At 40.1% G+C, this 141,152-nt stretch overlaps 1 protein-coding gene and 1 pseudogene across 2 annotated transcripts; one reads left to right on the top strand and one right to left on the bottom strand.

Annotated features, from left to right (window-relative positions):
- The first annotated feature begins 3,698 nt into the window (after nucleotides 1–3,698).
- On the top strand, nucleotides 3,699–108,351 carry fbln1 (fibulin 1). Of its 2 annotated transcripts, XM_003221428.4 has the most exons (17): nucleotides 3,699–4,239; nucleotides 25,356–25,455; nucleotides 29,226–29,358; nucleotides 31,621–31,789; nucleotides 33,884–33,943; nucleotides 37,147–37,248; nucleotides 40,270–40,407; nucleotides 43,168–43,305; nucleotides 43,532–43,675; nucleotides 51,532–51,660; nucleotides 52,774–52,899; nucleotides 55,111–55,230; nucleotides 55,661–55,792; nucleotides 58,115–58,238; nucleotides 82,034–82,176; nucleotides 84,167–84,298; nucleotides 106,296–108,351. In XM_003221428.4, the coding sequence occupies exons 1-17, from the start codon at nucleotides 4,161–4,163 to the stop codon at nucleotides 106,433–106,435; spliced, it is 2,109 nt and encodes a 702-aa protein (XP_003221476.1). In that variant the 5' UTR covers nucleotides 3,699–4,160; the 3' UTR covers nucleotides 106,436–108,351. The 2 variants fall into 2 exon arrangements, with proteins under 2 accessions (XP_003221476.1, XP_008109589.1); XM_008111382.3 differs by lacking the exons at nucleotides 82,034–82,176; nucleotides 84,167–84,298; nucleotides 106,296–108,351 and adding an exon at nucleotides 69,663–70,115 and having other exon boundaries at nucleotides 3,736–4,239.
- Nucleotides 108,352–115,757: 7,406 nt separating this feature from the next.
- On the bottom strand, nucleotides 115,758–115,964 carry LOC134299800 (U2 spliceosomal RNA; annotated as a pseudogene).
- Nucleotides 115,965–141,152: the final 25,188 nt, after the last annotated feature.

The following is a 141,152-nucleotide window of genomic DNA, read 5'->3' on the forward strand; positions in this document are numbered from 1 at the left end:
GGCCAATAAATGATTCCCATAAGCCACAGCAATGCGTGGCCGGGCACAGCTAGTATCTATATATATAAAAGAGTGATGGCATCACGGCAATTCACAAAACAACAAAAGTACAGGCCCCCCAACCTCAAAATTTGACAACACAACCCATCATCCACGCCTCAAGGTTGATACAACAAAAAGAAAAGAAAAATAAAGTCCTAATTAGAGGGAGAGCAATAATTTTTTTATCCAATTGCTGCCAGTTTAGAGGGCTAATTTCTGCCCACTTGGTTGCCTAGCAACCAAGGGACAGCCAGGTTTCAGTTAGGGGACAGGCAGATTTAGGCCTCACTTAGGTCTCTTCCACAGATTATCAGATTTGCACTGGATTATATGGCAGTGTAGACTCAAGGCCCTTCCACACAGCTATATAACCCATTTATAATCTTATATTATCTGCTTTGCACTGGATTATCTTGACTCCGCACTACCATATGATCCACTTCAGTGTGCATTTTATACAGCTGTGAAGAAGGGGCCTCAGATAATCCAGTTCTGAGCAGATAATATAAGATTAGAAATATACAGTAGAGTCTCACGTATCCAACGTAAACAGGCCGGCAGGATAAGTGAATATGTTGGATAATAAGAAGGGATTCAGGAAAAGCCAATTAAACATCAAATTAGGTAATCGTTATACAAATTAAGCACCAAAACATATTATACAACAAATTTGACAGAAAAAGTAGTTCCATGCGCAGTAATGCTATGTAGTATTTACAGTAGAGTCTCACTTATCCAACACTCGCTTATCCAATGTTCTGGATTATCCACCACATTTTTGTAGTCAATGCTTTCAATATATCGTGATATTTTGGTGCTAAATTCATAAATACAGTAATTACTATATAGCATTACTGTGTATTGAACTACTTTTTCTGACAAATTTGTTGTCTAACATGATGTTTTGGTGCTTAATTTGTAAAATCATAACTTAATTTGATGTTTGATAGGGTTATCCTTAATTCCTCATTATCCAACATATTCGCTTATCCAACGTTCTGCCGGCCCGTTTATGTTGGATAAGTGAGACTCTACTGTACTGTATTTACAAATTTACCACTAAAATATCACAAGGAATTTAAAACACTGACTACAAAAACATTGATTATGAAAAGGCAGACTGCGTTGGATAATCCAGAACATTGTATAAGCGAATGTTGGATAAGTTAGATTCTTCTTTAATATGAAATAATTACTGGGATAGAATAATGCAGAACAATATAATCTCTAAAACCAGGACAGTAAATAAACAGGGGAATTCCACACAGGAAACAATCAGGGCCAGCTAACACCTCCCAACAAAGTATTCCCATCATCAAAGTCTGGCAAATCCTGTTTTCTCAGGGCCACAGACAGTAGAAGCACATAAAATATCGCAAACAACATCACTCTGAAAACAAGGGTATTCCAGACAGGAAACAATCAGGGCCAGCTAACATCTCCCAACAAAGTATTCCCATCATCAAAATCTGGAAAATCCTCTGTTTTCTCAGGGCCACAGACAGTAGAAGCACATAAAATATCGCAAACAACACCACTCTGAAAACAAGGGAATTCCAGACAGGAAACAATCAGGGCCAGCTAACACCTCCCAACAAAAAATTCGCTCAGGGAGGAAACAGCCAGGCTTTAAAGCTGCAAGGCCATTACATCCTAATCATTTTTCCTAATTGCAGCATTCATACTTGCCTCCAACAAACAAAAAACACCAATCAGAAATATTGTATATTCACAACCTTTAGGAAATAATATCCCCTGATGGCACAGCATGTTAAAGCGCTGAGCTGCTGAACTTCTGGACTGAAAGGCCACAGGTTTGAATTCGGGGAGCGGAGAGAGCCCTCACTGTTAGCTCCAGCTTCTGACAACCCAGAAGTTCGAAAACATGCAAATGTGAGTGCATCAATAGGTACTGCTCCGGCGGGAAGGTAACGCCGCTCCATGTAGTCATCCCACATGACCTTGGAGGAGTCTACGGACAACGCCGGCTCTTCGGCTTAGAAATGGAGATGAGCACCAACCTCCAGAGTCAGACACGACTGGACTTAATGTCTGGGGAAAACCTTTACCCTTGACCTTAACTACCACCAATTCCTCAATACTTTATTTCCCATACCACCAGACTTCGCCACAGCAACGCGTGGCTGGGCACAGCTAGTGTATATATATATATATATATATATATATATATATATATATGGACTTTGGAATATCTGAATCTATATACTGGTATGTATTTTCATAGACTCGAGATGTGGCCTAAGTCTAAACTAAACATTCATTTAGGTTTCATATGCACATTACTTACATTTTTTTAAATGTCAGGAGTGACTTGATAAACTGCAAGTCGCTTCTGGTGTAAGAGAATTGGCCATCTGCAAGGATGTTACCCGGGGAATGTCCGGATGTTTGATGTTTTACCATCTGGTGGGAGGCTTTTCTCATGTCCCCACATGAGCTGGAGCTGACAGAGGGAACTCACCCGCTCTCCCTAGATTTGAACCGCCAACCTTTCGGTCAACAGTCCTGCCGGCACCCATTGCACCACCAGGGGCTCCTTATTACTCACATAGTCTGGTGGTAATTTTATACAATACTAGCTGTGCCCGGCCACGCGTTGCTGTGGCGAAGTATGGTGGTATGGGAAATAAAGTATTGAGGAATTGGTGGTAGTTAAGGTAAAGAGTAAAGGTTTTCCCCTGACATTAAGTCCAGTCATGTCTGACTCTGGGGGTTGGTGCTCATCTCCATTTCTAAGCCAAAGAGCCAGGGTTGTCCGTAGACACCTCCAAGGTCATGTGGCTGGCATGACTGCATGGAGCGCCGTTACCTTCCCACCGGAGCGATACCTATTAATCTACTCACATTTGCATGTTTTCGAACTGCTAGGTTGGCAGGAGCTGGAGCTAACAGTGGGCGCTCAAGCCGCTCCCGGGATTTGAACCTGGGACCTTTTGGTCTGCAAGTTCAGCAGCTCAGCGCTTTAACACACTTCACCACCGGGGATCCCTTTATAAATAATAAATAAATAAGGAGCCCCGGTGGCAAAGTGCGTTAAAGCACTGGCAGGGGGTTGGACAGGATGGCCCTTGAGGTCTCTTCCAACTCTACTATTCTATGATTCTATGACTGTGCTGGAGACCGAAAAGTCCCAGTTCAAACCCCGGGAGCAGCGTGAGCGGCCGCTGTTAGCCCCAGCTCCTGCCAACCTAGCAGTTCGAAAACATGCCAATGTGAGTAGATCAATAGGTACCACTCCGGCGGGAAGGTAACAGTGCTCCATGCAGTCATGCCGGCCACATGACCTTGGAGGTGTCTACGGACAACGCCGGCTCTTTGGCTTAGAAATGGAGATGAGCACCAACCCTCAGAGTCAGACATGACTGGACTTAACGTCAGGGGAAACCTTTACCTTTACCTAATCCAATTCGAAGCAGACAATGTCAGATTATATTCAGCTGTGTGGAATGGGCCTGAAGCCCTTCAAAGGTTTGGTTGGGCTAACTAAAATACTATCTGCTGAGTTTGCCAACCGTGGGTGGCTTCGGCCCTCTACTTCTGACAATCCCAAAACAAACAACCCAACAGGAGGCAGATTGACAGGCCCCAGACCAGCGTCTCCTTTTGATCAAAGACCTTGTTTGGGTAAGATAACAACAGGGCCAGGCCTATGGGAGCCTTGTTTGCTTTTCAGGTCAAAAAAGTTTCCCGGTGGGTTGAGCTTGGTATCCCATTCATCTCCTGGTCGATCCGTTTCTTATAGATTTGGGTTTTGTTGACTTTGGCTTGGAAAGGAAGTGAGCTGACCCCTCTCTCTCCCAAAGGGAGGATATTTGGGAAGTATATTTGATTTGTTGCCCCTCCGCTTGTGATCAAAGTATGTCGAGAATGCCATTCGTGTTTAGGAGAGGAAATCTGACCCCGGCAGCTTTGGCCACTTGAGAGAAGAGCGAGTGGAGAGAGAGGGGTTTCGTGAAAGAGACGGCGACCTGGGGCCTCCTCCTCCCTCCCTCCCTCCCTCCCTCCCGCCCGGCTTTGCTTACAGCGCTTGCTTGGGAGCGAATAGACACACACGGCTTCGGCGTTTCCTCCACGGGACTCTCTCCTACGGCGAGCTGATGGACAGACCCCGCCGGATCCGCTTCCTGCCGCTTCTTCTGCCTTTGCTGGCTCTGCTGCATCTCCACGCCGGGCAAGGTAAGGCTCTTGGCCGCCGCGAATGGGAAAGGTGGTCTCTTTCTCCTTCTACGGGCTGGAAACACATGACATTCAGGGAACCGGGCCTGAGCTGTACTTTGAGACTATCGCCCAGGGGTCCCTTTACACCGCCCCCCCTCACAATGGAACAAGGGAGTTGCTGGGTTGTTGTATGTTTTCCGGGCTGTATGGTCATGTTCCAGAAGTATTCTCTCCTGACGTTTCGCCCACATCTATAGCAGGCATCCTCAGAGGTTGTGAGGTATGGAGAAACTAAGCAGGGAATGAAAATGAACAAAATCTGGCTACCAGTATTAAAAAACTCAAGAATCAGAACAGTAAATAAAAAGCAATACTCTGAAAACAGAGGATTTCCAGACATGAATCAACCTAGGGCAGTTAACGACTCTAAACAAAGGATGCCCCAGAGGCAGGAAGAAGACAGCAGATAAGCTTTTCAATGCTAATTAAAGTGATTAACTACACAACATTCACACTGACCTCTCTCACCCTAGACTTTCCACAGATATATATTTACCTCTTTGCTTAGTTTTCTCCATACCTCACAACCTCTGAGGATGCCTGCCATAGATGTGGGCGAAACGTCAGGAGAGAATGCTTCTGGAACATGGCCACACAGCCCGAAAGACACACAACAACCCTAAGCAGGGAATGTTTATATATATCTGTGGAAAGTCCAGGATGTGAGAAGAACTCTTTGTCAGTTGGAAGCCAGTGTGAATGTTGTAGTTAATCACCTTAATTAGCATTGAATAGCTTCATCTCCTGGCTAAGGAGCCCCCAGTGGAGTAGTGGATTAAACCCTCGTGACTTAAAGGTTGGGTTGCTGACCTGAAGGCTGCCAGGTTCGAATCCCACCCGGGGAGAGCGCGGATGAGCTCCCTCTATCAGCTCCAGCTCCATGCGGGGACATGAGAGAAGCCTCCCACAAGGATGGTAAAAACATCAAAACATCCGGGGGTCCCTTGGGTAACGTCCTTGCAGACGGCCAATTCTCTCACTCCAGAAGCAACTCCTGACACGAAAAAAAAAATCTCCTGGCTTCTTCCTGCCTGGGGGCAACCTTTGTTCAGAGTCGTTAGCTGCCCCTGGTTGATTTGGAGTTTTTTTTTAATACAGTAGAGTCTCACTTATCCAACATAAACGGGCCGGCAGAATGTTGGATAAGCGAATATGTTGGATAATAAGGAGGGAAAAGCCTATTAAACATCAAATTAGGTTATGATTTTACAAATTAAGCCCCAAAACATCATGTTATACAACATAGAATCATAGAATTGTAGAGTTGGAAGAGACTTCATGGGCCATCCAGTCCAACCCCCTGCCAAGAAGCAGGAAATCGCATTCAAAGCACCCCCGACAGATGGCCATCCAGCCTCTGCTTAAAAGCCTCCAAAGAAGGAGCCTCCACCACAGCCTGGGGAAGAGAGTTCCACTGCCGAACAGCTCTCACAGGAAGTTCTTCCTGATGTTCACCTTAATTAGTATTGAATAGCTTCATCTCCTGGCTTCTTCCTGCCTGGGGGCATCCTTTGTTCAGAGTTGTTAGCTGGCCCTGGTTGATTCATGTCTGGAACTCCTCTGTTATCAGAGTGTTGCTTCTTATTTACTGTTCTGATTTTGGAGTTTTTTAAATACAGTAGAGTCTCACTTATCCAACATAAACAGGCCGGCAGAACGTTGGATAAGCGAATATGTTGGATAATAAGGAGGGATTAAGGAAAAACCTATTACACATCAAATTAGGTTATGATTTTACAAATTAAGCACCAAAACATCATGTTATACAACAAATTTGACAGAAAAAGTAGTTCAATATGCAGTAATGCTATGTAATTACTGTATTTACGAATTTAGCACCAAAATATCATGATGTATTGAAAACATTGACTACAAAAATGCATTGAATAATCCAGAACCTTGGATAAGCGAGTCTTGGATAAGTGAGACTCTACTGTATCTGTAGAAAGTCCAGGGTGAGAGAAAGAAACTCTTTATCAGTTGGAGGCCAGTGTGAATGTTGTAGTTAATCACCTTAATTAGCATTGAATAGCTTCATTTCCTGGCTTCTTCCTGCCTGGGAGCATCCTTTGTTCAGAGTCGTTAGCTTCCCCTGGTTGATCCTTGTCTGGAACTCCTCTGTTTTCAGAGTGTTGCTTCTTATTTACTGTTCTGATTTTTGAGTTTTTAAAATACTGGTAGCCAGATTTGAGGAGCCCCGTTGGCAAAGTGTGTTAAAGCACTGAGTTGCTGAACTTGCAGACCGAAAGGTCCCAGGTTTCACATCCCGGGAGCAGAGTGAACGCCCGCTATTAGCTCCAGCTACTGCCAACCTAGCAGTTCGAAAACATGCCAATGTGAGTAGATCAATAGGTACCGCTCCGGCGGGAAGGTAACGGCGCTCCATGCAGTCATGCCAGCCACATGACCTTGGAGGTGTCTACGGACAACGCCGGCTCTTTAGCTTAGAAATGGAGATGAGCACCAACCCCCAGAGTCAGACATGACTGGACTTAACGTCAGGGGAAACCTTTACCTTTACTAGCCAGATTTTGTTCATTTTCATGGTTTCCTCCTTTCTGTTGAAGTTGTCCACATGCTTGTGGATTTCAATGGCTTCTCTGTGTAGTCTGACATGATAGTTGTTGGAGTGGTCAACCCTACGTAGGGACCACCAAACGCAGCGCCCAAACACGAGTCAAAGAACATGAAAGGCACTGCAGACTAACTCAACCAGGGAAATCAGCCATAGCAAAGCACTTGATGAACCAACCTGGACACAGTATATTATTTGAGAACACAGAACTGCTCGACCACTCCAACAACTATCATGTCAGACTGCACAGAGAAACCATTGAAATCCACAAGCATGTGGACAACTTCAACAGAAAGGTTTCCCTTGACGTTAAGTTTACTCGTGTCCGATTCTGGGGGTTGGTGTTCATCTCAATTCCTAAGCTGAAGAGCCGGTGTTGTCCATGGACACCTGCTAGTTCATGTGGCCAGCATGACTGCATGGAGCACTGTTACCTTCTCACAGAAGTTGTACCTATTAATCTACTCACATGTGCATGTTTTCGAACTGCTAGGTTGGCTGAAGCTGGGGCTAATAGTGGGAGCTCACTCCGCTCCCCAGATTTGAACTGCCAACATTTCAGTCAGCAAGTTCAGCAGCTTAGCAGTTTAACCCACTGCGCCATCAGGGGCTCACACCAAAGCATGGATCGACTTAAAATCTGGTTTCTGCCTCCTGCAGAATTCTGGGGTTTGAAGTTTAGTGAGGCCTAGGTCCTGTCTGACTGAGCAGTTTAAAGGCCCTTCCCCAAACTACAAGCCCCAGAATTTTACAGGAGACAGAAATTGGATGATGATGATGATGATGATGATGATAATGATGATGATGATGATGATGATGATGATAATAATAATAGCAGCTTTATTTATATCCTACCACCACCTCCCAAAAGGGACTTGGGGCAGCTAACAAGGCATGTAGTAGTGCAGCAGAATATGCAAATTACATACAGTAAAATACATAAAGATTTATAAATAGTATCAATGTCAATTAACAAACCCAAATATACATAAACGCAGCATATAAAAACTCCTACTAATTTAAATAAAATACTCAGTAAATATCTGTGGATTAAAATGGTCTTATCTATTTTAGTGAAATTAAAATGCCTGAGTCAATCCTCTTAAAGTGGATCCATGTTCTAGTGCAGTGATTCTCAACCTGTGGATCCACAGGTGTTCTGACCTACAACTCCCAGAAATCCCAGTCCATTTACTAGCTGTTGGGATTTCTGGGAGTTGAAGGCCAAAACATCTGGGGACCCACAGGTTGAGAATCACTGTTCTAGTGAGATGAGGCAACACATGGGATCTCCTTTCCCAAGATCTCTTTCTCATGGACTGTTGTCGAGCCAGGTGTCACCCATCCTGTATCTGTGCATTTCATTTTTACTGCCTAAGTGTAGTAGTGGTAGGTTTAATAGTAGTAGTAATAATAATAACTATACACTTTATTTATATTTTGCCCTTCTCCCCTAGGGAACTCAGAGCGGATTACAGCATTTACATACATAGGCAAACATTCAGTACCTTTACAATCATTTGAGACACACAAACAAACAAAGGCAAGGCTTCTCCTTTCATTTCTGGTTTCTGGAGGTGCTTTTCTCCATTTTCAAGCCGAGGAGCCTGAATTGTCACCTCCTGGTCACATAACCGGCAAGATTGCTTGGAGTGTCTCTTTACCTTTTCCCATTGAAGCAGTACCTATTATCTACTCACATTTGCATAATTTTGAACTGCTAGGTTGGTAGGAGCTCACCCCGTCTCACTATTTGAACTGCCAACCTTCAAGTCAGCAGTTCAGCAGCACAAGGGTTAAATGCATTGCGGCACTGTGACTCCAACACTGTACGTGTAGTATCCCACACTTCCCCTTGTTGACCTTCATATTATTTATTGATTTGTTTACAAAATGTAAGGCATCTGAATATTGTCCATAGATTCTATAACAACTCTCGAAACAATACAAGTTGAGCAAGGAAGCTGTTTTGTATAATGTTATTTAAGTGTTGGAGCCCCGGTGGCAAAGTGTGTTAAAGCACTGAAGCTGCTGAACTTGCAGACCGAAAGGTCCCAGGTTCAAATCCCCGGAGCGGAGTGAGCACCCAGGTTCTGCCAACCTAGCAGTTCGAAAACATGCCAATGTGAGTAGATCAATAGGTACCGCTCCGGCGGGAAGGTAACGGTGCTCCATGCAGTCATGCCGGTCACATGACCTTGAAGGTGTCTGTGGACAACGCCGGCTCTTCGGCTTAGAAATGGAGATGAGCACCAAACCCCAGAGTCAGACATGACTGGACTTAATGTCAGGGGAAAACCTTTACCTTACCTATTTAAGTGTTACTTGTTTTCAAGTGAATATATACAGGTGTTATTTTGGAAGGGATCACTGACACGGCTGGTACTTTCCAAAGACATGGGCAGCCTTGGCACTTCTAGATGTTTTTAAATTACAACTTCCAATTTCCACATTCTTGGCCAGATTGGCTGGGCGGAGGGGAACTAGGAGTCAAGCATCATTATGGAGAGCCATAGCTGTAATCCACACTTGGGCATGTTTAGTTTTTAACAACAACAACAACAAATTTGTTATCCATCTCTCGTTGCCCCTGAAGCAGGGTACAACATGGTTAAACAGAAAGATAAAATACAACATGATTAAAATGTATGCACCAAAGCACAAGATTGATATCGACACCAATAAAATGCAGGTTCAAATTCACAGTTTAAAATTGACTGGGTAGGTCTGCCGGAAGAGAAAGATTTTCAGTTGTGCCTTAAATTCTGACAGCTAACTTAGCTATCAGAGATCTTCTGGCAAATCCTTCCATAGTCTTGGGTGCCAATGAAAAGGCCATCTGGGTGACAGTCGCCAGTCAAGTTATGACTAGTTGGAGTAAGAGTCCCGCAGAGGACCTCAGTGTCCAAAGGGGCAGATTATACAGGATAAGACGATCCTGTTGGTAATTTGGACCCAAACCATGTAGGGCTTTAAAGGTCAAAACCCAACACTTCGTACTTTGCCCAGAAACTAATTGGCAATCATTGTTTGCCTTTGAGATGTATTTAACTCCCTGCTGATAGAGACATAGCCTTTTTTCTTGCAGTGGGCTTACTCCATTGTGGGATCCATGTTTCATTTGCTGGATCCAATGATCAGGTGAGATGAGGGAATCTTGTTGGACACCATGAGCTCCATCCTACTGATATGCATCTGACCTAGTCATGCAGCAGAATAAGGTGGTACCATCATAAGATGGTAAAAATCATATCTGAATATTTCTTGCATAAGAAAATTCACTTTTGAGTCAATAGACAACTGGCAGGCAAGTAAACACATAGTGATAACTATTGTTTTCTTCCCATTTTATGAATTCACTGTGACAAATGCCAGTGTACTTACAACATCGTATGATACAGCACTTAATATCGATAGCTGAATGTCCACCCTTGTGATAATCACAGATTATTACCAGACATTATTTTTAGACTAATCAATCTATTATAATTAGCTTCTAATCTCAGGCTTCTGTTAATTACACTATTGAGATCCACATTAACTAATTTTTAAAAACGATTTTATCAGATTTGATGCCTGCTGGACAATTAGTAAAACTCTGTCTCTTCTCCGTTTCCTGTCAGTGGGAAGAAAACGTGATAGATTCTTTTTACTGTCTTTCAGTGTTTGGAAATAAATGCATACAGTTTAAAATATGTATCTTTGAGAAATGCAGAGACTCTTAAATCTTGATATAAAACTAGGAAAGAAGAATCCAGAAAAATGCAGAAAAACAGATTTTTAAATCCCTGTTTGATGCTAACAGATACTGAGTTAATCATTGGTCTGAGAACGATCAGGGATAAAACTGCAAACTGAATTGGTTTTTTCTCAGTTTCCAAGCCATAACTTGCCAGAGCAACCTGGCAGAAATACCATATTTCACTAAATCTAAGGCTCACTTTCCCCCCATTTTAGAGGTTCCAAAATTGGGGTACACCTTAGGTTTGATGGGAACCAAAACCCCATGAGCCCATGAAAATGAACGGATGGTTTCAAATAAATTTTTTCTTTTATTTCTCAATGTCAGGAATATTTTATAAAGTGGGACGACACCATTCTCCCACAACTCCCCAAAATATACATGCCACAGATGACTTGTCACGTCGGTGGATAGGTTAGTCAAAACTGAATCATGTGGGTTAGGTCACAGTGCAGCCTCTTGACGTCTAGTTATCTATCTATCTATTCTTAGCAGTCTCAATGCAGCTGATGTGAGTTCATATGCAACTTTTTACCATGATGGTAGTAGTAGAGGTAGATTTCAGAGGCAAAACAGTACAGTGCATAATTGGGTTGGCAGTGTTTTTTATGGAAATTAGACGCCAAGTTGCTATTGTCTTTGTACAAAGTTCCACCAGTTGATGCTTGCATTATTCTATTAGTGGTTCTCAACCTGGGGTCCCCAGATGTTTTTGGCCTTCAATTCCCAGAAATTTTAACAGCTGGTAAATAGGCTGCGATTTCTGGGAGTTGTAGGCCAAAACACCTGGGAGCCCAGGTTGAGAACTAATGCTCTTTAAAATAGAAAAAAAGTCATTTGTAGGCATTTTTTAGCTCCTCCAACAGAGTGGTATGACATTCTTGGCCAAAAGTCCTTCATTTCAATAGAGTTCACTATTACCTATGCCAAGTCTGAGATCATAATTCCTGTAGATACAGGGGTCTTACTGTACTTGCATTATCCAGAATTGTCTGGAGGCAAAACTGAGTCATGTACTACTACAACAAATTAGAAAACGTGTCTTCTGATAATTCCCACAATGAGTGCTGTAAACATGAGTGTGCCAAAGGTTTTCAAAAGTTGATGGCAAAGGAAGCTGTCCCTTACATATTCGCTAGTGTCTCTGCTCTGTCCTTGGTGGATTTCTGGCTTTCACTTTGCAGTGGCACTGATTCATTCATTTTACAGTTTACAGTTCTTCCTTATGTTGCTATTTTCAACCTGCAGCCCTTCCATGTTTTTTTTTTAAACTTTATTATATTTTTTCTTAACCCAAAAAAGTCTGCCAGGAGAAAGATGGCATAGCAGCACTATTCCTTTGTGTGGAGTAAGGAGGCCTCTGTCTGGAAGTCTTCTTGCTGCTTTCTAAGCAGCCTTTTCCAGAGAAATAGTTCTTCCTTGTTTCTGCACGAGCCCGACTGGTTCTTCATTTAAAGAGAAGCATGTATGAAATAGTGACATATTCCGAACATAGAGTGGAATATCTGAAAATGGATATTTCTTACTCTTATAGTAGGACGGGCACCATTTGGCTCACCAAGATATTTTGGTTGTAGCTCCAAAAATAGTTCATCATTGAGTACATTGGCTACAAGTGATACAAATTCTAATGCAATTACATCTGGAGACTCCAAGTTACCAGTCTTTTCACAACCTCCAAATGGAAACCTTTTGGAGTGTGAGACTGAAGCATACTTCTGGATTTAATTCATAAAAAAAATGTCCCCCAGGTATCAGAATCTTGGAATGGTTTATACATAATTCATTTTCTGGCTTGCTCTTTAGCACATCTGGGTGCATAGAGCAGCCAACTTAGTAGTATAACTAACTAACCATCTGGAAATGTATACATTGAGATTAATGGGTGAGCTTATGATTTGTAATAGGGAGATGATGCCAACGGTTTTGTGCAATTGTGTCTGTGTTTTGTGCACAGTATTTGTGGTGGGTGAGTTGTTTTTTTGAGGCTGATTTGTTCATGCCGCTATTACGGTAGTAAATTTTATACGAGTTACTCGCATTTGGCTGGAACTTGTAAAAATCTGACCATTTAAGGAGCCCGTGGTGTGTTGTTTTTCTAAGCTGAGCAAAGTGTGGCTCCAAAAATAAAAAAGTAGACCAAACAAACTGGAAAACATTCAGAAATCTTAGAACTGTTCACTGTAATGTTTTGAAAAATTATTGCAAAGTATTAGGAATGAGGATGTTCTCTTCAAGATCTCTGTTTGCTTTGCACAAAGTGTAGTTATATTTTTAATGTTCTAATTTCTCTTATTAATAAAATGTCATTGATATGCATGGGTCTCCACAGAGAAATTTGCTTAAGGAAGTCAATGCCTGTAGGAACTTGCCATTGATGCTGCTCAACAGCAGAAACAAGGGAGAACAATGTGTTTACTAGTAGAGAGAGTATGAATTTCCAGAAAGGATACCCAAAGATGCTTAGGCTTAGCAATGAATTGGAACTAAGCAAGATATTTTTCTCAAAACATGGGTTTTGAGTATGAAAGAAGATAGACCTAGAGCCTTAAAAGTATTTAGCTTTCAAGCAAGGGATTCCAAGCATAAAGATCAACAAATGAGACAGCATGGAACTGGAATCTGCTGGGCTGTAGAAGAAGGTAAAGTGCAGCTAATAAAGACCATGGGCAAAGATGCATTGGAATATGAGCAAACTTTAAATATAGATTGAACATCCCTTCCCCAAAAGTCTGAAATTCAAAACACTCCCAAATTGTCCAAATGGGTTGCTGAGATACTGACATATTTTCGTTCTGATAGTTCAATGTACACAAACTTTGTTTTCTGTGCAAAAAGACTTTTGGGATGTGGGTATGACTTAGATGCTTAGACTTAGGCTCTATCTCCAAGATATCTCTGATCTGTGTATGCAAATAGTTGTTTTCCAAAATCCAACAAATTCCAACTCCCAAATTATTCTCATCCCAAGCATTTTAGATAAGGAATACTCAATCTGTATAAGAGCCTGAGGAAGCCAGTGTGGAGATTACAAGAAGAAGAAATGCGAAAAGAGAAAGACAAATGATATTGGCAACATTTTGACAACCACATATTTTATTGCTCAAAGAAAATGGATGGTGACTGTAAATCCAAATTAACACCTTTATATTTATATTTTAACTAACTAAATATGGTTGCGTACTGGAAAGGCTGTAATATGGCTGCCATTTTGGGATATTGAAGAATAATATCTTCTAAATTAAATTATAAATTGTCATTCATTATTGAACTCAACCTTCAGTTGGCTGGTTTCCTAATTAGAGCTTTCTGCATTCCTCAAGGGAAGCTTGATCAAACTGGATTCTGTAGTTATTGAAAAGGCTGTTTTCTTTGAAATTTTAAGTATAATACTGATAATGAGTCTAGCAATACTGGCTTTCTGTTCTTTTTTCTGTTGCCCTTAAGCCACATCTGTTTTCCATATAGATGTACAATGACATCATCTGTGTACATGCACTAATATTCTCTTAAATAAAACAAGAGAGGCTATAACTTTATTTAAAAACTCCCCTTTCCACTTAGTTTTAAAACCAGGTCTTGAATCTGATTGATAAGCTCTGGCCATGAGGCATGTTGGTTAGCCATAACTTTGATCAGTGTTAAGTGCCCAATGCATCCTGTGATTCTGGTCATGATGGGAAAGGAAAAGGGTATCTGTACAGAAGAAGAAGTTCATGAAGTATGAAGTTAATGACAGTTAATGACAGTTTAGCAACCATTAACTGTGGTTTTTCATCTTTTATGTGTGAATGTCAAATGAAATGGAGGAACAACATCAATAAGCACATAAAGATAATGCCCATATTTTAATTTTTAAAAAATGAATATTGATTTTGGCTTGCGGAAGAGGCCAAATGTAAGGAAAAAACTTCACTGTTGCACCCCAAGGTAGCGTGAGCACTGGAAACCATACAGAGACCAATATTCATATAATATCTTTATTAAAACAATTATAAATTCAGGAATGAATAAGTGGAAGGGACGAGAGAGGAATAGTCCTTTATAAAAAGGTATGAATTAGCCCAAAGAGTTGAAGAGAAATGTCCAGTATTATTGTCCGAAGTCCAGAAACCGAAACACGCTCAAAACTGTTTGAAAGTTCTTGAGCGGGGAAAAACAACAAGGAAGCAAGAGTGAATAACAAGGTCCAAAGAGCAAGGTCCAAAGAACAAGGTCCAAAGTCACTAGGTAGTCTTTGTCATCAAGGCAGGAACGAGACGAAGTTGAAACCAATCTTGATTCAGGAACAAGGCAAGGAAGTGAATTTACTCCGGTTCAGTCGGGAGTCGCGGCTTGGCTTGGCTGCCAGGAACAGGAGGCTTGGCTTGGTGAAATCAGGGAACTGGAGTCAGTGAAGTGTTCTCAAGGAAACGCTACGTTGATACCGCAAAATGTTTGCATTGTAAGACACTTTTATGGAACGAAGATCAGATCCCAACAAAGGGAGACCAAACTCCCCAAAGGTTCCCAAGGGAATCTTCTTATCCACAATCCCCTCGAGATGCCAAGCAGTTACTCCTTCGAAGCTCCTGTTTCTCTGATGTCTAGCGATACAAAAACTCCTTTCGGTTGAAGGGCACGTTCTCTGGGGAACTCTGGACATCTGGTTCAGCCACGGGAGTAACATCTCCCGTATCTCTCCCAATTAAGGAAGCATCTGAACTATCAACAGCCGGCAGCTGTAACTGAAAGGAGCTGGAAGGACTGGGCAAAAGGTCAGAATAAACTTCATCCTGATCAAAGTTCATGTCTGGAGCAGGTTCAGAAGCCAAAGGTGACTGGGGTATGACATTCCCTCAAGAAATAACCTACAATTTCTTTCCTGTGTTGCCTTTTCAAATTTTGGTAGCTCAAATCTCTTCATTGGCATCTTCTACTTGCCCTTTCATGTTTTAATAGCCTCATTGTGACTCCTGCTTCCTCAACATCTAGACGCCAGAGCTGGTCTTGTCCTTCAAACTTCTTTCTGTGTCTGCCCTCCAGTTATCATCCCAAAATAAACATTTTCAGGCTTATTCACTAGTTCGCATCCACATGTAAGTAGAATGCATTGAAAGGGGACCACACTTTTCCCCCAACAGTAGTTTGCTCTGGACTTCCTCCACATTTGGTGCAAGATCTGATACCTAATTACAAGGGTTGTGCATTTTGGTTAAACCCCGATCTGTTTTTGGTGTCCAGATTTTCAGTGCGGCCCCCAATTTGTTTTTCGGGAGCTTCTGGCAGGGTGAGAATCTGTTTTCCCTTACGGCAACCAAAACATCCGTTTTCGATCCGGCCCATTGGCGGTAATGAGGAACTTACAAGGCTCCCTTTTCATCATTTTTAGGGCCTGCTTCCTGCAATCCATTCCTTCCTTTCTTTCAATGAGACTTGGGTTTAAGGCAAGGACTTAAAAAATCCCCCTTTCTGGATGGGGTCTAGCCTGTGTGGTAGCTTGCCTGGGAACGCTGAAGTGATTCATTAAATGGAAGATTCTGGGCATGGAAAATGCTGCTTCCAAGAACCATGATGAGATGGGAAGCAACATATCCCGATGAAAATTGGGTGGGTGGGTAGGTGAGAGATCTTGACAACCCCACATTTTCATTGTCTGACCAGCATTTGTGAATAGATTATTAAGGACTGAAATCATTGTCTTGGAGCAGTTATAAAATACAAACACCTACTCTTTCCTATGTCTAGACTTTTATCTTAAACTGGATTACAAATTCAGGTCATCCAATCAATTTGATATCTGATACATGGCAAGAATTGCCAAGGAAAATGGAGCTGGATTTTTAAATACATTTTATCATGAATAAAATAAAATAAAGGGAGGCAGCTCTAATAAAGGTTACTAACATCTTCCATATCACACACATTCTAGCTACTTGAACTTCTGTCCAATAGTAATTGAAATTCTTCCAACTGGAACTTTGGCCAGCAAAGGCAACACTTCTAGCCAGTTGTAAGGCTGCCATCCTATTTTTAAAGCCTTAAATCACTTGTGTGTTTTTATCTTGCATCTCACTCACTGGTCTGCTGCAAAGTGTTTGTTCAGGTGTGCTAGTGGTGCAGTATATTTCTGGGAAAAAGAGAAACCTAGATGTGGCAAGTAATTTTTGGTTTATTTCAGGGATACCACCAGGTTTGAAGGACCCATGAGCAAGTTGCTTTTTTTCTAAGAATGCTTCTCTGTACTCTGATACTTACCATTCTACTTTTCCCCACTGAAAAACCAAACAAATAAAGAGAGTGCAGCATCAACACCGTCCTTATTTTCTTCCTGCTCTCTGAACTACTACTGTTGCTGGCACTGAAGTACTACTATAGTCATAGCTTGAAGAAATATTTTAATTGTAATGACAACCTCACTTTGATGGCTGTCACCAAAGCATTTGCCCTTTGCAAATTGCATACTATGGTTTGCTTTGGTTGTCTGACCTGCTGTTAATTCTAGTGGTGAGACTGATTCATGAGTATATGTATGTGTGTTTATGGATACAAAGTTAAGGGGTTTGTCTGATTTTTACAATAAAATAGGTATCTGGAGCAAAGTACCATATATACTTGAGTATAAGACCAGTTTTTCAACTCTTTTTAGAGCTGAAAAACCCTTCGGCTTATACTTAAGTGAGGGTCCAGGCCAGCTTATATTCGGGTCAGCTTATACTCGAGTATATAAGTAATCAGAGTTGGACAGTCGTATCTTATTAAAGTCTTATGATTAAATTACAGTTTTATGTAAATATTCAAAAACATTTCACGTACATTTCAATTCATGTAATTTCATTGGTATCTATTTTTATTTTTGAAACTTACCAGTAGCTGCTGCATTTCCCACCCTTGGTTTATACTCGAGTCAATAAGTTTTCCCAGTTTTTTTTGTGGTAAAATTAGATGCCTCAGCTTATATTCAGGTCAGCTCATACTCGAGTACATATGGTATTCCATATTACTCATGATGGAGACCAAGCTCTCATCTGCACTATCTAAATAATTCATTTCACCTTGCATTATTCTGAATCAGTTTGACTCCCCGTTTAGCCATTATAATTTGCACCAAGTATTTCCAACCCAGAACCCACTTCAAGCCAAAATGTAATCACTGTCCATACCTATCAACGAATATTTTTTCTTGCTTTGCTGTTTATCTTACTGTGAGGGACTTATGGGGAAGGGGAGCATATGTGTTCTACCTCATCCTTTTTGAAATTCAAGATATTGAATGTGCTGGTACAGCTGTACCAGAAGCTCCGACTTTATTTTCTTGCTGCTAATGTTTGCAGTCATAGGACAGGCCGCCTGTCAATCATCATTAAGTTTGGTTCTGCCCCTTGTTCAGGGCTCTGGGAGGGAAGGAGCCATTTTTAAGTCAGTCTCACTTAAGGAAGCTAAGCTATAGGACGTAGACCAGCTTGTCCCGTAGAAAAGCTTCATATCTCATTAACATCTGGGGCCAACATCCGAGAAACCAGAAACAGGAATTCCAGGGGAACAGGTCCTAAAAGCTCTGGCTGAGAGCTCACAGCCTCAGCCTCACAGCTCCTGAGAGAAACAGCCCTAAGTTTCCAAAGAAACCTCAGAGAGAGAACACCATCACAGATCCACGGAACTGCAGCTAAAACATCTGCAAGCCTTGGTTGGTAGGTCCACTCGATACCCAGATGCATTTGGAATCGGTAGTGGGTCCCACATCAGCTAGGCCCATATAATAGACAGCCTGGGAGAGGTTATAAGAGGGTTTTCACAGTTATCCAAAGCCAATTGCCTGCCCCCTGGGGACAAGACTGAAAGGGCCAACAGTTTATTAAGGAAACCTTGAAGTGTTATTTGACTCCTTGGAGATTTATTATTTGTTCATCAATAAAGACTTTGTTACTTCAAGAAAGACTCAAAGGGCCATCCTTTTCAGGGAAATCCTCAAGAACCTCTCTTTCGAGGCGCCCTGGCTTCCCGCTAGGCATAAAGTATACATCCTATACAAAGACAATAGTCACAGGCCCAGCGCGTGACAGAACATTGAATATTTCTAGACTGCAAAATCTTCTTTTTTTCTCCCATTCAAATTCTAAACACTCCCCCATTCCTGTCAGATGTGCCTCACAAAATAGAACATGCGAACCAAGAGGTGTGTGTGAGTGGCAAAAAGTGTAGGTTCAGTTGTCTGAGTGTAAAAATAGATGCACATTTATGTGTGATTATATTAGACGCATGACCAGCAGATGTGGCATCTCAATGTCTTCTAATTTGGCTTGACTGATGAAGGCAGCCACTGTTGCTGCACTTTGCAGTTGCCCAGGTATATGTACCTGCAAACAAAGCTCCCTCCTTCCATGTGTGCGTGTGTGTGTATGTTTTTGCTTGCATGAACAAAAATATGTTGAATTGCTGGATCCAAATGACAATTATAGTAACTCATTTATTAGTTCTTACATTCCCACTGCGTGGTGAACTTTTGTACGCAAAATATTAAGTGTGTCCGTAATCCTGTGAGCTCATTAATCATGTTTATTTTGTTAGATTTGGCCATTGGCCATAAATAATATGAAGTCCAGATAACTTCACTTCCAATGTACTACAAATCCTACTGATTTAAGCAGTTTAACTATGTGTAGAATTGCAGTCTATTTAGTTTGATAATTTGAGGTATTACTTTTCCTTGATTTAGTTTTCCAAATATTTTATTTTCCATTCTTTGTCATTTCCATTGATTTAGTTTCCATGTGTTTTCTTTTATTTCACTTTAGCACTTGGGCGTTATTTGGAAAGGTTCGCAAAGTTTCTCAATACTTGTGGTTTCATAAAAATTACAATTCTGTAAGATTGCTATTTATGCGTCTTTCAGACCACTTGGATTATGTAAATTGTTTTGAATGTGAAGATATTTCCTGATCGATGCAGCTACTGGTATATCTTTAGTGCTTATATAGACTCTTCCTTTCCCATTCAAGGCAGGTTTGAAAGAGGGATGTGTCCCATCAGGTTCCACAGTGAAGGGAAAGGGCTAGTGCTCCCAGGCCACTGGCCTCATTTTCCCACCCAGGCATTCATAAGGGCCAGAAGTGGTGTGATGGAGAAGTATAGGGGGTCAGTGCTTCTTTGGGGTTCTCCTGAAACAGACTAAGCTCTTGCCTTTTGCCACTCTACTCAGAGTCAGAGATGGCTATTTTTAAAATAAAAGTTAAGGTATAATATTTACATTGACCCATGAGTTAGCTGACTCAGATTTTTAGGGTCAATTTTTGACCAACATTTCTAGACCTATACATGAGTATATACAGTCATTAATTTATTCAAGGTAGGCTTCCTCATCTGTTGACTCTCATTGCCCCACAGCCAATGTGGCCACCTTTCAGGCAAATAGTATTGCATAACCTATTGGAAATAAACAGCTATCATAACCTTGTTGAAAAGGAAAAACGATGTCACATCTGTTTGGCAAATGTGAATCTCCATGAACATGTGGAGACCTCACAATGTTGCACCCCAAGGCTGCGAGAGCACTCTGAAAACCACACTAGATCCAGAATCATAAGCAAAGCAGTTTATACACACACACACAAATAGCATAAAAAGTCAGTAGAGTGAATAGTCCATAATATAAAGTCCTCAACTGTTCAATAGTTAGTCCAACAAAGTCTTTCAAAGTTGGAATCCACAAAACAGAACTCAATAGTTCCACCAAGAAGTCAAAGTCAGTAAACAGCCAGAAGTTGCAGGGGTCAGGAATAAGGCGCGGTAAATCCACCAACTGTAATCCACATGGAAAGCATCCACTAAGGAGTAGTGGAAACGAGGTTAATAAGGCAAGGTATACTCAAGAGTCACAAGGCACGAACTCCACCTGGAGTTCTTGGAACCAGCATGGAAATGAGGCAAGGAGCAAGAGACTGGAACAGAGATTCTTCTCCCAAGGATGGCAATGTTGACACTGCAGCGAGAACAGGAAACAAGGCACCTTTAAGGAGTTCTCAGGGCTACAAGGCAGTGAGAGTTAGGACACTTCCAACTTCACATGGGAAAGTTACTCATTAGTGTGCTTGAGAGCGAAGCGCCGTTTCCGTCTCACAGCCTCCCTTCAACTCCTATCCTCTGCAAAAGACTGTCTCCGATCAAAAGTCACATCCTCCTCTGCAACAACACCATCTGGCGAACCCAACCTTGACTGAACATCAAAATGTTCCCCAATTAGTGGTTCTTCTGGAAGCACAATTTCGGGCACCTGCAAAGCCATTGGGCTTTGATCCAAGTCCTGGAGAGGCCCAAAATCCGAATCAGAATCTGAGTCAAACTCCATCTCCTGTGAACGGCCAGATCCTGACAGCAGAGCTACAACACACAACCTCTGAGGATGCCTGCCATAGATGTGGGCGAAACGTCAGGAGAGAATACTTCTGGAACATGGCCATACAGTCCGGAAAACACACAACAACCATGTGGAGACCACCTTTTGAAAACCACTAGTCAAGAAAAGCATGTCCTTGTTAGAAGTCAACCTTTTGAACAAGTGATATTCATAAGCATTCATGTAACAGCACACAGGTAACTCAGCTATTAAACTGAAGAACCATATCTTTGAACTGCCAAGGACAAAGACATGCCACTACAAAAATATATTTGGTTAGCAGAGGATGGTAGTTTCCTTGACGTTGAAATTACAGTTGTAACTGTAATTGCCCCCAAAAAATATACACTCCCTTGAAACCTCTTAATTTATAATATGCACTCAGAGATAAAAACCAAATTCTTCTTTGAAAAATAACATATCTTGTTTACTCATAAACATCTTGTATAATTCACAGGCACGTTTCTTATTTAAGTTTAGTTATAGATAGGATGTAGTTCTCCGTGTGTTGAGTTCACAGGATATCATTCTTAGTCCATAGTCTTTATATATATAGTAGAGTCTCACTTATCCAAGCTAAATGGGCCAGCAGAAGCTTGGATAAGCGAATATCTTGGATAATAAGGAGGGATTAAGGAAAAGCCTATTAAACATCAAATTAGGTTATGATTTTACAAATTAAGCACCAAAACATCATGTTATACAACACATTTTACAGAAAAAGTAGTTCAATATGCAGTAATGTTATGTTGTAATTACTGTATTTATGAATTTAGCACCAAAACATCACAATGTATTGATATATTGAAAACACTGACTACAAAAATGGCTTGGATAATCCAGAAACTTGCATAAGCGAGGCTTGGATAAGTGAGACTCTACTGTAGTCCATAAGTCATACTTCTGTACTGAAGTCCAAACAGCAACATGCATCCACCTCCACTGAGGTGTGAAGCAAACAAGCATCCACCTCCACAGACGTGTAATGTAGAATAGGCATCCACCTCCACTGAAGTGAAGTGAACTGAATACAAAATTGAGTCCTGAGTCTGATTATGCTCAGTACAATCTAGTCTATAACTTCTCCCACACCAAAGAGGTACAGTCAAACTAGAAAATTAACATACAGTTTAGCAAATAGATACATTAACAAATAAATAGTGAAAGGCTGGAGAGGTTGCTATTTCCAACAAACAGGTTGCCATGGGCAAAAAGAAAAGGCAGTCTCTGTTCTCAGATTTAGAATTTGAAAGATAAGTTCAGAAAAGGGGACTAGAAATGAACAAGAGAAAAATCAAATGATGGACTTTATTACATAAACCCACTATTCCACTACTGTCATAGTGGATACATATAATGTTGATCATCTTCAATTTCACACCTCTCTTCATTAGTACAATTGCATCAACTCACCAATGTGTGGTCCTTTGATTGTACACACTCCCTTGTAACCTCACTTTTTTTTTGTTTTAATACCATTGCACAATTCTAGCATTTAAATAAAAGTGTAAAAATAAATAGAAAATAGAAAACCAGCCAGCCCAATAGCAAAGGGGAGAAGAGGTACTTTTCTGCCCAACTTGGATCCTGTTCCTTAATGCCACTTTAATGCTGGCCCATCACATCAAGGCAAGTGATAGGAATATTGAGGGATTGGGAGCTATTGAAGGGTCTTACCTATTAATAGCTAGGAACTGGAGGATCATGGGAAGGAAGCGGATCGGCAGCAGAATGTTATGGCATTGTGCAATAGGGGCCCTTAACAAATGACTGTTTACCTGTCTCATGCAATAAAGTCTTTGGGCATCGAAGTTTTTATAATAAAAAGCCGATTTCTAGTGTACAATATTTGTGGCATATATGTGCAAATGCCCAGGTGTCAGTTTCTTTTCTGTCGTAAGACCACAAAAGCTTTCTTTTTATTTGAAGATACCAGCCGTGGTGGATTCAAGTTATGCCTAGCTGACTTTTTAAAAAGAGAAAACAATCTTCTTTTATATATAATGATCTTGGGAGAGTTTGCATTGTGACAGCTTAGTTGATAAAATGGTCACAATTACACATTTTCTTGTAATAGTTTATCAAGTGAAGGGAAAGCTGAATCAGATACATTTTGATTAAGCTGATCAGCTTTTATTCTACATGTTAATGATTAAAATACAGATATTAGAGTTCCAGATATAGAGAATGGAAGTGTAACCTGAAGGAGGAGGACTAATTCAGATATTCTTTGAGGGATGGGGGGGGGGGGGGGGTTGGAGCCCCTGGTGGCGCAGCGGGTTAAACCACTGAGCTGTTGAACTTGCTGACTGAAAGGTCAGTGGTTCAAATCCGGGGAGTAGGGTGACCTCCTACTGTTAGCCCCAACTTCTGCCAACCTAGCAATTCGAAAACATGCAAATGTGAGTAGATCAACAGGTACCGCTCCAGCGGGAATGTAACGGCGTTCCATGCAGTTAAGTTGGCCACATGACCTTGGAGGTGTCTATGGACAACACCGGCTCTTCGGCTTATTGAGATGAGCACCAACTTCCAGAGTCGGACACGACTAGACTTAATGTTATGGGAAAACCTTTACGTTTACCTTGGGGGGGGGGGGGTTAAACTATGGACTTCTATTATTATGATCATATAATGTATATGTAATAAAAGGCGTGTGCAAAATCCATTACCATGTCATTCAGCTTTGTAGAACAAATAACACAGGAACTTTTACTGAATCCAATTCATCAACAGACCAATGGTATTTATAATAGTCCTTCTGTTTGCTTACAGAAATCAGAAGTTATAGGTAGTCTTTTCTTAGTCCATGAATCTGCTTCAGTGAAGACCAGCAGCAAACAAGGCCTCAGAAATAGTCAGGCCTCTCTGAGTACAGAGCCATCTTCTTTCCAGCCAGTACTCAGAAGACTCTCTCTCACGCACGCATACACACACACACACACACACACACACACACACAGAAACCTATTCAAACCGGTTCTCCAGCAGCAGGATAGCAACAGTTACAAAACCAATTCCCAGGTCCTTGCAAACTCAGCCAATCGGCTGCATGCATTTCATTTTCCAGTTAACACACATATAGTATCTTTGCATACCATGACAGACTCTTGCCATATTTGGAACAAATGTTTTTGTTGTAATTAACACGTTATGCTCAATTCTGAGTTAATAACTAAAGTCATTTTTTTTTCTTTAGCGCGGATACATTTTAAATGTTACACAACGAATAGTGTGTGAACATTGTTTCTTTGAAAGTCCCCTAAGGCCCCTTCCACACTGCCTCTATAAACAGAACTTAAACATTTCTTTTGCTCCAGAGCATGTCTGCTTTCACATCTTGCAAGTGGGAGAGACGCAGAAAGGATGTACAGAGAAATAGGGCCAGGCTCAACAGATTACCTTAGTACTTGAGATTCGTCAACATCAACGTGAAGTTGTCCTTGTTATGAGAAATTTCACACAGCATGGGAATCATGCAAATGGTGTTGGACCGGCATTTCCAGCAGCCTTAGCTAGCATAAAAACTCTGAGAAATGCTGTGTATATTATAGTCCGACAACATGTGATGGATACACATGATTCTTCTTCCTGGATAACAAATGTACAGTGTAATTCTAAGCATGCTTGCTCAAAAGGAAGATAATGCCTTGGTTGCAAAGAGGCTTATGTTTATGCAGGTACAGTAGAGTCTCACTTATCCAACACTCGCTTATCCAACATTCTGGATTATCCAACGCATTTTTGTAGTCAATGTTTTCAATACATCGTAATATTTTGGTGCTAAATTCGTAAATATAGTAATTACTATGTAGCATTACTGCATATTGAACTACTTTTTCTGTCAAATTTGTTGTATAACATGATGTATTGGTGCTTAATTTGTAAAATCATAACCTAATTTGATGTTTAATAGGCTTTTCCTTAATCCCTCCTTATTATCCAACATATTCGCTTATCCAACATTCTGCTGGCCCATTTATGTTGGATAAGTGAGACTCTACTGTATTTGTAGGATTACAACTTTATTGTAACACAAACATTTACAGAGTAGAATAAATTTAATCCAGTGTGTAAAACGAGTGACACATGGAAATGCATGTCATCATAAGGAAAAAAGTGATCAAGATGTTTTATTTGGCTTCATACAGTATCATATCAAATTCTTCATTCTAGTATTTTTCTTAATGTTGCAAATTATGCTTTATTCTAATTTTACTTTTGCTTTAAACTGCTTTTACTTGTGGATTAATTAATGTTTTGCTTGGTTAGAAGATTGTAATGAGAGAGGACGGAAGAGGAGGAAGTGACTTTAGTTGAAATTTAATTATCACAGAGCTATTTGCTAAATGTTTATAAAACTTACTTGCCTTTACTTTTTGCAGAAACGTCTATAGAGAGCTGCTGCACACATGGATATGAATGGGCAAGTCAAAAAAGAGACTGTAGCTCTCTGCCACTAAACCCTGATTCCAAAGAATGCAGGTATTCCTTGGTGAAATTTGCTTGCTTGTTGTCAAATGCATAAAATGTCCCTGCGGTGATGCCATTGGCCTTGAAAGCTGAATGACTTGAATTCTGTCTTTAGTTCTACTACAGGTTTTTCCTTATTTCCTTGGAAAATCAAATTTCAAACACAGGCTTCGTATTTCTTGACATGTCCATACTCTTAAGCTAAAAAGAATTGCATCCTTTAACCATATTCAAGCACAGAACTCCAAAGAGAACCTTTTTTGGGGAAAAATATGTTGTCTTGCTTTTCCTCTTTCTATTTTTGAATGTGAATTGTTGATATCCTGGCTTTTATTTCTTTTTAAGTATGGAAAGAATGTGTTTCGCAACCATGTCTGTCACTACTTTCTGAATTTTTGCATTTATGTTGGCATTGAAATCTGTCTCCTACACAAAGTGGTTGGCAGATGAAATGTACTTGCTTTAGAAGTTGCTGGAAGAATAATAAAAAATGATGAAACATGTACTGAGGCAGGGGAAAAGGGCAATCACATTTTTTCATCAGTTTGGAAGTCTTATTTATTTTTCTAAAGAAAGAGTAAGTTTGTTAATGTTACACTGTAGTGTAACTCTTATCTGAAGTGACCCAGTAAGAGCAAACAATTCATAGTTTTATACACCAAGAGTACATAAGTAGTGCTACGTGTATGTGTGACACAATTGTTATGTACATTTAATTAACACATAAGAAACCAATAAATGTGTGCTGAGGAAGAGTTTTTGAGCACCGATGCTACAGCTGGCCTAGTGGGGATGGGATCACAGCCTACAAGCAAACTACGTGATCATAGAGAATGGTTGTCAGGCCTTGGAAGCTATAGGACACAATGCAAGCTCACACAGGTAGTTCCATGGAAACACTTTATTGAAATCCTTCTTGCCAAGATGAGCACAAAGCTACTACTAACCAATTCCTGCCCAGACCCCAGCATATCAAACTACTACTTCCCCCCAGCCCCCCTTCCTCATTCACACCTATCTGTTGATAGTCCTTTCCCAGGCTTGAAAACCAGAGCAGGCCATAAATCAATCCTAGCCAGATGGCCCTTATCATTTAAGCTATCTGCACCCCAGTTGCTTTGGCAGGATGGGAACAGTTCAGCTAGTATGAATGCTGGGCGATCACATCCTGACAATGGTGGAGTTTGGGAACTGGATCGTGTGAATTTACGACCTCATCAGATATGTAGCTGGAATCGCCACAGATCATGGCGAATCTGGCAGTGCCTGGCGTGGGGCATGGGGAACCTATCACCCATGCCCCACATCGCCTGGCTTCCCCTCTTTGTCATCCCATGTGGGGAAGTGTCCACTGCCCAGCTTCCCCCATTGATCCAATGCAACACGGGAAGTCTCCCGTGTTGCCGCGGTGTCAGCATATGCCGGTTCCTCAGCAGTTTTGCAACTGAGCTCTGCCAGAAGTAGCTCTATGTTGTGGGGCTCCTTGCAAAACTGCTGAGGAACTAGTGATACAGCCGCGTCTGATGATGTTGTAAGATTATGAACTAGTGGCAGACAGAGGGTAAAAGATATACATGTTCTAAAGTGCAAGGCAAAGTAATGTGCACTATTGTCAGAAAAATTGTTCAGGTCAAGGGATAAAACACAAAATAAGTTAAATAAGTAGCATCAGTCTGGGCCTTTAAAAAAAACTTCCAAGTAACATTCAGGTTTCATTTAGTTAACTTGGAACCACTACATTGCAAGTATGTGAAGTTTACCCCCATTCCATTTTTTCTAACCTGCTGCGAAGGAGTTTATAAATTGTCTCTTTCTTTTTTCAGCTCCTGCAGAGCTTTGGTTTCATTTAATAAAAACATCTAGAGAAGGTTTAATCCTCTTCTGATTACATGAGCTGGTCCTAATCTAGTTCGTACTCCACTCCAACAGGGTTACTTACAAGCGACAAGGAAATGGAGTTCAGCTTCATGCTACATTACTTTTTGCTGTTTATGTTATATTTATGGCCAGTTAGGCTCCTTTTGCTCCCTCAAACCACATAGTCTTGATTGGACAGAACAGCTGCAATTCTAGTTCTCCATACGATATCAGTGGTCCTGAAGCATAACAGTGTTTGAGCTGATCTTGTGGCAGCCAAAGGGATGTCCCATTGTTGCTCTTGGTCTTGATTTGATGTACATGTACATACAGTAGAGTCTCACTTATCCAACATAAACGGGCCGGCAGAACGTTGGATAAGCGAATATGATGGATAATAAGGAGGAATTAAGGAAAAGCCTATTAAACATCAAATTAGATTATGATTTTACAAATTAAGCACCAAAACATCATGTTTTACAACAAATTTGATAGAAAAGATAGTTCGATATGCAGTAATGCTATGTAGTAATTACTGTATCTATGAATTTAGCACCAAAACATCACAATGTATTGAAAACATTGACTACAAAAATATTGACTACTAAAAGGCAGACTGCATTGGATAATCCAGAACCTTGGATAAGTGAGACTCTATTGTATTTGTTTCTATGATTGTTTGAAAAATGTGTTTGCCCTGAACAAATTGTTGGTCTCCAGCAATTCACTTAGTTGGTTTCCTGCTTCACATCTTGCTCCTAGACCAAATGTTCCTAACATCATTGATTCTACTCCATTTCCTATTTTGCATTTGAGTCAGCTATGATGAACAAGAAGTCCTGTTTTGATGTGTGATCAATTCCCTCTTGAATGCCTTCTTTCCCCTCTGTGGTTGGAGCATAACTTGGATTGTGGTCACATTAGTAGCTTTTCCCTGGAGTCTTATTGACATGATTCAATCAAACTGAGACCTTCATCTACACTACCATATAATGCAGTTTCAGAATGCAGATTAACTTCAATGCGCAGGATTATATGGCAGTCTAGACTCATATAATCCAGTTCAATGCAGTTAATCTACATTCCGAAACTACATTATATGGTAGTGTAGATCTAGCCTGAGGTATATCCTTTGACCCCTTTTGCTATATCACTCTTCACTATAGAAGCCACCCATTTCTTCTTCTCTTCACTTTTTTGAGCAAAATACAGTGTATGTAATTATCTGATTTAAAATGTCCCTTTCCTGTCCATTTTAGCTTGCTTCCCCTCAATATTATAGTATTTATGCATTCTGGTTTTGCTACGTCTGGCTTCCCCTGATTCATGTTTCTCACATTTCTTACTCCTATAATGAAGTTCCAGACTTTCACCTCTGAGATGATCATCAATTAAACTTCCTTTCAGTTTAAGTCCAATTGTACCATTAGCCACAGCGCTATCCATATTTGTCCTCTGCTCTATCATAATAGCTTATTAGGTGTCTCCTGCCATTATCTGTCGTTTCACTTTGGATTGCCTCCATTTAGGGGTTCCATGGTAAAAAAAAAAGTTCAAAAGGGGGTTAACCATGCCTTCCTATGCTCAGTGCTGACAAGGGTTAGCCGTTGTTTCGTTGGCATTGTCTCTGAGAGAGCCTCTAACTGAGTCACCTTCACTATTGCTGCTTCCCAGAAGCTGTTTGACTTTATTTGTCTGTTAAGCAAAGGGAGGTAGAGGTAATTCTGATTTTCTCAGTTCCTCATTTTTCTGTCTTCTGCTGCCAGATTGGCTGCTAAAGATCCCAAAAATATTGATTTTAATAAATGAGCTATTAAATTTAATTGTGGTTAAAAAGAATTGGGTGATTCCACGCTGTGATGGTTTTAAGAAAGCAATGTCTCCTTTGTATGATTCTTTTCTCTGTTCGGTTTACTTATTTGTAGCATAGCCCAGGAGCAGTGCTGTCTCAATCAACTGGAAGAGTTACACTGTACAGCTGGAATAGATATTGCCAGTAAGCAAGAAGACTGTGATTCACATAACAGTAACATTACCTGTGAAGACAAAATAACTAAGGTAATCTTCACACTGGTTTGGTGATTTTCAGATGGTATGCACAGAACCACAGGATTCCTAGGGTTGTGAGTTAGTGAATAAAGGAAATGGCCTACAGATCATCAATGATTTTTTTTACTATAGTGCATGGAACAGTGTTGGGGAGAGCTCTCCCACAGGCCATACTTTTCAAAGATTTTGGAAAGTTAAAGGTAAAGGCAGGGGCCCCTGGTGGCACGGTGCGTTAAAGTGCTGAACTGCTGAACTTGAGGACCAAAAGGTGCCAGGTTCAAATCCCGGGAGTGGAATAAGCACCCGCTGTTAGCCCTAGCTCCTGCCAACCTAGCAGTTCGAAAACATGCAAATGTGAGTAGATCAATAGGTACCGCTCCATCGGGAAGGTAAGGGCGCTCCATGCAGTCATGCCAGCCACATGACCTTGGAGGTGTCTACGGACAATGCCGGCTCTTCGGCTTAGAAATGGAGATGAGCACAAACCCCCAGAGTCGGTCATGACTGAACTTAACGTCAGGGGAAACCTTTACCTTTACCCTAAAAGTAAAGGCAAAGGTTACCCTTGACATTAAGTCTAGTCGAATACAACTCTGTGTGTTGGTGCTCATCTCCATTTCTAAGACGAAGAGCCAGCATTGTCCGTAGACACCTCCAAGGTCATGTGGCTGGCATGACTGCATAGAGTGCCATTACATTCCTGCTGAAGCGATACCTATTGATCTACTCACATTTGCATGTGTACAAACTGCTAGGTTGGCAGAAGCTGGGGCTAATAATGGGAGCTCACTTCTTCCTGTGGATTTGAACCTCTGACCTTTCGGTCAGCTAGTTCTGTAGCTTAGCTCCATGCAGTGATGTTGACCATGTGACCTAGGAGGTGTCTATGGACAATGCCGGCTTTTTGGCTTAGAAATGGAGATGAGCACCACCCCCCAGAATCGCACTCGACTAGACTTAATGTCAAAGGGAAACTTTACCTTTACTATAATTGTGTCACTACAATGATTTGGCACCAGAACCATTCCAAAGTGATATACAGTAGAGTCTCACTTATCCAACATAAACGGGCCGGCAGAACATTGGATAAGCGAAAATGTTGGATAATAAGGAGGGATTCAGGAAGAGCCTATTAAATGTCAAATTACTTTATGATTTTACGAATTAAGTGCCAAATCATCATGTTTTACACGAAATCAACAGAAAAAGCAGTTCAATACACAGTAACGTTACGTAGTAATTACTGTATTTACGAATTTAGCACCAAAATATCGCAATGCATTGAAAAGATTGACTACAAAAACACTGACTACTAAAAGGCAAACTGCATTGGATAATACAGAATGTTGGATAAGAAAGGGTTGGATAAGCAAGACTCTACTGTATGAAATATATTTATATACTGCCTTTCAAAGCGAAATCTCCCAATGTGATTCACACTGAGAATAAAACACAGAATTACTGTATATACTCGAGTATAAGCCTAGTTTTTCCAGCCCTTTTTTTAAGCCTGAAAAAGCCCCCCTTGGCTTATACTCGGGTGAGGGTCCTGGTTGGCTTATATTTGGGTCAGCTTATACTCGAGAATATATGGTACATTTATTGTTTTTCATTATTATTAGTATTATTACATTTATTATTTTACTCTATTATTGTTGCTACTATTACATTTATTTTACTCTATTATTATTATTATTATTATTATTAATACATTTATTATTTCACTTTGATCTTATTATTGCATTTATTATTTTACTCTATTATTACTTGTATTATTTTACTGTATTATTATTATTATTATTATTATTATTATTACATGTATTATTTTACTCTATTATTATTAAAAGGATACATAAGCACATTGACATTGAAGAAGATGAGAATAATGATTTGATCAGAGTTGGACAGGCTTATCTTAAATTTGAGCTTTATGTAAATATTCAAAAACATTTAACCTACTGATGCCTCAATTAATGTAATTTTATTGGTATCTCGGCTTATACTGGAGTCAACGTTTTCCCAGTTTTTTTGTGGCAAAATTAGGTGCCTCGGCTTATATTCAGGTCGGCTTATACTTGAGTATATACGGTATTCTAATTTCAGTCTATAACTCTATGACCTATCAATCAATCTATCTATCTTCAAATGGATTTTAAATAAAAATTTTCATGACTGCACAGTGCTACAATCTTGCCAGAGGATAATAGAACGTGACCACTACTGTGTGATATCATAAAGCTCATTGGTTATGTGTCACTTGCATTTTGACAGAAATGCTGTTACTGCTGCTTTATGGGGAAAGTGGCCCAGAAGCAAAGGAACAGCTGTGAGCAGAGTCTACTGATGGGATACCAGTGTGGCTTGGTCTTCAGGGCTTGCTGTGTTGAGGGGCAAGAAAGTGCTGACACCTTAATTGTTGATGGCACTAACAAAGAATTAGGTAAGTATAAATGAGGTGTTTCTCTTGACGTGTTTGTCTTGAACTACTAGGATTAAGAAATGTGTCTATCATTTCCATCTCCTGTAACATTGATAGGGTTTCCAAAATGATCTTCAAAAAAGTAATTCCAGTCACTTATTCTGACATCATCCCTCATCAGACCATACCCTTAAGGGAGTGTGGTTCCCTTTGGTAAATTGCCCTAGGATTTTCCAAACCACAAATGCCGTAGTTTTGTTTGTTTGTGAAGCCATTCAAATAAAAATGTGTGCCTTTAGACATTATCAGCTTGTGGATAAATTCAAAGCCTCCCTTGCTAATTCTTGAAATCTGACTACATATTGCAATTTCTGAGCATAATTTGGTGGCTTCATCTATGGCACTGACTTGAAACAGGTTCAAGGTTTACAAAACATGCCGAAGTGATGTCCAAGTGACTCCAACCTTTCCAGGCTGTCTTCATGTTGATATGCCTGAGTCTTTTGCAACACTCCCCTTTAAATACTCAATTGAGGCTTCGTTCCTGTTTGTGGCAAGTTGTTTACTGGACTCTGTGTTCCTCAAACCTTGACATCTGAGGTTTATAGTTCTCTTATCCAGAGAACATTGAACATAGCCAACGCCGGATCTGAACCACACTTGGCATACAGACCCAACATGGCCAACTGTGCATACAGGCAGGGTTTGGAGGTGATTGTCCTTGGATCTGAGAGTTTTAGTTCACCCTTATCCAGAGAGTTCTGAACCCAGCTGACAACATATCTGGACCACACTTGGCATACAGACCCAACATGGCCAACTGTGCATACAGGCAGGGTTTGGAGGTGATTGTCCTTGGGTCTGAGAGTTTTAGTTCACCCTTATCCAGAGAGCTCTGAACCCAGCTGACAACATATCTGGACCAAACTTGGCACACAGACCCAACATGGCCAACTGTGCAGACAGGCAGAGTTTGGGGGTGATTGTCCTTGGATCTGGGAGTTGTAGTTCTCCCTTATCCAGAGAGCACTGGACGCAGTCGACGTCGGATCTGTACCAAACATAGCCAGCTGAATATATTGCACAAGATTTCCCTAGCCTAAAATGATACATTTTAATATATTGGTCTTATGGTTCCCGTCCCCTTGATCTGATCATGTAAGTGTGATTTATTGTTATAATTGTATTGTTTTACTTTGTTTAATAATGTGTATTATGTTGTTATGTAATGTTTGTGTTTGCTTTTATGACTGTAAACCGCCCTGAGTCCCATCCGGGAGATAGGGCGGTATATAAATAAAGTATTATTATTATTATTATTATTATTATTATTATTATTATTATTATTATTATTATTAGCTGTGAGTACAGGCCTGGTTTGGGGAGGCTTGACCCACAATTCTGGGAATTGTAGTTCACCCACATTGTTATATATTTTCTAATGGGAGCATTTTTTTAAAAAGTGAAATCTTTTTTCTAATAAATAGTGTTACTAATTAACTAAATGATATTATCTAACACCCCAAAACAAACATTGCCTTTTTCAGGCACCGTTAGGTACGCAAGCTAGTTTTTAATAAAAACAGACAAGTACACGCAGAGAAGGAGTTTGTATACATTTATGTGCTCTTCTATACTGACACTGTAATGCAGTTTGGGAGGAACCACTTTTGTTGCGTGGGTGATTAAATTGACAGGTCTGAAACTGGTTTGAGACCAGGTGGGTGATTACATGAGTGAGTGTTTACAATGCGCTTTGCATTCTGCAGAGTCTGGGATACGTTGGAATCTGCTGCAGCACATTAAAGGTGAACTAAGAATTTCCCGTGACATTCTTTAATACATTGTGTGCACTTAAATCTATGCTGCAGCGTGCATTTGTGGAATATGTTTTGTGGTCATTATGGTTTTGAGTTGTTTGAAACTGCATTATTGTCACAACAATTATAGTGTCAGTGTAGATGACACCCTCCAGGAGGGTGGGGAGGATGAAAGAGATAAAGCCAGATTCTAAATTATGGTTTAATGCTGTAATGTTTTATTATATAAAAATAAAATAATAGTTAGATAATGTGTTTCCCCTTGCTCAGTCTCAAAATCTGCTTTCTTCTTTAGATTTGGCATCACCAGTGGAGGTTGACCATGAGGATCATTATCTTAATGATCGTTGTAGAGGTGAGCTAATTTGGATTAGTGAAAGTGGGGACGAAGAACAACAATTTGTTTGTAATAGCTTTATACCTATTTGTTTTAACTGAATTCTTTTAATAACGGTAACTTTTACTTTAAGATTGATATTTTATAGGTTTTTAAATTGTAAGGTTTTAAAACGTTTTGAGCCACTTTGGATCTCAACAACAACAACAATTTATTGATTAGTCAGTTGGCCTTATCAAGAACAGACCATACAAACACAACATATAACGTACAACATAAATCTGGTTCACTTAAAATAAAATACAGATATACAGGTATTTGCCTGCTTGGTGCCATTGTAGTTTAACTATTGATCTATGCATCAACTATCCTCGTCTCCCATACACTGCACTCCAATATGATCTATGTACTCTGATCTCCTTTTAGCAGCTTTAAACAGATACAGGGCCACTTTTGTTGTCAGAGTGGGGTTATAACCGGCCAACAAAAATGAGGTTTTGGCCTCAATAACCCAGCTTGTTTTATTACAAATAAAAGGCCATAAGTATTGTTTCCTTTCTTTCTAATATAGGTTACAATTATGCAAAATGTGGTTCAAATTTTCGACTTCAGGGGCACCACAAATACATAATCTTTCTTCATATGGGATGTGGTTAAATCTACCGTATCTCTCCATGGACTCCATTTGTCCGAACCTTGCCCTAGTGAAAGTGATTCTTAGGGTTTTTTGGCATATCTGCTTTTAGGTACAGCGCCTGCTGGAAATTACGTTTAAAGACTTTGGATCTCTTCCTGAGAGAAAAGCAATGTTCAAGATGATGATGGTGATGGTGATAATTCTTTTTTTTTTTTCATGTCAGGAGCAACCTGAGTTGCTTCTGGAGTGAGAGAATTGGCCGTCTGCAAGGACGTTGCCCAGGGGACGCCCAGACGTTTTGATGTTTTACCATCCTTGTGGGAGGCTTCTCTCATGTCCCCGCATGGAGCTGGAGCTGATAGAGGGAGCTCATCCGTGCTCTCCCCGGGTGGGATTCGAACCTGGCAACCTTCAGGTCAGCAACCCAACCTTCAAGTCACAAGGCTTTTATCCCCTAGGCCACTGGAGGCTCCATGGTGATAATGATACAAACTTATGAGTTTGTGGTTGAGTTGAGATATGTAGACTCAACAACACACTGTATAATACACTAGTTCTATAAACAGACTAATTTGTATGCAATTTGCTAAATATATAGTGTCGTTTTCTTTAGTCCCTGTTGTTACTGCCACGCATACCCATATGTACATATGTGGCGACCGAGGCAAGTGTGCGTGTGGCGGTGTGTGTGCGTGTCACAGTGGTGAGTATGGGGAATGGGCAGTGTGTGCATGTGTGGGCATGCGCATACTACTATAGTCTAGCCCCATAGTCTGAGGGACCATGAATCATCCCTCCACTTCAAAAGTTTGCAGATGTCTGGTCTACACCAAGGGAAGTCATAGTCCCACTTTATTCTGCTTTGGTTAGACCTCATCTGGAATACTGTGTCCCATTCAGGATACCACAATTCAAGAGAAATATTGATAAGCTAGAACATGTCCAGAGAAGAGCGACCAAAATGAGGAATGGTCTGGAAGCCAAGTCCTATGAAGAGCAGCTTAGGGAACTGGGTATGTTCAGTTTGGTAAAAAGAAGACTGAGACGGCACATGAAAACCATGTTTAAATATTTGAAAGGATGTCAGTTTGAAGCAATGGCTTCAAATTGCCAGAAAAGAAATTCCACCTAAACATTAGGAAGAACTTCTTAACAATAAGAGCTGTGCTGCAGTTCAGTGTGCTGCCTTAGACTATAGTGGAGTCTCCTTCTCTGGAGGTTTTTAAGCAGAAGTTAGATTGCCAAATGTCAGGATTGCTTTTATTATGTACTAGCTGTGTCCGGCCACGCGTTGCTGTGGCAAAGTGGTGGTGGTATTGGTTAAAAGTTGTTGTAGAATTTTTATTTGACGTTATTTGTATTTTTTTTTAATTAATTTCATTGTAACTTATCTTTTTTATTTATTATATTTTATTATTTTGTTGTATTATTTTTAGTTATTTTGTTATTATAGTATTTTATTGTATTAATTTTTTAGTGTTTTTTATTGTATTATTTGTATTTATTTTATTTTTTATTCTTTTATTAACACTGGGCTGAGTGGGTTGCTAGGAGACCAAGTGGGCCTTAGAGCCTTCTAAGTGGCAGCAATTGGATAAAAACAATTATTTCTCTCCCTCTAATTAGGACTTTATTTTTCTTTGCTTTTTGTTGTATCAACCTAGAGGCGTGGATGATGGGTTGTGTTGTCAAATTTCGAGGTTGGGGGGCCTGTAGTTTTGTTGTTTTGTGTGTCGCCATGATGCCATCACTCTTTTATATATATAGATTCCTACATGGCAAGGAGTTGGACTTTGTAATCTCTTTTAACTCTATGATCTATTAGTGTTGGATATACTTATCAGGACATATTCAGAGAGTGTTGGTATAATGTGAACTCATAGTACAGGTAATTTGTGCACTGGTGTTGAATTTTTGAATTATTAATGAAACAATTTTATGGTTATTGATTTGCTCCACCAGAAGATATTATAGAGCTATAATAATAATAATAATAATAATAATAATAATAATAATAATAATAATAATAATTTATTTGTTTAACCAGTCATATGACCATTTCAAAGTGCAACATAAGTAAAAACAAGGCAAAAAGGATGAGAGGACAGCAGCTGACTTTATGTTTGCCGTCAAAATCTTATTTTCCTGATTCTTCTTTCAGGAAATGTGCTCTTTTCTTGATAGCTTTCAGGATAAAAAGGCTTACTCTGATTATGGTGGATCTTTCTTGTCCTTGCAAGAGGACTGTCAGAAGATCATTTCTGTTGGGGGACCTAAAAATATCTGTGTCGAAGTTCAGCATATGCTGGGCAGTCAATCAAAAAATGTTCGATATCTTCCACTATTTGTTCTCCCCAGACACAAAATCTCTCATTTCTTGGGATGTTACAGTAGCGACCAGTTTGCATCATAATACCGAGTTGTTCAAACCTTATAGAGCTAAACTTTACGTGTTTGATGTTTATATTTGGTCTTTTTCATTTACAAAACATTTAGAAAACATTGTAAACATTTGCAAAACATTTAGAAAGAACTGTACATCTATCTTACACTGCTGTTCCTCACAATTATCTTGGCTCTTTAGGAGGTGGCCCTTGCACTCAGCAATGTAGGGATACTGGCACCAGTGTTCTTTGTTCTTGCTTTATGGGGTACCAACTTCAGCCAGATGGTTTCACTTGTGAAGGTAAGGAAATTGTTATTTGCTTTTATCTTTGTGGTTTTAAACAACGAATCCCTATCTTTGCTCTAGCTGCTAGTTAAATACTCCCAGTTAATATGTAATCTTGCAAAACCACATGAGAAACACAAAAGTAAATGAAGCAAAATAAATAATGATGTATGTGCATGTGACAATTATTCAATCAGAGTCCAAATTAATGTGGGAAGACTGATTGAAACCATCACAAACTATTTCTTAACTTTTTTGTGCCTAAGAAATAAGTAACTTGTGTTCAACACATGTTTACAGTGCTATATTCTCCTTTATGGGGCCCCTGGTAGCACAGTGCGTTAAAGTGCTGAGCTGGTGAACTTGCGGACCAAAAGGTGCCAGGTTCAAATCCCGGGAGCCCGCTGTCAGCCCCAGCTCCTGCCAACCTAGCAGTTTGAAAACATGCAAATGTGAGTAGATCAATAGGTACCGCTTAGGCGGGAAGGTAAAGGTGCTTCATGCAGTCATGCCGGCCACATGACCTTGGAGGTGTCTACGGACAATGCCGGCTCTTCGGCTTAGAAATGGAGATGAGCACCAACCCCCAGAGTCGGTCACGACTGGCCTTATCATCAGGGGAAAACCTTTACCTTTACCTTTTTATTCTCCTTTATATAAATCACTGATACCCCAGTCCTTGTTGGCATAGTCCAGTGTAATGCCACAGTGGTGCCTAGACGGCAGGGTGAGTCCTCTGTATTGCAGGCTCTGAGATCCTTTGCTTTTCACATTAGACTGTTGATGCAACATTATTTCTTAAAAAAAAACAACATTGTGAGGCAGTTTTGGTTCCAATCTGGATCACTACTTTCTTATTGCATGAAGGAAAGTCCATTGGTACAGAAAGTTTTCAAAATTCTCAACAGACAAAATTCTCTAATGTTTTGATTGCATTCAAATGACAAGTATAGGATGTGTAACACAGCTGGAGGACTCCGAGGCATTTATATTAATGGATTCTGCACAGCAGATAAAAAAATAATACATGCATTTTTGATGTCAGAATTGCAACAGCTGTGAACTGTGGCTGACCAGGAGAATTTCTGTAGACATAAAAGGAAAAGAAGTATATATGAAATTTGCATATGTATTCCTTGTATTTTCTGAGAAATATACAGTTCACCAGTGTAATACAGGTTTTTCTGCTGAGTGGGACCTAAGAGGCAACTTCCAGATTCTCCCCTGCTAAAAAGGGACGAGGAATAATAACAAGAATAAGAATAAGAATAAGAATAGTAATATACTTTATATTCTGCACTATCTCCCCAAGGGGACTCAGAGTGAATTACAGGGTACATACTGTATATGACAAACATGCAATGCCATTATACAATTGGCAACATAGACATACTGTATATAAACAGAGCCAAGGCTTCCCTCTTTTTTCATCTCCGGCATTTAAAGGCTGTGCCTGACTTGGCCATGGGGAGGTGTTGTTGTTTCATTTTTTCCACGCCGAGGAGCCTATTGTCCATGGACGCCTTCCTAATTGAATTGCTGGCATGTTTTCAGGGGTGCCTTTTACCTCCCACCAAAGCAGTACCTATTTATCTACTCACATTGCTGTTTTCGAACTGCTAGGTAAGTAGAAGCTAGGGCTGATGGCAGGAGCTCACCCAGACCCGTGGCTTGAACTGCTAACCTTCCATTTGGCAAGATCTTCTGTAGCTGACGGTTTAACCCGCTGTGATCGTCGCGGCCCCTTAAGAAAAGGAGAACCATTAAGTTGACCATAGAGTCATACTGGAGGACCTAGAGATTTCCAGAGAAATGTTCTCTCAAATAAAAAGAATAGCATTTTAAAAACTTTTAAAATTATTTTTCTGGGTGTCTTGTGTCCCTGACCTCAGCTAATGTGAAGGGCTGGACACACTAGACATAATTGGTATTCATGTAGTAGAAAAAGTAGAAAAACAAATGTATATATAGTTCTACTTTTTGTTTGAAAAAAAATAATTCTCAAAAACTACAGGTATCATCATCTCTCTCCCACATGAATTACAGGATGTAATTCCCACTCTTCCACAAAGTTATAAATTGATTTATCCCTCAATACAATAGTCTGTTTGTCTATCTCTGCTAAATCAAATGTTTTCAATATACATTCTTCAACGGAGGAAATCTCCATACTCTTCCACCTCTGGCTTTGTAACATCCTTGTCTCAGTAATCATTAGAGTTGGGCCCGAATCCTGTTTCATGTTTCTTTTGCGATTTTGGATTGTTCCATCCATTCAGATGGCACGGAATGGTACAACCCCCTCCGGAACAAAAGAAGCAGTGAAACAGGAAAAAAGGGGGAATGGTCGCCGTTTGGTCAGCTGATTTTTGGCACTTGGCTGTAGGCTCTGGCTGCCAGGGCCTGCAGCTGAGCGCTGGACACTCGACGCTCGTAGACCCGGCTCACAGGGCCTACAGTAGAGTGTCGGGCGCTCAGCTGTAGGCCCTGCCTGCTGAGCTTATAAGCATAGAGTGCTCGGTGCTCAACTGTAGGCCTTGTGAGCTGAGCCATCGAGCGCTTGATGCTCATAGGCCCAACAGGCAGGGCCCACAGCCGAGCGCCGGGCCCACTTGGATGTAGGCCCTGGCTGGCAGGCCCTGGCACTTCGCTGCCCAAGGCCCGAAAAATCTTTGTTTTTTTCAGACCTTGGATGGAAAAACTCATTTGTAGAGGCGACGGGGCCATACAAATGGTACAAATAGAAGCGGGTAGTGATTCCATACAAATGCACAAGACTAGTAATCATCCAATATAATTTTTTTTTCATGCTGTCATTTTATTTGATCATCTATCAGACCCATTAATAGAAGTTCATTTTTAAAATTCACTTTAGTCTTCAGACTCTTTAGTATCACATCATGAAGTGATCTGAATTTGCGTAATATGATACACATTTTTTTGGGTTTCAGGGTTTTGAAAATTGAGGTGCACATTAGATACAGTGGCACATTAGACTCTAGTAGATATGATAATTTTACTTGATTTTCTCCCTAGACATAAATGAGTGTATCACTACAAGCAACACTTGTGCCATTGGACAAATTTGTATCAATACTCCAGGATCATTCCGCTGTCAGCGTGAAACCAGTTGTGGAACTGGTTATGAATTAACTGAAAACAATCTCTGCAAAGGTATGTTTCAACATTTGCCCAGGAAAGATAGATACTTCCTAAAGAGTACCGCAGTTCCAGATACTAAATAGTCTGGTTCACTTCAGTTTCACCGTGCTAGGCCTAGTTAATCCATTACATAGATAACATTCTTGCTGATAATACACCAGTGTTTCTTGTAGACATGTTTTGAAGTGAGACGTGGAGGCAAATATGCAAGTGAGCACCCCTATCGGGCTGTTGCTGCCTCATTTATGTGGTATGTGTAGCAATCTCTTCACTGTTACAAACACCGCCCTTGATATATTTGAAGGCAGATCTCTGAGCACCAAAGAACTTCTGCCAAGCCATGGGATAACAACACTGCACAGTTAGTCATGGAGAAACAACTGCTGGGAAGTTTCTCCTTCAGTCCTTGCTTTAGCCTTTTTTCCACAGTTGAAGTAAGGAGGAGTCTTCTCTGTGTGCTTTCCAGTGTTGAGATATGTTGTTTGATAGCCCATATATTTTACATGTAAAACCAGCCTTCTGATCAGTGCCATCACAACCTGGTACTTCATCCTTACTTACAAAGCCAATAGACTGATTGTCTTCTTTCAAGGCTTTGGGAATTGATATGTCTTGGCTGCTGTTAAAAACTTTTAAATACATAACTTGGAAGGAAATGTAGAGAAGTTTGCTTGAACTCTACAGTATTACCCAATGTAGCTTAGGTCAGCCTTCCTCACCTTGGCATCCATCATCTTTCAGCCAGTGGATTGCTTAGGAATGATGGGAATATATAATGCAACACACGTGGAGGGCACCAGGCTAGGAAAGTTGACTTAGATGCTGCAGCAGTATAACATTTTCACTACCTAGTTACTTCCCCATAAATATTTATTCTTATGGATTGCTGTGAGTTTTCCAGGTTGTATGACCATGTTCCAGAAGCATTCTCTCCTGATGTTTCATCCGCATATGTGGCAAGCATCCTCAGAAGTTGTGAGGTCTGTTGGAAACTAGGCAAGTGGGGTTTATATATCTGTGGAATGTCCAGGCTTGGAGAAAGAATTCTTGTCTGTTTGAGGCAAGTGTGAATGTGGCAGTTGGCTAGCTTGATTAGCGTTGAATGGCCCTGCAGCTTCAAAGCCTGGCTCTTTCCTGCCTGGGGGAATCCTTTGTTGGGAGGTAGTCTGCCATGGTGATTGTCGTGTCACCAGGTCAGACTACACAGAGAAATCATTGAAATCCACAAGCATGTGGACAATTTCAACAGCAAGGAGGAAACCATGAAAATGAACAGAATCTGGCTACCAGTATTAAAAACTCTAAAATCAGGACAGTAAATAAAGAACAAACCTCAGAAAACAGGGGAATTCCAGACAGGAAACAATCAGGGCCAGCTGACTCCTCCCAGCAAATAGCTGCTAGGCTATTCAATGCTAATCAAGGTGATGAGTTGCACCATTCACACTTGCCTCAAACAGACGAGAGTTCTTTCTCTCACCCTAGACTTTCCACAGATATATAAACCCCACTTGCCTTGTTTCCAACAGACCTCATAACCTGTGAGGATGCCTGCCATAGATGTGGGTGAAACATCAAGAGATAATGCTTCTGAAACATGGCCATACAGCCCAGAAAACTCACAGCAACCCAGTGATTCTGGCAATGAAAGTCTTTGACAATACATATATTCTTATGTGGGGAAAATGCAATGTGGGATAATGTCTCGGGTGAAACAATTTGTGGAAGGGTGAATTCTCCAACTCATTGCTTTCTCCTTACAATTGTGTCCCTATATTTCATACCATTGACTAACATTTTTCCCAAAGAAAACTAGTGAGTATATTTGAGAAGCATGCTCTCCGTCACACAAGTTGCCATTTCAGAATCTTAGGGAGCAAGGACAGTGTGATTTCACCCATTTATAGCCCTATACTAATACTAATAATAAAGATTGGAGGGGAAATCAGTCAGCGGGAGAGAGCATTTCACCTGTCTCTGCCTGCCAATTCACTGCTTTAAATGTGAATTGTTTTAAAATTATGTTTACTTTCTGGACATACTGTTCTGAAACCAGAAATGAGTCCAGTATGAGGAAAAATGGCTTGGGAGGACATATTCAGGAGAGAATTGGCAGAAACAGTTTTCTCTCAGGGTATTGTGTATTGTGAAATGTTAAAATCAATCTGGATTCAGGAATTATGGAGTTAATGAGAGTCTGCTATGATTGATGTATCACAGGACCAATGGGGTCAAGTGTGTTTTGACCGGGACGTACTATCTTGGTTCCTGTGGAATGCGAGGGAGTAAAGTTTTCCTGTGTAGAGCGGAGAACAGCGATGAGCAATGTGCTGTGTGTGTGTGCATAGTGCTATCGGCAAGCACTCATGGAGGAAAGGACTGAATTTGCTCTATTTGTAAATAGTTCATGTAAATAAAGTTTAATCAACAGTTGAACTTCGTCTGCTGGAGTGAGTTTATCCAGTGCTGTTTTTCCACACGGGGAAACAGTCTGGAGAGAAGGAGGCAGACTGGGATGGTGAATTTTTGGATTTCACTCTGCTACCCATCATCCCCGCTGACATTTTCCCTATTTGCTGTTACACTGGCAAATAAACCTCTGTGTTTCTCACAAGTCACGTGTACTTTCAACTCAAGCCTACAGAGTAGTTCTATAGTGAGAATACAAACAAATTAGAACTGACGTATTTAAATGTTGCATTTGTCTGAAGCTTAACAAGATAGCTTTGTGAGACTTTCTGCTAACAAACTCTTTCTTTTGTGATGTACCAGATATTGACGAGTGTGAGACTGGTACTCATAACTGCCTCCCCGATTTTATCTGTCAGAATACTCCAGGATCCTTCCGTTGCCGACCCAAGCAACAATGCAAGAGTGGTTTTATACAAGATGCACTAGGCAACTGTATTGGTAAGGCATGTGGCACTTGGAAGCCAGTTTTCATTGAATTTGGTGTATTTGGGCCCTCCAGTCACTGAGTGACTATCTGTTCCATATTCTGCTACTTGTTCTCTGCTTATTTTTGTTGCTGCTCTATGTGCTATCAGGGGAAAATTTTTCAGATAAGATGTTAAAAGAAAGCTCTTCTCTCAACCTCCTGAGTTTCCATTTTAATTTAGTATGTGTCCTATTGCAGATATTAACGAATGCCTGACTGCTAATGCTCCTTGTCCTGTTGGGCAGACATGCATCAATACGGATGGCTCCTATGCTTGCCACAGGAATGTGCCAAACTGTGGACGAGGCTACCATCTTAATGAAGAAGGGACAAGATGTGTAGGTACGTCTCAAAAATGCACTTCAATTACTGTATATACTCGAAGATAAGCCGAGTTATTCAGCCCTTATTTATTAGCTGAAAAATCCTCCCCGGCTTATATTCAGGTCAAGGTCAAGCCAGCAGCCGGAGCCTGGAGGCCATAGTATGTTTTCTTTTCCAAAACCTCCCTCCTCTGCTTCTCCTCCCAGGCTGGTTATCTTATATTTTTTTGAGAGAGAGACAGAGAAGAAGCGAATGTTTTCAAAAGCGAAAGGAGAGTGTGAGAGAAACCCTTGCAAGCCAGATTGCATGGGCAGAAGGGGAAGGGAAAAAAAAGATGTTCTTGCAAATTTGCACGATTCATTGCTATTATTACTACTACTACTACTACTACTACTACTACTACTACTACTATTGCAAGAACATTTGAGTCCAAAGGGAGGGAAGGAGGGAAAAGAGAGCAACAGAAGGTGTGTATTTCTTTTTATTCCTAAGGAAACAAAAATGAGGTGGGTTTTTTTGGGAGGGGGAGAGAAGTTTTAAAAAGTCTTTTCTGGCTACTTTTAGAGTTTGAAAAAGGGAGAAAGAAAAGAGGTGGGAAAGGGCAGGAGAAAAGAGGACAAAGTTGTTTTTAGGGGGGGGGGGTTGCTTGCATTTCTTCCTTGGGTAAGTGCATGCCCCAAAGCTTCTAAATATTTATATAGATGTTCCCCCTACAAATACATTAATATATGAATTTTCCCCTCATATGTATACAGATCTTTGCAAATTCTATGTAAATATAGATAACTAGAGATTTCCATGTACCTGTATATCTGTTCCTATATGTATACATTAATTTTATATATGAATTTTATATGAGTTTTACCCTCACATGTTTGCAAGTGCAGAGGGAAAATGTGTGTGTGTGCGCGCACACATACACACACAACACAGATGTCTAGATAGATATAAACATTGATAAATCAGGCTTGGAAATATTGCAGGAGGAAAATGCACATAGAGAGAGGATTTGCAAAGGTTTTAAGGGAAAATACACATGTGAAATTAGTATATATAATGATAGATCTATATCTAGCTCTGCATTGTTTATGTAGGCATTATATGTTTGCCTGTTACTATGTTGGAAGCTGGCCTGAGTCCCCAGATAGATAGGGCAGGGTACAAATGAAGCTGTTGTTGTTGATGATGATTATTATTATAAAGTTATTGTTGCTTTTCCACTTATAGAGTTAGTTTACTGTTTTTCTTTGAAATACAGTAAATATTCAAAACATTTAACCCACTGATGCCTCAATTAATGTAATTTTATTGGTATCTAATTTTATTTTTGAAATTTACCAGTAGCTGCTGCATTTCCCACCCTCGACTTATACTCGAGTCAATAGGTTTTCCCAGTTTTTTGTGGTAAAATTAGGTGCCTCGGCTTATATTCGGGTCGGTTTATACTCGAGTATATACGGTAATATTCTATCTTAGCTGGATTACCTTATTCTATTTATATCTCATTTTTCCTCTAATAAATTCAAGGCTGCATGTATGGTTTTACACCCCTCAGAGATTACATAATATGGGATAGAGTATAACTATTTTAATTAATAATACATGGTCCTCCCCTTACCCAATCTTATTTTATGCCTATGGTGCTCTTTGACTTCCTCTGAACATGGGCATTTCTTTTAGTTGTCATGTCTTGTTACTTGTAAACTCCAATATTTTCTCAATAATTATATTTGAAATAATTGCAACTTGTGGAAGTTCAGGATATATTCATTGTTTTTTTCTTCAAAAGGAGCATCTAATTGAACATGAGATAAAGGGCCCTTCCACACAGCCATATAACCCAGTAGAAGTGTTGGTTCTCCTGGAACTTTCAGCTGCTTTTGATACAATTGGCCATGGTATCCTTCTGGGTAATCTTGCTGGGATGGGATTAGGAGGAAACTCAATCCCAAATGTATATATGACACCCAAATCTATTACATTTTTCCACCTGATCCTAAGGCCCCTTCCACACAGCTGAAAAAAATCCCGCATTATCTGCTTTGAACTGGGATATATGGCAGTGTGGACCCAGTTTAAAGCAAATATTGTGGGTTATTCTGCCTTAATATTCTGGGTTATATGGCTGTGTAGAAGGGCCCTAAGGTAGCAAGCAGTTCCTGTGCTAAACCAGTGCCCGACAACTGTAATGGACTGGATGAAGGCAAAATAATTGAAGCTTAATCCAGACAAGACAGAGGTGCTCCTGGTTGAAATACAGACCAGAGAATAGGGATTCAGCCTGTGTTAAATGGGGCTACACTGTCCCTGAAAACACAGGCTTGCAGTTTAGAAGTACTCTTGAATTCAGCTCTGAACCTGACGGCCCAGATATCAGCAGTGACCAGGAGTGCTTTTATTTATTTATTTATTTACATCACTTTTACCCTGCCCTTCTCACCCAGAGGGACTCAGGGCAGCTTACAACAGTCGGCAGTTATGTTGCCCAAAATACATTCAATAAAACAGTAACAGAATCCATAAACAATAAAACAGTACCCCATTAATTAAAACTCTAATTAAACTCTATTAAACCATGAATTATAAAATTTAAAATTCATATATACAGTAGAGTCTCACTTATCCAACACTCGCTTATCCAACGTTCTGGATTATCAAACACATTTTTGTAGTCAATGTTTTCAATATATCATGATATTTTGGTGCTAAATTTGTAAATACAGTCATTACTACATAGCATTACTGTGTATTGAACTACCTTTTCTGTAAAATTTGTTGTATAACATGATTTGTAAAATCATAACCTAATTTGATGTTTAATAGGCTTTTCCTTAATCTCTCCTTATTATCCAACATATTCGCTTATCCAACGTTCTGCCGGCCCGTTTATGTTGGATAAGCGAGACTCTACTGTAGTTAAATTCGTCCACTAACATCTTCGCTTACGCCTTGATTCACGTCATATCAACCTCAGATGTTACTCTTGAGTGTTTTTTTTTTTGGAGAAAAGGGTTGTGGATACTTCTTTAATAGAAAAATTGCCATACAGGGACAGCTAACAAAGACATACATAGATGATGCTTGGATCTCATTTAGCAACAAAGTCAATTGCAGAATCATTGCAGAGAGCAAACGTCAACTTGGGAAGGGATGTTATTGACGGATGACGTTTTCCTTTGTGTTGATGCAACTGACATGATGAATGTGTGTACTGTTGAAGTTATAATTGAGTCCTGATTGAGTGGTTCCATTAGTTCATTGTCTTGGTTGTAGGTAACAATAATACAGAAACAGCGTGATGCAATGTAGAAATTAGCAGGTTGCTTTGTTCCCTTTTGCACACTTAAAGCCAATGCGTCAACTGCGCCTGTTCCTGTAGAAGTCAGACCTGGCCATGGTGGTACACGCCTTAGTTACATTCTGGTTGGACTACTGTAATGTACTCTAGATAGGGCTGCCTTTGAAAGGTGCTCAAAAACTTCAATTGGTCCAAAGAGCAGCAGCCAGACTGCTAACTGGGGCTGGTTGCAGGGAGTGGGCAACTCCTCCATTGCAGGAGCTCCACTGGCTGACAACACATTTCTAGGCACAATTCAGAGTACTGGTTTTGACCTATAAAACCCTATTCGGCTTCCGTTCAGGTTATCTGAAGGACCGTATCTCTTTCTATGAACCTAGTAGACAATCATTTATGATTGTCTGGGGAGAGCCTTCTCTCTGTCCCACCATCCACTCAAGTGCTTTTGGTGGGAACACAGGAGAGGGTCTTTTCAGTAGCTGCTCTCAGACTGTTCAACTCCTTCCCAAGAAAGATCAGGATGTCTCCTTTTCTGCTGGCCTTCCGCAAGGAGGTCAAGACTTTTCTGCAGGGAAGATACAGGGCACAGTGCTGGGGAGATTGTGTTTGGGATTTTTGTTATAGTTTGTATTTAAACTATAATTTTACCCTAACAATGCTGTTTAATTGTTTTTTAACTTTCGTATTTGCTTTGTTTTAAATTGATCAAAGCGTATGATCATTAGTTTCTTTGAGTCCCATCGGAGACTCAAAGAAGAAGACAGGGTATAAATCAATGATGGGCAACCTTTTGCGCTTGGTGTGTCAAAATTCACCAAAAAAAAACTTAGCATGACTTGGGTGGTGTGTCACTTCGAGAAAAAAAACCGTAATTTCGCAATGTGTATAGTTTAAATAACAAAAATGTATAATTGTAATATATAACTGTATTTAATAAATCAAAAACTATTTACTGCCATTATTTCCATGTACAACAATCTATGGTACTTCTTGCAGTTTCCACGCTGATTTCTCTCTATTCTAGTTTCAATGTAGTCATAAATAATGAATAATATAATAATAATATAATAGTAATAATATGATAATATACTACAATAATAATAGAATAATAATAGAATGATATAATGATAATGTAATGTGCATAATTCCCATGGAGTAAACAACAAAACCACTGGACTAAATCACACCGAATTTGGCCACAAAAGACATAGTCATCCAATCATTCTGCATGCGGCAGCGTGTCAACAAAAATGGCTAGGCGTGTCAGTGCTGACACGCGTGTCATAGGTTGGCCATCACTGGTATAAATCTAGCACATAAAATAAATAAATAAATATCCTTTCCTAACTCTGGCCTGGGAAGGCTGGCACAATGCAAAAACAATAGGAAATGGTTCTGATAAACCTTTAGCTCCACCTAGTGGGAAACCTCAAGCTGGGGGATTGCATGGAATCTTTACTTGAAATATGAAGGAGAATCCAGAAGCTGTGTTGTGGAGAGTAGTTCCTCTTGATGGTTCTAGCAAAGTTCTCCCTGTTAGGTAGCATATAGGACCCAGTTAGGCAGAGAAAAAGCTCTTTCTTTTAATTTATTTAATACTACAAATTAAGACAAGTGGAAGCCAACTGTGCTTCCCTGACACGAGAACCCTCCAGACAGATAACAATACAGCCAGCACTGGGTTTTCCTAGTCATTAAAAATTGAGAGAGAACTCATCAGACAACTACTATATTTACTCAAGTCTAATGCTCACCTTTTTTGGCCAAATTGCATTGCCAAAATCGAGCTGCAGATTAGATTTGATGGCACATTAGAATCACTCACATAAACCAACTTTTCTTGAGACGGGCAGGAGGAACCCAAAACCCCAGAGGCTGGACAGGGTGGTGTAGAACATGAAGGGTCCTTCCCAATGGTGGAGGCAGCCTCAGAGCCCTGTAGTGCCCAGAGGAAGAGGAGGGGTGCCCAGCTGGTGATCCAGTCGTTCCTGCCATTTAGCCGTGGATCCTGTTTCCCAGTAGCCCTCTGGGTCTCTTCCCCCCCCCCCCCCCAGCTCAGTCTCATGCTGTTCCCAACTGGCCTCTTCTCTGTTTTGAAGGCCTCATGAATGAGGTCAGTTGGACTTGTATGCATTATACTCTAGTAAATACGGTATTTCTGGAACAATAATTCTACTACCAATAAAAAAGCTTGACTTCACAGAACCATTCATAACTATTAAATGTTCTTGACTGGTGTTCCTGTGTATAGTTGTTAGGTCACCTGAGACATTTGGTGAAAATCTCTAAAGTCCCTACAAAACAACCCAGTGTGCTTATTATCTGGGCTACAGCATGTTATGTATTGTTGAATTCAATATCTGTTTTGATAAAAGGGAAGTCTATAGACAATTTTTGAATGATGGGAACCTTTCATGACTTTTATAAAAAGGAAAGAAAATGTGAAGACACTTGTAGGAATCGCATATTCAATATGGAAATATTTGGGCTATATGGAAGCAACAGCCAGAGAAAATGGAACTAACATATTTCACCTCATAATAGCCACCCCTTTTCCCCTTTAAAAAGGGTGTGTGTAATGAAATGGCATACCTTGCAGGGTTGGTGTGTAAAGAAAGTTCTGGGCCTTGGTAGGAAAGGCAGAGCAAGGCAAGGGGAGGAGAGATCAGGCAGGTTCATATATGGTAGTGGAGTCTGATTGGTTGATGGAGTTGGAGGGAGATGCCTAGCAACAGGAGGTAGGCGGTGCCAGAGATAAAGAAAGAATTATTCAGACAGAGAGTTAGGGCAGTCAGGGAGTGAAGTTTGAAGAGAAAGGAAGGAAGAGTTTGGGAGTTGTTAGTGAGGAACCTCTTTGAGGGAAATAGTTGTAATAGCCTTCAGGGAGAAGTGCTAGATATTGAAGAGAGCCTCTAGGGAATAGAGTGCTTAAGTTTAGTGCCTCTGGAAAGGAGGACTGTGAGGTTTTAAAAAGCTGTTTTGTTCTCTTGTGAGGGAACATAATTCTGAGGAATTCGCGCCTAAGAACCGTTTTATTTTAAGTAACCAGTCTGTTGTTATTGTTTAACCAATACACAAACTTTTGTTCAAGTTCTAATAAACTTCACAATTCAGTTTTTACTTCACCTTAAGTTTTCAGTGTGTCATTCTGTATATCATTAAAGGAGGTGGCCTGTTTGCTTATTGACTATCACTCCATAAGTCAGTTTCTCTCCATTTTTGGGTCTCTCTGTGTGCTGGCTTTGGTGAGATACATATATATATACAAGGGTTATCCAGAAAGTAGATTACATTTTGGAATTAAAAATGAACAAAGTATAGGAAAAAACATTTACCATATGCAGTTGAAAGCCACGCCCAAATACCATTTCTCAACATAGTCGCCATTCAAATCTAGGCACTTATAGCGATGAATGAGCTTGGTAACTCCTTCCCCACAAAACTCTGCTGCTTGCATCCTCAACCAGCTGGTCACCCCTTCCTGCAGCTGTGCATCTTCACCAAAACGCTGCGTTGAGGATGCAAGCGGCAAAGTTTTGTGGGGAAGGAGTTGCCAAGCTCATTCATCGCTATGATAAATGCCTAGATTTGAATGGCGACTATGTTGAGAAGTGGTATTTGGGTGTGGCTTTCAACTGCATATGGTAAATGTTTTCTCCTATACTTTGTTCATTTTTAATTCCAAAACGTAATCTACTTTCTGGATAACCCTCGTATGTTATAACTGGTGGCAGCTAAGGTACACAGGGTGTTTGAAAAAGAACTCCCTAGTTTTAAGTATAAATACATTAAAACTAGGGAGTTCTTTTTCAAACACCCTGTGTAATTGGCGACACTTTTTCTAGAATTGGTGGCACTAAACGGCCGCGTCTGCTAAAGGGTGCAACTCTTATACGGTGAAATATTTGGAGGCCTATGGGGAGGCTCTGAAGGCAATAAAGACCTACGTGGCCTCCTCTGACTGCCGGTAGCTGAGGGAAAGCATTGCCTGCTGGTATGCATGAACTAGTGAAGCCTATGAGACCTCCTTCTGCTACCCCACTTGCATGCTTGCCAGCCAGAACTAGGGTCCTCTCTGGACTGCTGCCATCCAAGAAAAGCCGCCTAGCTCTCGTGACTTGACTTGCCCGTGCACCTGCTTCTCAGAGCTATGGAGCCTGCTCCAAGGGGCAGGCATGTGGGCAGGGGTGTGACTATCATGTGATGAACTGACAAATACCCAAACTGGTGTCCTAAAAAGGGGTGCTACTATTATGCAATGAAATCTGGGTTTCTTATAGATTTAAAGGACTTTGGGATGGTAGGTAGGAAATCAATTTTTTTTAAAAAAATGTGTATTAGTTTCATTGGGGCAGGAAGGTATATTAAAACAGGGAGAAGATATTTAAGGGTAAAGTTATGGAATATGAGTTAGTATTAATATATTAATATAATATGTATTATGAGACTTATATTACGACAATAAACAATAAAGATTTTTGAAATTTGCCGTTATAGTTTTTTTATTCCCTCCCCCTTATGACCTTGTGTTATACTTCCACCTTAAATTATATTTTTAACTTTTCTTTTCCACAAGATGTAGACGAATGTTTGGCACCCAATCTGCCTTGTGGAGAAGGTCACATTTGTACCAATACTCCAGGAAGTTATCGTTGTGAGTGCCGCACTGGCTACTATTTTGATGGAATCACCAGAACTTGTGCTGGTAGGTATTGGTTGATTAGAAAACCTTGGACTGTTTCTTTAATCCAGCTTTCTAAATCTTCTGCAGAGAAAACATAACTTAGTAGCATTTTGTTTTTGTATTTGACTGTAAATACATGCCTCACAGGAACTGTTTATTTAACAAACCAATTACTTGGTTTGTTAGCTATCCTATATTAGCTTACAGTCCAAATATATTGTTTGATGCTTAAACATTATTAACAATACCTAGCTGATGCTCTGCCAAGACTATTGGTTTAGATGTTGCAATTTCATCGTTTGTAAAGGAGCAATGGAAAAATACTTTGCAAAAGATTCAAATTTTTGCTGATTTTAATAGAGGATAAGGTGCCAAATACAATGAAAATATGTTTTGTTTCCTGCAGTGATGCCTTCTAATGTGAGGTGCTCATAGTGGCTGACAATATTAAAATTCTAGTTTTGGTCAAAATCTAAGATCTATTTGTTGATAGATTTATAAAATTGCCAAAGCGCTCCTTAGAATGAATTTGAAGCCCTTGGTAAAATAATAACTGATGCTGAAGCAAGAATTCTCCAGAGAGATTTTTCAGTGTGCATAGGGACAAGGAAAAGTCCAAAAAAGTTCCTTGTTGAACATGTTTTTTAGGATTTGTGGGAGAAATAGCTGGAGCAGGAGTGTCTTTTTTCTTTGTCATTTATCCTTTTATGAATGCTGTAAATGTAGTGTCATTATAGGGTATTTCATGAGAATAAAGAGGAGCCATTTAGAGGGATTCTAGATGTTGTAGTCCAAAAATGCCTTTGCTAAGCTCCGCATATGATGCTCTTTTCAAATGGGTCTGTGCTTCTGATGGTAGCATAGGGCGTTGAAACCAGCGCAGGACAGAATGCCTGGCTTCATGGCATAGGACGATTCAGGTGTCTTGCAATAATGAAAAACTTTAGCATATTTTTTCAGCCACTTTTGTATGATCTTGGAAAATTAAGAATGGGATAATATGATCATTTTGAAGTTAGAATACTTCCTAAAATATTTGTGTGTCTCTGGCAATTTAAAAAACAGCATCTTGTTTCTATGTCCTTCCCATAAATTTAAGCAGAAATCTTCACAGTAATGTATTCCTCTCTGTAGATGTTAATGAATGCCGACGATACCCTGGCCGTCTATGTGCGCACAAGTGTGAAAACACAGCTGGTTCTTATTACTGCAGCTGTACAATGGGTTTCAAACTTTCATCTGATGGAAGGACATGTGAAGGTAAGCTGCTCTATGTTCACCAATAGTGCAATGTTTGGACTTGAGTCCTATTCTTGTTGACACTGAAGTAAGCTTATGCCCAGTTTAAATACGCATACAATTATGAACCAATGATCTGTACCAGTTTGAATGCCAAATGAGGTCTATGATATAGGCTAAGCTGTCTCATGATCTCATCTTGAGATGTTGCATAGGGTGTTACAAGATTAAAATGGTGTCATTAGGTGGGGGAAGATATTAAATGCCACTTTCTGTTCCTCTTTCTGATTTTGGCTTGCATAAATAGGAGTATAGTGTCTAGATCTGGGGAAGTCATTCTATCCCGCTATTCTGCCTTGGTCAGACCACACCCGGAATTGTGTCCAATTCTGGGCACCGCAATTGAAGGGAGATGTTGACAAGCTGGAATGTATCCAGAGGAGGGCAACTAAAATGATCAAGGGTCTGGAGAACAAACCCTATGAGGAGCGGTGTGATGTCTTCACTCAGCCTTTTCTCTCTTCTGTTCATTTCCTGCTTTAGCTTCCCTTTGGTGGACTGTTCCCTCCCTTTTTGCATTCTATGTTATATTAATAATAACAACAACAACAACAAATTTATTTTTATACCCCACCTCTATCTCCCCAAGGGGGACTCAGGGCGGCTTACATGGGGCCAAGCCTGAATATAAACAATAGCAATATAGAACACAACAATAGACAAGAGACATGCACAATTATAAAAATGTAAACATTACCCAATAAAAACAAATGACAAAAACTGATAAAACTGATATAGCCTCAAAGAAGAAGGCCAGAACATTGTCTGGGTTCTTTTGGCCTGGCAATCCAAAACAGGCAATCTATAGCACATACATACCACATAGTTAACAAAGCTTAGAGTACATAGCCTTGAGTATATACCAGTATAGCTAAGAATATTTACCATCACAACTTAGAGTGCATATCTTATAGTTACCATACCTATTATAAATCAAAGTATTTACCAGCATAGTTATACCTCATAGCCAAGAGTATTTTACTTTATAGCCTTGTGTACCTACCTTATAGCCATTTTAGTTGAGTATTTACGTTAAATATATCATAGCCAATACGGTTCAGAGTACATACCACAAAACTTAGAGTATTTTACTATTATTAGTTCAATTTTTCATTGTTATTAGTTTATACCTTTCCTTAATAATCTAGTGCATATTATATAGCCATCTCAGCTTACTTACCAACAGCAAAGCCTTGTACCTTTCACTACAGCCTCCATTTAAAATCAGAATAGTTCTATTTCATTATAATTTGGAGTCTTTTGCGTCACAACATTAAAACAAAGCGTACTTCATGATGGTTTTGTACTTTGCCATCTTTATTCTGTTTTGTACTAATAACCAAGTGACTTCCCACAGTTATAGTCAAATATTTTACCTCATATTATTTCAAAGACAACAAAGAGTTTATTTCCCGTGTGACTAAGCTCAGTCAATGAACTTCGTTTCTGTTATATGTAATTTTGATTTATTATTCAAGAATCCTGACTGAAGGTAACATTACCTTTGTTCAATAAACATATTTTGGTAAACTTTATCCAGTCTCAAGAGTATTTATTCTAAAGGTTTTGAAGTACATCATAGGGTATACTGATTGCCGCTGGGTAGTCAGACATTTAGTTTCTTTCTTCCCCGGTGTGCCATCACAAGCGGCTTAAAGGGCTGGGCATGTTTAGCCTGAGGAAGAGGGGGCTGAGAGTAGACATGGCCATGTATAAATATGTATGGGGAAATCATAGGGAGGAGAGAGCAAGCTTGTTTTCTGCTGCCCTGAAGACTAGGACGTAGAACAATGGCTTCAAACTACAGGAAGGAGATTCCACCTGAACATTAAGAAGAACTTCCTAACTGTAAGGAGAGCTGTTCAGCACTGAAACTCTCTGCTCCTGACTGTGGTGGAGGCTCCTTCTTTGGAGGCTTTTAAGTAGAGGCTGGGTGGCCATCTCTCAGGGGTGCTTTGAATGCGATTTCCTGCTTCTTGGCAGGGGGTTGGACTATATGGCCCATGAGGTCTTTTCCCACTCTATGATTCTATGAGTCTATCAATGGCATGTGAAATGAAATGAGATACAGTTAGGATTCTACGTATACTATAAATGGTTACACTTCATAAAGTTACTAATGAACAAAGTCAAAAGTTCTGTTTGGCCTTCATACATTTTTGTTTATTTCAGACATTAATGAATGCGAAAGCAATCCCTGTAGCCAGGAGTGTGCTAATGTGTATGGGTCCTACCAGTGCTATTGTCGTCGGGGCTACCAGCTTAGTGACATTGATGGGATCACATGTGAAGGTAAGCAGCAATAATTAAATATGTGATTCACACCAAGCTATGTTATAATCTTTTAGAACCCAGTTCTACTGTGAGTGGCAGTGGCTCTTCCAAGGTTGAAGCATGGGAGCCTTTTCCATTTTCTACTTCCCTAAATCTTTTATCCAAAGATGGTAGGAATGTCTACCTGTAAAACATGTGTTCTTTTCCTGTAAAACATGTGCTCTGTCCCATCATAGCATAATTTCAGCATTGGCCCTTTAGTCTAATTTACACACAGTCCTGCCTATCACATAATTGGTTAGTAACATAACTGTTGCTAGAAAAGATCACTTCAAACTGATATACTGTATTATGATTTATACAGTTATTTATTTATCATGTCAGAAGCAAATTGAGAATACAGTTATGAACTCCATTATGTTTTCTGATCACTGGATATACTTTTCAGATATTGATGAATGTGCTTTACCTACTGGAGGACATATCTGTGCCTATCGATGCATTAATGTTCCAGGGAGCTTTCAATGTACTTGCCCTTCTTCTGGTTATAAGTTGGCACCCAATGCACGAAACTGTCAAGGTATGTAGAAAATGTAACAACAAATTTGGCACTCATAAGAATGAGCATCGTGTGTTTATTGTCTAGATTAGAGTTTCTTAAACTGTGGGTTCTGACCTCAAATGGGGTCTCCTTGACTCAATGTTGGTGTTGCAAAAGGCAGAGTAGGACCCTTAGAAGCTGCTGCTTCTATCAAAGGAGGGGAAAAGCTGCTAAGGGAAGGGAAATCATCTTACTACACCCTTGTATATCACGGGATTTGAGCATCCATGGGTTTTGGTATCCACTGTAGGTCCTGGAACCAAACCCCAACAGATACTGAGAACCACTGTCTTTTAATTAAAGGGTTTGATTGTAATGTACTTGGAAGTTAGACATGCCCTAATTGTTATTACTGTGATACTCCAAATCTTCAGATTTAACCATCCAATATTTTTTAAATGATTTGTATACCTATTTTATATACTTCTATACCCCTGCGTCATATAAAGGATTTTTGGGGTCACAAGTTGAAAAAGGTTAAGAAACCCTGGTCTAGAGATGACTGTATTTTTGTCTTTTCGTGGTGTGAACAGTGTATGGAAAAATCTCGCAATAATTTTTGTCGAACGGCTTCATTGTGAGTCAGATATTCCTGGTCCTGTCTTGATTAGTGAACTCCATCTTTCTTCCCATCTCACCATTCTTAGGGTCATCATCAGGGCCGGCCGGAGATATTTTTAAATGTTAAGCGGGGGTGCTAAAAAGCGCCCCCGCCACCGGCCCCGCCTCCCACGCCCTGGCCCCGCCCAGCGTGCCCTGGCCCCGCCTCCCACGCTGTGTGGGAGGCGGGGCCAGGGCGAATAGTGCGGGGGGCGGGGCCAGAGTTGGCCCCGCCCCCCGCCCAGCGTGCCCTGGCCGCGACCAGGAAGTAAGGCCCGAATGGCCTAGCTGTGCTGTGCGCGTGCGCACAGCACAGCTAGGCCATTTTGCCCTTAGTCAACAAACTAAGGGCAAAAATGGCCTATCTGGCAGTGCGCATGCCAGATAGGCCGGCCGCGACCAGGAAGTAAGGCCCGAATGGGCTATCTGCGCTGTGCCCGTGCGCACAGCGCAGATAGCCCATTCGGGCCTTACTTCCTGGTCGCGGCCGGCGATCGCCCAGGCGATCGCCGGCCGTGACCAGGAAGTAAGGCCCGAATGGCCTAGCTGTGCTGTGCGCGTGCGCACAGCACACCTAGGCCATTTTGCCCTTAGTCAACAAACTAAGGGCAAAAATGGCTTATCTGGCTGTGCGCATGCGCACAGCACAGATAGGCCATTTTTGCCCTTAGTTTGTTGACTAAGGGCAAAATGGCCTAGCTGCTTGTCGCGGTTTGGCGTGGGCGCAGGGATTGAAGCCCCGCGGGCCCGCGCCAACACCGGAGGCGTCGGTGGCGCTACGGGTCGCTGTCGACGCCTCGACAGCGCCCCTAGCGGCCAGCGCCCGAGGCGGCCGCGTCAGCGGCCGCCTAGTAACAACCGGCCCTGGTCATCATTATTGTGAGATGAATTGACTGTCATTTTCCATTAAAGACTAGTTGTTGTTTTTTTTGCCAAAGGGGCTTTGTGGATTTTTCTACTTGCTAGGAGTGTGTTAATACATATGGTTCCCACTAAATGCTCTTAAGGCAACATTTAATCAACAGTCAAAACAATTTAAAATTCTGATACAAATTATTTAGGGGATGGGGATAGCTGTGGTCTATAAAGACCATCTTAACCTGACCAGACTATTTACTAGGGAGCTAAATCACATGTATGTGTGTACCTGAGATCGAAAACCAGGGATAGACTGGGGATTTGGTTAGCAAACCATCCACCCCACTGCCTAAAATACTCCTTGATTGAGCTCATTGAACTGGTCTCGGAGGTGTTATTATAGTGGTTCAGACTTTTGCTTTTGGGTGACTTTAGCATACTTCTGGAGGCATTTGTCAGGTACATATCGGGAGTTCATGGTATCCATGACAAACATGAGCACCAATTTGTTTCCGGACATATGCACTTAGCAGTAAACCCGAATCTGGGTCTTATCACTTCAGACTGCATGTGGAGGAACATCTGCTTTATATAGAAAACAAGCATTTACAGGAAAACCATTCTAGCTTATTGTTATTTCTGACATGCTGACTGTCTATGTGAATGATTTTTTAAAATATATGATTCCTTGATACGAACTCCACATGGCAGCCTAACATAGGTTTGCTGCCTCATTGTGAACAAGACCATTTCCAATTCTGTCTATCCACAGTGTGTGTGTATGTGTGTGTGTGTGTGTGTGTGTATATATATAATTTTTATTTTTTTATTTTTTAAAAACAGATATCGATGAGTGTGTGGCAGAAACACATACCTGTTCATACAATGAGACGTGCTTCAATATTCAAGGTGGTTTTCGCTGTCTGTCTTTGGAATGCCCAGAAAATTATAGGAAATCTGGAGAAACGTAAGTACCTTCCCTCATCTTATGAGGTAGCTTGGTAACAGTATAAGAACCAACCCTGGCAAACCAAGCCAATCAATGAGCCCCTTTCTAAGACAGTGGGCTTCTGGTATCTACTGGATTTAGTTCCAGGACCTCCCATTACATAACATGTAATAATAAAATTGTGCTCCTTAGATAAAATGTCCCTTAGATAAAATCAAGCTACGCTTTTCAGATTTTTGTAGAATATTTCCAAGTCACAGATGGTTGAATCTGTGAATATAGAATCCATGGGTATGGTGGGCTGACTGTAGGTAGCTGTAGATGTGTAGAATACCTTCTGAGAAAATTAATGTTATACATTGTTGGTTTTTTTGCATTTTTTAATTGTGCGATATATATATATATATATACGTACACACAAAGACATACAATCATGATATTCCAAAATAAAAATATCAATATTTTCCCCCAATCCCTCCACCACCCCATTATCACCCATGAACTTATCCTTACGTAGTACGAGGGTACAGAAATACTATTGAATATTTATACCTAAATATAATTAAGCATGTATACGTCCCCCTCTTTCTTCCACCCTCCCACCCTCCCTCTTCCCCCTGGGTATAGTTTATTACTCTTACTATGCTTATTATAGTTGTTCAATCATGAGGATAATCTTATTTAATTCCTTATATTTATCTTTCCACTTTATCCTAGAAATGAGGCCCTTCCATTTTGCTTCCCAGGTCTTTTTGGTTTGGCCCAACTTATAGTAACCTTTCCTTTCACTGATATAGTCTTGAAGTAGGTAGTCTGCTAAATATTTATACCAAGTTTTTTATCCCTTTTTTTGTCCTTTCATTCTAGGGCAACTGAGGCTTTAATTGCATTTAACATCTGTTTTATTATTTCCTCCCATTCTTTAAGTTCCCCATTGCCTTCCATTTTTTGAACAAAAAATTGTGTTTTGTTCCAGTCTATTTTTGTCCCCAGTAGCTCTTCCATTTCCTTGTTAATTATATTATAGAATCTTTGGATTTTTTTCGCATTCCCACCACATGTGGGTACAGGTTCTAGTTTTCCCACAATTATGCCAGCATTGTTTTGGGTAGGTTTCCGTTATATAAGCCAATTGCACGGGAGTTCTGTACTGTTTTGTAAGTATTTTCCGTTGCATTTCCTCAACCTTTAAATGTTTAATTTATTAATAGATTTTATCCAATTGTCTATTTCTCTTTCGTTGCAATTTAATTCCTCCTTCCAGACTTCTATCAGGGTGTGTTTTGTGTTATATTGTTTTTCCGTAATAATTTTGTATATGAATCCCATGATTCCTTTCTCCTTCTCTACTTTTCATTTTATTATTTTATCAAGATCTGTTTCTGGAGTCTCCTTACTCTTCCATTCTGTTAGCTTTTTAGACAACCCTCCCCATAGTAGCCAATTACCATGCCTGCATTTATCTTTTAACTCCTCCCATTGTATGACTGTTCCGTCAGATTTCAGTAAGTCCTCGATCTTTGTTTTACCATGTTGTTCTAATTTCTTTAACATATTCCAGTGTAGCTGGGGTTTTCTATTCTCTATGGATTCTATTGGGAGTTTGTCTATTTTATTTATTGGAAGTTTGTTTCGCCACTTTCCCCAACATTCCATTGCTGAGGTCAATGGGCTTTCTTTAATAATTTTTAGGTCTTTTCCCCAATTTCCCCTATCAAACATGATCCGTGTTCTCATCCATTTATTAATTTCTCTAGTCTAACCCATCTTTTGGGCTCACCAATATCCAATTCAAGTAACCTGGCCAATTGGCAGGCTTCAAAGTAATTTTGTAGGCAAGGAGCTCCCCAGCCTCCATTTCCTTGTTGAGTAAAAAATACTGTGTTAGCAATTCTATTCTTACTGGCACCTGCTATCTATGTTTTAATTGAATTGTCCCATTTTTTAATTATTTTAGGTGGAATGCTACATGGGAGGGTCTGAAATAAGTATAAAAATTTGGGTAATATCATCATTTTGTATGCCTTCAGCCTTGTTGTAATGTCCCAATTCCATTTTTTCCAATCATTGATTTGTTTACTTACTTTTTTCCATAATGGATTATAACTTATCTAAATTATATTGTTTAATTTTTTAGGTATGTAAATGCCTAGGTATTTTAACTTCTTTCCCCCCAGTTTACCCCTAGAATAGATTGGGCTTCTTTTCACTCCTTCCAGTTCAGGTTTTTATGTAAAATTTCTGATTTTTCAATATTAATAGTTAGGCCTGAGATCTTTTAATTTTTTTATTACTTTTGTTACTACCTTTACCGAGTCCTCCATTGTGCCTATTAGGACTATCGTGTTGTCTGCGTATAAATTAATTTTTATTTCTTCTCTATCTATCATATACCCTTTTATACTTTTGTCTGATCTAATTAGGTGAGCTAGAGGTTCTATTGCTAGGGCGAAAAGTAGTGGGGAGAGAGGGCAACCTTGTTTGGTTCTGCTTTTTATTTCAATAGTTCTTGAATTTGATCAATTTACTATTACTTCAGCTTGTTGATATGCTAGTTAAATCAGATCAAACATGGTAATTATGGGTCATAGACTGGGGGCCCTTTCAGACATACTAAGGTCCAAATCTTTACAAGTGTTTTTAAAACCGGGATTAAACTGAGTAAATTCGGTTTACTCCAGTTTGAAATGGATTAGCCTGAAATGTCATCTGGACACCTCAGGCTAATCCGTTTTTTAGCCCAAGTTTAGGCTGTGTAGAAGGGCCCTGGAATGAGTGACAATGAATATGGTATGTTATTTTTTATATCAGGCTGAAGACAGTATAAGATCATTGCCTAGTTACAGCTGTCATTTTGTAGCCATACTTTAGGATAAGGGGCAGGCTTTGCGGAAGTGTGGATGGGATTGTGGGGAGTCTGTGAGTTTTAAAGGCTATTTTAAGTGTATCTATTGTATTTTAATCTGTTTTTATCCCAATGTTACTATTTAATTGTTTTTAACTTTTGTATTGTGCTTTTTAACCTTGACTAAGTGTGGAATTATTAGCCTCCTTGAATCTCTACAGGGAGAAAGGAGGGGTATAAATGAAGATGATGATGATGATGATGATGATAATAATAATAATAATAATAATAATAATAATAATGCTTTAGTGGCTTTACAGAGGAAAAGTTTAACACTGTTGAAATAATTTAAAGAAAGGAAATAATATCGGTTGTCTGCAATTCATATCTTCTCTTGCTGGCACAGTCTTATTCTTTCACTTATATAAAATGCACAAAAATATGGAGGTCAATTTTGTCTTTTTTCTGAGCTAGTTTTTGCAGTGGGGACACAAAATGTCCTCTATTCATAGAAGCAGCTGCTCTGTTTTGAGCCAATTCCACAGGGGGGAAGTTTTACTAACATCATAATTTTGACCTGAGCCATTTTTTTTCTAACATCATATATATTTGAATCCAGTATTTCTGGGCCCTTTACAGGCTCATACACATTTCCAACTTATTAGAAGATCTCAGAAAGCCTCTCTGGCAGCATCTTCCATCTACAGATCATCTTGTAATGTTTTTCTTACTTTGAGTAATGAATTTCAAACTCTTTGTTCAGTTTTTCCACATTGTTACAGCTGAATGTGTGTATCTATATTTGTGTCCTATTTAACCATACAATTTATCACTTGTTCCTCCTCCAGGACATGTTTATCTTATCTGAGAATCAAACTGATAAGAGTTTATTCTTCTGTAAATCTTCGTATTTTATATTGTAGCGTGATTGATATTTTTGATGTGAGAAGAAGATTGTGGGAATCATAAAACGAATCCTGCAATTTCCCCCAAATATTACTTGTTTCCTTTCCAGATTAGGTGTATAACAAACTGTAGATCAGTGGTTCCTAACATTTTTTGATCAGTGACCACTTTGATTTTTTTGTTGTTAGCAGGGACAACACGGATCAAGAATAAACTGTATTAATCTAAAATAAATGTCAATCAAAACTTTTAACATATTTTTAAAGAGCATAAGATAGCGCAAGGTGATTCCTCAAATTTTAGTATAAAAATTGCTTTTTTACACCAAAACTCCTCAAGAGAATTCAAACGTGTCCTTGCAGTTTCTATCATTTTGAAATGTAATGAGCTCTTCCTGGATTTCTTTTGCAACCTTTCCAACATTTCAGTCATCATTAAATACGTCAAAAATTATGAATATTGAGGACTCACGGTCAGTAGAACTACTGGAGACTTCAAATCGCTAAACAGTAAAACAAAATAACTGACACAGCCGAGCAAGACAAAAGAATGTGTGTGACTGGCTGACACTGGATGGCATGAGTAGGTGACATGTAACTTCTTGGCCTCCCAGACTTGCCTAACCTACTTGCCAGGGCTGCCTGCGTAGCAATAGATTAATTAAAATGGATAAGGTTTAAAATTTTAAATGGTGTGTGGACCATATTTTAGTTCTTAAGGACCACTGGTGGTTCGCAGACTACTGGTTGGGAACCACTGTTGTAGAGGGTCTTGTTCTTGTCCTGAATTAGCTTTTTAATTATATAGTGTTTTAATTACGTAGATCAATTATACCAGTCAGTTGAACAAAGCAAAAAGTTTCCAATGCAGCAGCCATTTGGGAATGCAACAACGTTAGATTTAAAATGCAACATACTGTGTGATAAAGGAAATTTTCTCTTATGTCTATTTGTAGAGTAATTAAATGTAGTACAGCTGAACAAATAATTTTTTCCCCTTGTGTGTGGTGCATCTCTTCAAGTTGTCTGCCAACCTATGAATCGGGATTTTCTTAGAAACCCTGTTTTACTGGTCCCTTCCTCTGAAATATGGCCTATAGCATCTGGAATTCGTTGGTGGTCTCTCATCCAAGTATTAACTTGGCCCTGCTTAGCTTCCAAGATTGAATGAGATTTTTTTGTTTTGTTTTTAATGTGTTCAGGCTCTCTTGCTTTCTCTTACCATGCCCTAAATGCTGCTAGATGGGAAGATAATATATTGGTGAAATGTGTTTCCTGTTTTGTCTTAGCACTAGACTTTTGTATAAAGTCTAGAATACATATATAGTATACTAGCTGTGCCCGGCCACGCGTTGCTGTGGCAAAGTGGTGGTGGTATTGGTTAAAAATTGTTGTGTAATTTTTATTTGATGTTATTTGCATTTTTAAATTAATTTTATTGTAAGATATCTTTTTATTTATTATATTTTATTATTTTCTTGTATTATTTTTAGTTATTTTCTGTTATTATAGTATTTTATTGTATTAATTTTTTAGTGTTTTTAATTATTTTTTAGTGTTTTTTATTATTTTTTATTGGGTTGCTTGGAGACCAAGTGGGCAGAGCTTAGCCTTCTAACTGGCAGCAATTGGATAAAAGCAATTATTCCTCTCTCTCTAATTAGGACTTTATTTTTCTTTTCTTTTTGTTGTATCAACCTAGAGCCGTGGATGTTGGGTTGTGTTGTCAAATTTCGAGGTTGGGGGGCCTGTAGTTTTGTTGTTTTGTGGGTCGCCATGATGCCATCACTCTTATATATATAGATTTTGAGTGTGCTTTTGTGTCTGTGTATGAGAGAAAAAGAGCGCAAGAGCTGGAAAGATTGACAAATATAAAACCGAAAGTTAACCACATTAAATTGGTTACAGTATAATAATGAAAACATTAAAAATAATAAAACAGCAACAACTAGAAAGAGTTCCATATTTCTCAACTTCTTTAAAAAGTTTCAAACACTTGGGGGCTCCATTCCACACTTTTCAATTTATCTTGTTCTTGGGGTAAGAAACTTTAGGACTAAAAGCAGGTTTTTCCATACAAAATGATGCTCCTCTAAGGCCATGACCTGGAATTAATACATTTTGCACTAGTGAACCTAAAACAACTGACACTGTTCCACAGAAACTTAGGAATTACCATTGTTGAGAAGTTTTATAGCAAGTCATTGAAACTTTCCATTTCTTCTATAACATTGTATATGAATGTAAAAAATTCATTCTTTTTTATCTTCTGGAATTAATTTTTTAGTGTTTACATAACCCAAGATTTAACTTTTTAAAAAATGTATCATGTTATGTGGCTCGGAGTTAAGCCAGGTAAAAAATCCCAACAGTAAAGCTAAAATAATCCAAAATTAAACCCACAAATCGTTTTCTTTTATAATCATATTTATATTTCAGGTTCATGTGGTTTATATAATTGTTGCTATAGGAAATCTTATCCTCTCCACTTAGCTCAGCAATTGTCCCCACTTCCATCTCTGTCTTCCAGCTTCTTGAGTTTCTCCCACTGTGTCACCTAGAGATAAATCAACGTGCCAGACCAATCCATAGGAGAAAGTTGTGGGTTTGGACTCACAACTGTGGTGGTTTCAGTTTGCTGGCTCCCCATTATTAAGCTGAAAGTCCCAACTGGCCCACGACTTGCTTGCATCTGCTTGTATGAGAGTAGCAGCTGAGCACCAAAAGTGTATAGGTGTTTTATTGCTAATTACTGATAGACATTGTGATGTATAACCCATGACTAAACATGGGTCTCCAAAACCAGTTTTCTCTACAAGCTAATCTTTGTGGCTACAGGATGAAATCATTAGGACATGTTTAAGTAAACCAACAGTGAAGTGTGTGGGGAGTGTGTTGGGATACCAGATGATAAGATAAAGAGATTGATTATTTATAACTCTGATTTCCTAGCCACAGACAGATCTGCTTCCAACAATATATTTCAGACTCAGCAGAATAATGCTCCCCTACCCCCAAATCTCAGTGTTATTTTGAATCTCACACGTGCAAGAAAGGCACACATTATATATTCTTTTGCAATTCTATTTGAAATCCATGGCAGAGTGGCATCACAGAAGTATCACCTTTCCTAGTTCTCCTAACTACTTCATCACATTTACTAAATTCCACGGAGTCCTACACTTAAAATCTGGTAACCCACTATGTTCATCTCATTAGGTTGGGTTCAAGTGTAGGAGAGATCATTCTTTCCGTATTTTAAGTGTGGGGGCCAGCATTCTTTTCAGACATTTGAGGAGGTGGTTGGGAAATGGATTCTTGGGGAATGATCCAGATGAATGGCCAATCCTGTAATGTGATGGCATCCGTTGCTCTCAGGTTTAAAATGAAATGTTTCCCCAATTTGTGGGAAGGGAAATTGTGGGAGGAGCCAAAAGTATCCTTGTTAGGGGAAATTCCGTTATTACCTGCCTGACTAATAATAATAATAATAATAATAATAATAATAATAATAATAATAAAGAAAAAGGTTTGGATCATTGATGTTGCCATCCCAGGTGACAGTCGCATTGACGAAAAACAACAGGAAAAACTCAGCCGCTATCAGGACCTCAAGATTGAACTTCAAAGACTCTGGCAGAAACCAGTACAGGTGGTCCTGGTGGTGATCGACACATTGGGTGCCATGCCAAAAGATCTCAGCCGGCATTTGGAAACAATAGACATTGACAAAATTACGACCTGCCAACTGCAAAAGGCCACCCTACTGGGATCTGTGTGCATCATCCAAAAATTCATCACACAGTCCTAGACACTTGGGAAGTGTTCGACTTGTGATTTTGTGATACGAAATCCAGCATATCTATCTTGTTTGCGGTGTCATACAACAACAACAACAACAATAATAAAAAACCTTTATTTATGTACTGCTCCATCTCCATGAGAGGATTCAGGGCGGTTTCCAACATGTGTGCAAAAAACAGTCAATAGTCAAAACATCATATAGCAGCATGAACATAACAAACATAATAAAAACAACATCATAAGATAACAGTAAAAAAATAGTTCAATTAAAATGGACACAGTTACAGATCCAACAGTATAATGAATGCAGCTGGACCTTACTTTAAATGCCATGTCTCCATGAGATGGTCTTGGGAGTTGCAGTTTCCCAAGATCCAAGGAGATCCTTCTCTGGATACATATGCACTAGAGAATAAATGCAGTCGAGATCCACTTTAAATGCCATTACAGTAGAGTCTCACCTATCCAACATGAATGGGCCGGCAGAACGTTGGATAAGCGAAAATGTTGGATAATAAGGAGGGATTAAGGAAAAGCCTATTAAACGTCAAATTACGTTATGATTTTACAAATTAAGCACCAAAACATCATGTTTTACAACAAATCGATAGAAAAGCAGTTCGATACATGGTAACGTTATGTAGTAATTACTATATTTACGAATGTAGCACCAAAACATCGCAATGTATTGAAAACATTGACTACAAAAACACTGACTACTAAATGGCAGACTGTGTTGGATAATACAGAATCTTGGATAAGCAAAGGTTGGATAATCAAGACTCTACTGTATTATTATTATTATTATTAGTAGTAGTAGTAGTAGTAGTAGTATGACACAGAGTAGAAGTATGCTGGATTTCGTTTCACAAAATCACAAGTAGAACACTTCCCAAGTGTCTAGGACTGTGTGATGTATTTTCGGATGATGCACACAGATCCCAGTAGGATGGCCTTTTGCAGTTGGCAGATTGTAATTTTGTCAATGTCTATTGTTTCATCATCATCATTATTATTAATAATAATAGTAGTAGTAGTAGTAGTAGTAGTAGTAGTAGCAGCAGCATTCTATGTCTCCATACTGTGCAGTCCTGGGAATTATAGCTTCCCTAGGTTCATACCCTTCTCTGGGTGCATTTACAGTATGGAATAAATACTCTTGGACCCCACTTTAAATACCATAGCTCCATAGCATGCGTTCCTGGGAGTTATAGTTTCCCAAGGTCCATACCCTTCTCTAGGTGCATCTGTACTGAAGAATAAATGCAACAGTGACCCATTTAAAATTATTATTATTATTATTATTATTATTATTATGCCATGTCTCCATGCTGTGCAGTCGTGGGCATCATAGTTTTCCAAGGTCCATATACTTCTCTCGGCGGATTTACAATATGGAATGAATGCCCTTCACCCCACTTTGAATGTCATGGCTCCATGCAATTGAGTCCTCCTGGGAGTTATAGTTCCCCAAGGTTAATACTCTTCTCTTGGTGCATCTATACTGTGGAATGAATGCAGTTGGACCTTACTTTAAATACCATAGCTCCATACTATGCAGTCTTGGGGGTTTCCCAAGCTCCATACCCTTTTCTGTGGGGCAGCAATGCAAAAGTGCAGTGCCACTTTTCCTCCCTCCCTCCTTGCCTCCTTCCCTGGTGGGGCAGCGGAGAGACATGTAACATGACATTTCAAAGAGAAGATTTTTTTCCAACAAAGAACATGGGAGGAGGGATGGTTGGTGGGGCCAAATCTCTACAGTGTGATGGCCAATGAACTGAAAGAATACTGAGTTCAACTGAGTCACACTTTTTAGATTTAACAGTGTGGTGAAGGTAGTGAAATCATCTGTTTTATTTCCACACGAAGTATGACTGAGCGCCACTCTACCAAACACTTGACCTGGTTCAATGTGATGAAGTAGTAAAGGGGAGTATTTTTCTAGCAATATGGGTTGCGTTTTTCGGGAAGAGATCAAGGGTTTGCCAAAAGGCAATATTAACCAGGCTATCTCGGACTTGCAAGAAAAATGCCTATAAAGTAGCCATCTTTTTATATGGAAGAGCTAATGAGATACATAGAAAACAGTCATAGAATTTTGTAGCATGGGTTTTTTCAGAGTATAAAGATAGCCATTAGAAGGGGAAATCCTGTTCAGTGTGGAAGGTAAGTAAAATAGAGATGATCAGAAAGTTAAGATTGATAAAATATCCAGTGGTGGCAAAATTTGCAGTTTATATGTGGTTAGTATCAAAATAATATTTGAGCTGTTTGCCCACTAATCTCAACCTTCTTGCTTGGCTCAAGAATCTGAATTTATGTAATATTCTAATTTGTTTTAGCATCTTCAAAGGAAACAAGGCTAGTTTCTAAGAATGACCAAGGACATTTTGGAGAAGCTATATAGTGTAGCCTTCCTTTTCTCTTTCCCTGCTTCTACTCACTATAGCTCACTTTCTGCATGCAGACAAACTTGATATTTGACATGGTTACTGGAAGAAATGACTAGTGTCTGTGTGTGTATATGAGGTTTTTCTCTCTTCACAAACTTTAGTGTTCAAGTCAGTGTACAGATCTAGATCGAGAGTGGCAACCATTTCCTGGTTGGTACAAATTATAGAGGTAATCTTACATTGTGTTGTCAAAGGCTTTCATGGCCAGAATCACTGTTGCTGTGAGTTTTTTTGGGCTGTACGGCCATGTTTCAGAAGCATTCTCTCCTGACGTTTCACCCACATCTATGACAGGCATCCTCAGAGGTTGTGACGTCTGTTAGAAACTAGGCAAGAGGAGTTTATATACAGTAGAGTCTCACTTATCCAACATAAACGGGCCGGCAGAATGTTGGATAAGTGAATATGTTGGATAATAAGGAGAAATTAAGAAAAAGCCTATTAAACATCAAAATAGGTTATGATTTTACAAATTAAGCACCAAAACATCATGTTATACAACAAATTTAAAAGAAAAAGTAGTTCATTACACATAAATGCTATGTAGTAATTACTGTATTTACGAATTTAGCACCAAAATATCATGATATATTGAAAACATTGACTACAAAAATGCGTTGGATAATCCAGAACGTTGGATAAGTGAGACTCTACTGTATCTGTAAAATGTCCAGGGTGGGAGAAAGAATTATTGTCTGTTTGAGGAAAGTGTCAATGTTGCAATTGACCACCTTGATTAGCATTGAATACCCTTGCAGCTTCAAAGCTTGACTGCTTTCTGCCTGGGGGAATCCTTTGTTTGGAGATTATTAGCTGGCCCTAACAAGAAACAATCAGGGCCAGCTAATCCAGCTGCAAGGCTATTCAATGCTAATAAGGCCAGGAAACATTGGTATAAAGGCTTTAGAAGGTATTGTGCCAAATGTTTGGGATGAAAAGATTCTTTTCCCTATACTGTAGGTGTAAATTTCCTCCTAGCCATTGTGGCTATATACTCTGGTTTCAAATGCACCTTACTTCTAACAAAAGGTGCCCCAAAATACCCTTAAGGATAATATTTTTTCATTTCAAGATAAGGTTAGTGAAGGACTCATGCAACCTGTGGGCTATCTGTCATCCCCTCTGGACTAGAAGATTTTCACAATTCTCTGGGTCTAGAGACATAGGGATTATGTTAGCACTTGACTATGGATGTACTATTTATATGAGCTGTGCCAGCTCTGGGGCTCTCCAATCTGCCATAGCCTACTGTATGCCAAACCTAAAATCTGCCCCTAAACTGTGCTCTCTGTTATGTGGGGCAACTGCCTTGAAAACATGGTGAGTGCAAATAGTCTTGGCTTCCCTTCTCTTTGCTTTCTTCTCCTCTATTCTCCTCTTGGTAGAATGGTTGCTAATCTTCCTCCCTTGTCTTGTCTTCTCACTTTTCTTGCAGTCGTTGCGAGCGCTTGCCTTGTCATGAAAATAAGGAATGCCCGAAGCTGCCCTTGAGAATAACTTCTTATCACCTCTCTTTTCCTACCAACATTCAAGTGCCCTTTGATATTTTCCGCATGGGCCCTACCAATGCTGTTCCCGGGGATAAAATTCAGCTCTCCATCACCAGCGGGAATGAGGAGGGTATTTTCACTGCTAAAAAAGTAAGCAGCCACAGTGGTGTAGTGACCATGGAGAAGCAAATCACAGAGCCTAAAGACCTCCTCCTGACAGTTGAGATGCAAGTCTTCCGCCATGGGACTATCAGCACCTTCATAGCAAAGCTCTTTGTCTTTGTCTCAGCACAGCTTTGATCCCTCGCATGCTACCATCCCTTGCAGTTCGTCTCACCCTGGGCAATGGCTTCTGCTTTTTTTAATCATTTTTAAAATAAAGTTTCATTGGTAAATCACTTTTTGCATGCTGTACTGGGCTTTTATTTATTACTAGCTTGGGGACCCGGCGGTGCCCAGGTTATTTGAGAAAGGCATTCTTTTCCTATGTTCCAAGTTTAGTCTAGGTCCAGGGTCAGTGGGGTTCAGTGGGTGCAGGTGAACTACAACTCCCATATGGAAGTCCATCATCCATGGTCCATCCCACTCCAAACAGTGGCAGGATGTATAGTAGGTCATGGGGACTGTATGTGTCACGCCTGTTAGAGTGAGTAGGCTGAAGCCTGTTGGTGGTAGTTTTTCGCCTCAGTGAGGGAGGCAAAAAAGTACCACCAACGTAGGGAAAAAACTCAGGGGGTGGGTAAGGTGGGGGGGGGGGGGAGTAAAAGTTTTCCTAAAGAGACCCAAAACCATCCCTAAAAGGAAAGATTAAAAATATAGTCATTATTGAAGTGCTCATTCATTGGAGGTGAACTATAAATCTCAGTACCTACTACTCCCAAACTTCCAGGCCAATTCCCCTCCAAACCCACCAGTAGTCAAATCTGGGCATATCGGGTCTGCATGGCAAGTTTGGCCCAGACCCATCATTGTTTGGGTTCATAGCATTCTGGGTGTATGTGAACTACAACTCCTCTAAATTCCCCAGTAGGAGTTACAGTGCTCTGACTTGATGCAGGGTGAACTACAACTTCCACCATGTGCAGTTAATCCCCAAACTCCTCCAGTAAGTTTAGTTGCAGCTCAGTTCTTCGACAACACATTCAATTCTTCTCTGTTTATTATGCAGAGAGATTTGAAAGGGATGGGCAGTGGGCAGGGCCATGCAAATTTTACAGCAATGGAGAACCCTGGGATGCCTGCCTGTGGTGGAAGAAAAAGCAAAATCTAGGATGAAATGGTCCCCAAATGAAATCATTCCTTGGGTGGTGGGCCATAGTGTTTGGGAAGAACATTGGCAGGGGCTGGGCTACATGTTCATGGAGCTCGCTGTAACTGTAATGTCAGTGCAAAGAGGTGACTTGCTGGATTCTGAGGCCTGGGAAGTATAGCCTGTTTGTGGAGGCCAGAGGCTGTCTGTGTGAGCAGACACCCGTGCCACATACACACACATGGGTTTTTACTTTTATTATGGATTTAGATTTAGATTAGATTTAGATGGATTTAGATTAGATAGATTGAACATTTTAAAAATCTTCCATTTTATTTGTTTAGGGGCTTTCATGTTATACTATTATAGTGGCTACATCCTGGAGTTTGTAGTGTGCTGTGAGACACATCTCACAGTAAATAAATACGGTAAATAAATAAATAAATAAATCGATATAGCTGAGATCTGAATAGACATATCTGGGTAGAAATAGGATGTACGTACTAAAGAATTCTGTTCATATATTCATTGGCAGGAGTCTTAATCGATTTGCTACAATTGGGTGGATACTCAGTATCTATAGAACTGCAACTGTGACCACATATTGCAGATTTTTTCCCCCAATCAACTAAAACAAAAAGAATGAAAGAAATGAAAATCACCAGAAGCAACCCTGTTTATGAAATGGGAAGTGGGGAGGAAAATAACCAGCGAAAATTGAAAAAATTGTTTTCCTCCTACAGCCCACTTTCCACCCTTATAAAATGGACTATTCTCTCTCTCTCTCTAGCACCCCCTTGTGGCCTCCACCCGGATAATGGAACAGTACCCTCTCTAATAGTAGAAAAATCATTTTGTTATAGAGTTTATGAATATGTTAGCTTAGCAACACAAATAAAAATGCACATAGTGCAACCCCCAATTGTAATGGGATAAATGTGAAATTAGATATACCAGCAGATTAGGTATAAAATAGAATGGAACAGATCTAATCATGGAATAAGGAGACAAACTGGATTAGATCTATCCTTAAGTTAAAGGTAAAGGTTTCTCCTGACGTTAAGTCCAATCATATCTGACTCTGGGGGTTGGTGCTCATCTCCATTTCTAATCCGAAGAGCCGGCGTTGTCCATAGACATTTCCAAGGTCATGTGGACTGCATGGAGCACCATTACCTTCCCGCCGGAGCGGGTACCTATTGATCTACTCACATTGGCATGTTTTCAAACTGCTAGGTTGGCAGAAGCTGGAGCTAACAGCAGGCGCTCACTCCGCTCTCAGGATTTGAACCTGGAACCTTTCGGTCTGCAAGTTCAGCAGCTCAGTGCTTTAACACACTTCACCACCGGGGTTCCCTTAGATCTATCCTTACATTTTAAAAATATTCACTATGACTACAATCCAATTCAGAGTTATTTGAATTCAAGGGCATTACATTATAGCTAATGTATGTGTATGACTGCACTTTTCTAGCTTTACTATCTTTTAGTACCTTTAGTTCTGGTGCTCTTAGTTCATCCATTTTTATTTTCAGATCACTTTTAGTATAAAAATATCTCTATCTATAATCTGCTTGGTGTTTTTAATGCTGTGTATGCCATATTTTTATTTGTTCTTGTGAGCATGCATTGATTTCTGTGTTCTTGTCTATACAGTTGTTTCTATGTTATTAAAAAATCTGAGTGACCCATACAAAGTACTGCTTTAGGTATGAATAAATTGACTGTGGGTATAATTAATGCAGTTTGAAAGCACTTGAACTACCATGGCCTCAATACTATGGAATCCTGGAAGTTGTAGTTTGGTGAGGAATTCCTACTATTTGGCAGATTACGACTACAGACCTTGTAAAATTACAGCTTCCATAATTCTATAGCATTGAGCCATGGCAGTTAAAGGGGTTGTCAAAGTATTAATTTTACAGTGCAATTCCATCCAGGTTAAATAGCAGATCATCATAGGCAATCACTCATAAAATAATGATGATGATGATGATGATGATGATGATGATGATGATGATGATGATGATGATGATAACTTTATTTTTATACCCCGCCCCATCTACCCGAAAGGACTCGGGGCGGCTTACATGGGGCCTGGCCCGATAAAACAAACAAATAACAGTAACAAAGCAATAAAACAATTATCCCAGTAAAAACACCAACATCAATAAAAACAATCATTAAAATCAACAAGCAGGATACACTGTTAAAAACAGGAGATTAATTCGTAGATCCCAGGCGAAGGTAAAAGGTAAAGGTAAAGGTTTCCCCTGACATTAAGTCCAGTCATGTCTGACTCTGGGGGTTGGTGCTCATCTCCATTTCTAAGCCGAAGAGCCGGCGTTGTCCGTAGACACCTCCAAGGTCATGTGGCCAGCATGACTGCATGGAGCGCCGTTACCTTCCCGACGGAGCGGGTACCTATTGATCTACTCACATTGGCATGTTTTCGAGCTGCTAGGTTGGCAGGAGCTGGAGCTAACAGCGGCCGCTCATGCTGCTCCTGGGGTTTGAACCTGGGACTTTTCGGTCTCCAGCTCAGTGTTTTAATGCACTTTGCCACCAGGGCTCATAACCTAGTATAATTGTCTTCCAAGGGTGGAGTTTAGACATTGGATCCATAAGTGACTGTGGAAACCTATATTGGATCCTCATGGTCTTTCACATTGAGGATATACTTTTCCAGATGGAAGGTGATCACAAGAAGGGTTTGACTGATGTGTCTTCCTCTTGGCATGTTTTCCCCTTTTGTTCTCTATTTGTGCCTCTGCAAAATCCATAGCATCATTTGTAACAGCTGACCTCCAACGCTGGAGTGCCAAGGCTTCCCGGTTTTTAGTGTTTATACCACATTTCTTAAGATTAGCTTTCTTGAGCTGAGAAAATGACTGCTTTGCGAAATAGTGATTGGATGTTCAGACAACGTTGCCAGTCCAGCGAAGTTGATGATGGAGAATCATTGCTTCAATACTGGTGGTCTTTGCTTTTCTGATATTTGTCTGCCTGTCTTCCCAAGAGATTTGCAGGATTTTTTGACAGCAATGCTGACAGAATTGTTACAGAATCATTCTTTTCCTATCAAGGGCAAGACCCTCTACCTTGCTCTCCCTCTTAAAAAAAACAGACTACATTATCATCAACATATTGGAGTTCTATAACAGAAGTTGTTGTGACCTTATTTTTGGCTTTCAGCCGGCTGAGGTTAAAGAACTTGCCATTTGTCCAGTATTGATTTCCACACTGGTGAATGGCTTCCTATCTACAAGGTGTAGAATCATAGCGATGATGATAGAAATTAAGTTTGGGCAATAATGCTTCCCAGTTTAACATTTAATCCCAAAGATCTCCCAAGTGGAAATGAAGTTCACGAAATTTAAGTCCAAAATCTTGTTCCTTGAATCACTGCCATTTTTAAGGATGTAGGAAATAATTATTACAACACATACGTCTATTGAGACATCTGTGACACAGGTATACTTGTCTTGGAGCCAGAGTTTGCTCAGACTCTGTCAAATGCACACCCAGCCCTCAAGTTCCAAAGATACTGCACACAATGTAGTTGTGGTTACCAGTTCACGCAACAGTCATCTGTACATGATGCCAGAGCAAACTGGTGCCAAAACCCAAAGCTTAGATTGGCTTCAAAGTTTTAGAAGGAAGCCTTAAAGGCAGATATGTTTCAAGAAACAAGATTTTGGCATAGCACCTTGCCAAATCATGATGGATTGTTGTATTTTATCGACTATATTAATCTGATGCACTGTAGCCTAGATTAAATCATATGAGACAGATAATTCTATGTTACTTCTAATGGGAATGTTGAAAAAGGCATAATTATATAGCACCATTGAGGGGCTTTCCAGATGGGAATGAAAATAAGGTCACACAGACAAAAGGTTAACAGATTAAACTGGACAAACTGGGGAAAATGAAATAAATTAGTTAGCAAGCAAAATCACTAGATATGACAGTTCCATATTCTAAAATAAAAGATGGGTTTGGCCAGCTTGGGAGTTCTCCTAGACTCATCGCTGAGCTTTGAACCCCAGGTTTCGGCGGTGGCCAGGGAGCTTTCGCACAATTAAAACTTGTGTGCCAGTTGTGCCCGTACCTTGGGAAGTTAGACTTGGCCATGGTAGTCCATGCTCTGGTTACATCCCGAATAGATTACTGCAATGCGCTTTACATGGGGTTGCCTTTGAAGACTGTTCGGAAGCTCCAAATGGTCCAACGGGCAACAGCCCATATAACCCCTGTTACATCCGCTCCACTGGCTGCCAGTCTGTTACCGGGCACAATGTAAAGTACTGGCGTTAGCCTATAAAGCCCTAAACGGTTCTGGCCCAGCTTACCGGTGTGAACGTATTTCCCTCTACAAACCATCACGAAGTTTAAGATCATCTGGGGTGTGACGACGCAAGTGGCGCCATCTATGTCAAACTCTAAGTTGCAAGATTTGAATTGTTATATCATGTCTGATTTTGCTTTTACCCTGTAAATGTAGTTGGACTGATTGGTTATTTATAGCTGTCAATCAGTGTTGTTTGCACCAGTTATATCACTCCCTCAGCTCAATTGTTTGACTCCACCCTTTCCTGGAGTGGGTCAGTGTTTCCTTTTTCATTCCACCATTAAGCTTTCTACCAGATGGACGTGAGAGGGAGACTTGGCTCTAAAAGCCCTTGAATAAGTTACCTCTCAGCACCAATTCTGAGGTTCTTACCCTTGAGACTTATGTTTCATGTTCAAGGCCAACCTGAACCTTCAAATCAGTTCTTTGGCATCAGAGGAAGACTGTGTCTTCAAACATAGGCCATTTGGACTGAGGCTGAGGATTGCTTCGGGATTCACAGCCATTGAGAAAGCAGGATCTGGAAAAGCTTCTCAGCTGCAGAGCTCCTTGGACATAAAACAACCAAAGACTGTAATGTATATTTTCCTTTACCCCTTTGAAACTTCCAGCTTATTGGGATAACCTTTTGTGAACAATAAAACCAGTTCTGAGTTATCTACAGTGTTTTGGTCCTTGGGAGTTCCAGTTTCCCTAAAGGAGGGCAAGAAGCAATCCCCTGGGGAACGATGTCATGTCCATGACTCTTTCCCTAAGAGTTATAGCCCCGGGCGCGACGGCACAAGGGGAGGCCCTGCTCTTGGTCCCATGTATTGAAAACATTGACTACAAAAATGCGTTGGATAATCCAGAACGTTGGATAAGTGAGACTCTACTGTATTTATAAATAATAGATTAACATTAAACAATGGCCAAACCTAGCTTTTATTTTAGAAATATTTATTTGAAAAGGGCATTGTTTGTTTTGGTGTGTTAGATAATATCAGTTTCTAACTCCCATCAGGGTAAATTTTCCCCAAACATCTCCAGTATGTTCTGTTGCTCACAGGGAGACTGTGTGTCAAGTTTGGTCCAGGTCTGTCATTTGTGAGGGTTGCAGTGGTCTGTGGAAGGTGAATTGAGTCAAGGTACTGCAAATCCCATCATCTGTGGTCCATCCTCCCTCAAACCACACCAGGACGTATAGTGGGTCATGGGGGTCTGTGTGCCAAGTTTGGTCCAGGTCTGTCATTCGTGGGGTCACAGTGGTACTGCAAGTCCCATCATCCATGGGAAGTTTGGTCCAGCTGCATCGTTGATTGGGTTCACAGTGCACTCTGGATGTAGGTGAACTACAACTCCTATAAATTATGGTGAATTCCCCCCAAACCTCTTGTTCAGTTGCTGATCAATTCCTCTGTTTGCTGTGTGCCATAGGAAAGGGTAGGAAAGGGTTACAAGAGAGGCAGTGAGCAGGGTCATGCAAATTCCACACCAATGGAGAGAGAAAGGAACCCTGGGATGTCCATTCTGGAGGAAAAATAGAAAATCTAGGATGAAATTGTCCCTGAATGAAAGCATTCCTTGGGTGGTGGGCAGTATAGTGTTTGGGGAGGACATTGTCAGGGTTTGGGCTGCATGTTCATGGTGCTCACTATAACCTGCAATGTCATTGAGGGGAGTGTTTTTGGTGGCTCCTCAGCACTGTGGGTTAAAGCTGTTTATGGAGGTGGTAAAGCTGTCTGTGGAAATGGACACCTCTGCCACATACACGCATACACATTTTCACTTTTATACTAGATAGATATGGAACTGTCGTATCTAACAATTTTTCATCAACCCAGGCTACTTGGGATGACAAAGCTTGGGAAACTGCCCTGTGCTCATTCCATTTGGATTAAGGGGTGATACGTGTCTCAGGATAGCATTTTCAGTGGCTGGGTGTGGACCTGTATTTGCACAAGGATCAGATTGAAACAGCTATACTCAAATGAGATTCTCAGATTTAGTATCCCTCAGGAGGAAACCTAAACTAACAGCTGGAGCTTGGATATAATGAGATGTTGGTGCTGCTCTGCACAGAAGGCCAAGGCGAGTCTCTAGTATTTCTGATATACAGTAGAGTCTCACTTATCCAACCCTCGCTTATGCAACGGTCTGGATTATCCAACGCATTTTTGTAGTCAATGTTTTCAATATATCGTGATATTTTGGTACTAAATTCATAAATACAGTAATTACTACATAGCATTACTGCGTATTGAACTACTTTTTCTGCCAAATTTGTTGTCTAACATGATGTTTTGGTGCTTCATTTGTAAAATCATAACCTAATTTGATGTTTAATAGGCTTTTCCTTAATGCCTCCTTATTATCCAACATATTCTCTTATCCAACATTCTGCCGGCCCGTTTATGTTGGATAAGTGAGACTCTACTGTACTGATATATCCCTACCTCTCTCTCCTTGTAAGAAGTTTCTGGGTCACAAACACCTATAATCTGTGGAAGACCATTTGTCTGTGTTGCGGATTCATTACTGCATCCCTGGCTAGATGGTCTAGCAATCTGAGTTTTAAAAAAGGAGGAGGCATATTTGACCAAATGTTGTGGTTTCTTTTTCAGGTGTTAGTACAATGGTGTGACTTTTGCCACTTCAAAGCAACTCTGGCTATTTTAATACTGCATCTTCTGGTCCACAGAATGAGTTTACTGCCAGAGCACAAAATACTGTCAAAGTGCAAGGGAACGTGGGAAAACAGTGAGGAGTAGCGGTGAGCAAAATGCAGAAATCCGTTGTTTTTGTTTTGAAGCCCCCCCCCCCCCCCGGGGGGTTCAGTTTTCAAGAAGATTCTTCCCAATATGGAAACAAAATTCCAGATCCCGAATTGCGAATCCAAACAAATCCCTTCAAAATAGCTCCCAGAATCTTTCTAAAAACAGAACTGGGGGTGGCACACGGATTTCTGGCATTTCACACACCTCTAGTGAGCAGTATGGGAAGTTTTTTTTTTCCGTGTCAGGAGCAACCGGAGTTGCTTCTGGAGTGAGCGAATTGGCCGTCTGCAAGTACATTGCCCAGGGAACGCCCGGATGTTTTGATGTTTTACCATCCTTGTGGGAGGCTTCTCTCATGTCCCCGCATGGAGCTGGAGCTGATAGAGGGAGCTCATCCGCACTCCTCCTGGGTGGGATTCGAACCTGGCAGCCTTCAGGTCAGCAACCCAACCTTCAAGTCACGAGGCTTTTATCCCCTAGGCCACCGGAGGCTAGTCAGAATAAATTATCTTTGTTGAAACTTGACACCAGGCCATTTTCTTCCTTCTGCATGCCATTCTTCTACAACAGTGGTTCCCAACCTATGGTCTGTGTACCACCAGTGGTCCTCAAGAACTAAAATATGGTTTGTGGCTTCACTATCACTATACCGTTGCAACGAGAGCGACTGGTCTTGTGAAAGTCTCTTATAATGCCGACAAGGTCTTAGCCAGACCTCGGGGGGGGGGGGGGAGGTTAAAGTTCAAAAAGCCCCTGAAATGTGTCATGTTGAAAAAAACCTGGTTTAGTCATAAATTCGTTCACCATTTAAAATTCGTGAGTAAACCAGGTTTTTGGGGGGGGGGGGTAATTCCACTGGATAGACCACCACATCAGCTCTAGATTGTTAAACATAGTTTTTTGTGGGTGACTACTGGATGGCATATGTTCTGTATCAGTAACATGAGCTGATGTGGTTTATCCAATGCAATTTTCTGAATCAGCACCCCAAATAACCAAACCGAATCTACCCTGTTTCCCTGAAAGTAAGACATCCCCAAAAAATAAGACCTAGTAGAGGTTTTGCTGAATTGCTAAATATAAGGCCTCCCCTGAAAGTAAGACCTAGCAAAGTTTTTGTTTGGAAGCATGCCCAATGAACAGAACACCAGAGCATGCAGGATCGGTAAATGTACATAATAATAATAATAATAATAATAATAATAATAATAATAATAATAATAATAATAATACATCACACAGTCCTAGACACTTGGGAAGTGTTCGACTTATGATTTTGTGATACGAAATACAGCATATTTATCTTGTTTGCTGTGTCATACAATAAAATAATAATAATAATAATAATAATAATAATAATAATTTTATTTTTATACCCCGCCTCCATCTCCCCAGAGGGACTTGGGGCGGCTTACATACCAGTTGTATATGTAAATAATGGTAGTAACAAGAAATTCTTGACAGGAGTCACAGTTTGTCTGTTTTAGTTATGTTGGTTTGTGATGACAACTACTGTACAGTATAGAATAAATGTTCATTTTTTTTTGTTCAACAATGAATATGAATTCTTCTTCATGGAAAAATAAGACATCCTCTGAAAGTAAGACCTAGCGCATCTTTGGGAGTAAAAAATAATATAAGACACTGTCTTATTTTTGGGGAAACACGGTAAAGTTGACCAAAATTCATAACCCTTTTAGTACTAATGTTGGAGAGTGGTCCCTGGTCAAAAAAAGATTGAGAACCACTGTTCTACAACAAATATTGCTTTTTGGTTCTATACCTTCTCTTCTTCTCTGACATATATCCAAATCTCTGCCTATTCTCTGACATTTTGTTCAACAATTTCTATGCCCTGCTTAAGTTACATGCCTCAACTCCTTGCAGATAAGAAAGTTTGGATTTGTTTGTTTGCATCCATGGAATAATGTAAGGTTTTATAGATATATTAACACAAAAAATAGAGAATTTGGGAACCTGATTTTAGAAGGAACACACAGTTTGGGTGGTCTCGTCAATAACTGGGCAAAGCTGTGGTGGTAGTCTCAGATAAGAGTATTTCATCACCTTAGGTTGATTCCCCATTTATAGCTTTATCTAGAGAAGATGGGATTTGCACCAGCTACCCATGCACTAGCTGTATACTAGCTGGACTATTATAGTTAGTGTTGTGTTTAGGGACAATGCAAACCCTTTATAGGGCTACACTTAGAGGCTATTGAGAAATTTCAGCTTGTACAGAATGAGGCTAAATGTCATGTCAGATCACATGGAAAGCAATGTTCAAACAAACCTGGAAAATTGCTATTAGCAATAAATTAATTTCATGGGTTATGATCTGATTGAAAAATCAACCATAAGGCTGCTTCAACGTGACATAAATCATGCATGAGGGGAGATGGCGTGCCTTGAATTCTGATAGTCGTTTATGAGAATTTAGGCAAAGTAACTTTTCATGCAAATTGGCTTTAGGTTATGGCTGAATAATGTTGGCAACACACACAAAAACCGTAATGAAAAGAAATCTGTTCTGAAGAGGTGGAAACTGAAATGAAATGGTTGCATATTAGTCACACAGTAATTCATTTTTCCCAGTTACTTGCTAACACTTGCTCAGTGGTTATTTTTCATCCTATCCACTCAATTACTTGGAAACAGTTCAACTAGTTATGCAAAAGATTTAGATAAAATCTCAAACCTCAAAGCATCTGCTGTGTTGGGTTTAGGGCTTTTACCTGAAGTTGTTCTTCTTATAAATGTGTTATTTTTATTCAACTTATTTTCCAACTCTCATCCTTCCTTCAAATCTCAGCTATGGCTTCTTTAAAGATGTTGATGTCTCCTTCTTGCCTGTATGCCACCATGACTTTTTTTTTAAAAAAAGAGGCTTGATAAATGATGAGGTAGCTTGTTCTATTTATTCATTCATTCATTCATTCATTCATTCATTCATATCTTGCTTTTCTCCCACGGAGTGCAGCAAACAAATGGTAAAAAGCAAACTACATGATACAAAAATACCACAACATCCCCCTCAACTCAGGCATATAAACAAAAATCAACACATTGTATAACTACATTACATAAGTATATAAATAGGTTTAAAGCCGGGCCGTGGCGCAGGCTGGTGAACAGCCTGCTGCAATAAATCACTCTGACCATGAGGTCATGAGTTCGAGGCCAGCCCGTGGCGGGGTGAGCACCCGTCAATTAAAAAAATAAAATATAGCCCCTGCTCGTTGCTGACCTAGCAACCCGAAAGATAGTTGCATCTATCAAGTAGGAAATAAGGTACCACTTATAAAGTGGGGAGACAAATTTAACTAATTTACGACGTTGGAATGAGGAAGTGCCATCACAGTGGATGATGAAGCAAGCTGCTCCCCCCGTGGCCAGAATCGAACATCCCCTCAGGAGAAGGTTAAATTGCCTCTGCGTCTGTCTCTGTCTCAGTTCTATGTGTATATGGGCATTGAATGTTTGCCCTATATGTATATGATGTGATCCGCCCTGAGACCCCTTCGGGGTGAGAAGAGCGGAATATAAATACTGTAAATAAATAAATAAATAAAAATATAGAATTTATAAAGGTCAAGATAGCTGCAATTTTCAAGTCCATTTGTGATAAGGATTTACACGAGATAATCTCTTATGATTGAAAAGCATGCAATATCTGTCCAACATACATTGCTTGTAGCATTTTGTATGGATTACAATCTTGTGTCAGATCCAGTGATGATTTGACTATCTCTGGTCTGCTTTGGAAATAGACTGATTTCCTGGATGGACAGACAAAAGGTTTATCAGACTATACAGAATGGGAAACGCTCATACGGGAGAGTAGTGGGATCAGGATGTGAGCTCTGAATCCAGTCCTTTTCCATTTGTGTTTTGAGCATTGTCATATGACACAATCCATTTTATGTCCCATGTTTGTATTTCCTTTCTTCTACTTAGAGTGAGGCAGGAGAAGACAGATACTGTTCGCTGCATTAAGTCTTGCCGGCCGAACGATGTCAACTGTGTGTTAGATCCAGTTCACACCATTTCTCACACAGTCATCTCACTGCCTACATTCCGAGAATTCACAAGGCCTGAAGGTAAACCGTTTTTCTTATTCTGTATCACAATTGAAAGCACATCTGCATGGGCAGGAAATTCTGAGGTTGGTATGGAGTGCAGTACAACACTGGCCTGTGTCATTCTTGCCTGTCCCTGATTATACTGCCCATGTAGATATGCTCTAAGGGTCAAATGAAATAAACCTGGTGTCCCTGTGTCATTTCAGACCAGGAGAAAACACTCTCAAGTCATAGTCCCATTATTTCAATTGCAATATTAATCATTTGGTAATCTTAAAATTTTTTTTGTAAAGATTGGACTAGGGATGCTGTGTTGTTTTAGCTGAACCATTTTTTTTAGAGTTTTTTAAAATTGCACTTTAACTTAAATTTAATATTTCAACTAGTGTACCGTATAAAGCCAAGTTTTTCAGCCCTTATTTATGAGCTGAAAAAGCCTCCCCACCGGCTTATAATCTGGTCAAGGTCAAGGCCGGCAACGGAGCCTGCAGGCTATTGCTTGCAATATGTGATCTATTTCTCTCTTCTCCCTTATCAATGTGTTTACTTTTGCAAAGCCTCCCTCGCTCTTAATCAAGGGAATGTTTTGAAAAGAGAAAGACACCCTTGCAAGTCAGGAAGAAGAAAAATATATATTCATTAATCTTATGAAAGTATTTTTCTCTGAAATATTTGTTAAACTCTCCTACAGATATATAGGCATTAAACCCTTGCAATCTTTTGCAATCTCTGTGTACCTTTATATGTGTATCTATCTATATACATTAATTGTATATATGAATTTTCCCTCATATGTTTGCAGGTCTTTGCAAATCCTTTATACATATAGATCCATGTACCTGTGTATCTGTAGCCATATATATACATTATTTTTATATATGAATTTACCCTCATATGTTTGCAAGTCTCTGCAAATATCTATATAAAGAGAGATGTCTGGATAGATATGAATATATTCTTACCTACCTATATATAGGGCTTGCAAATATTACAGGGGGGAAATGAACACACAAATATATATAGACATATCTAGATAGATATGAATATATATATATATATATATGGCATACAAATATTGTAGGGGAAATGCACACACACATACAGAGGGATTTGCAAACGTTTCAGGGGGAAATGCATATGTGAAATTAGTATCGATAATTATAGATCTATATCTAGCTCTGCATTGTTTATATAAGCATTGAATGTTTGCCTGTTACTATGTTGGAAGCCGGCCTGAGTCCCCATGGGGAGACAGGGTGAGAACCAAGTGAAGTTTTTATTATTATTATTATTATTATTATTATTATTATTATTATTATTATTAGGTTATTGTTGATACCATATTGTTTTTGTTGCCCCTACTTTTCCACTTAATAGAGCTAGTTTATTGCTTTTCTTTGAAATACGGTAAATATTCAAAAAACATTTAACCTACTGATGCCTTGATTAATGAAATTCTATTGGTATCTATTTTTATTTTGAAATTTACCCATAACTGCTGCATTTCCCACCCTCGGCTTATACTCGAGTCAATAAGTTATCCCAGTTTTTTGTGATAAAGTTAGGTGCCTTGGCTTATATTCGAGTCGGCTTATACTCGAGTATATACAGTAATTCTATTTGAATGTTTACTTTTTATATATTTCAATTGTATTGCTTTTAAAATCTGGGTTCTAATCCTGGATGTATTTCCTAAGCCCCTTCTACACTGCTATATAAAATCCAGATTATTTGCTTTAACTGGATTATATGGCAGTGTAGACTCAGATAATCCAGTACAAAACAGATAATATGGATCATCTGCTTTGATAATCTGGATTATATGGCAGTGTAGCAGGGCCCTAGATGCCTGATATAAAATAACATAAATTGAAATGTTTGTTGATTTGATATTGCTCCACCTTTTCCTCTCAGATTTCTAATTCCTGAAGCAGACTGCACCAGACTGATTTCAATGTCTGTTTTTTTCTAATGCCACATTTAGCATATTTTCACTCTTTTCCTTCAGAGATTATTTTCCTCCGTGCCATCACGCCAGCTTATCCAGCCAATCAGGCAGACATCATATTTGATATAACAGAAGGAAATTTACGTGATTCCTTTGATATCATCAAGCGCTATATGGATGGCATGACTGTTGGTAAGAAAGTACTCTTCTTTTTTTCAGCTATCGAATCCAAAGACATGTACAGGTTTGATATAACAGTCTCTCATTTATTTATGCATACACAGTGACCTCTTGGTTTCCAAGGATGTGTTTCCAAGGTTCCCTGTGGAGACTAAAATTTGTGGACAGAGTGGGACGACTTTAATATAGGCTTCTTTCAAGGATGCAGATAGTTATGTTACTGTAAAATGAAAACCCAATAGCACAAGAGCACAAACCAAATATTAATCTGGATTCACAAAGTGCCATTTCCACCACCATCAAGAAAGAGCAACTAACTTTCTCTCCCTGTCGGTTGCACCTACTCCAAATTGGTGCCATATGATAACTAGACTTTTCAAAACATCCATTACCACTACTGTAATTATAAAAAGGACTCTGGGAGTGCATCTACACTCTAGAATTAAAGTGGTATGGCATGGGATGTGTCTTTTTACAAGGTCTTTTGCTTTCTCTAACAAAGAGTGCTGGTGCCTCATCAAGCTACAATTCCCAGGACTCCATAGGCTTGAACCATTGCAGTTAAAGTGGTGTCAAACTGCATGAATTCAACAGTGTAGATGCAGCTTGTGACACTAGAGTTCAAACCCCTGCTCAGCCATGCAGACTCGCTGGGCAAGTCATACGCTCTCAGCACAAAGCAAGGCAATTGCTACTTAACTCTGTTCAGATCCTGTCCTAGAAAACTCTGTGGTTGATTCATCTTAGGGTTGCCGTAAATTGGAAATGACTTGAATGCAACAATGACACTCAGGCCCCTTCTATAATCTCATATAAAATCCAGATGATCTGCTTTGAACTGGATTATATGGCAGTGTGGGCTCATATAATCCTGGATTATATAGCAGTGTAGAAGGGGCCTTACATTGCCAGTGGGTGCCTTGAGGACAGGAAAGAAACAGGAGAAAGATAGAAAAAGACAATTCACTCTGGCCACATCAACATTTGATGGCTCTAGCCCCTGCTGATGCATAGAATGTGCTGGTCTTCTGATATATATGCTTGTATTAGAAAAAATAAGTTATTGCATTGTTACATATATTACACTAGCTGTGCCCGGCCACGCGTTGCTGTGGCAAAGTATGGTGGTATGGGAAATAAAGTATTGAGGAATTGGTGGTAGTTAAGGTAAAGGGTCCCCTGGGCTGAGCGGGTTGCTAGGAGACCAAGTGAACAGAGCTTAGCCTTCTAACTGGCAGCAATTGGATAAAAACAATTATTCCTCTCCCTCTAATTAGGACTTTATTTTTCTTTTCTTTTTGTTGTATCAACCTAGAGGCATGGATGAGGGTTTGTGCTGTCAATTTTCGAGGTTGTGGGGTGTTTGCTTTTGTTGTTTTGTCCGCTGCCGTGATGCCATCACTCTTTTATATATATAGATTAATGTGGTAAATTTCTTTAAGATTTATTATCAGTAAATGCTTAATTTGCATATCTATTTTTTTTTAAATTTTTTTTTTATTGTTGTTTTGTCATCTTATCCCACTCCCACCCTCCCACCCTCCCCTCCTTGTACATACACTTTATACAACAAACTACAGAAGTTACATTTGAAATATCAATCTCAATCTTAATTTTTCCACTCCACATCTTAGTACATTCTCTAAATAGTTCTTAACTGGTTCCCACATCCCCTTGATTATTGCAATATTTTCAATTTTATCTATATTATTCCATTTGCAATTTGTGATTTCTACATTTAACATATCAATTATATACTTATACCAATTCGTCAGAGTCCATTTTGTTTTATCTTTCCAACCGCTCACTAAAACAATTTGTGCACATGCTATTAATTTGTCAATCATTTTTTCTTTTTGTATATTCTTCACTTCTGTTATCCTTGCATGTAGTACATTTCTATTAACTATTACTATTTGTAGATTTAGCATTCTATTGATTTCTCCTTCAATCATTCTCCAGTATTCTTGCACCCGATCGCACTCCCATATCATATGATTGAACACCCCTCTTTGTTCACAACCGTGCCAACACCTATCTTTCATCCCTGGTAAAAACCGTGAAAGTTGTGCAGGAGTTCTGTACCATTTTTGTAACATTTTCCTTCTTGCTTCCCTTAATACATTGTACTTTTCTTTTGCTATATTACTTATTTCCCTTTGTATATCTTCCCTCTCAATTTCCATGTCCATTCTCCATGTTTGGAAAATTTCCTCTACTATTTCTTCTTTTACCGTTATAATTTGTTCATACAGATCTCCTGCCACCTTCTTTTCCTCTCTCAAACATTTCCTAATCGCCTTCTCAAATGGACTGTCCTGTTCTCTAATTTTTTCTCTCAATCTAAAAATTTCCTGTCTTATAGCCCAGCTTTGAATCCAATTCCCTGATCCTATCCAATTCTGAATTTCTTTTTGTTCTACAGGGTCTCCATCTATTGTGTACAAATCCTCCACTAACCTTTTCCCTCTACTTTCAATTGATCTCAATGTTCTGCCTATAATTTCGTTGTTATTGTAATTAATTTGCCATATAGTTGCCATCTTATTCTCATTGCCTGGACTTAGCTTCTTCTTTCTTTTTTTCCACACTTTTATTGTTCCTTTAAAAGGTTCCTTAAATTCTGCTTCTTCTCTCCTACTCCATTCCCTAAATATTATTTCTTTTTCTTTAGTATTATTTATTATCTTCTCCATATTTGCCCATTTTTTTTTAGTATACTGTATTTCCAATAATCTTTGGATTTGAAACGCATCGTGATAGACTTCTAAACTTGGAATCCCCCAGCCTCCCTCTTCCTCTTTTGCATTTAACCATTTGTCCCTTATTCTGGGCCAATTTGCATATCTATTTTATATACCTACTAGCTGTGCCCTGCCATGCGTTGCTGTGGCGAAATATGGTGGTATGGGAAATAAAGTATTGAGGAATTGGTGGTAGTTAAGGTAAAGGGTAAAAGTTTTCCTCTGACATTAAGTCCATTATAAATGGGTTATATAGCTGTGTGGAAGGGCCTTGAGTCTACACTACCATATAATCCAGTTAAAATCAGATAATCTGTATTTTATAGGCAGTGTGGAAGAGGCCTAAGTGAGGCCTAACTCTGCCTGTCCCCTGGGCTGCGTGGGTTGCTAGGAGACCAAGTGGGTGGAGCTTAGCCTTCTAACTGTCAGCAATTGGATAAAAACAATTATTCCTCTACCTCTATAATTAGGACTTTATTTTTCTTTTCTTTTTGTTGTATCAACCTAGAGGCATGGATGAGGGGTTGTGCTGTCAATTTTCTGGGTTGTGGGGTGTTTAGTTTTGTTGTTTTGTTGGTCGCCAGGATTCCATCACTCTTTTATATATATAGATATTCTTGGGATCATGACAAAATTCTGAAGTGGAAAGGGGTTGTGAGTGGAAAAAACTTAAGAAGTACTGCTTTGCTTCCTAAATGTTGATATGGGTCAATGGCTATTTTTGTTTCTCTACGTCATGACATAGTCTTCAACTTTATTTAATATTTTTGGTTTTGATAAAGATAAAGGTAGGTAAAAGCTTTCCCCTGACATTAAGTCTAGTCGGTTCTGACTTTGGGGTTGGTGATCATCTCCATTTCTAATCCAAAGAACTGGCGTTGTCCGTAGACACTTCCAAGGTCATGTGGCCGGCATGACTGCATGGAGTGCCGTTACCTTCCCGCCGGAGCGGTACCTATTGATGTACTCACATTTGCATGTTTTTGAACTGCTAGGTTGGCAGAAGCTGGGGCTAACAGCGGGAACTCATCCTGCTCCCTGGATTCAGACCATAGACTTTTCAGCCAGCAAGTACAGTAGCTCAGCGGTTTAACCCACTGTGCCACTGAGGGGCTCTGATTTTTTGTTTTAGAAAGTTTAAAATTTTATCTTGTATCCATAACCATGAAGACCTGTGACAATGGGCATTCCCATTATCTGAACAACATCACTAAGGGGTACAGTCTCTCTTCTGGATAAATGAAGGATTAATGGGTTAGGTTATATTTATTGGGGGTCAGCATCATGTAGAAGCAATCAAAAGACAAATGTCTATTGCAGATTACCTATTTGGGAGAATATAGGCCCCATTTCCAAGATATTTATTATGTACATGAATGCAATACAAGTATTCCAAAATAAAACAAAACAAAACAAAAAACCCCAAAACAAAACCCAGAGCCCTAAACATTTCTGCTGCTGCTGCTCAGTCGTTTAGTTGTCTCCGACTCTTCGTGACCTCATGGACCACTCCACGCCAGAGCTCCTTGTCGGCCATCACCGCCCCCAGTTCCTTCAAGGACAACCCAGTCACTTCAAGGATACTGTCCATCCATCTTACCCTTGGTCAGCCTCTCTTCCTTTTTCCTTCCATTTTCCCCAGCATCGTGATCTTTTACAAGCTGATGTGGCCAAAATACTTCAGCTTTGCCTCTAATATCCTTCCCTCCAGTGAGCAGCTGGGCATTATTTCCTGGAGGATGGACTGGTTGGATCTTCTTGCTGTCCAAGGCACTCTCAGTATTTTCCTCCAGCACCAAAGTTCAAAAGCATCTGTCTTCCTTCGCTCAGCCTTCCTTATGGTCCAGCTCTCGCAACCATAGGTTACTATGGGGAATACCATTGCTTTGACTATGTGGACCTTCGTTGCCAGTGTGATGTCTCTGCTCTTGACTATTTTGTCAAGGTTGGCCATTGCTCTTCTCCCAAGAAGTAAATATCTTCTGATTTCCTGGCTGCAGTCTGCATCTGCAGTGATCTTCGCGCCTAGAAATATAAAGTCTGTCACTGCCTCCGCGTTTTCTCTTTCTATTTGCCAGTTATCAATAGGTGTAGTTGCCATGATCTTGGTTTTCTTGGCTTTTAACTGCAACCCAGCTTTTGCACTTTCTTCTTTCACCTTGGTGATAAGGCTCCTCAGCTCTTCCTCACTTTTGGCCATCAGAGTGGTATCATCTGCATACCTAAGGTTGTTAATGTTTCTTCCAGCAATTTTAACTCCAGCCTTGGATTCGTCAAGCCCCACATGTCACATGATGTGTTCTGCGTACAAGTTTAATAGGGAGGGTGATAGTATGCAGCCCTGCCGCACTCCTTTCCCAATCTTGAACCAGTCTGTTGCTCCGTGATCTGTTCTTACTGTGGCTACTTGGTCTTTATACAGATTTCTCAGGAGACAGACAAGGTGATTTGATATTCCCATACCACCAAGAACATGCCATAGTTTATTATGATCCATACAGTCAAAGATCATTCCAAAAATATTACACTAAAGGTTGCCACATTTGCAATTGCAGCCCAAAAGATCAGAGCTAAGGTAGCAAAATCCATACTTGAGGACAGAAATGGAAATTGTGATGGTTTGGGATGATACAAATCATACACTGTCATTGTTATGTTGCTGCTATCATAATTTTAAAGAGCTAGTTTTAATTTTTGAATAGGTTTTAATGTTTTTATTGGAAAGTGTTTATAAAGGTTGTATATTACTGATGTCATGGCCTACGGCTAGTACAATAAACAATTCATTCATTCACAGTCAAAGGCTTTAGAATAGTCAATAAAGCAGAAGTAGATGTTTTTCTGAAACTCCCTGGCTTCCTCCATTATCCAGCGGATATTGGCAATTTGGTCTCTTGTTCCTCTGCCTTTTCTGAACCCAGCTTGGACATCTGGCAACTCTCGCTCCATGTATTGCTGAAGTCTGAGGTCTGCCTTGCAGGATCTTGAGCATTACTTTACTGGCATGGGAAATAAGTGCCACTGTACATCTTTAGCATTTCCCTTAATGTTTATTAAGCGGGAGACAGAGCTCTCGTGTGTATGAAAGCACCAATTTGCCTGAAGGTGGTGCTGTTGTTTTACTGTATTATTGTAGGATCACAGATCATATCAAAGCACTATCATAATTTATCCTGCAAAAATGCAAACCTGGCTGCCAAGAAGGAACGTGTTAATGCAGGCTTGTAAGCTTTCAAGTCCTAGATAGAGATGTTGGGAGAAAGTAAGTACAGTAAGTTAAGTAAGCTAAGGATGAGTTTGCGTGCATGCTGAAAATTATATAAAAGTGATGGACGTGAAGGTTAATTGTTTCTCTACTATTATGTTTGGGTTGGGATCAGTGGGAGAGTTGATAAACTTAGGGACGCCTTGGGAATGTAGTATGATGTACACATGTGTACATTGTGTCACCCGGAGGAGTCTCTATTAGGAAATTCTGGGTCCTCCAAGGTCAGTAGTGAAGATAGGTTCTCCCCAAGGACAACATTTTTTTTTGGGGGGGTCAGGAGCGACTTGAGAAACTGCAAGTCGCTTCTGGTCTGAGAGAATTGGTCGTCTGCAAGGACATTGCCCAGGGGACGCCCGGATGTTTTTAATGTTTTTTTTTTATCCTTGTGGGAGGCTTCTCTCATGTCCCCGCATGGAGCTGGAGCTGATAGAGGGAGCTCATCCATGCTCTCCCCGGGTGGGATTTGAACCTGGCAGCTTTCAGATCAGCAAACCAACCTTCAAGTTTATATAAGAAGAACAGGGCAAGTACAGGATACTATTGAGGTGAAAATGAAACCCATCCTCTGCTCCCAACCTTTTGCCAATCTTCTGGTTAGTGGTTGTTGCCCGAAAAACATACAACAACCTTGTGATCCTGGCCATGAAAGCCTTCGACAACAGTTCTGGTTAGTGCTCCGTCTTCTGTTCTGTTGTGGATCATTTGCAGTTGTCATGTGCCTTTAGACCAAATTTGATTGCTTTCTGCATTTTAGGATTTTCTGGGCAAGATTAATTCAGAGGAGATTTGCCATTGCTTTCCTGAGAGAGGTTTTTCATGTCTGAGCAGGGATTTGAACCCCGATCTCTCGCAAAGCAACCTCTGAATCTTCCTTCCTTAAAAAAGCCTATGAAAAATTACTGGGATTGCAGCAAATTGGCAGGCACTTGAAGGCACATACACATATGTGCATGAACACACACACATGCCTAGAGTCCTCATCTAATACTCAAATCATTATATTACCCTGAGTATGAAAAAATATTTTTGTATATTATTAGTTGTCAAAAGAATCTGAAGTACAAGCATACAAGTCTGTAGTTGGGGGGGGGGGGTCCTTTAGCACTACCAGAAGCTCTACCACAAACTGGCCATGGAGTTGCACTGGAGCACCTAGACCAGTGGTTCTCAACCTCTGGTTCCCCAGGTGTTTTGGCCTACAACTCCCAGAAATCCCAGCCAGTTTAACAGCTGTTAAGATTTCTGGGAGTTGAAGGCCAAAACATCTGGGGACACAAGCTGAGAACCACTGGCCTAGACTTTCCTAAAATAACATCTTAATCAAATTCATAAATAACACTACAGCAAACAAAATTTGGAAAAAAAATCTGTTCCTAGCTTGAAAGTATTATTTCCTGTTGAATGGTGCAGTACTAACTGTGAAAGTAGTTGTTATACTCCGGAAACTTCATTTTGGGGCTGCCATCTTTAACCTTTCTTGTGCCATTTTTAACGTTTTGTGCAGACTGCAGAACCAAAGTTTTTGCAGTTGAATCAACTTGTTCCATGTTTTCCGGATTGAAACAATTAGGAAATGACATTTATAACCCAGGAACAAAACTTGTGTTACATAATGTAACTGAATCCACAAAAATCTAACCTATAAATGTGTAGGGATTATAGTACAGTAGAGTCTCACTTATCCAAGCTAAATGGGCTGGCAGAAACTTGGATAAGCGAATATGTTGGATAATGAGGAGGGATTAAGGAAAAGCCTATTAAACATCAAATTAGGTTATGATTTTACAAATTAAGCACCAAAACATCATGTTATACAACAAATTTGACAGAAAAAGTAGTTCAATACGCTGCAATGTTATGATATATATATATATATATATATATATATATATATATATATATATATAAATAAAAAAAACATTACAGTCAGTGACCAGCAACAGAAAATGTACAAGCATCAGAACAGCGTAGAAACGTATACAATTAGATATTAAGAAACACAGTGAAGAACAAGGTTAAAACACAGTATTGAATATGGTAGTTAAAAGGTATAAAACATTTATATGCTAAAATGGCAAACGTAAATGCTCAAGTAAATATTAAAACCTTCTAAAACTGTGGCAAGATCTTGCATCGACAAGCTATTGCTGCTGCACAAAAGCTAGCAACTTTGGCAGTAATTTTGGGGTTTTGGTCTGCCAAAAAGATAATCAACATAAAAACCTTACAGATCTCCCTGGTAAACTTTCTAAAATTGGATTTATAAAGTGTTTACGAAGTGTTTACAGCTGTAATGTTATGTTGTAATTACTGTATTTACGAATTTAGCACCAAAATATCACGATATATTGAAAACATTGACTACAAAAATGGCTTGGATAATTCAGAGGCTTGGATAAAGCAAGGCTTGGATAAGTGAGACTCTACTGTAATTACAATTCTTGCATTGCAAAATAACAGAAAGGAAGAGGCAACTTTGTTCAAACTCATTGGAGATGACATGGCATGTGGTTGACTGGATTAAGGTTTCTTGGCCTAAACTTGAGTCCTAAAGACAATTGACAGCCTGGCACTCAAACACATACAGTAGAGTCTCGCTTATCCAAGCTCTGCTTATCCAAGTTTCTGTATTATCCAACACAGTTTACCTTTTAGTAGTCAATGTTTTTGTAGTCAATTTTTCAATGTTTTGATGCTAAATTCGTAAATACAGTAATTACTACATAACATTAGTGTGTATTGAACTGCTTTTTCTGTCAATTTCTTGTAAAACATGTTGTTTTGGTGCTTAATTTTTAAAATCATAATGTAATTTTATGTTTAATAGGCTTTTTTCTTAATCCTTCCTTATTATCCAAGATTTTCGCTTATCCAATATTCTGCCGGCCCATTTATGTTGGATAACTGAGACTCTACTGTACAAAAATGTTCCTGCTTGGGAATTAAGACAAAATTCTTAACTAATGAGGCTGCTTCTAGATCCAATTGATATGCCATGGCTATTCTTTTTCTCCTGCTTAGGGAGGCAAGCTAAAGAACATTTAATCTAGCCTACTTGCTTCTAGATCAGTGTTTCTCAACCTGGGGGTTGGGACCCTTGGGGGGTCGCAAGGGGGGTGTCAGAGGGGTTGCCAAAGACCATCAGAAAACACATATTTCTGATGGTCTTAAGAACCCCTTTGGCAGACAAGGCTGAAGATCTTTCTGCCTGTCGTAGGGGTTCTGTGTGGGAAGTTTGGCCCAATTCTATTGTTGGTGGGGTTCAGAAAGCTCTATGATGGTAGGTGAACTATGAATCTCAGCAACTACAACTCCCAAATGTCAGGGTCTATTTCCCCCAAGGAGCCCTCGGTGGCACAGGGTGTTAAAGCACTGAGCTGCTGAACTTGCAGACCGAAAGGTCGCAGGTTCGAATCTGGGGAGTGGAGTGAGCGCCCGCTGTTAGCTCCATCTTCTGCCAACCTAGCAGTTCGAAAACATGCAAATGTGAGTAGATCAATAGGTACTGCTCCGGAGGAAAGGTAATGGCGTTCCATGCAGTCATACTAGCCACATGACCGGACAACGCCGGCTCTTCGGCTTAGAAATGGAGATGAGCACCAACCCTCTGAGTCAGACACGACTGGACTTAACATCAGGGAAAACCTTTACCTATTTCCCCCAAACTCTACCAGTGTTCATATTTGGGCATATTGAGTATTCGTGCCAAGTTTGGCCCAGATCCATCATTGTTTGAGTCCACAGTGCTCTCTGGATGTAGGTGAACTACAACTCCAAAACTCAAGGTCAATGCCCACCAAACCCTTCCAGAATTTTCTGTTGGTCATGAGAGTTCTGTGTGCCAAGTTCAGAATGCTCTTTGATTGTAGATTAGCTATAAATCCCAGCAACTCCAACTCCCAAATGACAAAATCAATCCCCTCCCTAAGTCACCAGCATTCAAATTTGGGTGTATGGGGTATTTGTGCCAATTTTGGTCCAGTGAATGAAAATACATCCTGCATATCGGATATTTACATTACGATTCATAACAGTAGCAAAATTACAGTTATGAAGTAGCAACAAAAATAATGTTATGGTTAGGGGTCACCACAACATGAGGAACTGTATTGAGGAGTCGAGGCATTAGGAAGGTTGAGAAGCACTGCTCTAGACAGAAGGTAGTTGCACAGCAGAATGTAGGGTGAGCCTTGGTATCACAAACACTGAAAAGGGGGAGAATGCTAACTAAATAAATACATAGACTCTTTGCAAGTTGCAACAGGAAATCTAGCCTTCTAAAGTGTAGCAAGCTGCTGCTGTTTTAGATGAGCTCAGGATTTGCATACAGGCCTTTGCTCTTGTTTAGATCCAAGGCCACCAAAACTAGAGAATTAGCATCCTTATTTTCCACTAGGAGAAAAAATAGGAAAGTTGAACAATATAGATCTGATAACCCTATTTACCATTGGTCATGCGAAGTGTGTCTGAGAACTGCTATCAGTAGCAATCTCTTGATATTAACATATATTGAATCTACTAAAAAATGAGCGAGACAGTGGGAATGGTTTTTTTAAAATATATTTTTATTGATATTATCTTATATTTCATGTTGTGAGTATATTGCACATTTAATACAAACATTCATACCTACACATCATTTATCTCTTATCACATTTCTCCATCTTCGTCCCTTCTGTATTGTCTACTCACATATCTAATATATCATCATTCTATTCATTCTTTTCCCCCCTTCCCTCCCCTCTCCCACCCCCTCCCCTCCCCCCCACCCCTACCCCATACCACAATTCTATTAGAAATTTAACTCCAACCATGAGCACAATTTTTCTCATTTCTGTACAATAGTTACATTGGCTTCGCCTCTTTTTATCCAATCTGAATATATTGTCCATTTCTCTTTAATTTTCCTCATTTCATCTTCCTTCTTATCCTCAGAGGTTACATTTGCAATAATTTCTGATTGGACCTGGTCAAACAAATAATCATTCCAATTCACCATATTCCACTTTTTTTTTGTCTCTCCAGCCCCAAGCTATTACTGCCTTCCCTGCAAGAATCATAGCTTTGAATAGATCTTGATATTTATACGTTAATCTTATTGTTCCCTAATATCTCCATCAACATTAATTCCATGTTTACTTGGAGTGATATTCTGAATAATTCCTCTATTTTCCCTGTTATTTTTTCCCAAAATATTTTTACCCTTGGACATTCCCACCACATGTGGGTATCATCCCTTACCTATTCCACAATGCCAACATGTTGAATTTTTATCCCTGATCATATTTGCTAATTGTGCTGGGGTACGATACCATTTCCATATGAATTTCCTTTCCATTTCTTTGTACTTCTCGATTTTAATTTTTGTGGCCTCTCTTTTTAAGTTCTCTATTGTTTGTCTTGTAAATACCCCCTCTTTTTGCCATTGGTCTTGTAATGTTCTTATGATGTATTCCTCATCTTTGATCATCCCTTTGTATATTACTCCCACCAGCCCTTTCTCTGAAGTCTGTGCTTTCTTAATTTTGTCTTCTATCATACTCTCCTTAACTATACATTCTCCATATTTTGGGGGACAGTGGGAATGTTGGTCACTCAGATGATCCCTAAAGCAGTTTTTCAGAGTGAAGTTTGGCATGGGCCTCAGCAGCAAGTTCTGCAAAATAAGAAAACTTGAGCAGTCTCCAAGTTCTGCAGTTTAACTCACAAGGTGTCACTTGCAGCCTTAAAATACAGCTGAACTGGGGGGAAAGGTAAACAGAAGTAAAGCCTCAGCTTGTTCTCTTTAAGCCCTTTTACAGACACTCTGAGACATATCTTGTTTTGTTTTGTTCTTTTTTTCTTTTAACCAGCTGTCAGTGAAAAATTTGTTTTCAGCCTGTGCAAAAAGAAAGTCTTATTGAAGCCTGGGGGTATTATAAAGCCCCATAAAGCTCTCCCTCCCCCTGACTTTGTGATAGAGCTCTGTAATACCACCTTTATTCAGGCAGTACAGTCAACTACAGGATGTTTTCCCTCCTATCCAGTACCATCCTGATTTTTTCATGTAGCTAAAAGCAAGCACTTATTTCATGTCATTAATAAACCTCCCTTGAAATCAACTGAGGATGTCATGGTGGTGCTCTTGTTCAAAATATGGCAAGGTTTAGGACACCATGAGCCTAATATAAGCTTAATCGGGGTCAGCCTGGATAGTGCAGTGATTTGAATATGGAATTAGGGTTCAATAAAACTGGGGTTTGAATCCCTGCTCAGCCAGGGATACCCAATGGGTGGTCTTGGGCAAATCATACTCTCTCAGCCACAGAAGGCAATGGCAATTATCTTCTGAATCAACCTTGTCAGGAAAACTTCAGCATAGGGTAACCATGATTGGGGTTCAACCAAAGGCACAGACTAGCAATAACAACATGTGCTTAATGTCCAGATATGTTGTGGGCAAGTTCCATTGAAATTTCCTGCCTCTAGGCACCATCATAGCTGCACCAAGTGTAAGGGACTAGCCCAGAGGGGGAGTAAAGGAGAGAATTCCAGATCAATAAAACAAGCCTTTTATTATCATAGCTGATGATAAGGCAAAACAGCCGTAGATACCCACATTTTGTGGGTCCGTACCATCCAAATGGCCGTCGCAAAGCATGTCGTAGCAAACAAAGAATGTTATATCTCGGCCTTATCTAGAACTGACCAATGGCTGAGACTCTTTTCCACCTTTCACACCTACTTTGGCACAAGTGATATCAATGACCTAACTTGTTTACTTTGAGCTTTCTTCTCTCTCTGGAACTTCCTGAAGGAAGGCACCAGCTCACAGGAAGAAGAGGGGCACAGGCCCTGTGTTGCACATTCTACTTTGATTCATACAAAGTGCTTATATTGTCTATATAAAGGCTATATGATATATGCAGAGGCAAAGCTATATAGGCAATAATCTACTATTTTCTGGCCCATGGTCCCTACACAAGCACTTGCAAAAAGTACAGTTGAAATGCCATTTTTAGTTTTGCAAAAGGAGCCTCCGATGGCCTAGGGGATAAAAGCCTCGTGACTTGAAGGTTGGGTTGCTGACCTGAAAGCTGCCAGGTTCAAATCCCACCCGGGGAGAGTGTGGATGAGCTCCCTCTATCAGCTTCAGCTCCATGCGGGGACATGAGAGAAGCCTCCCACTAGGATGATAAAACAAAAAAACATCTGGGCGTCCCCTGGGTAATGTCCTTGCAGACGGCCAATTCTCTCACTCCAGAAGCAACTCCAGTTTATTTATTTATTTATTTATTTACAGCATGTATATTCCGCCCTTCTCACCCCGAAGGGGATTCAGGGCGGATCACATTACACATATAGGCAAACATTCAATGCCTTTTAACATAGAACAAAGACAAGACAAACATAGGCTCCAAGCGGGCCACGAACTCATGACCTCCTGGTCAGAGTGATTCATTGCAGCTGGTTGCAGCTGGCTTGCTCTCCAGGCTGCGCCACAGCCCAGGCCTGGGCCCAGTTGCTCCTGACACACACACAAAAAAAAGTTTTGCAAAAGCTGTTTTGGTGGGTGGGATGGAGAATGATGTGTGAAATGGAGGCCACATTTTATTTAAAGTCAAGGACTCCACTCCTGAAATCATTGAACTTGTATATGCCTGGATTGATCCCTGTGAGCCTTGGCACAAATGAAATCCTACAATCAGTCTGATGAAGACACAAAGCCATTTCACACTATGCAGTTGGGTGTTTGTTGACTTATGCTGGCTCCATGAATTTCACAGGGTTTTCTTAGACAAAGGATACTTAAGAGATTTTTTTTGCCAGTTTCTTCCTCTGAAATATAGCCTCCAAGTGCAGATTGTTCTTTAAGTGCCATTGTGGTACCATATAGAATTCTCTGATTTTTATATAAATGTATATTTATAGTTATTTTATGTCCCGGCATGGAATGCTTGCCATATATATGTTGTTCTCTGCCATGAGTCCCCATAAGGGAGGAATATAAATATTTTAAATAAATAAAATAAATTTGTAGCTTGGCGAGGCACTGGAATTTTCTGGTTGAGAATTATACATATCTTTCCCCAATGTGCAAATCCTAGGACATCTTAAGCCATGAGAGTGAAAGTGGAATCATAGTGCTATAAAGATGCAGTGTGAAAGGGTCCTGCATCTCTCTGAAGAAAGTATAAAATGTGGAATTAGATGCAAAATTACATCTTGAACAAAGGTTAGCAGGAGGCCAGTTAAATCTGTAATATTACCATTCACAGTGAAGTCCCTGATTAGTGTTGTTGTCATTTTACTGACACAATGGTAGTGGCAGACCAAGGGCAAAACAAGTTTAGAAAAATAGCAAAGAAGTTAATGAAATTCTCGTATGTCTTTGCCTTAGAAGTGTAAACTCACAACAATAGCCGCATCTGCAGAGCAGTGTAAAATAATCAACAGACAGATGGAGAACGATATCACTCATGTTTTCAATAATGACTTGGTTATTCGTAATATTGTTGCCCTCTAAGAAGAACTACACACTATTGGCTAGAATCCTCTTCCCCCAATTATAGTGGTAAACTCACTATATTTAAGGGTTTAAAGAGAACGTTGTGACCCTGTACTTCAGCCTGTTTTATAGAATTTGGTTGGGGATTGGCATATGTTACAGTTCTACAGGTTTCACTCTGCAGACCTTTCTGTTTAAAATAGCTGTCAGTCTGTCATCTCCAGGCGATGATGGATTGATTGGGCTATGGCTTCCAGGCCAAATCCCCTGTATTAGGGCCTTTTTATTCCTTTTTTTTTAAGTAAATGGAAACACACAGCCACAGTGCATCTGAGAGCCTAAATAGTTCAGGAACAGAAGCACTTCTTTCCTTTTCTTGTAATTTGTGAATATGGCGTCATTAAAAAAAAGGATTGGAAGGGGAAATTGAAGCGATACAAAAAAGAAACAACATAGAATGAATTTGTGGAATTCAAAACCATAAAATATGCTGATGCCTATAATATGGGACATAACTTATAAACAGGACTTCCATGTTTAGTTAGTGTAACTGAGGATCAGATGTGGGGTTATTGCCTTGAGAAAATGTGACACTTACCCAACTGGCCACTTTTAAAATAGTATACTTGTAGGTTATTAGCATGATCCAGAAAATGCTGAATATAATATATATTTAATTAAGACATCAAAACTAACATGCCTAGTTAAGGACAAGCCCTTGCTGTTAACTGTTGTGAAATAATAGTAAGCCTGGCCAACCAGAAACTTCATGGTCATATAGAATTCTGGGATTTGTAGTTTAATGAGGTATTTAGAATTATCTGCCAGAGACTTTTAGTGCCACATCAAATAACAAATTCTAGGCTTCTGTAGGATGCAGCAATGGCATTAAAACTGCATCAAAATGTTATAATTGTGTAGACTCATGGAAACATGGAGTAGGAAGAAACCACAAGAGCTATCCAGTAGAGTTGTGTGTGGAACCCGTTTTCCTTCATTACATTCATTTTTTGTTACTTTCATTGCCTTTGGGAGCATGTAATGGGAAGTACCCTCCCTGCAAGAAAATCAGCTCGACGCAAAAGCAAATGGGACCTGATCCCGGCTCCTCGCCTGCTTTTTGTGAGCAATCTCCTTGCCTTGGAGAGTGCATATGTGGTGTGCAGCTTGCCTGCAGCTGAGTGTCTCTCCTCTAAAGAAACAGATAAGAAGCCCCCTTAAAGTACGTGCCAGTACTGCAGCTAAGCGCCTCCTCTAGAGTAAGAAATAGAACTTGCCTGTTGCCTCCTTGCCTTGGAGAGTGAGTGTGTGGCATGCAAGCCCAGAAAGCACAGCCTGCAGCCGAGTGCCTCCTCTAGAGTAAGAAACAGAACTTGCCTCCTTGCCTTAGAGAATGTGTGTATGGTGTGCAGGTCCAGAAAGTGCTGCCTGCAGCCAAGCGCCTCCTCTAAAGTAAGAAACAGAACTTGCCTCCTTGACTTGGAGAGTGTGTGTGTGGCATGCAGGCCCAGAAAGCACTGCCTGCAGCCGAGCGCCTCCCCTAGAGTAAGAAACAGAACTTGCCTCCTTGCCTTGAAGTGTGTGTGTTTGTGGCGTGTAGCCTGCCCTAGAGTAGAAACAGTTTAAATGACTATGACAGAAAGGGGAGCCTGGGAAGCCCTATCCCTCTCATAATGGGCTGATAGAAAACAGATCTTTCGGAAACCTACAGTGAAAACAGATATCTGCCCTCCCGATTTTGGGAGGCTCCCAAAAATGAATCGAGACCCCCATCATAAGCCGGGACACAAAACAGGTCAAGGTTTATCCCGAAAGCACAACTCTACTATGTAATTGAGCATCATTCTCCCATGCCAGAAAACACAATCATATACATAATGTATAGAATCATAGAATCACAGAATAATAGAGTTGGAGGAGACCTCATGGGCCATCCAGTCCAACCCCCTGCCAAGAAGCAGGAAAAACGCATTCAAAGCACCCCCGACAGATGACCATCCAGCCTATGCTTAAAAGCCTCCACCACAGTGCGGGTGGTGTAGTGTGAAAGGTGCCTAGAATGAAACAAGTAAAACAATCCATTGACCCAGCTATAGGACAGATATACAGTTCTAACTATGCTGACGTTGAAGAGTGTTATCAGCTCATGAGAACTGTAAGGAATGAGTTAATTCACAGAATAGCTCTTTTGAGTTCAGGAGGAAGGGTTATTAGCAAACTGGCTATGTGATACAAAATGCAAGCAGAAACCAGACATGAAGGTGAACTGCCTGAGGGGCTTGCATATTTCATAGGGTGCAAAGAGGAGGGAAAGGTAATTATATCTTACAGCAACAGAGACGAGCCAAAAGAATACCTGAAGCATCTGAGCAGAATACCAGAAACTCTGAAGAGAGGATTGAGAAGATTAAAAATATTAAGCTGAATACCAGCTAGATCTTGGCATCTGTGCAAAGTAATATCCCATATGGTTTTGTTTGTGTCCCATATGATTTTTGTTGGTGGGCTCTTCTGAATTATTAGATATTAATAACAATAGCACTAATAACAATAATGCTATGCCTTATTTTTATAGAGCAGGGATGGGTAACTCCTCTTTCCTTAAAAATGAGAAATATGTTCCTGGAAGCTGCTAGTAGACCCATCTCTTCTTATAAACAAGGCAAAACCATCCTTGCTCTAAATTTTTGACAAAGAAGGGGGTTTGGGGAAAAAACCTAGAAGTGTATGTCTGGGCACGTGGAGTGTGACTGGCAGAACAAGAGAAACAAAATTGGTTGCAGTCTGCACTCACAGAGCTTGTTTTTCCTGATGTACTCCCGAAGCACTTTAAGAACATTTTTCTGCAGTCCTTACCTATGAGTACTAGAGAATGGTGTATGAAGATACATACTGCAGATAGGACATGAGGCTTAAGAGACATAGATCTATGCACTGTACTCTCCGTCATTTCTGAAGTGACAGCTCTGACACCTCTATCCTCATCCCAACGGGCATGCCTTGATTCCTCCCAACCTTTCCCTCTAATGTTTACCCATTTCTCAATAAACTGTCCTGCTCTAGCTTCTGTTTCTCTGTTTCCTGAAAATACTTATTTATTTATTTATTTATTTATTTACAGTATTTATATTCCGCCCTTCTCACCCCGAAGGGGACTCAGGGCGGATTACAATGAACACATATATGGCAAACATTCAATGCCAATAGACAAACAACATTCAGTTTTAGACAGACACAGAGGCATTTTTTAACATCTTTCCAGCTTCACGATTTCCGACCTCAGGGGGAGCTGTTGCTTCACCGTCCATTGGTGGCTGTTCTTCCTCTTCTTTTCCTCATGAGCAGTTTTATGGTGTTGTAGATTAGTTAAATTAGCCTCCCGCATAAAGCGTCCCTAAATTTTCCCTACTTGACAGATGCAACTGTCTTTCGGGGCTGCTAGGTCAACAGCAAGCCCGGGCTATTTTTTTTTTTATGGTCGGAAGCTTAACCCGACCCGGGCTTTGAACTCATGACCTCTCGGTCAGTAGTGATTTATAGCAGCTGGTTCCTAGCCAGCTGCGCCACAGCCCGGCCCCTTTAAAAACTTTATCCCATGGGTTTCAGACTCAGTTTCCATGTGCTTAGGAAATGGAGCCTCATGGGAGGCCCACGAAGGCTGTCCCATGACTTGATGACACCTCCAAGGTCATGTGGCCATAAATTCTTATGTTCCACATCCTGAGTCTCAGTGATTAAAATATGTCCTCATAAGCTCCACAACAATTTCCCCAAATTAAAATGGTTGATATTGTATAATTATGGTGACTTTAGCATCTGTGCTTGCCAGTAAGGAGCTGACCTTCTATGCATACAAAATTAACTTTTACATTACCACAAGCCATGCACAGATGTGTCTAAGTTAACAAAGTAGATATGATCCTGGGAATGATTTCTTTTACAGAAATTCTGGTACCAGGAGCAGAAACAACATGGAAAAAATAGAGATGGTTTCCTAAAGTGCTTCCCAAAGATCCAGTTTAACATTTCATGTCCTTTCTTCCTAGCAAGAGGTGCATGCCATGAAGATTCCCCATCTAAACCCTTCCTTTTTGGCTGCTGTCAAAAAGAAACCAGTTTTATAGTATAGGGAAATCAATACAAGAAAATTCTGGGAACAGGAGGGCTGTGTTAAAAGAGAAATACATTCATGAAATATAGGAGGGAAAATGAATGTGGTGGAAAATGTGCTATTTCGCCACATGCTGAAAATATTAGCCAGCATTTAAATAGGACAGAACTTTAAGGTCATCACAGCATTTGAAAAAGGGTGCTGACAGCCGGCATAAGCAAACGTTTATCTCTTCCATCTGATCATAAGCCAATGTGTTCTTAGGGAACTGCTAAGAGAGAACTTCTGGAATTCCTTAAATGCTGTTGTGCACTCCACTTTTGAAACACGATCGCAACTGAGATCTAAATGGGATGTGTATCAAATAATCCTTCCTTAAATTGTGTGTTTCCTTCCAAATCAAATGCCACATTTTAGATTCCAGTAACTATGTGAGGGAATTCTATATCAAAATGTTGAGCTTAGCAGGAGTTTTGAATTTGTGTGAACCATCATTATCCCATATTTTGCTCTTTCAGTACAATACAGTAATAGTAATGTGCTCTGGGTATCGTGAAAAAAAGAAAACTTAATGGAGAGAGAGAAAGTTGGGGATGATACTTATGTAGACTGAAGATAACCAACAATTTTTGTCTCAAAGTAGAAGTGCTTTGAAAGAGGAGTATCTTTAAGGGACCCATATCGTTATTATTGCTTCTGAAATACATGTTTTCAAAAATGTGCCAAATCTGTCTGTCTATAGTCAACAACAAGACAACAGAACTAATGCACCTATTTATGCAATGTCATCACAGTAATACAGTAGAGTCTCACTTATCCAAGCCTCGCTTATCCAAGCCTCTGGATTATCCAAGCCATTTTTGTAGTCAATATTTTCAATATATCGTGACATTTTGGTGATAAATCCGTAAATACAGTAATTGCAGCATAACATTACTGCGTATTGAACTACTTTTTCTGTCAAATTTGTTGTATAACATGATGTTTAGGTGCTTAATTTGTAAAATCATAACATAATTTGATGTTTAATAGGCTTTTCCTTAACCCCTCCTTATTATCCAAGATATTCGCTTATCCAAGCTTCTGCTGGCCCATTTAGCTCTACTGTACTTTTTTCAAGGGGGACACAAAACTCTCCTGGCTCTGAGCAGCCTCTAGTGTTGGACTTCCTTTATGGAAGCTGCATCTAAAGCATTTTTCCTCTTTCTGCCACTGTTTTGCAGATACAGTGTGCCAACAGGACACACTGTTTAGTACAGGAAGGAATATTTCTCCCAAGCTGCCATCTTTACTTTGCTTTTCAGTTTTCAGCTGCTCCCAGCGTGAACAGTAGTTTATTTGCAAAGAAAAACAAATGTGAGATGCTCATAGAAGGGATCCTTATAATTCCTCCTAAATGCCAACAAGGATCTGCCTTCCCACTTTTTTACCTGTTTATAAAATGTTCAAAAGGAGCCCCAGTGGCGAAGTGCGTTAAAGCGCTGAGCTGCTGAACTTGCAGACCGAAAGGACCCAGGTTCAAACCCCGGAAGCGGCAGGAGCGGCCGCTGTTAGTTCCAGCTCCTGCTAACCTAGCAGTTCGAAAACATGCCAATGTGAGTAGATCAATAGGTACCGCTCCGGCGAGAAGGTAAGGGCGCTCCATGCAGTCATGGCGGCCACATGACCTTGGAGGTGTCTACGGACAACGTTGGCTCTTCGGCTTAGAAATGGAGATGAGCACCAACCCCCAGAGTCAGACATGACTGGACTTAACGTCAGGGGAAACCTTTACCTTTACTATAAAATGTCCACTTTTCTCTCTCCTTTCCTTAAATTTCCCCATTTACCCACAGCTTTATTTCAGTTGCTTCAAAGTGATTTCAAAATGCACAGTAGTTTTGCACTCAGCTCAGCAGGGTGGATAATAGAGGAGAAGAGGAATCTAGCATTTCTCAGTGGATTTGGACAAAAGCAAACTGCTGTCACCTCATGCTTGTGTGTCAATGACTTTTGCCACACTATGATGTTGTTTGGCTATATGTGTTCCAGTTTTCATCTGTGATGTGTTTGCAAGTATGGTATCACCTAAAACATCTGAAGAACATCAGATTTAACTCATTAGGCAGGGGTGAAAAATTCCTGATGTAAAGAGTCTGCCATGTTTCTTTCCACTTGTAAGAACCTGTGGTCTTCTAATTTTTTTTCATGTCAGGAGCAACCGGAGTTGCTTCTAGAGTGAGAGAATTGGCCGTCTGCAAGGACGTTGCCCAGGGGATGCCCGGATGTTTTGATGTTATTACCATCCTTGTGGGAGGCTTCTCTTATGTCCCCGCATGGAGCTGGAGCTGATAGAAGGAGCTCATCTGTGCTCTCCCTGGGTGGGATTCGAACCTGGCAGCCTTCAGGACAGCAACCCAACCTTCAAGTCACAAGGCTTTTATCCCCTAGGCCATTGGAGGCTCCATCTTCTAAAATAAATGTTGTTGTTTTTTTGTCCCCAGATGCCACCAGCCCTTTCTTTTCTGGAGGGTGTGAGATAATTTCACCACATTTTGGCCCTCTCTGAACCATTTTAGGCCCAATAAAGGCCCTTTCCAAAGAGGAAATGATTGAGAAGTCATTTTCCAAGTATAAAGTTATCTTCAGAGTCACTGAAAATGACCAAGTCACCTAAAATTTCCAGAACATGGCAGATTGCTTTGGACAGATTGTGTGTGGTTTACAAGGGTTCTCCAACTACTGCAGAGGCATTGAATCCATTGTTGAATGATGAGCTGACACATGAAAATCCCTTTGTTTCAGTGCATTTACAATAGTTTGGAGTAACACTTGAATTCTAAGACCCTCTTAGACCAAAGAGCAGAACTTTCAGAAAGTACAGTATTTAGACTACAGCACCCAGAGTGCTTTTGGGATCATTTGCCTGTGATGTCAAAAACTGTAATTTTTTGAAGATTCACCATAGAGCTTTAGACATCTGATCTGACTCTTTCAGTTTGGATTTACACTGCCATATAATCCTGTATCTGATCCTAGATTATTTGCTTTAAACTGAATTATATGAGCCTACACTGCCAGTTCAAAGCAGATAATCTGGAATCAGAAACTGGATTGGGTGGTCTGGGAAATATTGTGCAGGTGGTACCATACTCTAATCTCTTAACTGCAGTTAACATCCTGACAGCTGCATTGTGCAACAACTGCATTTGATAACAACCAATATTTTCTGATTGTTGTCAAATGTAGATCTATGCGTGGAGGTGCCCAGGTCGTGTATTATCATAGGCAGTTCCAACTTCTCAAACAAATGAGTACAACTGTTTAACTTGTTGCATTTAGTAAAAGGAACTCCTACCATAGATGTATTGATATTTGTGACACTAATCTTAATGTTTGTCTTCTTCCCCAACTCATAGGTGTTGTTCGTCAAGTGAAGCCCATCATTGGCCCTTTCTATGCAACCTTGAAACTAGAGATGAACTATGTTGTTGGAGGGGTTGTCTCTCACCGTAATATTGTCAACGTGCACATCTTTGTTTCTGAATATTGGTTCTGATTGGCCCTACTGTTTTGATGGTAGCAGAAGATCTCCAAAGAGAGATTCCACCACACACTCCTAGAATGATATATACCTTTTTGGGATAGGGTGGGATGGGCAAGTAAAATGGAATATCTTTCATTTCAAAAAACATATCTGGTTCATTGTTTAATTAAAGGAGTAATAGCAAACTATTTAAAATAGATGTAGGATTGAACAATATCCTATAGTTCACTTGCGTCGTACTCTCTATATAAAACAAATTGTGTGTCTGACTGCCCCTCATCTCCTGCCTTGCTCATTGTTTTTTACTGATCCATGAAACAGAATGTTACATGCAAGATTTTGCAGTATCAGAACCTTGCCGGCTACCGTCATTGTCTCAGAATAGCTAGTCTGCCTATGAATTCAAGATTTTCCATAATGAAAACAATAAATCCTCAAGGGACACAATCCAAGTGATATTTACAAGCATATAACCCTCTGCCTTATATTGATACTCAATATATTCTCAGTGCACTTTCAAAACCCTTCATCCCCTCTCTTTCCCCATCTCTTTGTATTAGAGTTTAATTAAAAGGGCACCAAGGTCAGGAGAACATCAGTTAACATGATAATAGAAGACTGACTATAATGGCTCAAATCCTACAGGTAGGCACAACGGCCATAGATCCATTGAGTCAATGGGATTTATCTAAGCACTGAGCTCCTATTCAATGACTGTTTCAACTGGGCTATTCTAGATAGGATTACTAACAGGATTTAGGCCGGTGTGTCCAAGATATTGGGGCACTAAATGACCCTGACATAGGGAGGTTCATCCAAGGATTCAGTTCACTGACCTGAATCCAGAGCTGAATGGCTGTTTCCAATGGAGCTTTAAGCTTACCTCAAGCAGCATCCTCTCATGTTGTGTGGCAAACTAGTTTTAAAACAGTAGGAAGGGATATGGTATAGGAGTCTGTTGTTCAAATGGAATAAGTAGAAAACTGCTTAAGGCATTTTGAAGGCTTTGACCATACTTCCTTAAAGTCCTAAAACCCGAGGTTTTAGAATTAAAGGGGCAGCCATGCATGGGTTTGAAATATTATCCATAAGTTCCATCAGAATTAAAAACTCAGGGTATTTTTGGCATGGTTGGTGTAATGCTGAGTGTATTTACAGGTAAAAAGTGCAGCTGGCTGTATAATGTACCAAGAGGTTTCCAAAAACCATTTCCACACAGTCATAACATACTCCTTTCTGTGGGCATTTTGAATTGGCTTGTTATATTAACCTTGTCAGATACTCAGAGAGTTGGTGTCAATAGAAATAAGAATTCACCAGCTGGACATTTTAGAGAAACCGTAGGTGGTACGTTGGTAATGCCCAGAGTGTGGATACATCTTTTTCTTTCACTACATGTTTTGTAGGTTTATAAAAACTTATACAACCTATAAGCAGAACTTGTGGTGGAATTCATATGTGTACCACAGGAAATTATATATTTATCACAACACCTTGAAGTACTTTCCAGCTCTAGCCTTGAGTTGACCAAGGATAAAGAAGAGAAATCTGTTTGTCGGACTGAGTTAAGAAACCTCATTAACATTGTCATATTCTATTTTTACGCTTAGTACATTGTATTGTAAAATGGTGGTACTGAATTAAACTGTGTATAAGACTACACTGCAAACTCTCATGTCTTTCTGCTCCCAAATAAACCTGGGATTTGAAGTTCAGCAAGGTGTTCAGAGAACTCCCTTTTACAGAACTGCAGTTAGGAGTGTTCTGTGAGTAAAAGCACCAGAACAATTGTGCTCAAGGCTTTGTATAGCAAACAAAGATGTAAGCCAATCATGTAATAAAGCCACCTTTTATCTGTTGTATGTATTTACAGTTTGTCATGATAATGTATCCTACAAATATGAAAATAAACTTCCATTTTTAATTTCTTTTTTATCTATTGTTTATTCAACCTTTTACTATGCTTGTAATAACTGAACAACAGTTGCAATACATAACCATTCAGTCACTGAGCAATATGCTTTGAGGGGAGATATAAAAATAAAGGCAAAACTCTTTATGGTGGTTGGAATTCTTAGAATTGCTTCCTATCAACTGACAGGTAAGAGTGTATCAGGATAGAGCATATTTCTTGTAGTGAAATAATTACACAGTTGAAAAAAACCACTGAACACATGGCTTGATCTATGGAAATTTAATTTTGCTAGACTATCCCCTGACCCTGTATGTTCTCTCTTTCTAGTATTTTGAAGTCAAACATTATCCATAAGAGTACCCTGAAACTAGAAGCACATTTTGTCCTTTCATCAAGTAGACCTGTTCCCAGTAGGATGCAACAACTCAGAATCTAAAGAGAAACCAGAGTATCTCATCTGGGTTATGACATGACACTGAAATCTATTAAACAAAGACTGTGGGACATTGCCTTCTGTGAGCTGCGTTCTCGCTCATTTGTTTCTTGTTCTCAAAGAGCCCTGAGTATACACAATGCTGGGCCTCTCCCTGAAGCAAATTATCTTAAGAACTTGACTGTGGCCAAATATTGCTGCCTATTCTCCATATGCCATTTTAGCCTTGGATTTTCCACGTAGCCCCTCTGGAAGTTCCTCTGCATAATCTAATGGGAGCTTGTGGGCTCCATGGATGATCTAGGTCTAAACTGGCATATGCCACCGGAACAAGCCCTTTGTGACAAGGTAGCAAGGCAAGGTGCAATTTGTTAACATCTGAAGTGCTTTGAGGTAGATTTGCGGGAGTCCCATAAAATGCAAGTGTATGTGTCACAACTTATTGTTCTGCAGTTTTTACAAAAAGGCTCAGCTACATATTATTAACCTACTACTGAGCAACCTACCCGGTAGATCAGTCCAATTCCATGTAAAGTTTTTACTAGGTGACAATTTCCCCCATGTGACCTTGGCCATTGCCAAGTTTCTCTTTGAGGTAGCCAGGATAAGACAACTTCCTGTATTAGACCCAGGTTGAAACTTGCCTTGTATATCTTTGCAGTATTTTTACCTTTGTTCATATGCATCTAGCATTGCACTTGTCCTGCTTTTAAGTGGTCTTATCAGTTTATGAATCTGCTATGCACTTTCTCCACTGAGCAAAATTTCCCGGTTGGGGAATTTGGGGCAATGTTTTTGTCTGAGAAGTTCTAACAAATGTTAAGATATGTTGGAGGCTTAAGTAAGAAAAACTGTGTTTGAGCTGTTAGAAATTATCTGGAAAAATATTAAAATTTGTTTTTAGAGGGTTAGGGGAGTTGGAGGAAGGACTGAATTTTATCCACTCTTTATCTCATTTGAGGATAAAATATTAGTAACATTTGGGGATTTACATAACAACAGCAATAACAACAACAACAACAACAACAACAACAACAACAACAACAACAACAACTTATGCCTCAAGTACCACCTTCCAGCAGCAAAGAACTGGTGGGATCACAAACCTGCAAAAGTATTGGAAAATGAGCACGCAAAGATACTGTGGGACTTCCGAATCCAGACTGACAAAGTTCTGGAACACAACACACCAGACATCACAGTTGTGGAAAAGAAAAAGGTTTGGATCATTGATGTTGCCATACCAGGTGACAGTCGTATTGACGAAAAACAACAGGAAAGACTCAGCCGCTATCAGGACCTCAAGATTGAACTTCAAAGACTCTAGCAGAAACCAGTGCAGGTGGTCCCGGTGGTGATCGGCACACTGGGTGCCGTGCCAAAAGATCTCAGCCGACATTTGGAAACAATAGACATTGACAAAATTACGATCTGCCAAATGCAAAAGGCCACCCTGCTGGGATCTGCGCGCATCATCCAAAAATACATCACACAGTCCTAGACACTTGGGAAGTGTTCAATTTGTGATTTTGTGATATGAAATCCAGCATATCTATCTTGTTTGCTGTGTCATAATAAAATAATAATAATAATACTAATAAACAACTTTATTTCTACCCTGCCGCCATCTCCTCGAAGGGACTCAGGGCGGCTAACAAAATACAGCAAAGTGCTGCATATAGACAATACATAAATCTAAAACAATAAAACCACAGAATTACAATCACACACATACATAAATACAATGTAAAACATCATAATTAATAACAGATTGTCACAGCCCAGTGCCAATGTGATGCCCACAGTAAGTCCTCGGACTAATCCTTAAAAACCTACATAAGATCAAAGGCTTGCTTTAAAAGCCATGTTTTTAAACTGGAACGGAAGACTTGAAGCAAAGCCTGATCTCTCTAGGGAGGGCATTACACAGCCGGGGCGCCACCACCGAGAAGCCCTTCTCTCTCATCCCCACCAATCGTATTTGAAGGAGATATGGTCTTGAAGATAGTTTGGACCTGATGCATATAGGGCTTTATAGGTAATCACCTGAACTTTGAATTGGACCTGGAAACTTCTCATGATTTCCCATGATTGACTAATTTCTATCCTTCTGTCATCTCCTTTCTTTTCTGGATAAACATTTGAAAAGGGAGATTAAGGACATTAAAAATAACATATTCTTGGAAAATAAAGATACAGTAGAGTCTCACTTATCCAACACTCGCTTATCCAACGTTCTGGATTATCCAACGCATTTTTGTAGTCAATGTTTTCAATACATCGTGATATTTTGGTGCTAAATTTGTAAATACAGTAATTACTACGTAGCATTACTGCCTATTGAACTACTTTTTCTGTCAAATGTGTTGTATAACATGATGTATTGGTGCTTAATTTGTAAAATCATAACCTAATTTGAAGTTGAATAGGCTTTTCCTTAATCTCTCCTTATTATCCAACATATTAGCGTATCCAACGTTCTGCTGGCCCATTTAGGTTGGATAAGCGAGACTCTACTGTACCTTTAAAATATTATTTTGCAATTGCCACAAAATTTGTATTGATGTCTTGTTAAAAGTAGCTCATTAAGATTTTATAGAGTATTTAAAATGCCTAGGTGGAAAATGTTTCAGGCTGATCTTTGGTTTAAAATAACTGCAAATTCCACAAAGCAAATAAGGTTATTTTTAGCTATTATTGATCAATGCTAGTACTGTAATTTGAATTAAGATTTTTAAAAATATTAATTTGTCTCTGGAATTTAACTCACTATTTCTATCATTAGTGTCACTGTCTGAACTTATTTTTTCTTTTAACACTGTGTCCCATATTCCTCCTTGTCTTTTGGTTAGGCCTTCATGAAATAAAAGCATTGGCAAAAATCAGAATCAGATATATGCAAGAAATATGCACTTAATGCAAAAAGCTAGAATCCCTTGTTCCCAAAGTTACTCATTCATTGTGGAAATTATCTTCTGAATAAAAGTGAATTTCATCTTTTCCTCCACTGATTCATGAGTGTAGAGAACCCAGTATAACACTGATTAGATATGAAACTATCCAAGGCCACATGAATTTCCTTCAGCCTACCCCATTCTTGACCTCAGACCTGATCTAAAAGACCACCCTGTCCTTGGATGAGGCTAATGGCAAATTATACACTGCATTCTAAGACTGCCAAAATGTGGGATCAGAAGCTGTAATAATGACAAAAAGATATCAGTGTAATGGATAGCCTCATAACCCTTTGACTATCATTTAGGCTTGGAAAATTACTGATATGTGTTTGAGTAAGGCTAAGTAGAAAGTACCGCATGGTGTCTCAACTGTGGCTAACTATATGGTATTTAGAAATTAGAATGGAATGTCTTGCTATTCCAGTGTGGAAAATGCTGTGATTTTTTTTAGGGTGGCAGGAATAACATACTTGGTATTTGAATTTTAGGAAAATTCCAGACCAGATATCTTCTTGTGCTATGCATTAATTGGTACATCAGTTTCAAAAGAAAGCAGAATTATTATTTTCTGTGTTCACACCTGTCCCACAAAAATGCCTGGATTTTTCTCTGACTAGGTGATTAGTCAGTAATGTCTTTCCCCTGTCCTTCCAGCCACAGCAAGGAGCATTTGATGGTTCTTGTCTCAAGTACAGTCTCTCAGTATCAGTGCCCCTGTGTTTGAGGAATTGGCGCTGATGGCAAAAATTGGGAAAATTAGTTTTTAAGCTGTCACTCCCAGTTTCCTCCAGTAGCTGTGATCTTGAAGGAACGTGGCTCTGGGAAGAGGATGGCTTCCACAAGAGGAGATGATAAATAAGAATTACAGCCTTGAAGATAACACACATCCTCTTCTATGTTTTTTTTTCTAAATTATGTGAAGTCTCACTTGGGACTTTATCACACCAACAGAGCTGGTCCAACAATGAGGCGAATTAAGCGGGCGCAAAACATACGGGGGCGCAATCGAGACTGCTTTTTCTGTTGATTTGTTGTAAAACATGATGTTTTGGTGCTTAATTTGTAAAATCTTAATGTAATTTGATGTTTAATAGACTTTTCCTTAATCCCTCCTTATTATCCAACATTTTCACTTATCCAACGCTTTTATTTTTCAGTGATTGGTTTTTTTGGGGGGGGGGCGTCAAAATTCTGTTCGCCTACACTTGAAAAATACCTAGGGCCTGCTCTGCACACCAACTCCCAATTTCACAACAGTAAGTGTGGTTATTTCTCTTCATTAGTACAGCTGCCCTGGTCCTCTTTTCTGTGGTCGTTTCAAGTCTCCTTAACCCACCTTCCTGCCCTATTCCCGACCCAAGGTGCCTTTCTTTTCATTAATTTTTTGGCATTTTTTTCTTTTAGTGTGATAGCCAATATCACATGACCTAGATGTGCCTCTGCTCTGTTAAGGCAATCTCTTATCTCCTCTGTATTGCCACTGCTGCTTTTCTTACAACCTCATCAGACAGGCCCCTGCAAAGGTTCGTTACCTTGACACGGTGCTGGGGCTTGTGCACCTCGATGATGCCATGAGCAAAAGCGTGAAGGGGCACTCAAGACGGGAAGATCATGGCAGAACTGAATGAATACTATACAAAATCCCAGAATACTTGTATCTACACAAACACAAGATGGTCTATGCACAAAGAAAATATGTCCAAATAGCATATAGTATTATTAAAGTTCCCCATACAAAGCTCAATATGGCAGTACCAGACAAAATGAAAAGGAGCAACAGCTCTAACACAAAAGTTATCCAAGTCTGATACTGGTTCCAATGTATATAGGCTTCAGGAATACAAAGTCAATGAAAATATCTTCCAAACAAAGTAAACAGAGGGTTGGTCATGTTGCTGTATACTGGAATGAAGAAAATAAAGATGGAGCACCACTCTCAAGAAAGTCTTCATAAGTAAAGTCCAAATAAAGTCCCAAGTCTACAGGGGCTCCCAGGTATTTTTGTACCCTGTTTCGGGGAGAAAATCCCCTTCTTCAGGAGTTGGTATACTCTGCAACAATGAACTATTATCTAAAACAGGGGTCCCCAAACTTTTTAAACAAGGGGCCAGTTCACGATCCTTCGGACCATTGGAGGGCCGGACTATAGTTGGCCACCAAGCAATAACAACAACAACAACAACAACAATAAAGAGGGTTGGAAGAGACCCTTTGGGCCATTGAGTCCAGCCCCCTTCTGCCTTTGGGCACCAAAAGCACAAGCAAAGCACCCCTGACAGATGGCCACCCAGCCTCAAATATAATAATAATAATAATAATAATAATAATAATAATAATAATAATAATAATAATAATAATAATAAAGGCCACCCTACTGGGATCTGAGCGCATCACCCGAAAATATATCACACAGTCCTAGACACTTGGGAAGTGTTCAACTTGTGATTTTGTGATACGAAATCCAGCATGTTTATCTTGTTTGCTGTGTCATACAATAAAATAATAATAATTGGAAGAGAAGACGAGAACCTTTGGGTCGTTAGACCAACCCCCTTCTTTTGTGCCGTGGGGGCCGGTTAAATGGCTTCGATGGGCCGCATGTGGCCCCCGGGCCTTAGTTTGGGGACCCCTGATCTAAAACAAAGCATAGAGTTACAAGTATTTTACCAGCAGTATTAACAGAAGTAAAGGTAACCCATATAACTGTTATATACTTACATAGTGTGTTAGATAATAGTCCATTAAGAAGGAGTGGGGAATGTCTTCTCCATTTTCTTGGTTGCATAGAAACCTCTGCTGATGTCAGAATGGGGCGCCACTTCAATCAGCAAAAAGAAGGAGAAATTACCCCTCTCTTGCTGGTTGTGTGGGTACCCCACAACAGAGCAGCCTTATTAGGGCAGGAACTTGAACAGAGCTCCATGTCAACATGGGCAAGATCCTTTCCCTTTCCTGGTGAACACAAGGTAAGAGCGGTGGTCCAAGTGTCCAATCTGGACAGTGGGTAAGGGGGAATCAGATACAATTCTGCTCTTTAGACAACCCTGAAGCCATGAGATATCCCAACAAACTCTGGAGTTTCCAACAAGCTCTGGAGTTTCCATCGACTTTGCCCAAAGTGAGGCAAAATTGATTTCAACAAAATATCTGGATTACTCAAAGGAAGCCTCTGTGAATTGCGAGGATAGCAAGTAGTACATCTGGGGTGAAACTGGGTTTGGTGCCACCTTTACTATCCTCTCATGACAGGGTGGCCACCAAGCACAATATGAGTCATGCTGGTTGCTCATTGTCTGGAGTGATTCTGGCTGGGATGCCCTCTCTCTTTTCCAGTCGCCTCATTTCTCCAGCCAGCATCATTCTAGACAACAAGTGACCAGTGTGACCCATGTTGTGCCCACTGGCACATGAGATGGCTGTGTAAACAGTTGCGGCCAGTTCCATCTTGGAACTGTCCCAACTGTTCACATGGTCCCAAAGTTGCGGTTTATTCCAGATTATGGGGAAAACATTGGAGCAACCCACATCTTTGATTCATGTGGTTCAAGGCCACATTAAGCAATTTTGGCTCATGTTAGCCTGGATCAGCTCTGTGTGTTGCTTAGCTTCCACAGAGCTTATTTGCTAGCCCTTCACATTAAGTGGTCAGTGTAGATGTGCCCTTAGCTATTCCATTTTATCCTAGTGTTGTGTGAAATTCTGTATAACCCCCCCCCCCCACACACACACACACAGAGACAATCAATTCTAAAGGAAGCAAGTATTGTAAGTAGAGAAAAGTTCCATTCTTTTCTTTTTAAAAATCCTATTTGATTTTTTATGATTAGATAGAATCTTATCATTCACTTCTATTTTACATAATATCAATTAGGCATAGTATGTGCAAGCATAGTTTTTTCTCTGTTTAAAAGGAAAGTGAGGAATTGGACTGACCATGAAAGTTCATTCTGGGATTGCAGGAGGAGCAATCTACTACTATTTGGTTTAACCCCTTGTATTCTAATCAGACTAGCAAGAGCCAAGATTCTTTTTCAGTTGAGCCAATAAGTGCCTTTCCCATTCTCCAACAGTTTTATAATCAAAGCTTGCCAGAGAGATTAAAACAATAAAAGGAGTTATTTGGTTATGTCAGTAGAAATAGGAAGAAAAGGGAAATGGTATGTCCTCTGCGTGGAGAAGGTGGTGAAATGCTAACAGATACTACACTTGATCTTAGCCAAAAGGCCGAGAAGCTAAGATTTTCTATCTTTTGGCAGACAATAACCCTGTGGTTACTCATAAGGTGTCTCTCTTTATCCTAGCAGCACAAAAAATCTTGGCAAGACTAATTTCTGATACTTAACGTCAGGGAACTGTCATTAACAATAGTAGTGGTATCAATGGAAACAAATACAGGCATCTCCACACATCTATAGTTAAATGTATACACACATTCATAGTAACTTTTCATGTTTTTGAGATTAGTATATCTCAGAAAGAATAGCAAAATTAATTTGATTCCTGTTAATAAAAAATGAAACATGATTCCTGAAGCCATTGTTCTTCTACTGCTAACCAAAATTATTTCAAAAGATAGGTAAAGATAAAGGTTTTCCCCTGGCGTTAAGTCCAGTCATGTCTGACTCTGGGGGTTGGTGCTCATCTCCACTTCTAAGCCGAAGAGCCGGCGTTGTCCATAGACACCTCCAAGGTCATGTGGCCGGCATGACTGCATGGAGCGCCGTTACCTTTCCGCCGGAGCAGTACCTATTGATCTACTCACATTTGCATGTTTTCGAACTGCTAGGTTGGCAGGAGCTGGGGCTAACAGCGGGCGCTCATTCCGCTCTCGGGATTTGAACCTGGGATCTTTTGGTCCGCAAGTTCAGCAGCTCAGCGCTTTAACACACTGTGCCACCCGTATCAAGAAAAAAAAAAAGACTCATGTTGCCTTAAGTATTCTGGAATCCATCTGGATAGGCTCTAAAATAAATAAATATCCTCTCTTCTGAAAATTTGACTGGAAATAAGCTTTTAGGAGTGACTTTAATTTAGGATCAAAGTAGTATGTTCCATCTTCCTATATAATAACTTCATTCTTATATCCCATTCCATCTCCCCAAGGGGATATGGGCGGTTTACATGTGGGCCAAGTCGAGTAATGTACAATAAAATACAACAATATAAAATACATTCCAATTAAAATAAAATTTATGCATAAAAATATATATAATCATGACATATAACTCAACAACAACCTAACCAGTAGCCATTGGTCTAGTAGGGATGTGCGAAATGGCAGAAATCCATTCTATTTTCGTTTTGAATTCCAGATGCCCCCTCCTTTCTTTCTTTTTCTTTTTTTTTGGGAAGATTCTTTCCAAAATGGAAACTGAACTTCGGATCCCAAATTACAAATCTGAACGGCCCCCCTCCTAATCTCTTGGAATCTTTCCGAAAACAGAATTTGGGGGGGTGGGATCCAAAATTCAAAATGAAAATATAACTTTTTGCACACCCCTGCTTTCTAGTCACAAAGTCCAAGTGAAGAAATATATTTTGAACCAGCTGAAATTCATTAACTTTCTTGCTAGGTAGCCATATATGGGAATTATCTATTTGTCCAAAACAGTATTGCATTCTTCTGAACAGAATGTGGTGCTACTAGTTTAATAGCTGAGATGAGAGAATGCATTCCTGGCTATAGTCGCTGACTGAGACAACAGGAATAAGATGAGATTCAGAAACATGCAAAAATAGCACTTCCTTTTTAGCCTGGAGGGATTGGGTGTCAGAGGAACACATAAGCAAACTCAGCCCCCACCCGCCTCACTAAGTTTTCCATTTCTGGAAACTGTGTTGTGGGTTTAAGAGAAACTAAAAAACAAAACAAAACATAGAGTTTGTATTTTTATCATCCTAGATATCCACCCTTCTCTCAGTCCAATAGTAAGAAGAAACGATTGTTCTGAGATCCTCAATGTGGTTCTGCTGTGAACTAGAGTTAGACCCTTCATATACTGTTGACACAGGTGCATAAACTGCAAGCTCCTTCAGACACACACCACACTTTTTTCTTGTTTAATTCTACAGAGTTTTTGCTGTCTACCGAAAGCGTCTACTGAAAAATAAAATTCACTTTCAAAGCTGCAAATAATTACTATAGCCCTTCCAAACCTAGGCCAAAGTTTAGTGTTGATTTGTTTTTTAAAGCTTCAAATTTTATTGCCACCTCTCCAAGCATAGACATGGCACCTCACTGTGTGTGAGAAATGTTAGTAACATTACAGGCTTATTTGGTAGGTTCGCTTAAGCTCCCTGGAATAATTAAAAAACAGACTTGCAGAAGAGTTTCTGCTAGGGGTAGAATTATAGGCAAATGGCAGCAGATTTTGTCCAAGACTATACAGACCATCTAGTCCAATCTCCTGCCATGAAGGAAAAGCACAATCAAAGCACAATCGACACCGTGGCCCATGACTTGCTGATCTATCGATTGGCTATGTCTGGTGTACGAGATTTAGCTCTTAAATGGTTCAATTCGTTTCTCCGGGACCGGAGACAGAGGGTGGAGTGGTTAGGCCAAAGCTCTGAGAGCTCCTGCCTTTGCTGTGGAATTCCCCAGGGTGCTATCCTCTCACCCCTGTTATTTAACATCTACTTCCGACCACTTGCTGGACTAGTGTGGAGCTTTGGCATAGAGTCCTACCAGTATGCAGATGATACCCAGCTACTCTTGCGTCTCGAACCTGGGACAACCACGATTCCTGAGAACTTTGTGTTTGGAAGCAGTGATGAGTTGGCTGCGAGCGAGTAGACTAAAAGTGAATCCCACAAAAACTGAGATACTCTGGCCCGGCCAGCCACCAGAGTTAATCCAGTCACTGCCTGATTTCAATGGGGAAGTTCTGGTTCCATCTGCTACTGTTAAAAGCCTTGGGATTGTGTTGGACTCATCGCTGACAATGGAGGCCCAGATCACTGCCATAAGTAGGCAGGCCTTTTTTCATCTTCGCCAGGCAAGGAAATTGGCATCCTACCTTTCGACAGAAGCATTGGCAACGGTAATCCATGCAACAGTCACCACTAGGTTGGTGACCGGGGCCGGGCTGCTACAATAAATCACTCTGACCATGAGGTCATGAGTTCGAGGCCAGCCTGTGGCAGGGTGAGCACCCGTCAATTAAAAATTAAAAATAGCCCCTGCTCGTTGCTGACCTAGCAACCCGAAAGATAGTTGCATCTATCAAGTAGGAAATAAGGTACCACTTATAAAAGTGGGGAGGCAAGTTTAACTAATTTACGACTTGGAATGAGGAAGTGCCGTCAGAGTGGATGATGAAGCAGCTGCTCCCCCCTGTGGCCAGAATCGAACATCCCCTCAGGAGAAGGTTAAATTGCCTCTGCGTCTGTCTCTGTCTCTGTTTAATGTGTTTATGGGCATTGAATGTTTGCCCTATGTGTATATAATGTGATCCGCCCTGAGTCCCCTTCGGGGTGAGAAGGGCAGAATATAAATACTGTAAATAAAATAAATAAATAAATAAATAATTATTGTAACGCCTTATATGCCGGTCTTCCAAAGACAAAAACCCAGAAGATCCGAATGGTCCAAAATGCGGTGGCCAGGCTGCTAGCGGGATCATCTATAAGATCCCATATTACACCGATTCTGAAACAACTGCATTGGCTACCAATAGAACATTGGATCTCTTACAAGATACTGATCTTGACATTTAAAGCTCGAAATGGCCAAGGACCATTATATCTTAGGGACCGCCTCATCCCTTTTTTCCATCAGTGGTCACCTCGATCCTCCCAGGAAAATCTCCTATACATACTGGACCCTAGGGAGGACACCTGGAAGCTACAAGGCGTAGAGCCTTTTCGACCTATGCTCCAGTTCTGTAGAACTCATTGCCTCCATATGTTAGAGCAATGTCAGAGTTGCGACCTTTTGTAAAAGCGCTCAAGACTTGGCTGTTTGGTTGTGCATTTAAGGAAATCAGATCTAATTTGCCAAATAGTCACTGTTGAATGTTTTTATGTTGAATGTTTTTATATTGTGGAATGATATTTTAAATTGTAAGTTGCTTGGAGCACTCTGGTGGAGAGCGACTAATTAAGAAATAAAGTGAAGTGAAGTGAAAGTACCCCCAACAGATGGGCATCCAGGCTCTGGTTAAAAGCCTCCGAAGAAGGAGCTTTCACCACACTCCAAGGCAGAGCATTCCACTGCTGAGCAGCTGTTACGGCCAGGAAGTTCTTCTCAAAGTTCAGGTGGAATCTACAGAACAGTATTACAGAACTTGTTATAGCATGTAAGCAAGTGCTACAGTGTTGGATATGGAGAACTCAGTACAACTTCATACTGTGTATATTAGTTGCACATGTACAAGTAGTGCTGCCAAATAAAGCTTTGCTTTGTGTAGAGCTACAGAAGTGCTGCTAGATTCTGGCAAAGAAGTTAGGGGATACCAAATTTGAAGAAGTATGGTTCATTGTTAACAAAATTGTTGTAACCTCCCTCCTTCTTTAACTCCATACAACACCTAGCATCTGATTCCATTCAGGACCACTAGACCAGTTCTACACAGGCTGAATCTACACTGCCATATTATGCAATTTGAAACTGCATTATATGGTCAGTGTACCCATTATAAATGCAGTTTAACTGCATTGTACTTTATTATATGGGTCTACACTGACCATATAACTCTGTTCCAAACTGCATTATATGGCAGAGTATATCCAGTTTCAGACACCATAAACCAGTTTGGAACAAACTGATTGTACTGTGCAACATCTACAGGAACTGTTGAAAGTTCATCTTTGGATAGTTGTTACATTCTTCCCAATGCAGAATTCAGACTTGAAATATATAAATGTACATGGCACTTTTACTATTTTGTCCTAAAGTGGAGACGAATAATAACCTAATTTTTATTTTCAGGAGAAAATAAATTCAGGCCGTCCTCTAGATGGCATTGTTATCCTAAAGGTCACAAATACAACATTTAATGATTCCGGGAAATGTCTATTCACTCCCACTAGAGGGCAATCCTTATTTCTGTGTTCTGCACTTCAACTTACCTCTGCTATGCATGATTATTAGATTATTTTTAATTGTTGGGGAAATAAGGTATTTTGCTTGCTATCTGTGTTCACCATCTCATACTTTCCCCCAAACAAGTCAGCAACCTTTACTTCATTCATTCAAGCTATTTATGTTTACTGATCAAAACAATAGCAGATGCTTTATATACAGTCTTCCACTAATACCTTCTTGTCTCATAATTGAAACACAGATGAAGGAGGAAAGTCATGGCATTTCTAGGATATGGTAAATATCACCAAAGCTTTATTTGAAAAAAAATGTCCAAATATGGTAAATAAAATGAAAAAATAATTCAAATCTCAATTAAAAGAATAATTACTATTCTACAGAGATATAGTAGTGCATATATATTCTTGTAACTAACTACAGAGTAAAGACAGAGTTGTACTTTCTGTTGCCCAAAGTCCTTGACAACTTTGAAGCTTTATCACATATCTGGGTCTCAAAGAACTTGTGTGCTGCCCGCTTGGGCAGATTCACCTGAGATCATCATCCCTGGACCCTGATAAAAGTCTGATTTGAAGCTTAATGTGACATAAGGCAGCTCTAGAGGTTTCCACTTGTAGCTCTGTCTGACTATAAACACGGCCATTGACTTATTCATTCACCCTGATATCGCGATTTTGTCATCATCATTGATTGATTGATAGTGGTCATGATAACAACAACCTATTACATGTAAGGTTATAAAAACTGGAGAAATGTTCAATCATCCATATATATTAACTAGCATCACAAATATTAAAAGAAGTATACCAATGTAAATGAATCTATCAAGTATTTCTATAGACAGACATACATAGCTTTCTCATACTTGCATATATTTTAAAAGTTGTGTTAACTATAATGAATAAATTCAATCTAAGCTGGTGTTGTTAAAAATCAAATTGGTCCCTGGTCAAGTGGACCCTGGTTAAAAAAAAAAAGTTGGGAACCATAGCACTGGAGGAACTGACTGAGAATTCTAAGTACTCCTCCCTATACTTAAAATCTTAGAATTTCATATGACATTACAATGGCATTTAAAGTGGAGTCATAGTGATAATTGTGTAGTGTGAAAAAGATCTTAGTTTTGCTTACAACATGTCTGCTATAGCCAGTGTACAAATGAGTCATTACCCAATTTGACCCAACCTCATTGGCCTTAATGGGTCTACTTTAAGCATGATTAAATTTGAATCCATCCACGATCAGGCATTTCCAAGCATTTGAACTGTAATTACTATCTGTGTTGCTGTTATTGCATGCCTTCAGGTTGTTTCTGATTTATATTCATCCTAAGGCAAATATAGTATTTAGATGAGAGACTGTCAACTAATACCTCATGCTGTAGGGTATATTTCAGAAGAAGAAACTAGCACAACCACCTCCTTGACTAAGGAAACTCTATGAAGATTATATCATAAAGTTGCCACAGATCAACCAGTGACATAAGGTCACAAACTCTCTCTATGCCTTTCTCCCTCCTTCCCCCCCCCCTCTCTCTCACACACACCAAATCTGTTGGAAGGGGGGGTCTTGTGGAAAGCTTTTTTCAGGACGGGTTTGCCATTCTTCTGATGATAAATGGGTTTCCACAGGCAAGATGAGATATATCAATCTTTGTCCAGTACTCAAACCACTATAGTAAACTGGCTCTATTTATTTTACCTATGAATAATACAGTAATATCATCTAACCAATACTTTTTCCCCCAATATTTTAATAAACAGGTGGTGCAATTGTCCAAACATATTACCATATTTTTCACATCCTGGGTACATTTACCATGTGTTTCTTTTACTTGTTGAAAATATTGCTGCACTTCTGGTGTGTGCCTAATGGCGGAGAGACGGGTCTGCTGAAGCTCTGACAGCAGGCCTGCCCCACCAGCGACTGGGTAAAGCGAAGGCTCCCTCTTCTACGTGGATTGAAGTGGAGGAGACCGCGAAACCCACGGTGCCCCCCAATGGCCTATAGAGAGGGACCTCCATTATTGGGGAGCTTCTAAAAAGGTCTGGGAAAAGGGCACCACAGGATATGGCAAGTCGCAGAGCGGTGAGTTGGGGACTACCTTGACAGATATCTAGACGCACACATTTTATTTCTAAGAAAAGAAGACAAGAGCAGGATCTAACTACGGAGGGTAAGAAACTCCATTCAAACCTATTAAATGGGAAATAGGATATAAGATGTAGCTCTCAACAAACGGAGGGGGAAGGCAAAGGATAAAGGGTGCCACGGTCGGAAAGGCACAGATAAGGACTCTAATGCAACATAACTTAATCAAACTTAATCAAACTTAATTAGAAGGCATCAATTGACCTAGAAAAGATAGAGTGTAAGAAGGCAAAATGCGATATGGAAGAAGGAGAAAAAAAAAACCTAAAGAAAGTCAGAAAAGGGTGTCAAATGAAGGGACTGAACTTGGAGGCAGGATGTTATGTCTACGCCTGCATCTTCATAAACAAAGGGGAGGCCAGACGTAGGAAGAGGAGGAGGTGCCAGGTGGCCGCTGGGGAAGCTGCACAAGGCCCCGTGAGAGCTACAGACCCCGCGGGACTGCAGGAAGCCTCATGAGGAGTGTAAGACCCCATGAGACTACAAGAAGCCTCGCGAGGTGCGTGAGATCTCACAGGACCCCGCAAGACCATGAGAAGATCAGCAAGAATGGGAGAGAGCGAGCGGCTCGCAGAAACTCACCGAAATCACACAAGACAGTGCAACGTGCCCCAAGATAAAAATAAAAGGGCCGCAAGGGCCTGGGCGAGTCAAGGCAAGTCCAGGAGAGGCAGTGAGAGGTTGCGAGGAACCAAAAAAAATCCAGGGAAGACACATGACCCAGAGTAGAGTGGAGTGGAGTGGAGCACGGACAAACGGGAAGCGGGATGAAATCCACCGCCATAGAAGAGTCGCAAAAAAGGGGGTTAATGGAAAAAGAAGGGGGTGGAGGGATTAAAAAGTAGAAAAGAACATAACAAAAGACAAGACAAACACAAGACCTTTGATAAGATCTTCAAACCACCAGAAAGTAACGCTAACATGGAGAAAAAGAAGACTAGCGAAGAGCCCGATAGGCAATAAGGCATAACAGACGTTTGAAGGATAAATTAGAAAGAGGGATTTCAGGGACCTGAGAGAAAAAAGAAAAAGAAAAGAGGAAAGAGGGAGGTGCCGAGTAGAACAAAAAGAAGACAACAGGGGGGGAAAGCAAAATGTCATTCAAATACAAGAATGAGAGAGATCCAAAAGAATGCAAAGGATCACAAAAAAGATCCTCCATAACAGAGGATATCCAAGTTAAAGACATGATGGACACAATAATGAAAGAACTTCAAAATATGAAGGTAAAACAAGATGCATATCAAAAATTGGCACAGAAACAGATGCTTGACTTCAAGAGGGAAATCAAAGAAGAATTGAGAGATATGAAACAGGAAATCAGCACAATCAATCAAGAACTAAGGGAACTGAAAATAGACAAAAAAGAACTCAGAAAATCCCAAGATAAATTGCAGAAAGAAATGAAAGCCTTAGAGGCAAAGAATGGAAGAATGGAAGAAAAACAAGAACTAATGGAAGCAAAGGAGATGGAATTTCAATTACGCTTCAGAAATATCAAAGAATTGAAAGAAAATATACGAAGGATAATCATTAAGATCGTATCCAACATGCTTCAATGTACACATGAAGAAGCCAAGGACAAGACAGACAAGGTGTACAGAATTAACACAAATTTTGCAAAAAGGAACAAAACACTGTGTGGCGTAATCATCAATTTCACCAAAAAAACCTTCAGAGATGAAATTCTCAAGGCAAACAGCATGTACCCAACTATGTACAAAGACAAAAGAATTGCAATCCTGAAGGAATACCCCAGCGAAACACTCAACAAAAGAAGAAAATATTTATTCTTAGTGGAAGAACTCAAAAAATATCATATACGATTTCGCTGGGGAAAAACGGAAGGACTAATGATGACATACAAAGACCAAAAATTCTGAATAACCTCGGAAGACAAGGCCAAGGACTTCTACAAAAGGCTGAAGAAGGACATAACGGATTATGACAAATCAGAATACGAGGGCCAAAAGGAAAGGAAAGACCATTTCAACGTGGGGGTTTCAAATTTGACTATTATAAATTTTAATTTTCACCACTCGTTTAACTTCCTTCTGTTAAAAAAAAATGTCATGATGAAGAAGAAAAAAAAAGAACTACAGTTCACAATTGCTGGTGGCTTGTGAACAGGTTGTGAAACAGTGAGCTTTTTGCTTTTGCTTTTTGGTGTATTTCTTTGCATTTTTATATCGCCATTTGTTCAGATTTTATTTTCTTTTTTATATAAATATGGACATTTTATCTCTGTTTTTGGTTTTTGGTTCTCTCTCTCTCCCTTTTTGATCCTTTTTAAATCTCAGTTTTCCCACTTTCTATACAATCAAATGTTCTCACTCTTTCAATGTTAATTTACTCTATCTTATAAGGTAAAACGTCAATAAAATATATATATTTTTTTAAAAAAAGGAAAGGAAGAGGGCCAGATTGAAATCCCCAAACAAAGAAGACCTGGAACTAGGGTTCACAAGACTACATTTAAAGAAAGGGACGAATTCACCAATACTGGAAAAGACGATGGAAGAGGAAGAAGAAACTGAGGAAGATGAGAAGAACAAGAGCGAAGAAGAGGAAAGCCAAGCATGACAATGGACCTAAAAATATACTCTAACAATGTGAATAGGCTAAATTCGCCTATTAATATTCAACATTTTTTTTAAAAATCAGATTATGATGTGATCTCTCTGCAAGAGGTGGAGATTAGATGGAAATCTATTGAAAAGACAAGAAGATACAGACAGAAACAGAAATGCGCTGAAAGAATTTTTTGATATAAATGATAACCAGGAAACCTCCCAACATATAATATGGGATGCGAGTAAAGCCACAGTGAGAGGATATTTCATACAACAAGGGGCTAGGATGAAAAAGGTAAAACAAGAAAAAATGAAGGAGACTTTAGAGAAGATTGTGGAGACAGAACGAGCCCTAAAATCCAACCAAAAGAATCCAAAGATAACACGAAAACTAGAACTATATCAGAAACAGAGAGAATACTTAGAAATGGAACAAAGAGCAGTACAATTGAAATTCATAAAACAGATACACTTCGAAAACTCCAAAAAATCTGGAAGATGGCTGTCAAGAAAACTAAGAAAAAGAAGGGAAACAAAATATATAATCAGAATAAAAGGAGGGAAAAACTTTACATCGGAGGAGGAAATCCTGAAACAATTTACATAGTTCTACAAAAAAACTGTATGAAAACGATCAGATCCCAAAGGAGAGTCACACAATACCTAGGCAAACTAAAACTACAAAGATTATGAAAGACCAAAGAGAAGCCTTAAATAAGGAAATTAGTGAAAAAGAAATACAAAATGCAATTAGGAGTCCAGACACATCTTCCTTTTCTTCAAATGCTCATATTTTCAGAATATTGGGGTGAATTTGGGATTGTAGCAAATGGGGACTTCAGTGTATAATTGTACTGTATGTACATCTGCCCCATGTTCAAAGATGATTTGTTGTGTATCTTTGTTATGTATCTTCACAGACATATCTTTTCTTTTCCTAACTTCTTTTATTCTGAAGGTCTGGCAAGTGCATTTTCTAATTGACATCCTGGGATTTTTTTTTATCGTATCAAAAGCAACTTGAGAACATACTGTAAGTTGCTTCTGGTTTGAGAGAATTGGCCGTTTACAGAGACGTTGCCCTGGGGACACCCGCATGTGATAGCTGGGAAGCTTCTCTCATGTCCCCGCAAGGTAGAGCTGACAGACGGGAGCTCACCTCATCTCATGGATTCGAGTTCAGCCGGCACAAGGGTTTAACCCATTGCACCACCGCAGCTCCTCGACATCCTGGTGAATATAGACTTCTAATCCCATTTGCAATCTAGCTAATAGCATGGTTGGAATGATATCTTTTTACATTTATAAAATAAGTGTGTTTTTTTCTTGAAACAACAGTGATTTAGGCACATTGTCTTTCCCAATGATGGCCACTAGCAGCTTTTTTGCCAGTTTCTGATCTTATTGGATCTTAATGGAGAAAACAAATATAGAGGGAAGAAATTTAGTGTAATGTTTACAGTTGAAGTGCCAGCAATTTCTTACATATCCTGCTCATGTGACAATTTTACATCCATGAATTTCAATTCAGATAATAGATTTCTTTTTAGCAGAATTTTTCCCAAAGCAGATTCTGTAATCTAATCCTCATATTAAATTTCTGATGAACTTTAAGGGCGGCAAACTATTTCTGAAAAGCTAGCAACATTCCTTTGGAAGCACACAGAGCGCAAGAGTATAAAACAAGGTGATTAACTGTTTCTAAGCAGTAACATTTTAGACTGCATGTTTTAATGCTCCCGCATTTTAAAACAGGATGGACTAATTCAGTCCTCCAGATACTGTTGGACTTCAACTTCCAGCAATCCTCACCATTGACTTTGCTGGCTAACACTGCATGGAATTGGATTTAAACAATAATTTGGGGGGGGGGGGGAGAGAGAGAGCACAAGTTAACCACCCTGTGCAAGCTTATTATTATTATTATTATTATTATTATTATTATTATTATTATTATTATTATTATTATTTTATGACACAGCAAACAAGATAGATATGCTGGATTTCATATCACAAAATCACAAGTCAAACACTTCCCAAGTGTCTAGGACTGTGTGATGTATTTTTGGATGATGCGCGCAGATCCCAGCAGGGTGGCCTTTTGCAGTTGACAGATCATAATTTTGTCAATGTTTCCAAATGCCGGCTGAGATCTTTTGGCATGGCACCCAGTGTGCCCATCACCACCGGTTTCTGCCAGATTCTTTGAAGTTGAATCTTGAGGTCCTGATAGCAGCTGAGTTTTTCCTGTTGTTTTTTGTCAATGTGACTGTCACCTGGGATGGCAACATCAATGATCCAAACCTTTTTCTTTTCCACAACTGTGATGTCTGGTGTGTTGTGTTCCAGAACTTTGTCAGTCTGGATTCGGAAGTCCCACAGTATCTTTGCGTGTTCATTTTCCAATACTTTTGTAGGTTTGTGATCCCACCAGTTCTTTGCTGCTGGGAGGTGGTACTTGAGGCATAAGTTCCAATGAATCATTTGGGCCACATAGTTGTGCCTCTGTTTGTAGTCTGTCTGTGCGATTGTCTTACAGCAGCTGAGGATATGATCAATGGTTTTGTCGGTTATTATTATTATTATTTATACCCTGCTTTAACTCTTTCCGACTCAAAGTAAATGAGCCTAGAATAAATGGTTTTCATGACTGAGATAGGTGTGGGTGCATCTGTTTGTCTTTCACTGCCCTTTCAAACAGCTTTCAAACCTACACTACACAGTTCAAGCTTTTACTGATTTGAAAGCTTGGTGTTTCTTATCAGAAAGGTGGTAGCCCTTTAAGCTCTGCCTCCAGTGAGGTTTGAATCTGAGGACTGGATGGTGCTAATGATTATTGTCACCGAAACAGGAACAGGTACAAAGTTCAGAAACTGGGGAACAACTTGTTGTATCCACATGGTTTCTAGACTGAAATGTTACCAGACCAGTATGGGGAGCAGAACCGGGAATGAAACTCCCATGCTCTGCCAGTAACAGGAATTATTGTTGCCATGACCAGGACTGCATGTCAAGGGCTTGAATCTTACTTGGCACTTTAAGCAATTTTCCTAATTGAGGAAGAGAAAATATCACATTAAATGGACCAATGGTCTGTGACAGCAGGATTTTTTTCTTTATGTTGTGTATACCTGTGCAAATATATATTTTGTACACATTAGAATGCAGAATTTCAGTTATCTTTTTTTGCTCCAGATGTTGCTATTTCAAGAGAAATTTCTCTCTGTGTTTATGTGGGGATACAGTAGAGTCTCACTTATCCAACACTCGCTTAGCCAATGTTCTGGATTATCCAACACATTTTTGTAGTCAATGATTTCAATACATCGTGATATTTTGGTGCTAAATTTATAAATACAGTAATCACTACATAGCATTACTGCGTATTGAACTACTTTTTCTGTCAAATTTTTTTTATAACATGATGTTTTGGTGCTTAATTTGTAAAATCATAACCTAATTTGATGTGTAATAGGCTTTTCCTTAATCCCTCCTTATTATCCAACATATTCACTTATCCAACGTTCTGCCGGCCCGTTTATGTTGGATAAGTAAGACTCTACTGTATTTATTTATTTGTATCCAGCCTTTTTACCAACATGGGACCCAAGACAATTTAGCCTAAAAGGTTTTGCTAAAAACGTGCTAATGCTTACATATGTCATCCGATTAAAATGCTACAATTGAAGACAGTATACGAATAAAGGTACATCACAGATCCCATATTAGAATACTTTTCTGAATAACCAGCTAATTGTTGCCAAATGAGTGATTAAATTAAGATATATTTACAAGCCAGTTGAAGGAGAGCTGGGCATGGGCCAGGACAGTCTTGTGTGAAGGAGAATTCCTTTGCTTAGGAAAAGTCCCTGAGAAGACTCTCCTCTCAGTTGCCCTGAGGGATCAGAGATTATGACAGAGACAGAGAAAGAAAAATGGCATTATCTGCCAAGAGTTCCAGAGAACCTTATCGATCTTAGTGGATGATGTAGTTTTTCAGATTTTAACTGAAGGGATATAGCCACTTCCTCCCGGGTTTCCTCTGTCTGAAAAGGCCCTAAATCTTGTGAATAGTAAGAGCTGAGAATAACATGATTTCTAGGGATGTGCGATCCATTAAAATGGTTCAAAGGGCATTACAAAACTAAGGGCGTTGGCATTTTGTTTCCAAAGTGTTTCTAAAGTATAGTTTGTGAAAAATTCACTACTATAATGAGAACAACAACATTTCATTACTATTTCATTATAGTAATTGCTCATAATTATTATAATTGGGGAAACTTCAGGGGTGTTTTTCTCCTTCGTTTTTAAAGCTATTGGAGTGAAATGTGCTACAATGGTAGAACACATCTACCACTGTTAGCCCACCAAATTTCAAAATGTTTCACTTATCCATGAATTTTTGGGGAATTTTCAAAGTTTTTATGAAATATTCTTTTTTTAAAAAACTACAAGAGCTATCTACTTGAATTTTATATTTACTGCATCAATCCCCAGAAGTTTCAGAAAGATTCACACATCTACAGATTTTGGGGATTATAAAAAGTTTAGACAAAAACAATTTATCCCCCAAAATGCAACAACAGCAATTTCATTGAATGTCTGTCTTTATGACACACAACCACATAACTTCAATTTAGCACAGATTTATACCACTACTTACTTACTTTAGTCCTCTTTGCAGATTCAATAATTGTATTTATTATTATAAGACTGACTTTAAGCTGCAGTGCTATTGGGGCTTTCAGATACTGAACACTGGATTCTGAGAAATGTAGTTTAGGGCAGGTCTATTTGCATTTTTTGCTGCAGGGGGCCCCACCTTCCCAAACTACATTTCTAAGAATGCTGTGTTCTCAGTCTCCTGCCCACTAACTTTGCTAGTCCTGCCCCCAGTGCCTTTGCTTATGACGATTGGGCTAAGAAAAAGGATTGGTTTGTTAAACACTTTATGTTCTCTTGACTTTACCAAAGTTGCTTAATGTTTATACTAAAAATTAAACTGATCTTGGGATGCATACGAATGTCACAGAATCTTAATGAAAATGATTGGTGCGTGTTTCAATTCTTAAATCCCCCACCTTTCCTTTGATATGAAAAACAAATTTAAAAACAAAATTATGCACACCCCTAATGGTTGCACCTGCAGAGTTTTTATGCTATACTTGGTGACATAGCATCTTGGCCTCAATCTTTCAGATAGTCTTTTTTAAGATGATATATACAATAACCATGACTTTGAATTGTACCTGGAAATAGACTGGCAGCCATTTTTTTCTGTATCAGTTTGTAGTTATTGTTTCTGACTCATTAAAGAAAACAGGTTCCTTAAGGGACTCTTACTATTGCCATTAAATGAGGGATGAAGAATTGAACATTATGACATCATATTAATCAAAGGACTCTTACATCATAGCCAATCAAAGGTCTCTTCCTGATACAATTAAGAGTGAATGAAAACCCACCTTTGCCTGGTTCTGAAATGGATGAAGCAAAAGTGGAGCATTCCAGATAGTCAGAATGGTAGACATTTGCTATCTTGGTGGTTGAAGATCAGCAGTCCTAGTTATTTTATTTAGTGTGTGTAAAAAAATGATTACTCTGATCCAGCTGTAATCCTCTACTGCAGCTAACTACTACATCTATGTGCTTTAGTAAGTGAATTACACATCTAAGGGCTTGTCTTTATTGAATTGGGCCAGAATTTGCTTCTGGGTGTCCAGACAACATCCAGGGATATCTTTCAACATATCTCCTTTTTTTTAAGAATCTTTGACATGAAGTCAAATACCTTATGCTGATATCTATGCATTACTTTATTTGATTTCATTAGATTCCCAATGGTTATCCCAGAATGGGTTTTTCAGGAACAGCTCCTGCAAAACTAATCTCATATCACTAATTCAGTAGATGATGAGAATGTTATATATTTCATTTATCTGCATTTCAGAAATGTATTTAATAAAGTCCACATGTTATTTTGATAAACAAACTAATCAAATGAGAAATAGATGGGAACACCATCAGATGGGTCCAGAATTGGTTGAAAAAGCATGTTCAGAGAATTATCATTAATGTCTATGCTTCAAACTGGAAGGGAACCTTGAGACAGGACTGGGGGGTTCTCTTCTGGGGGCATCGTGTTTATCAGTGACTTAGATCATGGGAAAAGGGAATCCTTATCAAGTTTGCAGGTGATGTGAAACTAGAAGGGAAAGTTAATAATAATATTATAATAATTTTATTCTTATACCCTGCCCCATCTCCCCGAAGGGACTCGGGGCGGCTTACATGGGGCCAAGCCCGGACATCAACAATATAAAAACAAGCAATAAAACAAAACATCAACAATAAAAACAAGTCATAAAAATCCTCTTGGATCTTTGGGGAGTTTCTGGAGTTATGGGTAATGTTTTGAAAACAAACAGAAAAGAAGAGGGAAAAAGGGGATTGAACTGTGACTCAAAAATTCAGAAGCAAATTGCTTTGAAAGGGAGGGAGAGAGGGGAAAATAATTTTTTGGAAAACTATTGACCCAATATTCAGGCTTCAGATAAAACAGAGGATGGCAATGGATGTTTTATGGTCTCTGAACAGTCAATTCCTCCTTCCCCTGATGGTCCTCATCCCCCCCACGGCCCCTCCTTTCCCCCTGTTCCTCTGGCCAAAAGGACGAGCGAGAGGAAGAGAGGGAGAGATTTAAGGGAGGGGGGCCGCAAGGGGGAAGGAGTCTTGGAATGGGAAAAGGCTTAGAGGGATTCGGTTGGGGGGGGGGGTGGAGAGGCGAAGAATAGTTGAGTGTGTGTGTGTTGAAAAGAGGAACAGTGTTTTGGATCGAGTGTGTTTTTGGGATGCGAGGGGAGGGAGCTGGGAGCCCTCCTCCACGTTAGACTGGGCGGAACTCTCTGGAGGGGAATTTCTTGGGGGGGGGCTGATGGGGTGGGGGAGAAGGCAAGCAAATGTGTCCAGAAAATCCTCTGGAGGAGGGGGTAAGGGGAAAGGGTCTAGAGAGGAATCTTTGGGGGGGGTTGTTTTTGGAGCCCAAATCTCTGCATGGGAAGACGTGGACCCCCTCCCCCTCCAATTCTCTCCCTGGCTTAGGGCCATGAACATTGCGGCATAAGCAAGCTGGAACCACCTGCCCTCCCCATGGCGAGTCACCTTAGGTCAACACTCCGAATTCGGCGACTCAAGCAGGGGGGGGGGGGCAAGCTGTTCCCCCTTCAAGGGCCACAAGGGGCCACTTATGCGTGCTGAGTTAGCCCAACCTGGCCTGCACCATGCTTTTCGATGCAAACCCACCCCAATTGGCCAGGATCTTGCCCAATGGAGAATCCCTGGGGATGTCTGCTGGGGTGGGACACCCTAGACGTGCTGAACAAACACCCATCCTTGGCTCAGCCCCTGCCTACACTGACAGTTAATGGAGTAACGACTCACCCAACCGGCCAGATGCAGCTCGTCCTTCCAAGAGTTCCTTCCACCAAGGCTGAATGGCTGGCGTTCGTGGAATCCGCAGGTGCCCCGGGAACACAACCGTTCCCCTACCCCACGATCCTTGAACCTGTAATCTGCAAGCCAGACTGTTCTCACACGCCTCCAGGTGCCAGATGTTCCCGCGTTTCACCAGGAATTTGTTACCGAGCCCTGATCCGAAGTGCAATACCTCCAGAGCTCCGCCCACCTGGGTCTCAACAACGGAGCCGGTTCCCTTTTTTCAGGGCGTCCCCTGTTTCACGTTGGCGCCTTTCCTTCGAGGAGCTAAAAATCTGCTTCCTCCTATCTGGCTCCTTTGTTCAGTACCCTGAATCAGATCTAGAGAGAAAAAGGGACTGCCAGAGAAATTTAGATGTGAAATGAGGTCAAATTGTTGGTCGGAGGGCCCTCCTTGCAGCCGTTTCTCTCCCCAACCTGTTCCAGAATATCTGGACCAAGGTCGCCGCTTGGAATTTTAGCCTAGAAATTGACCTTTGGAACTTCCAAGCAAGTCCCTTCGTGGTAAAGCCAAATTATGTTGTCGACCGCGTTTCTAGGGGATCGGGCCCCTTAAGGGGAGAGCCGATCCGGTCCTGAGAGAACGGACCTTGGCGGAGCCAATAAGAGAATATGAACCGCAATACAACCTGGAGCCGAAATGAAGAAGGTCCGCCAAAGATGAAGGAAAATCCGCCAAGGAGTCTTTATTGAGCGATTCAGCTGAAAAGGACACTAGTAGCGATCATTCAGTCTACTAGCGTAACATACATTCAAAATAAAGCCATATTTATACAATGTTTCGGTCTGACAGCCCTTTGAATTTCCCGCCCTGCTCCCCCGCCCATCTGATCGCGGATAGGCTAGAAGGCTGAACGAGGCGGGCTTTCGTTTCCCGCCTTGCTCTGCTGGCCCAATGGGGAGCCGCTTTTTGTCCCCACTCGGGCCAATCAGAGAGGAGGAGGCGGGAGCTATTGAAACAATGAAGTGCCAGGAAATATCAGATTAATTCCTGCCAGACCGATTTCTAAAGGAATTAATGGCACCCATCAAGGATGTCCGGGTTCCTGTCACGTTCACAGATTTTAGATATGCCTTGGGGTGTCAGAGGGGAAGTGGTGATGGGTGTTGATGAGCCAAAATTGACAGGCTCCACAGGGCGCCTTCCTGAGGTGTCCTGGAATTTCCTGGGATATGACAATGTTTTCTCTGGGGTGACTCAAGCCTTATATTGTCCATGCAATCTGAATTAGATTGGGTTAAGCTGTGGCAGATTATCCTTTTGTTTTTTTGGGAAAGGAAGCCTGGGTCATAGGAGCAGGGGTTCATGTTGGGGTCAAAATATTTCCCATTTGATTTCATGATTTGATAATTATATGAAATAGAATGAAAATTAAAATAAAGTTGGAACATAAACCCAGCTGGGAAAAACACATATTTTCCGGGGATCCCAAAGAGTACAAATACATATAGGCAGATAGATAGATTTCAGGGAAGTAAGGGAGAATCCATAAAGGTGGGTTACATTGCATAAAGGGGAATCATGAATGATATAAACAATTGAAAACATTTGATAAGAACGAAGTTCACAACATCTGGGGAACCCAATATGGAAAGTCATAGGAGTGGAGTTCTAGCAGCATGATTTCACAATTCATGAAGTTAGCCCAACGATTTAGAAATCCATACAACAGTGAGTCATGAGGGTGTCCAGGTACATAGAATATGAAAATTCACGGATACATGAGGAAAAAGAGTTCATCTGTGATGGAAGGAATTCATAGAGATGGCATGGGGAAGGGGCACATGTGGGTTGCAGTCTTGGGAAGTATAAGATTTCATAAGTCCAGGGATAGGTCTGGGGAAGAGTGTTCTTCTCCTTCATAAAATTATGAAGGTATGAATGAAACGTGGAGGGCGCCCGTCCGGGCACCCCCTGGCAGCTGTAGAGAAGGTGAGGGTCCTTGGAGAACTATGTCTCCCCAGCGAGAGAGCGATCCCCTCATCCCCAGTTCACAGAAAGGGGCTAGGGATCTCTTAAAACCATTCCGCGGGTCGCGGGGAGAGGAAAGTCCGGGATAAGGCAGCAGTTTGGCTTGAAAGGAGCAATCGGTCCCGTTTGACAGTCAGCTGTTGAGGTGCCGAGAACTGGACCGATTTCGGTTCCGCTGGTGGTCCTTGAGTCAGGGGCCTTAAAAAGGGTTAGGACTAAAAGATGAGTGTGCTAGGGGTAATTTTGATAAAGATATGAGCCAATTTGTACCGTCCGCCGTATTAACCTATGGTGGAGAAGCCTCCGCCAGGGTTTTAAAGATCAGACGGGTTAGTGAGAGAGAGAGAAATTACATGCAAAGGAAGGAGTCAGAGAATGACACAAAATAACCAGATAGAGAGTGTTACTGTTAAAATAAATGCTACTTTTATTGGGGGATTTGTTACATAGTGCAGGGAAGGGGAAAGTGAAGAAAAAAGATCTTTTAATAATAGTCTGCTGCGGTCCCGTTCCGTTCCCTTTTGGTGAGTGATCTGCGGAACTCTCCGCTGCGAGTTCAAATTAATTTAAAAGCCGGGGTTTCGGTCATCAATGATCCAGCAAAGAAAGCAAATAATCGTTTCCAAAACAAGGGAAGTTATGGCCCCACTATGGTAGTAGTCAGGCCTCATCTGGAGTGCTGTGTTCATTCGAGGGGACCTTATTTTAAGCAGGATTTAGACAAGTTGGAGCAGGTTCAGAGAAAGGCAATGATAACAGGCATGGTGAACAAAACAAGAGAAAGTTTGAAGGAGTTGGATGGGATACCCTAGTGAAAAGAATGCTGCAGAGTGACTAGATTGTGCTCTTTAAGTATCTAAGTTCTGCCAAATGAGGAAGTTATAGGTTGGCTCTTTGCTGCCCCAGAGGATAGAACCAGATCTAATGGTTTTAAATTACAGGGTGGCAGATTTTGAGTGAAGAAATGTCTTGATGGTAAGAATAGTTTAACAATGGAACCAATTAGAGACAGTGAGCTATTAATTTCACTGAGTTTTCATGGAATACTCAAAGTCGATTTGCCATTTTCTTCCAATCCCAAAAACCTTTGACTGCTTTTATGCTCGTGTTTATATGGCAGTAGAAGCCTGTTCAATGAAATTCATTTGCTTTAACACTTCATTCCCAGAGGAAGGCCATGATTTTGTGTAAGCTCAATTCATTTTAAGACAATAAGTACAGCAACCCTAGTATAGGCCTTGGAGGTGCCATGATATTGCCTCTGTTCAATGGCCATGCTTTTACTCTGTGAAGCTGTGTTATAGAGTTGATACATTAATCTGTTGTGATAGTTTATGTATTTTATACTGTTGTATTTTGTACTGTGTATTTTATACCGCTGTATTTTATTATATGTTGTTGGGCTTGGTCCCCATGGTGAGCTGCCCCAAGTCCCCTCGGGGAGATGGGGCAGGATACAAAAATAAAGTTGTTGTTGTTGTTGTTGTTGTTGTTGTTGCTATTATTGGAAGTGAAAGTGAAGGAAGGATCTGGGCATTTGAACAATGCTTGTTAGAAGGATGACTGCTAAATAAGATAATATGAGAAGGTGCCTTAGCTCCTCTAATCTCTCACCATTAGTAGCAGAAATCAGGAAAGCCCCCACCCTGGTAGCATTCAGAAAGAGCTTGAAAACCTGGCTCTTTACTCAGGCCTTTAGTTAAAGTTTGCTCATCCCCATAGCAATCTGTATCTGTGACCATTCCTGTACTGGTTTGCACGTTTTACCTATGTCAGCTTGATAAAGACACAGGGTCTATTCCCATCCCAATTTGCACTTCCAAGAATTTGCAGCACTTTATCAGTCACCTCGTGTTTGCAATATTTATATGGTGCACCTTGCCCAGTCTACTTTTACAACCTCTCAGTTTTAATCCATGTTTTTATTAGTTTTTGTCATTTGTTTTTAATGAGTAGTGTTTAAATTTTTATAATTGTGCATGTCTTTTGTCTATTGTTGTGTTTTATATTGCTATTGTTTTTATTCAGGCTTGGCCCCATGTAAGCCGCCCTGAGTCCCCTTTGGGGAGATAGAGGCAGGTATAAAAATAAAGTTATTATTATTATTATTGTGCAAAACAGAAAACATTCCTGTGTGCTGGTATAAGAGCCATTGCACTATTGTGTCCAATTCACATATTTCAGAAATTGCAGCTTTCAGTTTGTATTACTTTGCCAGAAGATCTTTGTTTTTGTTTTTCATAGGTGGTACACATCCCTTACTTTTTGCAACACACTGAGGGCAGGCATTTTAATCCATTATAAAATGGATTAAAGAAAACCATTAAGTAGGTGCACATATTTACACAAAACAACTGCATGGTTTGTGAGGGGTGCATTGGTAGGGCTGCAGTTTAATGAGTATATCTATTTTGATTTATGTAAAAGGTTTCCCTGTTTAATCAGGGATGGAAATTGTCATTTTATTATAACAAAATGTGGCAGTGGTGTGCAACATTGGGTTACAAATGTTACCAAAGGAGTAAGAAAAAATAGAGCTCAATAAGTACACAGGCATCCCCAAAAGGTGATTTTATGTAGTGATATAATGAAAGCTGTGCAGTATGTGTGAATGTAAAAGCAAAAGCTTGCTGTGGTATTTTAGAAATTGTAGTTCCCATTAGAGTCACATTTCCATTGTTCAAAAAGCAACATTGATATTTGCACCGTACACATTTGCTCCAGCAGAGGTCCATGTTGTAGGACTGCTTTCCCTATTGTGTTGTTGTGGTAATAATATCAGGGGACTGACAGATATATTCCCAAAATGCTTGACATCCTCTGAAAATAAGACCTAGTAGAGGTTTTGCTGAATTGCTAAATATAAGGCCTCCCCTGAAAGTAAGACCTAGCAAAGTTTTGTTTGGAAGCATGCTCGCCAACCAGAACACCAGAGCATGCAGGACTGGTAAATGTACATACCACAGATTGTTGTACATGGAAATAATGGTAGTAACAAGAAATTCTTGATAGGATTCACAATTTGTCTGGTTATGCTGATTTGTGATGACAACTACTATACAGTATATAATAAATGTTCTTTTTTTGTTCAATAATAAATATGAATTCTTCTTCATGGAAAAAAAGACATCCCCTGAAAATAAGACCTAGAACATCTTTGGGAGCAAAAATTAATATGAGACGCTGTCTTATTTTTGGGGAAACACAGTATGTAGTGTGAATAATCAAAATTTGGTTGAGATAATGCTTGCCGTTCTGGAGGGACTCTAATTTTTGCTTCTCATAGACTTGTCTGGTTAACCAGTTAAAATTTGTGTTGTTATTTATTCGTTCAGTCACTTTGGGACTCTTCGTGACCTCATGGACCAGCCCATGCCAGAGCTCTCTGTCAACTGTTGCCACCCCCAGCTCCTCCAAGGTCAAGCCAGTTGCTTGAAGGATGGCATCCATCCATCTTGCCCTTGGTCAGTCCCTCTTCCTTTTTCCTTCCATTTTCCCCAGCATCATTATCTTCTCCAAGCTTTCCTGTCTTCTCATTATGTGGCCAAAGTACTTCATCTTTGCCTCTAATATCCTTCCCTCCAGTGAGCAGTCGGGCAGTATTTCCTGGAGTATGGACTGGTTGGATCTTCTTGTGGTCCAAGGCATTCTCAGAATTTTCCTCCAACACCACAGTTCAAAAGCATCTAACTTCCTTCACTCAGCCTTCCTTCCAGCTCTCACATCCATAGGTTACTACAGGGAATACCATTGCTTTAACTATGCGGATCTTCGTTGCCAGTGTGATGTCTTTACTCTTCACTATTTTATTGTGATTGGTCATTGCTCTCCTCCCAAGAAGTAAACATCCAGGGCCTAGAAATACAAAGTCTGTCACTGTCTCCACATTTTTCTCCCTCTATTTGCCGGTTATCAGTCAGTCTGGTTACCATCATCTTGGAGGTTTTTATGTTTAACTGCAATCCAGCTTTTGCACTTTCTTCTTTCACCTTGGTGATAAGGCTCCTCAGCTCCCCCTTACTTTCAGCCATCAAAGTGATATCATCTGCATATCTAAGGTTGTTAATGTTTCTTCTAGCAATTTTAATTCCAGCCTTGGATTCATCAAGCCCCACATGTGGCATGATGTGTTCTGCATACAAATTGAATAGGTAGTGTAAGAGTATACAGCCCTGCCCTAGTCCTTTCCCAATCTTGAACCAGTCTGTTGTTCCATGGTCTGTCCTTACTGTTGTGACAGATGGCAAGCTATTTAACCTCAGCAGACTGAGAGCCAAAACCAAGGTCACCACAGCATCTGTTATTGAACTCCAATATGCCAATGACAACGTAGTCTGTGCGCATTCAGAAGACGACCTACAAGCCACTCTAAACACCTTCGCAGAAGCATACGAGAAGCTCGGCCTCTCACTGAACATCGAGAAAACCAAAGTGCTCTTCCAACAGGCACCAGCTAATCCCTCTACAAAGCCAGGAATACAGCTTAATGGTGTAACACTAGAAAATGTTGACCATTTCCGCTACCTTGGCAGCCACCTCTCCACAAAAGTCAACATTGACACTGAAATACAACACCGCTTGAGCTCTGCGTGTGCAGCATTTTTCAGAATGAAGCAGAGAGTGTTTGATGATCGGGACATCCGTAGAGATACCAAGGTGCTTGTTTATAAAGCCATTGTCCTCTCAACCCAGCTCTACGCCTGCGAAACGTGGACGGTCTACAGACGTCACACTCAACTCCTAGAGCGTTTCCATCAGTGTTGCCTCAGAAAAATCCTGCAAATCTCTTGGGAAGACAGGCGGACAAATGTCAGCGTGCTTGAGGAAGCAAAGACCACTAGCATTGAAGCAATTCTCCTACGCCATCAACTTCACTGGACTGGCCCGATCACCATCTCCCAAAGCAGTTACTCTACTCCGAACTCAAGAACTGAGAACTCAAGAACTGGAAACGTAATGTTGGTGGGCAGGAAAAGAGATGTAAAGATGGGCTTAAAGCCAACCTTAAAAACTGTGGCATAGACACTGAGAACTGGGAAGCCCTGGCCCCTGAGCGCTCTAACTGGAGGTCAGCTGTGACCAGCAGTGCTGCAGAGTTCGAAGAGGCACGGAACAGAGACCTGCGGGAGAACATGCAGATCAAAAATAGGTCTCTTCAGCCACCTACGGACACCCCCCCCCCAAGACACCAGAGACCTAATCTATCTAAATCTAATCTAAATCTAAATCTAATCTAAATTTAATTTAAATCTAATTCTATTCTATTCTAATTCTAAATTCTAAATCCATAATAAAAGTGAAAACCTATACATGTGTATGTGGCACACATGTCCGCTCACACAGACAGCCTCCGGCCTCCACAAACAGGCTACACTTCCCACTCCTAAGAAGCCAACAAGTCACTACTTTGCACTGACATTGCAGTTACAGCGAGCACCTTGAACATGTAGCCCAACCCCTGCCAATATCCTCCCCAAACACTACAAATCACCACCCAAGAAATGCTTTCATTTGGGGACCATTTCATCCTACATTTTGCTTTTTCTTCCACCACAGGCAGGCATTCCAGGGTTCTCCATTGCTGTGAAATTTGCATGGCCCTGCCTACTGCCCTTTATAGTTCACCTGCAATAAATGAGCACTTTGAACCCCATCGATGATGGACCAGGACCAAACTTGCCACACAGAACCCCCATAACCAATACAACGTATTGGACAAGTTGGGGGGAAAGCCCTCATAGGGGGAAAGGGAGTTATAGTTCAGCTGCATTTGCCTCTGGGAGTTGTAGTTCACCCTTATCCAGACAGCACTGAACCCAGCCAATGACGGATCTGGACCAAACTTGGCACACTGCCGCAACGTACCCAACTATGCATACAGGCTCTGTGAGTTGTAGTTCACCCTTATACAGGAGCCTCCGGTGGCCTAGGGGATAAAAGCCTCATGACTTGAAGGTTGGGTTGCTGACCTGAAAGCTGCCAGGTTCGAATCCCACCGGGGGAGAGCGAGGATGAGCTCCCTCTATCAGCTCCAGTTCCATGCGGGGACATGAGAGAAGCCTCCCACAAGGATGGTAAAACATCAAAAAATCCGGGCGTCCCCTGAGCAACGTCCTTGCAGACAGCCAATTCTCTCACTCCAGAAGCAACTCCGGTTGCTCCTGACACGAAAAAGAAAACCCTTATAC

Source organism: Anolis carolinensis, chromosome 5 (assembly GCF_035594765.1).
Source record: "Anolis carolinensis isolate JA03-04 chromosome 5, rAnoCar3.1.pri, whole genome shotgun sequence".
Taxonomy (NCBI): domain Eukaryota; kingdom Metazoa; phylum Chordata; class Lepidosauria; order Squamata; family Dactyloidae; genus Anolis; species Anolis carolinensis.

Coding starts and splice junctions, on each gene's coding strand:
- fbln1 (XM_003221428.4), top strand. CDS start 4,161: ATGGACAGACCCCGCCGGATCCGCTTCCTGCCGCTTCTTCTGCCTTTG. Junction 40,408..43,167: donor TGAAAACAATCTCTGCAAAG/GTATGTTTCAAC, acceptor GTGATGTACCAG/ATATTGACGAGTGTGAGACT. Junction 55,231..55,660: donor TGATGGGATCACATGTGAAG/GTAAGCAGCAAT, acceptor TATACTTTTCAG/ATATTGATGAATGTGCTTTA.